Source organism: Adiantum capillus-veneris, chromosome 13 (genome assembly GCF_014529385.1).
Source record: "Adiantum capillus-veneris isolate H3 chromosome 13, ASM1452938v2, whole genome shotgun sequence".
NCBI classification, from domain to species: domain Eukaryota; kingdom Viridiplantae; phylum Streptophyta; class Polypodiopsida; order Polypodiales; family Pteridaceae; genus Adiantum; species Adiantum capillus-veneris.
The window spans coordinates 107,464,817-107,608,995 of record NC_140943.1 but is presented as its reverse complement, the minus strand read 5'-3'; the positions used below and the strand labels follow the sequence as shown (position 1 = coordinate 107,608,995).

The 144,179-nt window shown below is 42.3% G+C and overlaps 2 protein-coding genes across 2 annotated transcripts; one reads left to right on the top strand and one right to left on the bottom strand.

Moving 5' to 3' along the window:
• Window positions 1–49,026: 49,026 nt before the first annotated feature.
• Window positions 49,027–57,112, top strand: LOC147444603 (zinc finger protein CONSTANS-LIKE 14-like). Its single transcript, XM_086527147.1, has 5 exons — window positions 49,027–49,824; window positions 55,446–55,745; window positions 55,902–56,120; window positions 56,202–56,506; window positions 56,662–57,112. The coding sequence occupies exons 1-5, from the start codon at window positions 49,291–49,293 to the stop codon at window positions 56,783–56,785; spliced, it is 1,482 nt and encodes a 493-aa protein (XP_086383273.1). The 5' UTR covers window positions 49,027–49,290; the 3' UTR covers window positions 56,786–57,112.
• Window positions 57,113–62,770: 5,658 nt separating this feature from the next.
• Window positions 62,771–125,603, bottom strand: LOC147444602 (nuclear factor kappa-B-binding protein). The gene is made up of 9 exons (XM_086527146.1): window positions 124,518–125,603; window positions 124,298–124,434; window positions 74,403–74,516; window positions 74,196–74,279; window positions 66,373–66,438; window positions 66,099–66,249; window positions 65,767–65,930; window positions 64,931–65,060; window positions 62,771–64,757 (listed from the first exon to the last, which is right to left on the bottom strand). Exons 1-9 carry the CDS (start codon window positions 125,061–125,063, stop codon window positions 62,979–62,981), a joined length of 3,171 nt encoding a protein of 1,056 aa, XP_086383272.1. The 5' UTR covers window positions 125,064–125,603; the 3' UTR covers window positions 62,771–62,978.
• Window positions 125,604–144,179: the final 18,576 nt, after the last annotated feature.

Here is a 144,179-nt window from a genome sequence, read left to right as displayed (position 1 = left end):
AATCTCTCCTAAACCTGCACTAATCAAAATTCCATTCTATTAACCATTGTAACTTGTCTTCTGATATTACATTCACAGGTCCTAAACTTCTACTCTCCTCTCATATACAAACCTTTTTCTCTCCTCTAATCTATTGTCCTTTTTCATTTTTGAATGCATCTCAAAATTCACTCTTCAATCTCATTCTATTAGTTTCTAATCTATATTTAATCCTCTTTATTAATGACTACATACACTCATAATTATTTGTTACCGCCTCCTTGATATACCTTTTAAACTCTTTCACTAAGTTAATCAAACTACAGCTACGTCTAAAATCACGTTGTATGAATTGAAAGTAAGTGACTATTCTCTAATTAGAGTACTTAATCAATAAGTACTCTAATAAACTTTTTTTAAATCTCTAATTAAGTACTTAATCAATAACCACTTAAAGAAAAAGATAGATAACAACACTTACTTGGTTGGGTACTGAGTGTGACATTGCCACTTGACGTAGATTCTTTGCTTCTGATATTTAGCTCATTTTTGGTGCCTTGTTTCCTTGTTGAGAAACTAGAACAATGAACTGATGTAGCTTAAACTTCACCTTCTAATGTTATCAAAGCACTAGCATATTCTACTCTAGTGTGGCCTCGTGAGCTTATTGTGGATATTTTAGCATGATAGCGTTGCCTCATGCAAGTGCTTGAGACTTAACCAGGGCTAGAGAATAATAGCTCTAGGATCGAACTTAAGTTTCAGCCTCAACTACATGTTCCAGTGTAGCACAAGGGTTCAAAGGTAGCCTCATCAGATCCTTGGCTACCAATGGCAAGAGGATCAAACTTAAGTTTGAGTCGTTCTTAAGTTTGAGCCATTCATGTCTATGCTAGTGTAGCGCTATTGTGAAATGCCCGAGGGATTCACTCTATAATACGAAATGGGACGCCACCTACGAGCGGAAAACTTTGATAAAACCCCTATATACGACTCATAATAGTAAATATGACCCCCTTTCTACGCTTATACAACAATAAATGAAGAAAACTATCATACCCTATCTTACATATAAAATTTAGATCTCACATGATCTAACTGAGTAAAACTAGTCAAAGAGTGTGTAGCATAGTGACTGGCAACGTACTAAGAAACCACTTTTGGTAATAACTAGATGTACCCTCAATGTGTCTTAGTTTAACTTTCAAACTATGTGCTCAATCAACCTGCACTACTCTGGCTACTCGTCCAATTATAACCCATCCAAAGCTGGCATAAATCAACCCTTGAATTGCTCCAAATCAGCCCTTATCTATGACCAACTTGATGTAAAATTTGATGTGTGACCTTATAAAAAACTTCCCCAAAATTCATCTGCGTTCTAGTGCACACCAGTGACCAATCGTTACAAGTAATCAACCCGGGTCAGTTCCCCCCCCCCCCCTAAATATGATACCCCCCTCCCTTATTTTAAGCTTGGGAGATGAATTATTTGGGGGACTACCCCTAACTTATGCGCTTATGTAGCTTGTTAAAAAAAAACCCTCCCCTGCACTTACATGGTGCAGTAATTTTTCTATGGTGAATCCCTCGGGGTGAAATGCTACCCACATGACATCATTGGGGGCTACTACCAAGGGCATGGAATAACACATTTAGGCTCAAACTTAAGTTTGAGCCTTAACTTTCTATGCTAGTATAGCAAAGCACTACTATACAAGCCGATCCTCCTAACATCCTTGTAGCTACCTATGGCAAGAGCCTTGCTTGCAGTGTAGCCCTACTATGCAAGGGAATAGCCTCATGATATCCTTGTGGCTATCAAGGACATGGAGAAATATCTTTAGGCTCAAACTAAAGTTTGAGTATTTGGTATTGTAGCACTAGGGTGAAAGGTTAGCCTCGTGAAATCATTGTAGCTACCAAGGGCATAGAATAACATCCTTGTGGCAAACAATGGGAAGAGGCTTGCACTTAAGTACGTACCTTACCTACATATGTCAGTATAGCACTACGATGCAAGTCTAGCTTCATGACATCCTTGTGGATACCGAAGGAAAAGAAAAACACTTTGAGGCTCAAACCTAAGTTCGAGCCTCAATTGTATAAGCTATTGTAGCACTAGGGAGTAAGTCTAGCCTCACCCTTTAGAGATACTAATTCCAAGAGGCTCGAACTTAAGTTCGATCCTCACTTGCATAGGCTAGTGTAGCACTAGAATGCAAGGCTTTCCTGATGACATCCTTGTGGCTACCATGGGTATAGAATAGCACCTTAGGCTTGAGCCTAAGTTCAAGCCTCATTTTCATATGCTAGTGTATCACTAGAATGCAAGGCTTGCCTCATGAAATCCTTGTGTCTACTAAGGGCAAGAGGCTTGAACTTAAGTTTGAGCCTTGCCTACATATGCTAGTATAGCACTAGCATGAAAGTCTAGCTTCCTGACATCCTTGTGGATACCAAAGGAAAAGAAAAACACTTTGAGGCCCGGATTTAAGTTTGAGACTCAACTGTATAAGCTATTGTAGCACTAGGGAGTAAGTCTAATCTCATCCTTTAGAGATACTAATTTCAATAGTCTCGAACTTCACTTGCATAGGCTCGTGTAGCACTAGAATGCAAGGCTAGCCTGATGACATCCTTGTGGCTACCATGGGTATAGAATAGCACTTTAGGCTTGAGCCTAAGTTCAAGCCTCATTTGCATATGCTAGTGTAGCACTAGGATGCAAAGCTTGCCTCATGAGATCCTTGTGTCTACAATGGGCAAGAGGCTCAAACTTAAGTTTGAGCCTTGCCTATATATGCTAGTATAGCACTAGCATGAAAGTCTAGCTTCATGACATCCTTGTGGATACCAAGGGAATAGAACAACACCTTTAGGTTCAAACTTAATTTCGAGCCTCAATTGCATATGATATTGTAGCACTAGTGTGTAAGGCTAGCCAAGGGACATCCTTGTGGCTACTTAGGGAAAGAGGCTCGAACTTAAGTTCGAACCTCGCCTACATATGTTAGTACAACAAGTCTAGCTTAATGACATCCTTGTGGCTACTTAGGGAAAGCGGCTCAAATAAATTTGAACCTTGCCTACATATGCTATTATAGCAAGTTTAGCTTAATGACATCCTTGTGGCTACTTAGGGAAAGAGGCTCAAGCTTAAGTTCGAACCTCGCCTATAAATGCTAATATAGCAAGTCTTGCTTGAACTTAAGTTTGAGCCTTAACTGCATATGTTATTTTAGCACTAGGGTGTAAGGCTAGCCTCATGACATCTGTGTGGGTACCAATGCCAAGAGGCTCAAACTTAAGTTCGATCCTCACTTGCATATACTAGAGTAGCACCATCATGCAGAGCTTGTTGCTACCAAGGGCATATAATAACACCTTTAGGCTCGATCTTAAGTTCAAGCCTCAACTGCATATTCTTTAGCACTAGGATGCAAGGCTTGCCTCATGACATCCTTGTGGCTAGCCTTATTTGCATATGCTATTGTAGCACTAGGATGTAAGGCTAGACTCATGACATCCTTGTGGCTACTAGAGGCAGAGGCTCGAGCTTAAGTTCGAGCCACACCTAGATATGTTAGTATAGCGCTATCATGCAAATCTAGATTCATGATGTCCTTTTAGGATTCATGCAAGAATATAAAAACACATAGGATTAAACATAAGTCTAGCCTCATGACATCCTTCTGGCTACCAATGAAAGGCCCAAACTTAAGTTCGATCTCCACTTGCATATTCAAGTGTAGCACTAGCATGCAAGGCTAGCTTGATGACATATTTGTGGCTATCAAGGGCATAGAATAGCACCTTTAGGCTCGAGCTTAAGTTCGAGCCTCAAGTGAATAAGGGAATACAAAATCACTTTTAGGCTCAAACTTAAGTTTAAGCTTCCTCTCCATATGCTAATGTAGCACTAGGGTGCACACCTAGCCTCATGACATCCTTCTGACTAAAAAAATCATAGAGCTTCACTTTTAGGCTCAAATTTAATGTAGCACTAACTTGCAAGACTACTCTCATGACATCCTTGTCGCTAGCAAGGCCACAAAACAACATCTTTTGGCTCAAACTTAAGTTCGAGCCTCGCCTACACATGCTAGTGTATTTTTTACAATGTACTACTTAACTTAAGCATGTGCTCCTTGTTTAGGTTCTAAAATTGTTCTTTTTTGTTGTTTCAGGAATGGAGGCTTCCAATGTACCAAGTATACTGGAGCAGGGTTCACACTCGATGTTCTTGGAATGTCCACTCACGCCAAAACTACTGCTCCAAGAATAATGGTTGACAAGACATTTGAATTAACAGAAGAAGAAGGAGTGAAGTGGTTTGTGGATACCTATGATACAGATGCAAACTACAAAGGTGACATCCATCTATATTTGTCACAAGGTGATATAAAATATGGAGACATGGGGATTGTTGTGGGTGTCAAAGATGATGGGATGCAAAGCAATGTCATGCTTTGCATGTAATGTGCTACCTATTGGAGAGACCACAAAGGCAAACAAGTTTTGCTTATCATTGGGTACTTTTCATGTAGCAGACATGAATGGTAGCAAAGTAGGAAAAGAAAATTCTATTGTAAAACTAGGATTGAAGATCTCCAGCTTCACTAATCAAGAAGACTTAGGTGTGGATTGTGTGGAAGACCTAGTGAAGGCAGTGAAACATGCAAAGTGAGTCTTGAGCTTACCAAAGAAGATTGTACCTACAAAGAAACCAATAGGGGCACTATTTAAGAAAGTTGTGGAGAAGATAGGGAAAGCCATAGTTAGGAGTGCACTTGCAACATCAAGAGGTGCCCATGCAAGCGCTTCAACACATGCATAGAAGATCACTACCACCATTAATTTAGAGGAGCAAGAAGGTTCACAAGAGCAAGATGCACAAGGACTCAGAAAAAAAAGAAAGGCAAAGGATGATTCTACTCTTGAGGAAGATCAACAAAAACTAGCAAAGAGGAAGATGAAAAAGAGTGCAGAAGAGAAAGAGGTTTTTGAAGAGGAGTTGATGGAAATGGAAACTCCATCCGAAGATAACAAGGCACTGACCTCCGTAGAAATCAAGAAGGGATTCTATCCTTTTGAGATTAATGAAGTCTTTAGCATTGACGTGACAAGGTGTTTTCCTGCTCCATCAAACTATGTGTATAGAAGATTGAATCTAGATTGGGTCAGGATTTTGACTTTAGACTTCATTCAAGAATCAAGGTGTTAGCAGCAAGGTAACTCGAATACCATTTTTTGAGCTCTCATTGTAAAAACACTTATTATTTTTTATAAATCGGGAATATTGTAACTCCTATTTTTCAGGTAAACCTTGTAATTGATGAGCCGGGGCTACAAGCTTCCAGATTGTATCAACCTGTCATTACCTATCTTTAGTTAGAGCTCCCAAACTATCAGTTTTGACCACCAAAAACCTTGGCTAAGGTATAAAAGCCAATTTTTGTAAGTTATTTTTAAGTTTTGGATAATGAAATACACAACGTGAGCTAACGGCGCTCACTTCTCTCCTTCTCGCGCTTCCTACTCCCTCTCCGGTTGTCACATTGCAGTTGCGTTTGTTGCATTGCAACCGCAGGTAAGAGCTCTACGCATTGACGTAAACACATCACAGTATTTCGTAGCTTTTGGCATCGTAGACCCACGGCCTAATTTTATCATAAGTAGGAATTTACAATTCAAAATCAAAAACTAAGTATAGGCGGGGTATTGGGGCATCATTGCTAAGCATTTAGATGCATTCTGGGTCGAAAACGACGAGGTCAAAAATCCCCTGCTGTTAATAATCGCAATTTTGGCACTTGTCCTAGAAGTTTTGTTATGTTTGGATGTCATTTGATGCTGTAAAAACAGATGTGATTTGTTTGCCGATGAGCGATTGGCTTTTGGTGATTTCAGTCACTTGAGTGTAGCTTGAGATAGATGCGAGTTGTTTGTTGTTTTCCAAGAGATTGACAACCTCTTGTAGCCTCTATGCACTAGTCAAGTCAGCTTCGTCCCATGGATTGACAATTTAATGGTGGTTCTCGCTAAATCTTCAATAAGATAGGAGTGAGGTTAGACACCCGCTTTGGCATCGCTATCGGGGATTGAAGAGATCTAAACTAGGGAAAAACACGAGTGTCTTGTGAAGTTATCCATTAATTCCTCTAGGATCTTCTAAAGTAAAAACTTTCTTTTTAGAAATCGCATAGCTTAAGATTGTCGTCTTTTGTTGTATAGAGGTAGCTTGGAAGTAATCGTACTTGTCGAGTGCCTTTAGGATTGTAGGATTGTAGAACTAGATTAGAATTTTGAGAATGATTGATAGACAAAACAAGTCTAAAGATCAAGGCTCAAAAAACCATAAAAAAACAAGAAAACAAGTGTTTGTGGACACTTTCCACAATCTCATTGCATGAAAAACTAGGAGTAGGGTAAGTAGGATCCGAGGTGGATTTCAGAACATTGCTCTCTCCGAAAGAATCATTGTGAGTTGTTATTTGAAGTGCAGAATTTCAGGTCTACGGCTAGAAATAGCACAAAAAGACTCCAAATCACTCAATCCAACTTGAGAGTATGCTTAAAAGTTGTATAAATTAGTGGGTAAGCTCAAGAACACTTTGAGGCAAAAATTTCAAGAGTTTGCAAAAACTCAGTTTATTTACTTTTTCTTCACATTTTAGGCCAAATTAAGTTTTGACTTTATTCCTACGCTTAAAATAACTCATAAAAAGAATGTCCATGAAAAAAGTGCAAAAAATTGTTCATGTTGGGCATAAAGTAAATAATTGTGATTATTTACTTTCAACTCAAATTTGACCAAGGTTGATATCAGTGACTCGTTGCATGTGTACAAACAACTTTTGTAAAGGCACAAAAGATTTGGATCACCAAACTTGCAAAAAACTGGGTAAAAACTAAAGTTGTACTGACTTTCTGAAACTTGAGTGTAAATTGGGAAAAAATTTGTCCAAACTCAATGAAAACTGATTCATAGACTTATATTGATGTGATAGACATGTGTACATGCTCACTTGACCAAAAAGATGCAAAAATTTGCCAGTAGTAAATAATCGCGATTATTTACATCTGTCCCATTTTTAAACTTTTTTGACTAAGTTAGCATACCACTAGTTTTACCATGTTGTAATAAACCCACAAACCAAATTTGGTAAGATTTGGATCATTGGATTGAAAATTGTGACCAACTTTGCAAAGTCAGTCTTCTGCGGACAGAAAACTAATGACCATTTGACCAAAAATAGTCCAAACTTGATGAAACTTGGCTACAGACCTTAAGTTGAAGTGCTTAATAGATCTGTGTCAAGGTTGGGACAAAAACTTGCAAAAAATTAGTAGAGTAAATAATCGCGATTATTTACATCTGCTTCAAAAATTGACAATCTTGCATGTTTGAGGATACCACAAGGTCAAGCATATCAAGTAGACCACACAAATCAATTATGGTGAAATTTGAATCACAAAAGTAAGACTTACGCCAGATTTTTGAAATCAGAGTCTGCGAATACGAAACAGTTGATAAACTTGAACAGATTTTGTCCAAACTTGTTGAAACTTGTCCAAGGACCTTAACAGGTTGTACACTTGGCAAATCAAGTCAAAAAGTGCAAAAAACTGACAAAAGTAAATAATCATGATTATTTACTACTGCAACATAGAGACACCAATTTTGACTTTTGAGCTTGTACAATGGTAGACCAACATAATAAAAGGACACCGGGAAATTTTGGGTTCAATCGGATCCAAATTGGTGCATGTTCAATCAGTTTTTAAGTTGCAGATTAATCTTTTGATTTTTGCCAAAGTCAAGTTTGAAAATTTCAATTGCTGACTCTATTAGCTCGATCTGAAGTGACACCCATAGACCAATCACAATAGTTAGCAAAAACTATACGGTCTTTGTGAAAGAATAGCTAACTTGATCAAATTTGTACAGGAATTAGGTTGCAGACAAGGAATCGGTAGCTTGAAAGAAGTTGCAATCCAATCAAGAGGAGGACATTGACAACAAGTCAATCCAAAGGTAAGTACTCTATCCAGAGCTTCACAAGTCTTTATGAACCTTAGATCTGGTCGTGTACTAGGAAATCAAGGCATATTTGGAGAAACCAGTAGTAGAGTATCCATCGAGGAAAGCGTGAATCAAGGAAATTCCTTGCACACTATCCTTGAAGAAGTCTCAGACACTTTCTCAAATTCAACATCTGAGATGTCTTCTTATTCGACTCACTCGAAAACCGGAACGACAATGTGCTATAAGAATATACTCTTTTTTAATAAGACTAATCGTCATGGAGCTCAGGTTTACCTGGATCCTAACAAAGAGTATGCTATTCGCATTGATGACCATGGTATTGAGTTCGAAGAGGAGATCAGGGCAAACAAATAAGGAAAAAATACATGGATAGAAACGGAACTCAGTATTTACAAGTCAAAAACCCTGACATGATAGACAAATGGGGGTTAGAAGTAAATACCATAATTCCAGATATAGCCACAAAAGAAGGACCACCAACTTTAGAATTCGAGGGATACGATCAAGTTGATTTGAAGCCTTTGAAACGGCTTAGTACTGATAATCCTAGGATTGGAGTCTATTGTTGGGAGGATAGAAATGTAAAAAATCTTTTGTGGACTTCGCATGCCAAATCAGGACAACTAACACCCATGAAGATCGTCTATATCTTCAAGATCAAGGATAAGGGATCAACAGATCTACCAATCTACCTGTTTAGAGATTGTTATAACAACAACTTTGTTATGATGACTCCTGAGGAGGTAGACAAACCAAATATCAAGGGTATTCAATAAGGGATTGGATATTGGGCCAAGGTCCAAAAACTATTCTAAGAGATGAACATCGTGAGAGATCATCTGAGAGTAATGTTAAGAAACCAGAAACCATCTCATCACGCAGAAAACCAGGTGACAATAAGGCCAGTCGAGGGCTACATGAGTCACTATTTCCAACAGACTGGTTTGAAGGACTCAGAACAAGACCAACTGCCAGGAGAAGTTGAACCAAATAGACGTATCAAACCAGCTAATTTTTAAAAATGGATCAGAAAATACAGTGGATCAGGAGATCCATAGGAGCACTTAGCAAGCTTTAAGCAAGTGCTAAGAGCAGAACGCATATTCGATTTTTATACTCAATTTGAGGGGTTTGGAATGACATTAGAAGGAAAAGCATTGACATGGTTCCAAAACGTTCCACCAAGGTCAATCATGGACTTGAACACATTAGCTCAAGGATTTGTAGAAGCTGCTTGTTCCAAAACGGGGATCAAACACAATACGGTAGCTCAAATCTACAGCTTTAAACAGAAACATGGTGAATCTGTTAGGGATTGTGCAACTCGAATGAAACAATACATTGCCAGATGCCCAGGGCTAGAGATACCTGCAGAAGAAAGACTAGTATCATTATTTCTACAGGGACTGCTAAACAAAGAACTTCATGCTATATTGTATAGCAAGAAGCATACAACCCTAGAAGAGTGTGTGTCAGATGCTATTGACTTAGGAGACAATTGTGATATTTTCAACGAAGAAGATGTTCCTAAGGATGATCAAAGTGAGAAAATAGCATCCACTAATCCAGCACAAGTATGAAAAGAATGAATGACATGATGAATAACATGCAAAAACACATGTGAGGGGACCAGGACAAGGGATACATCAACAGAGACAACCAATTAGACCGCAAAAATGGTGTGCAATCAAGGGTAAATGGACCAACCATGAGACCCATGAATGCTACTACCGACCAAAGTATGATGGGAATGTTCAATACGTACCCATGAGGCCACAAGGACAACCCATGTACATATACCAGCCTAACATGGCACCAGCTCAAAGACCACCGATGGGTATGGAAAGACCTCAACCCGTGTTGGGTCAACAACCTTCGTATTCAAGACATAATGTAGTGCTTATAAAGTACATGCATTCAGAAGGAGTCATAGATGAACAAGCATTAGTACGTGTTACACCCTATGCTAAGCCTAGTCCATCTACAATCATGGTAGAAGGAGATTGGTATAATTCACATCCACCAACAATGGAAGAATCTGTGACGTATGCTCCACTAGACCTTGCACCAATGTATTATGTAGCTAATCAAGGTGTTAAACCTCCTATGGTAAGACCCATGATTAAATTTAAGAACAGAAAACTGTCATAACTGTGGTGCATATAATCATTGGAAAAATGAATGCCCAAAGCCTGACAAGAACCTCAAGCCAGTTGAAGCTTATTGCATACAATGTTGCAAAAAGGGAGGACACTTCCAAAAAGATTGTCCTAAAAATTCTTTAAACAAGGGTAAAATAGTAGTAAACGTAGTCCAAGTGATACCTAGTAGCTCATCTGAGAGTCAACCGATTATTCCAATCAAGGTAATCACTAAAGCCCAGGCTAAGAAAAAGAAACATAACTCCTCTGATGATTCGGAAAATACAAAACTTGCCTCCCAAAAGACCAAAAGAAGCAGAAGCAAGAGGTATGAGATGAGAAGGCAAAAACAAAAGGCTGAAATCGAGGAGAAAGCAAAGAAGCTATTCCAGGAAAAGGTGAAAGAAACTGAAAGCGAAATCAAAGAACAACCGTGAAATCTAGAGGATCAATTTTGGTTGATAAAATTTTTGAGCCTATTAATGCAGCCTTGGAAGCCTACCAAGCAGGACTTAAAGCATGCCAAAACATAGAAAACAAATGGAAAAACTACCCTTCTCCAGACATGGAAGCAGCTAAGCTTGAAACTTATCAAAATTTGGTAAGAATCACGCAAGAGATGCTAGAAAAACAAAAACCCAAGCTCGAAAGTATGGCAAAACCTGAAGAGCTTGTGGTAAGAGACAATCGAGAAAAATCAGAAGTGATAGTAGAACCCCACATTGAACCAAAAGAGCTAGAACTTATAGTGCCAGACATCGAAGATACCTTACACGGAATTCCTTTCGTAGAGGAAGACTGGCCACCCAAGACACTTATGGGAAAAAGTTAGAGAGATCAATGATGGGAGCTTAACTCTTAAGTCAGCTCCTCTAGAGGAAGTTTGGTTAGACAACCTACCTCCTGATATGGACATGGATGTACAATCCTTGTATGTGGATTGCGGATCTGAAGCTTCAGGGATGTCTAAACCATTGACCTTGAAAACATTACCCTCTTACTTCGGAGATAACAAAGATGAATTCATAGTGTGTAAGACCACTCAAGTAAAAAGAGCGGAACAGACTGTAGAAGTAGACAACATTCATTCAATCATGTCTACACCTATCCAATACACTCTTACTTTGGGAGAGCTGTTAAAACTCAGACTATATTAATGGAATGATCTACAAAAAACCCTAGAGAAGGTGGAGATAACGGGGCTAATCTCAAAAAAAAATTGAAAATTTGAAAAACAAAATGGATAACAAAGAGATTCAATCTGTTCCAATGAAAAGTCGGAGAATATTACGAAGGGGAAGAAGGAAACATCACCCTTTTAGTGAAATATAATGACATTGAAACTATGGCAATACCGGATAGTGGAGCAAGCATAGCCATAGCCACGAAAGCAGTATAGGAATCCTGGGGACAGCCAGCCATTAGACAAACTCGAATGAAATTGCAATTGGCTGATGGACACATTGAAAGACCATTAGGACTGCTTGAAAAAGTGATAGTTAATTCCTGTGGGATTGAATATCAACACACTTTTTCCATAGTAGACTTTAGGAAAAAAACTCAATTACGAAATCATAATGGGAAGACCTTTCATGCGACAGGTATAGCTCATTCAAGATTGGGGAAACAATTATCTGTACTTGAATATGGTGGGATCTATAACAAGAGTTAATCTAAAAGATCACACTTATAGAGATGTCATGAAAATTCCCATACAAGAGTTTGATTCAGTCTCTTCGGCTGAAACTAAGCTTCCATCGTGGTTGAACAAAGACACTCCTATTAAGATGTGCGGAGCTTCAAAAAATGGGAGTTTAAAAAGAGAAGATTGTATCTTAGAAAGGGATTGCATAGACGAAGCCTATGTACCTGAACCCTTTCCAGAGCATTTGTTTGAGCCATTTGAGTGGACTTAAATTTTAACGACAATGGATGTATGTGTGAATACGTCTATGCCTACTCAATTTTGCAATGAGGACGGCTATGACATAATTCCCATCCAAATGATTTCAACCCTCTACATTAAAGATGAAATTGAGAAAACCAAGGACTTGATGAAAGCTCAACAAGTCTTTTCAGACCTCTACTACGATGTAAAAAATGAGTAAGAAGAACACTCAGCTACTTCAGAAGATTCGGGGTCAGAAAAAGAACATGTGAGAGCTAAGGTACTCATGAAAGGAGGGAAGGAAAAGTTTTTTACTTTCCTAACCAAAAATCGAGAAGACAGAAATGGTATAGACGAAAAGGAGACACCGGAAACATGGAAGCTAGACCTATGCCATCAGTCTCTAGTAGAACACAGTTCTTGATGCAGATAGATGCACATGATTGTGTCAATGACAAAATCACTGGCAGATATCCTTCAAAAAAAAACCCAAAAATTTCAAAAACATCGAGAACAACGAGGAAGGATACTCAAGCAAAGCCAAAAAACGGGAAAAGGAGTCAATCATGACACGAGTCGAGCTAAAAAAGAAGTATCAAGAGTTGAAAAACGCTAAAAGAGATATATACAACCGAAATGGAAACCACATAAGAGGATGGTAAAGATGTAATGAGTGTTCCATCCCATTACAAAAATATACTCTCCAAGATTGCAAAATCATTATCGAACAACCTGTTAGAGAACTACGAAAACAGGGCGAATCCTACGAAGGGCCTAAAAACGCAAAAAAGATAGATTTGGCTGAACCAAGAGAAGATCCTAGGCCTGCCTACATTGCAAATGACCTAACAGAAGAAGAAGAAGAGCTTTTGTTAAGCTTGTTGAAAGAGTACCGAGATATCTTTGCTTGGTCTTACAAGGATCTCAAGGGTGTTGATCCAGAAATCTGTCAACATACCATACCCATGAGAGATGATGTGAAACCAAGTAGACAAAGGCCATACACATATATTGAGACATTTTTCAGGAAGATCAAAGAAGAGATTAAAAAACTAAAGGAAGCCAAATTCATTTATGAAATTGAACACACAGATTAGGTGTCTCCAATTGTGGTAGTACCCAAGAAGAATGGAAAATTACGAGTGTGTGTCAATCTCAAGAAAGTGAATGCAGCTACCATTAGAAACAACTTTCCTCTTCTAATCACTGAGCATGTTTTAGAACGAGTTGCAGGTAAAGAAGCTTACAGCTTCTTAGATGGCTTCTCAGGATACAATCAACTTTTGGTTGACCCAAAAGATCAACATAATACTGCTTTTGCAACGGAATGGGATATTTTTTGGGTTAACTAATGCTCATACTACCTTTCAAAGATTGATGAGCCATGCTTTTAAAGAATATCTAAGGAAATTCTTGGAAGTCTATATGGATGATCTATGTGTACATTCATCAATCCGGGTTGATCATTTTGAACACCTCAAAAAGGTATTCGAAAAATATATTGAACACTAAGTATTTTGAACACCAAGTGGGCCGAGGCTAAAGAAACTCAAAAAAATGATGCCATAACCACTGTCGCATTCTTATATGAGTATATATTCACAAGATATGGACTACCGATAGAAAGTGTCAGTGATAGGGGAACTCATTTCCTCAATAAGGTATTCGAGTATCTGCTTCATGAATTCATGGTCATCCATAACAAATCAGCTCCCTATCACCCACAAGCTAACGGACAAGCTGAGCATACGAATAAAATTCTTAGTTCGGTATTGACTAAAGTGGTTAGTTCAGGAATGACAGACTCGGAAATGAATCTCCATGCTGCTCTATGGGCTTATCGAGTATCATTCAAAACAGCTTTAAATGCTACACCCTTTAACCTTGTTTATGGTCTTGATGCATATTGCCAATAGAATTTCTATTGCCGACACTAAGGGTAGCAAAGGATCTTGAGTGGACTGGACATGAATTTTTAGAGAGACTTGAAGATTTAGAGAAGCTAGATGAGCAAAGGCTAACAGTTGTAGCTCACATCTATGCACAAAAGCGGAAACAAAAACAGTTTTTTGATTCCCATTTAATTACAAAAAACTTCAAAAAAGGGGACCTAGTTCTAGTCTATTCCCTTAAGCAACACATTCCCAAGTTTAAGAAAAAGGGAAACGGATTGTTTATCATTGAAGATGTATCTCCAAGTGGAGCAGTTAAGTTGTCCACCCTAGATGGTGAACCAATGGCTAATTGGATTAGTGGATGTCGTTTAAAGAAGTACAATTTGTCGCTAACCAATGAGTTGCTAGAAAGAATGCATGCAGCCAAGCAAAGAAAGGTTATTGATGAAGCCCAGGAAGAAGCTCGGCTTTGGGTACTCAAAAGGAAAGCTGCTCTCAAGAATCAACAAATACCTATTCCCATCAACACCCTGGAAATAGATGACCGACAATGGGAATTGCCGAAAGATGCAATGTCAACAGATGATGAATGGTTAGATGGAATGGACCTTCGCATCAAAGTACAACTCAACAATCATAGCACAAATGCATTGGTCAATACAGAAGCTCGAGTAAATGCAGTCAATTATTCCACGTACAAGAAAGCAACAAGTCAGTCTTTGACAGCAGGAATAGCGACTATCAAAGGATGCGACAAGAACCCAACACCAACATTGGGAGTAGTCAACTTGAATGTGATAGTACATGGATGTTCATGTCCTCATCAATTTGTATGCTTACCAGATGAACACATGAATGAGACGATGATTCTTGGAATCTCATGGATGCAGACATACAAGGCAGTACCAGATTGGGATGCCAATCATCTCAAGCTATCACCTAAAGGCGGACAACTCATTGTTACAATTGCACCAAGCGAGGAATGAAAAAGCAATTACCAGCAAAACAAACCACGAAGTAATCAATCTTTTCCATCCTATCGACAAGCAAATGCTACAAGTAGCATGCAAGGAGTCAGGTAAATTTGGGTACCAAATTTACCTATCCTATCGACAAGCAAATGCTACAAGTAGCATGCAAGGAGTCAGGTAAATTTGGGTACCAAAAGCACAGCTTAAAGACAAGCCGATTCAAATATGGGTGTCCAAAACATCATCGACAATACTAAAGACAGTTCCAAAGGTTAAGACACATAGATGATCATCTCCAAGAAAGGAACCTAACATGAAATCTTATCTTCTCTGCAATATGGAAAACCAATCAAGCAATGGAGAGTTAAGTCTTAGAAACCTCAACCACACCATTCTGACCAAGACAAACCAAGGTATCAATGGCGGGTAAAAGCTTGACAACAGCCATTATTGATACCAAAAGCTCACGAAATGAGTGTGCTAAAGCATCCTGATGGCACAATCAAGCAAAGAGCACACAAGCTACAAGATTTTCTCTTTGGAAGACAACATTAGAAAGCCTCGACATCACAAACCCTTGAGTTAATTACTGAAGACCCAACTCTTGCACAACATAATGGTTTGAACTGCATTGAACTTCAAAGCATGGTAGAGCCAACCAAAGCTATGGATAGACACGATTGTTCAACCCATGCACACAATCGTCCCAGAGTACGCCATCTAAGAGGGGTGGAAGGGCACTAAGTAATTAAGGGCAATGTTTGAAGAGGGAGAAAAAAGTTTGATGTCAACGTGTGATTTTTAGCAAAATTAACTAATAATACCCTTATAATTCATCAACAAGGAAAATTTAACTAATGATATCTCCCCGATGAGTGTAAATAGTGTATATACTATTGGAAAATCATTAAAAAATAGTTCTTTTTTGTTATTTTTCATCATTTTTCTTGATATTGAGACTTAAAAAAAAGAGAGAAATCCAACAAAAAACAATAAAGCTATGTTTTTCAATGGATTTCTTAATTATTGGATTTTCACTTTGCTTTTTTGGCGCATTTTGTTATTCTCTTTGATTTTCCAATAAATAGGTCAAAAATTAATAATAAATAGCAAGGAGCTCATATGAAGAAACTGAAGACACAGTGGTGATAAAAAAGACAAGGCGGATAAGCTCAAAAAATTTCAATCAAATCGGCAGATGGAAGCGAGAAGCCTAAATTAGACGACCGGACCTAGTTTTGCAGAAGTCTTGCAGAATGAGCTACAGGAATCCGATTGGAAAAATGAGTCTAACATAGATTTCACAGCCTAATAGGACTAACAGGGGAATCTGGGGAAAAATGGTTCGGGAAGTCCGACTATAGATACCCAAGGTAGGCTAAAACCACCTCATTTCCACTTGTTGCCTTTGGAGAGAGAGCTTTCGACCCGCTTCGCACGTATTTCCCGGAGTCCACAGTCACCTGTTTTCAACGCCGTCTCATATGAGACATAAGAGATAAGTTCTATACTTATCAATGATCTATTTTGTACGGCCGGTAGCTAGTCTAAACCTTTGGAAAAAACCCTAGAATCCGAGCAGTGCATGAAGACCTACGACCAAAAATCGACCATAGCGGCCTGTCAGCTCAACCAAATCGGATGAGATTTGAACTGTAGCATACCCCAACATAATAGAACACTTCTATATCGCCAATTGACCATTCGGCAAGGGTCGAGGGGGTTCCAAGTAGAAAAGCTAGGTTTTTTGCAGATGCCAGAATTGCATTTCGACTCCACAGACAGCTTGCATATGAGGTCTATACACAATGTATATGATTGGTTTCATAAAATCAATCAAGTGAAGCCCTCGAAAAGCAAAAAATGGCTCGAAGGCTACAAAATATCAAATTCGACTTACAAGGTCAAATTGACTCCAAATGGGCCAAAATTGGATGAGTTGCTTCACGACTATGTTACGGACAAGTCCATAGCCTCAAAAGTGACTAACCAACTCTACAGGTCATGTAGTCACACAAATTGGTGATTTCAGAGTCGACAAAGCACAAAGTCATGCCAGCAAGACCAAATTTTACCAAATTCAATTTAGGACTTGTTTTAGGTGTATAGAATGTGTTTAGGTCAAAATTTCCAAGTTTTGCAAGAAAATGTTGACTGCTGTAAATAATTGCGATAATTTACTTTTGCACTATTTTGGCTTGAAAATTGTATCATCACCTCACCTATCACTTGTACACACCTATTACATGCCAAATTTCAAGTATGAGCCAAAATGATCAACTATAACTTGAGAAATTACCAAAAAAACGCAAAGAAGTCCTTGCAAGCCAAATTCTGAGTTATGAGCCACATTTCTTGATCCAAATCACCTCATATCACATACACAGGGGTCTACAGCATGCATATAACCAAGTTGTACCAAAAATGTTCATTTTGATGAAAAAGTTAATAATCGCAAGCCAAATTTTGAGTTATGAGCCGCATTTCTTGATCCAAATCATCTCATATCACATACACAGGGTCTACACCATGCTTAGAACCAAGTTGTACCAAAAATATTCATTTTGGAAAAATTTGCAAGTTTGCCATCATGGGACCAAAGTACATGATGTCCTAAGCCCACTAGCCAAGTTTGAACAAATTTGGAGCTCAAAATCTTTAAATTCCTTTACATCTACTATTTCAAAGACCTAAAGCCTAAATCTGGCACCATTTTCATCATGTGCACTCAAATGAGCCTATATTTCACTCAGAGTATCTATTTGGTATATACTTCAAGCCTATAATGCCAAATGTGCAAAAAGTTGAAAAAATTACTCAGCTATAAATAATCGCGATTATTTACTTTTGTTGCAATTTTTTGTTTTGACTTCATAATTTTGATCTTTACATGTTTTTATGCATCCATGCATGTTCAAAAAATGATTTGAAGCAAATTGGAGCAAAATTGTCAGCATTTCACACTGGAGGACATTTTCAGAGAAAAATCTATCAAATTTGCTAACGTTGACACTCTATTCACTCAACAGGAGCCATGCAAGCTGCACAGAAGGCCAAGAAGAAGCTCTCGCAAAAGGAGAAGCTACAAGAGCTACCACCATATCAACTAGACTCCATTTCAATTAAAATTTCCAAAGCTACCTATCTATCAAGTAAACAGTTGGAAGAGAACAACACCACAGTGTTCACAGGTAGATTTAAAAGCGAACATGGACACCAAGTAGAATTGCAACTTCTACCGAAAGAAGTCTATGATGTAGCAGCAAAGCCCAAGACCAAAGAAGCCAACCGAAGGCTAGGGCTCAGAGATTTTTACGAACAACAGCCATGTGGAGTGGATTTTCAAAAAGCTTATGAGCTCTTGTCCACGATCAAAGAAGATGGAACCACCAAATCTCTGACCAACAAGGGAACAAAGTCGAAGTGGTGATTACAAAAGAGATAGTGGATGAGCTCTCAGACTGCCAACCAAAGGAATGACAATGAGGGCAAGAGATAGAAAGATACATGAACCTTCACCAAGGAAACCGCCGCTACGACATTTGCCAACCTCATCCAAAAACAGGTGGAAGAGCCCACAAGATTGTATCACCAGCACTTCCACTTCCTCGCGAAGAGACCGCCAAGTTATACGACACCCAATCATGTGGTTGCCACAACCTTTACACAAGTTCTCAAATCAACAACCAGGCAACCAATTGACCATGCACAGTACATGTTGTCCACATGAAGGGGACAAAGAAAGAGGGAAAAATAACATATCTGGGAGCACCAGAGGTTCTAACCCAAATTTCCTACCATGCTATCGGCATGGCCGACAACTTACCACCTGCCCTAGATCAGAACACTTGGATAGTGTTAGCACAACCTTCCCCTCGAGCCACAAGATCTACCAAGAGAACATACAAGTCTGATGAAGAGTCTGCTGAGAGCTCGTCAGAACAACATAGTAGTGAAAGCTCAGATAGTGAGGAAAAAAGAGCACGAAGGGAAGAGATGAAAAGAAAAGCCGTGGCAGCACATCAAGAGGAGCTGCAACAGAAACAGGCCAGGTTTGAAAGAGAAAAGCACTATTACGAACGTAGACGCCAAGCTCAAGGCAAGGACCCGGCAAAGTGGGTACCAATTGAATTGAAAAGGCCAAGAACAAAGCACCATACTAGGAAACAGGCCGAAGATCCAACAGAACTATTGGAAAAAATGTATCAAGAAGCAGAAGCTTTGAAACTAAAAGAAGCCCAAGAAGCGAAATGAAAGGCTAAAGAGGCGGAGGAGCAGCACAAGCAAACAGAGGAAGCAATTGCACAAGGAGAAGCATAGCATGATCAAGGTGATATGTCTCCCCGACCTTCTTCACCTGCTTCAGAACAACATGATCAACCCATGCCAAGCCCACAACCCTCACCAGCAGATAAAGTCACAGAACCTGAGCCCACAAAAGAGACAGAGCCTGAACAAAGAGAAACAGCTGAATTTGCACAACAGGCAGCTACTACACAAGAGCAACACAAAGACCAAGAGCAAGAGCTAGAGCCGGAAAGGGCAGCAAGTCCTACACCAGAGGACACCTCAAAGTTTGAACAAACAAGAGATCAGGATTTTGAGAAAACACCTTCTAACTCTACACAACAAGAAAAGGCCGAGGCATCCATGGAGCCTCAGGATGACAAAGCGGAAGAAGACCAGCCACCGCCATGATGCAACCAAGAGAGACACAAGAGACTACCACTGAGACATCTAGACAGCTAGCAAGAAATGAAGATTGGCAATCAAACGATGAAGTAATCCTGTAAGTCAACAAGTAGGCCAAGTAAATGCAGGACATGACGGAAAGACTCCGCTTAGTGGCACTTAGCCGCAGCACAAAGGCTAAAGAACTCGAGATGGTGATTGACGCTCTCCAAGGAGAGTTAGACGACATATTAAATGTCATCATCGATCTACAAAGGCAAGTGCGGGAATTGAAAGCTAAAGCTGAACAACATCAGCTAGCAAGGAATAAATAGCAAAAGGAGATAGAGGAGCTCGGTGACCTACTTACAAAGTTGTTAGATGCTTGCAAAGCCAAAGATGAACAGCTGATAGAAGTACCAATAAGCTTCTAACTACAACCCTTTTAGTTCAAAAAATTCAAGTACAGTTAGATGTAGCGAACGCCTCCCTGCAATACTCGAAGCAGAGAATAAGTGATCAGGCAACTTTCTTGTGGCAAATACGAGAAAATCCCCCATTCGCCTCGATCAAAGGAATAGACGAGGTCTACAAAGCATTAGAGAAAAAGAACAAGGACCTCGAGCTAGAGCTTAAACTGGAGCAGTCTCAGTGTAGAGACCTGGCTTTAATGCGGGTGCAACGAGAAGAAGAAATAGCTGAGCTTAAAAGAGTCAACCAGCTATTGAGAGATGGACGGCCAGAAATGCAAGAACAGAGAACAAAAACTGATACAGTGCCAATGGTCCAGCTGTCATCAAAAGTTGAGGAAGATGCACTGAAAGAAAAGATTTCACAGGAGGTAGATGAGCAGTGAAAAGCAGTGATGGATTGGGAGTTGAGAGTTCTTCACTCCGTCAACATTACACAACTCATTCCCAATCAAATCAATGCGCAATGGCATCAAAAATCCCTACCATACCCTTTGATAAAGGTGGAGTTGCTCCAAGTCAAAGAGAGGCTGTACAAAGACATGCAAGTAGAAGGTGCAAATCAAGACCACCCAAAGTGGAGGCTGAGCTGGTTGAACAAGAATCCAAGGTATTCGATTCTGTTCACAAGAGCACTTGCGGCCCTACAAAAAGATCTACTTTCTGTCCTATACCAAGAGTAAGGACCTGGCAAGCACATGAGGCATTAACAAAGAAGCTGCCAACCTGCCTGAACTACCCAAGATTGCCTGCTCCAGAAAAGGGACCGCCGATAGAAGAGTACATGGTGAAAACCCTAACGAGCACCATGTCATTCTTCAAAAGTCTATCGGATCTAGCATGTGCGATGCTATATAAAATCTGTCGAATGCTGCTAACCTGCATCAAAGTTTTCCATGAGCCAGAGCAAGCAGGCGCCCCGTGGATGTCATTCCTCGAGGGTAATCAAGGATTATGCTACGATCTCAATGGTCAACCTTCCAAAGAAGTCCTCTATGGCTTCTACGCCAGATGTATGTTCTTACCTTCACACAATATGTTGACGTTTGAGAAAGCGTTCTACATAGGGTTCTTCACTTGGCAAACAAAGATATTTGGGCCAGTGATCAACAACCTGACATCAAAATTTGTAGGCTACTTAGCAGTGGAGCTTAAAAACAGAGTAACAATGCAATTTTTGCAGGCACCAGACAAATAAAGAAAAATCAGATACGAAAAGGCCCTAAATGTGCTTAAATACCACCTTGCCAGTCGTCAACCCAAAGACTACTTCAGCCCATAAAGCTGTGTCAAGGGACGACACAGGCGAGGAGGGGAGGAATGTTAGCAGCAAGCTAACTCGGATACCATTTTTGGAGCTCTCATTGTAAAAACACTTATTATTTTTTATAAATCGGGAATATTGGAACTCCTATTTTTCGGGTAAACCTTGTAACTGGTGAGTCGAGGCTACAAGCTTCTAGATTGTATGAACCTGTCATTACCTATCTTTAGTTAGAGCTCCCAAACTATTAGTTTTGACCACCAAAAACCTTGGCTAAGGTATAAAAGCCAAATTTTTAAAGTTATTTTTAAGTTTTGGATAATGAAATACACAGTGTTAGCTAACAGCGCACACTTCTCTCCTTCTCGTGCTTCATACTCCCTCTCTGGTTGTCACATTGCAGTCGCATTTGTTGCATTGCAACCGCAGGTAAGAGCTTTACGCATTGACGTAAACACATCACAATATTTCGTAGCTTTTGGCATCGCCGACCCGCGGCCTAATTTTATTATAAGTAGGAATTTACAATTCAAAATAAAAAACTAAGTATAGGCGAGGTATCGAGGCATCATTGCTAAGCATTTAGGTGCATTCTGGGTTGGGTCAAAAATCTCCTGCTGTTAATAATCGCGATTTTGGCACTTGACCTAAAGTGGGAATTGAGACCATAAGCATGTGTACTTAGGTCTTATAAACATGTCCTAGAAGTTTCGTTACGTTTGGATGTCATTTGATACTGTAACGGATGTGATTTGTTTGCCGATGAACGATTGGCTTTTAGTGATTTCAGTCACTTGAGTGTAGCTTGACATAGATGTGAGTTGTTTGTTGTTTTTCGAGAGATTGACAACCTCTTGTAGCCTCTATGCACTAGTCAAGTCAGATTTGTCCATGGATTGACAATTTAATCATACTTCTCGCTAAATTTGCAATAAGATAGGAGTGAGGTTACACATCCGACCCACAATAAATGATTCGTTTCCTTTTTCTTAAACTTGGGAATGTGTTGCTTAAGGGGATAGACTAAAACTAAGTTCCCATTTTTTGGAGATTTTTATTATTAAATGGGAATCAAAAAACTGTTTTTATTTTCGCTTTTGTGCATAGATGTGATCTACAGCTGTTAACCTTTGCTCATCAAGATTTTCTAAATCTTCAAGCCATTCTGACAATTCATGTCGAGTCCACTCAAAATCCTTAGCTACCCTTAATGTCGGTAATAGGAATTCTATTGGCAGTATAGCATCAAGACCATAAACAAGGTTAAAGGGTGTAGCATTTAAAGCTGTTTTGAATGAAACTCTATAAGCCCATAGAGCAGCATGGAGATTCATTTCCCAATCTGTCCTTCCTGAACTAACCACTTTAGTCAATACCGAGCTAAGAATTTTATTTGTATGCTCAGCTTGTGCGTTTGCTTGTGGGTGATAGGGAGCTAATTTGTTATGGATGACCATAAATTCATTAAGCAAATACTCAATTACCTCATTGAGGAAATGAGTTCCCCTATCACTGACAATTTCTATTGGCAGTCCATATCTCGTGAACACGTACTCATATAAGAATGCGGTTGTGGTTCTGGCATCATTCTTTTGAGTTGCTTTAGCCTCGGCCCACTTGGTCAAATAGTCCATAGCTACAATGCTATATTGAGCTTGGGTTCTATAAGCAGGTGGTTGTATTGGCCCAACAAAGTCTATACCCCATTTTGCGAAAGCTCTAGCCCCCATCATTGGTCTTAAGGGCATGCTATCTACATGGGTTGTCATTTTTGCTCGTTGACATGCATCACACCTTCGAACATATTCTTTGGCATCTGCGAAAAGTGTTGGCCACCATATGCCTGCCATTAAAATTGCTTGTGCGGTGGTCTCACTAGAAAAGTGACCTCTAGCTAATATAGCATGTGCTTGTTCTATAATGGGAATGTATTCGTTTTCATTTGCACAAATATGTAAGTGTTGATCCTTACCTCTCCGATACAATTGGTTTCCAATGAGAGTATAGTATTTTACTTCAGTTTCAATTGCTCTTTGACGGCGTTTACTCATATCCTCAGGAGATGTTAGGCTTGATAAGTAAGTAACTAGATAGTTACTCCACTTAGGAACAAGTGATATTTGGAACAATGTTACATGAGGTATGGGTGTTTGTTTCTGACATTGAGGACAAATTTTCACAAAAGAATGAACATCACTCCTCATAGTTGGCCAAAATACTCCAAGTCTCAAGATCCATCTCATAGTTTGGTCTTCCGCAAAGTGGTCCTACTATGGTAATATGTGCTTGACTTAGGTATTTGTTTTTTCCTCAGGATTAATGCATAAAAGCAATATTCCATCTCGAATTCTTTTGTACAACCTTCCAACTAGTAATTGATACATAGCCAATCGCTCAATTAATCCCATTGTAATAAAAAGTGCTATTTGCAAATCCACTTGAGCTATGGTCATTAATGATACCATGTTTTTTTACCGTCGAGGTGTCATTTCCATGGAGAACAGATATGCATCTTGTAGATCATCATCTACTCCCTTAGGTGGTTCTCCGAAAACAATCCTTGACAAATGATATGTTCTTTGATGAGTGGTGCCCTTTTTACAGTGAAATCAAATTCTAGAAGAATGATGAACCATCTCACTATTCTTCCTGTGTTGCATGGCTTGTTGACCAAGTACAACGGGAGTACAATAAGGCTTGGTGGTCCATAAAGAACACAAATTTGTTTGCTAATAGGTAATGTCTATACTTTTGATGGAATAGATCATTCCTAATCCTTCCCTTTCGGTGGTGGTATAGTTTCACTCTGCCATATTCAATTGTCGGCTAGCATAAGAAATAGAAAAATCAACTTTTCGGTCTCGTGGTTGATCTAGTATACACCCACTGGCAAAATTGGAAGCATCTACATGTATGTGGAATATCTTATTCCAATCTGGTGCTTTCAATATTGGAGCTGAAGTGAGATCTTGCTTAAGCTTCATGAAGGATTCTTCACACTCATTAGTCAATTCAAAGTGTGTAATCAATCTATACATGGGTTTTGCAATTATAGCGTACATGTAAATGAATCGTCTAATATCCACAATTGAACCCCCTTGACTGTTGTTGGTATAGGCAAATCAGCAATAACATGAATTTTATCCATATCAGTAGCTCTGCCATTTTTAGACACTATATATCCAATAATTTTTCCTTGTCTACCCATAAATGTGCACTTTTCAGGATTTAAGCAAATCCTATGAAGTCTACATTTTTCGAATACCTTTTTCAGGTGTTCAAAATGATCAGCCCGGATTGATGAATGTATACATAGATCATCCATATATACTTATAATAAATTCCAAAGATATTCTTTAAAAGCATGGCTCATCAATCTTTGAAAGGTGGCAGGAGCATTAGTTAACCCAAAAGGCATAACCCGGTAGGCAAAAATACCCCATTCAGTTGCAAAGGCAGTTTTATGTTGATCTTTGGGGTGAACCAAAAGTTGATTGTATCCCAAAAATTTATCTAAAAAACTGTAAGCCTCTTTTCCTGCAACTCGTTCTAAAACATGCTCAGTGATTGGAAGAGGAAATTTGTCTCTAATGGTAGCTGCATTCACTTTCTTGAGATTGACACACACCCGTAAATTTCCATTTTTCTTGAGTACTACCACAATTGGAGAGACCCAATCTGTGTGTTCAATTTTTTAAATGAATTCCGCTTCCTTTAGCTTTTCTATATCTTCTTTAATCTTTCTGGCAAATGTTTCATTATATGTGTATGGACTCTGTCTACTTGGTTTCTCATCATCTCTAATGGGTATGGTATGTTGACAGATTTCTGGATCAACACCCTTGAGATCCTTATAAGGGCAAATATATCTCGGTACTCTTTCAATACGCTTAACAAAAGCTCCTCTTCTTCTTCCGTAAGGTCATTTGCAATGTAAGCAGGTCTGGGCTCTTCCCTTGGTTCGGCCAAATCTATCTTTTTTGCGTTTTCATATCCTTCGTAGGATTCGCCCTATTTTCGTAGTTCCCTAACAGGTTGTTCAACTATGATTTTTTGGTCTTGGAGAGTGTATTTCTTGTAATGGGATGGAACACTCATTACATCTTTACCTTTCTCTTAGTGGTTTCCATTTCTGTTGTATATATTTCCTTTAGAGCTTTTTTCAACTCTTGATATTTCTTTCTTCGTTCAACTCGTGTCATGGTTGAACCCTTGTCTTGGTTTTTAGGTTTTGCTTGAGTTTCCTTTGTCATTTTTCTGGATGTTTTTGATATTTTTTGTTTTTTGTTTAAAGGATATCTGCCAGTGATTTTGTCCTTGACACAATCATGTGTATCTATCTGCATCAGGAACTGTGTTCTACTCGAGACTAATGGCATAGGTCTAGCTTTCAAGTTTTTCGTGTCTCTTTTCCGTCTATACCATTTCTGTCTTCTCGGTTTTTGGTTAGGAAAGTCAAAAAACTTTTCCTCCCCTCCTTTCATGAGTAGTTTAGCTCTCGCATGTTTTATTTCTGACCCCGAATCATCTAAGGTAGCTGAATATTCTTCTAATTCATTTGATGCATCATACTAGAGGTCTAAAAAGACTTATTGAGCTTTCATCAAGTCCTTGGATTCTTGAATTTTGTCTTCAATGTGAAGGATTGAGATCATTTGTATGGGAATTATGTCATAGCCGTCCTCATTGCAAAATTGAGTAGGCATAGACGTATTTACACATACATCCATTGTTGCTAAAATTTGAGTCCACTCAAATGGCTCAAACAAATGCTTTGGAAGGGTTCAGGTACATAGGCTTCGTCTGTGCAATCCCTTTCTAAAACACATTCTTCTCGTTTTAAGCTCCCGTTTTTTGAGGCTCCGCACATCCAAATAGGTGTGTCTTTGTTCAACCAAGATGGAAGTTTAGTTTCAGTTGAAGAGACTGAATTGAACTCCTGTATGGGTGTTTTCATGACATCTCTATAAGTGCGATATTTTAGATTAACCCTTGTTATTGATCCCACTTGCTTCAAGTACAAATAGTTGTTTCCCCAGTCTTGGATGAGTTGTACTTGTCGCATGAAAGGTCTTCCCAAGATAATTTTATAATTGAGTTTCTTCCCAAAGTCTACTATGGCAAAAGTGTGTTGATATTCAATCCCACATGAATACTATCACTTTTTCAAGTAGTCCTAAGGGTCTTTCGATGTGTCCATCAGCCAATTGTAATTTCATTCGAGTTTGTCTAATTGCTGGTTGTCCCCAGGATTCCCATACTGCTTTCGTGGCTATGGCTATTCCTGCCCCACTATCCAGTATTGCCATGGTTTCTATGTCATTATATCTCACTGGAAGGGTTGTGTTTCCTTCTTCCCCTTCGTAGTATTCTCCGACTTTGTTCATTGGAACAGATCAAATCTCTTTGTTATCCAATACGTGTTTCAATTTTCCCTTTTTTTTTGCGATTAGCCTTGTTATTCCCACCTTCTCTAAAGTTTTCTGTAGATCATTCCATAAATACGGTCTGATTTTGAACAGTTCTCCTAAAGTAAGAGTGCATTGAATGGGTGTAGTCATGATTGAATGGATGTTGTCTACCTCTAGGGTCTATTCCACTCTTTTTACCTGAGTGGTTTTACACACTATGGATTCATCTTCGTTATCTCCCAAGTATGAGGGTAGTGTTTTCAAGGTCAATGGTTTAGACATTCCCGAAGCTTCAGATCCACAATCCCCATACAAGGATCGTATATCCATGCCCATATCAGGAGGTAGGTTGTCTAACCAAACTTCCTCTATAGGATCTGACTTCAGAGTTAAGCTCCCATCATCAATCTCTCTAACTTTTTTCCATAAGTGTCCTAGCCAATCTTCTTCTACGAATGGAATTCTGTCTAAGGCATCTTCACTATCTGGCACTATAAGTTCTAGCTCTTTTGTTTCATGGTGGTGTTCTACCATCACTTTAGATTTTTCTTTATTGGTTCTCACCACAAGCTCCTCAGGTTTTGCCATACTCTTGAGCTTGGGTTTTGTTTTTCCAGCATCTCTTGAGTAATTCTTACCAAATTTTGATAAGCTTCAAGCTTAGCTGCTTCCATGTCTGGAGAAAGATAGTTTTTTCATTTGTTTTTCATGTTTTGGTCTGCTTTAAGTCCCGCTTGGTAAGCTTCCAAAGTTGCTTAAAAATTTTGTCGACCAAAATTGATCCTCCAAATTTCACAGTGGTTTCCTTGATTTTTCTTCTAGTTTCTTTCACCTTCTCCTGGAATAGCTTCTTTGCTTTCTCCTCGATTTCAGCCCTTTGTTTCTGTTTTCTCATCTCATACCTTTTGTTTCTGCTTCTTTTGGTCTTTTGAGAGTAAATTTTAGTATTTTCCGAATCATCAGAGGAGTTATGTTTCTTTTTCTTAGCCTGGCTCTGGTGATTACCTTGATTGGAACAATCGGTTCACTCTCGGATGAGCTACTAGGTATCACTTGGACTACGTTCACTACTGTTTTACCCTTGTTCAAAGGATTTTTAGGACAATCTTCAGGGAAGTGTCCTCCCTTTTTGCAACATTGTATGCAATAAGCTTCAATTGGCTTAAGGTTCTTGTCAAGCTCTGGGCATTCGTTTTTCCAATGATCATCTGCACCACAGTTATGACAATTTCCAGTTCTTGTCTTAATCATGGGTCTTACTATAGGAGGTCTAACACCTTGATTAGCTACATAGCACATTGGTGCAAGCTCTGGTATAGCATACGTCACAGGTTCTTCTGTTGGTGGTGGATGTGAATTATACCAATCTCCTTCTACCATTACTGTAGATGGACTAGGCTCAGCATAGGGTGTAACAGGCACTAGTGCTTGTTTGTCTATGACTCCCTCTGTATAATGTACTTTACAGGCACTTCATTATGTCCAGGATATGGAGGTTGTTGACCTAACACAGGCTGAGGTCTTTCCATACCCATCGGTGGTCTTTGAGCTGGGGTTATATTAGGCTGATATATGTACATGGGTTGTCCCTATGGTCTCATAGGCATGTATTGAACATTCCCATCATACTTTGGTCAATAATAGCACTCATTGATCTCATGGTTGGTCCATTTACCCTTAATTGCACACCATTTTTGCGGCCTAATTGGTTGTCCCTGTTGAGGAATCCCTTGCCCTGGTCCCCTCATAGGTGTTTTTTGCATGTTATTCATCATGTCATTCATCCTTTTGAGCATGTATTCTATGGATGAAAGTGGTGTTGCAACAGCCGTTCCCACTTGTGCTGGTTTGGTGGATGTTGTTTTCTCGCTTTGGTTATCCTTAGGTACATCTTCTTCGTTGAAAATATCACAATTGTCTCCTAAGTCAATAGCGTCTAACACACACTCTTGTAGGGTCGTATGCTTCTTGCTATACAATATAGCATGAAGTTCTTTATTTAGCAGTCACTCTAGAAACAATGAGACTAGTCTTTCTTCTACAGGTATCTCCAGCTATGGGCATGTTACAATATATTGCTTCATTCTAGTTGCACAATCCCTAGCAGACTCACCTTGTTTTTGTTTGAAGCTGTAGATTTGAGCTACTGTATTGTGTTTGATCCCCGTTTTGAAACATGCAGCTACAAATCCTTGAGCTAATGCGTTTAAGTCCAAGATTGACCTTGGTGGAATAGTTTGGAACCATGTCAATGCTTTTCCTTCTCTAATGTCATGCAAACCCCTCGAATTGAGTATGAAATCAAATATGCACTTTGCTCTTAGCACTTGTTTAAAGCTTGCTAAGTGGTCATATGGATCCCTAGATCCACTGTATTTGCTGACCCATTTTTGAAAATCAGTTGGTCTGACATGTCTGTTTGGTTCAACTCCCGATCTCCTGACAGTTGGTCCTGTTCCGAGTCCTTCAAACCAGTCTGTTGGAAATAGTGACTCATGTAGCTCTGGACTAGCTTTAGTGTCACGCAGTTTTCTTCGTGATTAGGTGGTTTCTGGTTTCTTAACATTACCCTGAAAAGATCTCTTTCGGAGTTCTTCTCTTGGAATAGTTTTTGGTCCTTGGCCCAATATCCAATCCCTTATAGAGTACCCTTGGTATTTGGTTTGTTCCACCTCCTCAGGAGTCATCATAACAAAGTTGTTGTTATTACAATCCCTAAACAGGTAGGTTGGTAGACCTGTTGAAGCCTTATCTTTGATTGTGAAGATATAAATTATCTTCATGGGTGTTAGCTATCCTGAGTTGGCATGAGAAGTCCATAGAAAATCTTTGACGTTTCTATCCTCCCAACAATAGACTCCAATCCTAGGATTATCCGTACTAAACCATTTCAAAGGCTTCAAATCAACTTGATCGTATCCCTCGAATTCTAAAGTCGGTGGTCCTTCTTTTGTTGCCATACCTGGAATTATAGTATTTACTTCTAAGCCTCATTTGTGTATCATGTCATGGTTTTTGACTTGTAAATACTGAGTTCCGTTTCTATCCATGTACATTTTTTCTTGTTTGTTTGCCCCGATTTCCTCTTCAAACTCTATGACATGGTCATCAATGCAAATGGCATACTCTTCATTAGGATCGAGGTAAACCTGAGTTCCATGACGATTAGTCTTATAAAAAGAGAATATGTACTTATATCGCATTGTCGTTCCGGTTTCTGAATGAGTTGATTAGGAAGACATTTCAGATGTTGAATCTGAAAAAGTATCTGAGACTTCTTCCAAGATATTGTGCAAGTGCTCGCCTTGATTCACACTCTCTTCGGTGGATACTCTACTAGAGGTCTCTCCAAATATGCCTCGATTTGCTAGTATACGACCAGATTTAAGGTTCATATAGACTTGTGAAGCCATGGATAGAGTACTTACCGTCGGATTGACTTGTTGTCAACTTCTTTCACTTGACTTGATTGCAACTTCTGTCAAGCATCCAATTCCTTGTCTGCAACCTAATTCCTGCATCAATTTTAATCAAGTTAGCTATTCTTTCACAAAGACTGTACAATTCTTGTTAACTATTGTGATTGGTCTATGTGTATCACTTCAAATTGAGATAAGTGAGTCAGCATTTGAGACTTTCAGATTCTACTTTTGCAAAAAGTCAAAGGACTAATTTGCAACCTAGAAACTGAGTGAACATGTACTAATTTGGATCCGATTAAACCCAAAATTTCCCGGTGGCATTGTATTATGTTGGTCTAACATTGTACAAGTTCAAAAGTCAAAACTGGTGTCTCTGTGTAGCAGTAGTAAATAATCGTAATTATTTACTTTTCTCAGTTTTTTATACTTTTTGGCTTGATTTGCCAAGTATACAACTTGTTAAGGTCTCTGGACAAGTTTCACTAAGTTTGGACAAAATTTGTTCAAGTTATCAATTGTTTCGTGTCCGCAGACTCAATTTTCAAGAATCTCGCTTGAGTCTCACTTTTGTGATCCAAATTTCACTAAAATTGATTTGCGTGGTCTAATTGATATGCTTGACCTTGTGGTATACTCAAATGTGCAAGATTATCAATTTTTGTAGCAAATGTAAATAATCCCGATTATTTACTCCAACTAGTTTTTTGCAAGTTTTTGTTCCAATCTTGACACAAATCTATTAAGTATCTCAACTTAAGCTCCCTAGCCAAGTTTCATCAAGTTTGGACAATTTTTGTTCAAATGGTCATCAATTTTGTATCCGTAGACTAACTTATCAAATTTGGCCACAATTTTCAATCCAATGATCCAAATCTTACCAAGTTTGATTTGTGGGCTTATTATAACATGGTAAAGTCAAAAAAGTTGAAAAATGGGATAGATGTAAATAATCGTGATTATTTACTTCTAGCAAAATTTTACTTTTTTTTGTCAACTGAGCATATACACATGTTTATCACATCAATATAAGCCTATGAATCAAGTTTCATCGAGTTTGAACAAAATTTTTCCAATTTACACTCAAGTTCTCGAAAGTCGGTACAGAATTTAGTTTTTACCCAGTTTTTGGTCAGTTTGGTGATCCAAATTCTATGGGCCTTTACAAAAGTTGTTTGTACACGCGCATAGAGTCTGTGATATCAACCTTACTCACTTTTGAGCCAAAAGTAAATAATCGTGATTATTTACTTTAAACCTAAAATGAACACTTTTTTGAAACTTTTCCTTGGACAGTCTTTTCATGAGCTATTTTAAGCCTCTAAGTCGAGTCAAAACTTAATTTGGCCTAAAATATCAAGAAAAAGTAAATAATCTGAGTTTTTGCAAACTCTTGAAATTTTAACGTCAATGTGTCATTGAGCTTACCCACTGGTTCATACAACTTTTAAAGCATACTCTCCAGCTGGATTGAGTGTTTGGCAGTCTTCTGGTGCTATTTCTAGCCGTAGACCTGAAAATCTGCATTTTCACATAACAACTCACAATTGATTCTTTTGGATAGAGCAATTTTCTGAAATCCACCTCGGATTCTACTTACCCTACTCCTAGGTTCTACTGCAATGGGTTGTTGAAAGTGTCCAGAAACACTCGTTTTCTTGTTTTTAATGGTTTTTGAGCCTTGATCTTAAGACTTGTCTCGTCCATCAATCATTCTCAAAATCCTAATCTAATTCTATAGTTCTACAATCTTAAAGGCACTCAACAAGTACGATTACTTCCAAGCTACCTCTACACAGCAAAAGACGACAATCTTAAGCTATGTGATTTTAAAAAGAAAATTTTTACTCTAAGAGATCCTAGAGGAAGTTAAAGGATAACTTTACAAAACGCTCATAGTTTTTCCTAGTTTAGGTCTCTTCGATCCTCGACAGCGGCGCCAAATGTGGTGTCTAACCTCACTCCTATCTTATTGCAGACATAGCGAGAACCACGATTAAATTGTCAATCCATGGGATGAAGCTGACTCGACTAGTGCATAGAGGCTACAAGAGGTTGTCAATCTCTTAGAAAACAACAAAAAACTCGTATCTAACTCAAGCTACACTCAAATGACTGAAATCACCAAAAGCCAATCGCTCATCGGCAAACAAGTCACATCCGTTACAGCATCAAATGACATCCAAACGTAACAAAAATTATGGGACATGTTATAAGACCTAAGCACATGCTTATGGTCTCAAATCTCACTTTAGATCAAGTGCAAAAATCACGATGATTAACAGCAGTGAGTTTTTGACCTAGTCGTTTTTGACCCAGAATGCATTCAAATGCTTAGCAATGATGCTCCAATATCCCGCCTATACTTAGTTTTTGATTTTGAAGTGTAAATTCCTACTTATGATGAGATTAGGCCGCAGGTCAGCAACACCAAAAGCTACAAAATATCGTGAAATGCTTACGTCAATGCGTAGAGCTCTTACCTGCGGTTGTAATGTAACATACGCAACTACAATGTGACAACCGAGGAGGGAGTAGGAAGCGCGAGAAGGAGAGAAGTGAGTGCCGTTAGCTGACGTTGTATTTCATTATCCAAAACCTCTGAAAAACTTACAAAAATTGGCTTTTACACCTTAGCCAAGGTTTTTGGTGGTCAAAACTAATAATCTGGGAGCTCTAACTAAAGACAGGTTGATACAATCTAAAAGCTTGTAGGCCCGACTCATCAATTCCAAAGTTTATCCGAAAAATAGGATTTCCTCTTGGACCTTGGTCCCCTGCTGAGATAAGTTTAGAAGCACTTATTACACATTGCTCTTTGGTAGACAATCTCCTTTTGGAGCCCTATTGAGATGTAACCATCTCTCCTCTTGGTCCCCTGTTGAGATAAGTCTAGAAGCACTTATTACACATTGCTCTTTAGTAGACAATCTCCTTTTGGGCCCCTATTGAGATGTAACCATCTCTCCTTTTGGTCCCCTATTGAGATATGATTAGAAGCACATGTCTCTATTCTAATTCTTGTACTCGTTTATTCTCCCACATTAAATGATCAATTTAATATGAGAAAATCATTTGGGTTAGCTAAATATTAGATTTTATGACACATTATGTAAAAACGATATGTGCCTAAGCTAGAAAATAGTTCCAGATTACCAAGCATACATCCAAGCTCTTTTGATGGCATAGCATGTCGTAGATCAAGCAAAAAAACTATATGTTAAAGAATGAACACCATTACTTGTTATCAATCAAATTCTTCCATTTGCTTAGACAATGGCATAGACATTTGAGCAATACAGCCATGTGTGAAATTATGAATAGTAAGAAGCATGTAAACAAGGTGAGGAGGAACGAAGGCCTGCTAAGGTAAGGGAAGCTGGGGGATACTAAGTTTAAATATATGCCTACAATCACATGGAATTTTTATTGTGTTTTAATAAAAAATAATATTATGTATTAGGGGGTGCCAGCTATTTAAAAATAATGATTTCCTTTAATTATCTTACAAGATTCTTTAGCTAAGACTTTTTATTGTTAGGGTTACCGACAACGACTTTAGTTATCTCCTCTCTCTCTCTCTCTCTCTCTCTCTCTCTCTCTCTCTCATGCACTAGCCTGCAGATAGCACGTGTCTCCATCTCTCTTCTCTTTCTTTTTCGCCCCCCCTAGTCTGCATTGTTTTGTTGTTTCAGCGCGCTCTCTCTCTCTCTCTCATCATGTCATGCCTCGAAGTGTGTGCATGGCCCTGCAATCTCTGCATCTATGAATTGTTGAGTGCAAGGTCGCGATTGGGGTAGAGTTTGTAGCAGTTGATGGCTAGGCGCAAGTGATTGGGAAGGGAGGCAACACGAGGCGTAGGTGATTCAAAAACCTATGAGAGCCAAGGTTTCACCCAAGACCTATCGCGTGCAAGGAAACCTATGAGGGCCACAAAATTACACAGAGATTGCTTGTCACGACTCATGCAGGAGGTCTTAGTGGGAGAGAGGACGGGTATAGGAACAGGGGCATGTACGCATGAAGGAGAGGTGATGAGGGAAGGAGCTCAAATAGAAAGGGAATCTTAAAGGGTAATGAATTTTATTTTGTAGGAGCCATTAGTTGCAAAGATTATCTATTATACATATATAATCACAAATGGTTTTTAAATTATGAAAGGCCCTACTTAAATAACATGAAAGATGCACATTGCACATCAATAAAATAAAATGAGAAAGAAGTAAAGTAAAAACAATAAAGTAATAAAATAAAAAAATATTTTAGTGTTTTTTAATTTAAAAAAATATAAATTTAATAAGTATAAAAGATAATAAAACAAATTAGTGAAATAAGTCTTTATGAAATCCTTACATCAAAGGGCTCTTTATCGAGACTTTACATCATGGGATCAAACTTCAAGGAATACTTTAGAAAATAGCTTTTAATAGACCATGATTCCTTTTCATTCACAATTTCACAAAACTTTTGAGCCTCCTTGGGACACTTGTCATGCAAACAAAATTGAACTACCTTTGCCCATAGTGCAGTAAGGCCTTTAGCAGGCCAAAAATCGCAACGCAACTAGGCTCTCATAACCATAGCCAATTGAAGATACGACCATGAACCTAATGGGATGCTCATATAGACATACAATCACAACCTCATAGTAGTAAACTCATAAATTTGATTTTTACTAAGCATGCAAAGCATATATTTGATTGGATAACTCTACCGGTTATATGCATAATAAAGGCTCCTATTCCTGTGTGTGTGTGTGTGTGTGTGCACATGGTCCCACGATGGTCTAGTTTTACAACTCATGTACCAGCTAGGCTTCTATGTGTGGCTTGATGGTTCTAGCCATTTTGTGATCTCACCTACTGACATGCGGTATGTGATTTCTAGGTTACTAGGCCATGTGATTTCTAAGTTAACAGGCCATGTGCTAATCAATTTTCGGCTTTTTTTGGAATATTCTTGTTTTCTTGATTATGCATGCCATTAACATAAAATTAGAGCATAATTATATGATCTTGAAATCTTTGCTATGGAGGGTAATAATATATCATTATCTTCTCTAACAATCAATCCTCTTATCTTCTAAGATATCCACTTTTCCGATCTCTACTCTCACTCTCTCTTTGCCTCTATCAAGGCAATGCCCGAGTCCACTCTTTTTCCTCCCATGTGGGAAAAAGACCTTGCTCCCTAGTCACACACCCACTCTTAACTTATACCCTCTACTCACTTATAAAAGGACCTCATCCCAACACTTGAGGGCAGGCATAGATCTCATAAAGTTTTGGAGGTCTTCCCCCAACCCTCGCCTACTTATTTTTTCCACTACTGAGCATTATGCCTCACACTGTCATCATTTAACACCTCCCTATTTGATTTTTCCACTAGTGAGCATTATGTGTCTCTTTGTCATCATTTACCACCTCTCTCATTGATTTGTCCACTGGTAAGAATTATGCCTCTCTTTTTTTCATCATTTAACACACCTCTTCTACCCTCTTTGCGCTTAGCTTAGCTTAAAAAAGTAATGCTAGCACACAATCTACCCTCTTATCCACCACTAAGTGAAATCTACATGTTATCTGCACCCCACTCCTTGTCTCCTAGCAAAGTTGTGCCTAACATCTCGCTCTACCATCTTGCATCTGTCACCAATATATGCTTCTTATGAATTTTAAATGCTTTTATGAGAATTATGCTTGGAACATGTTTTAGATGTCATTTCTTTATTAAATTAAAAAAATCTAAAAATAAAATGTGAATTTCAAAAAGAAAGTACAATTTTTCATACAAACCTAAGATGTGAAATTTGAGTAGCTTTAAGGCTTAATGTAAGTGGCATAATTTTTCACATGTCTTTTAGCTATTCATAAGATGCTTGATTAGGTAAAACAAGATAAGAGAAAGCTATTAAAGGAAGAAAAATTATCCACAAAGGAGAGAGAAAGGACTACTAGCATGTGGCTCTCTCCATCTAAGAAGCTATATGTTGCACCTGCAAGACTGTCCTACATGAAGACGATGGAGAAGGTAGTCTCCATGCATGCATGGTGCATGAAGCTTTGTAAGGATAGATCTTCCTATGGGAAGCACCACATGTTTCTAAAACTTCTATCTATTGATAGGATACTGCTACAGGATGAGGAAAAGAAGAAAGGAAATACCACTTCTTGATAGAATACTGCTACAAGATGAGGAGAAGAAGAAAGGATATATAGACTCTTTGCAAGTCTATATTTCTCTTTTGATTTAATAAGAGTTGTGTGGTAGACCTACAAGCTTTGTGTTGATATTTTATAGTTCAAGTTTTCACATGCTTTTGGCTATTTAGAGAAATCGATGCTTAATTAGGTAAAGGGGATGGGAGGTGGATATTAAAAGAAGCAAAGCTAAAAAAGATTGGAGAAATGGCATCCTGCATCCTCTTGCATGCAGAAGGCCGCTTGTTTGCCCATGCATATGCATGCTTCTCTCCATTAGAAAAGCATGCAGCCACATGTGCAAGATATCCTTTTATTAAAATTGCCATAAATTTCACACGTTTGTTAGAAGTGTACAACCAAGCACTTAACAAAAAGCTCTCTTTGAGTTTCATAATTGTATGGTATTATTTGCATGTCTTGGTACGTTCTATTCTTTTTTTAAATAACTTCTTTTCTCAACATTTATGTTCGAAGAAGAACCTAAAGACTAATGGCAACGATGATGGCTCTCTTCTTGCATGTCTCTTGTGGTTTATGTAGTTCATAAAATGAAGTTAATGAGAGAGAGATGCAAAGGAGGCTACATTATGTTTTCAACGATGTTATGGTGCCTATGAGAACACCCATATGATGGTGTGATCATGAGAGTTGCATGAAGTCGTTGGATGTGCATCATATGCCATGCAATGCTATCTAAACATGAAGCTATAGTATTATTATTTGCATTATGTGGGTGATGATGGAAATCTTTTTCTCAAAATATGGCACAATTTGTACATATTCATTTGCAAGTGATGGCTACAAGCATACCTCTCCACATGCACATGCTTTCTCTCCGTCTCATGAGTGGCAATAAATGGTGTGAGGATGTGGGTGTGGGTCATTGTAAGGATGAAGAGGGAACTTGTGGCAATGACAATGCTCCTTGTTGAGGAGATGGTCAAACTGATGTACCTCATTTTAATCATCCAAGTAACAACATCTCCAATCTACTTCCTATTGAGAGCTACCCTTTGACTCTTCTACAACTCGCAATATTTTCTCATTTCCAAATGAAAAACACAAGGGAATTGGAATGAAAAATGGACGACACATGAACACTAAGTGTTTGATTTTGGAGTTTCTTGTATGGCATGTTTTGGCTGCACTTACATGCACAACCCGAGAAAAATCAAATGATGGCATGGTACTTGTTATAAATAGGAAGTTGGTAGCTAGGATTACTCAAAGTTTCTTTTCAAAAGTGCTAGAACTAACTTGGTTATGTCAGAGGGTAACCTTCTTGGTAGGCGAACAAAAAAGTGTAGAAAATGTCGAGTAGCACATTGGGGTAATTGTGGGATCTCTTCATTGTAAGGTAACCAATGCCAATCTAGGGATGAACTTGGGTTAACTACGGGCCCAAATCCTAGGTGGGGTTTTAGGTCTCTCATAACAGAGCAAGCGATTCATTGGCAAGCCATAATGGAGTGCAAGAGGATACTTCCCCACACCATGGTTGCAAAAGCAAGGATGATATATGTCCCTTGCATGGGATGGAATAAGTGTATTGAGGTTAACTCGATTAGGTTGGTGGGATGAGGGTTTGCTTTTGTACATTTTCTTGGTGGATTCAAATGAAATTTCTTGCCAATGAGAAATGCATAAAGGTGAAGGAACCCATGCTTTGTCACCGTCGAGGAGCTTTCTGTGTTGTATATGTGAGAAGCTTTGTGGTAGATTAGTAAAACTCCAACTACTTTATCTTAAGGAAAGCACGTGGCAAGGTGGACATAGTTCCCTGGGTGCTTTCCTAAATGCAAGGTATTTGCAAGGTTTAGCTTTGTACTCCCTCGTGTCTTGTAGAGACCGAGGGACTTGCAACTCCCTCCTATGTATGGGATGGCTACGACGTGAGATACTTTCTTTAGTTAAACTCTACTCAAAGTAATGCTCAAATGAGCATGCATTCACACAACCCACAAATTTAATTTGAATTGCCAGCTCTTTAAAAAGGTGAAAACCTTAGTACACTCTAAGTTGTTGAAGATTGAGAGGATAGAACATGTGTGCCCATAGGTGGAATTCAAGATTATGATTAGATAGGAGCTGTAGGTGTACCACAAGTTTTGATGGGTGAAGCCTAAGTGCTTGATGTGTAACTATTATTCAACTCTACTAGGTTTAAAACCGCTTAATTAGACTGATAAACTAAAACTGAGAGATAATGTGTGATGTGGTTTCTAGTATGTGTATGTGTCTGTGTTTGTGTGTTTGCGTGTGTGTGTATAGGTTGAAACAACGAAGGAGGACTACAAATTTAGACACTTCAATGAGTTGTGACAAGGGTAGTCCTATAAACAAGTGGTACTGAGGCTCCTAGTCACACATAAATAGGGGGTTGGGTGGCAGGAGTGCTATTATTACTTCCCTTGAACTCTAAGTGGTATTAGAGCAATGGGAGGGAAAAAAGTGTGTGGTTTTGCATGCATGCAAAGCTAAGTCTCTCTCTCTCTCTCTCTCTCTCTCTCTCTCTCTCTCTCTCTCTCTCTCACACACACACACACACACACACACACACACACACACACACACACACACACACACACATTCTCATTCCAAGGTGACACATACACAACCGCTTGTAGACACGAGGATCATGGTGGAGAGCTACACAAAATTGGCCAAGGTAAGGCTCTATGGAAGTGCCCAAGGGAGGCAAACAAGCCATTGGAGCACTCAAACATGTGATGTATCATCATCTTCATCCCATTACGAGCATCTCGCTGCTACCGTGCTTTTACAGAGTTGATTTTAAGACTCAAATTTCACTTGGCACCTGTTGGGAGAAGAGATGGGGAGACCGATTGCTTAGATTATTCAACACATGCTCACAAGCATCACCATCAACCTGTCCACCTCTTTTCCCAATTTCCAAGCACACACACACACACCTAAACTATCACACACACACACACACACACACACACACACACACAACATAAAATTGACATAGACATGCTTGTAAGAGATGGAGACTAGATTAGAGAGTACACAAAAAATAGAACATAGCATAAGAGAGTAGAGAAGAGAATTTGCAAGAGAAAGGCTTAAATCTAGCCCCAAACTCCACGGCACCTCTCTTGTGGAGTTGGTATTTAATATATTATTTTTGAGTTTAAGGTGCCAAAAATTGAGGCCCCCCTTTTTACAACCACTTCGCTTTTGTAAATGAGTGAAGCTCATTAGTTCTTGCATGACCCATAAGGGGAGTTCCCACTACAATTATTTACAGAGCCATAGTGGCTTATTGAAATGAGATTCTAAAATCTGTGCAAATATAAAATGGCCAAGAGTAATTACCGACGCCTCGTCATCAACTCCCCGCATTCCACTCTACAAAATCATCATCAACTCAATTAGAAAATAAATAGACAGCACATAATTAACCATTACGCCAACTATCCCAATTGCAGCTAACCACTACAACAGGAGGGTGCCTAGTCTTGTAACATCCCTCCCACCAGGGATAGCAACTGTCCTCAGTTGCTCAATAGAAAAATCAACTGGACCGTGAGTGATGAAAACTGTGGAGAAGGTCGGGGAAGTTGCGAAAAAACTTTTCAGGCATCCATTTGGCATCCTCTCTAGGGTGGCCCTTGAAAGTCAAAAGGTAACGGTTATAAACCATGCAAGTGCGTATAGTGGTGGTCTCGTGGTCAACTATTTTGTTAGGGATGAGTTTCTCTTCTTGGTCTACAAGTGAAGGTGGGTCTTCATAAATGTGGTGTGTAGGTAGGGGTCCTCGGAATGGGCGTAAAAGACTAATGTGAAAGGCATTGTGAATGTGCCAACGTGTAGGTAGTTCTAAACGGAAAGAAACATCATTAATGACAGCTGAAATTTTAGAAGGTCCATAAAAACGAGGAGCAAGCTTAACAAAGACATTGGTATCAACACTTTTGATCCTTTGTTTTTCGATGCGAAGTAAAACATGATCACCTTCTTTGAATTGGTGTGCCTTGCGGTGCTTGTTAGCATGCGTGGTGTAAAGTTTTTGTGAGTGTTTAATGGAAGAATGCACACTTGCATAAATATCATGAAAGTCAGTAGTGAAATTATCAGCGGCGGCAGGCAGGCACCACATTAGAAAGACGTGAAGCAGAAGTAGGAAGAGAGTGACCATATACAATTTCAAATGGAGATTTACCCATGGTAGTGTGAGTGGTGTTGTTGTATGCAAATTGTAGAATATGCAGGTAATCATCCCATTTCTTAGGTTTAGAAGAAACATAAGCCTTTAACAAGTCAATAATAGTGCGGTTGGTGACTTCGGTTTGACCATTAGATTCAGGATGAATGCAGAAGTGAAGTCAAGTGTAGTGCCAAGATTTCAAACACAGTAGTCCAAAAAGCACTACAAATTTTGAATCTCGATCAGAAATAATCACTTTAGGCAAACCATGATGTGGAAAAACAGTCTTAAGAAACAAAAGTGCAGCTTGATGTGCTGTGAGTGTTTTCTTATAAGGAATGAAATATGCTTGTTTAGAAAAACGGTCAATAATAGTCCAAATTATGTCATGTTTGTGCATTGTGAGTGGGAAACCAGTAACAAAATCCATTGAAATGTGTTCCCAAGGCCTTTCAGGAATGGGAAGAGGGCATAAAAGTCCCAATTTCTTACCTGAAGAAGCTGCTTTGATTTTTTGACAAATCAAACAAGTTGAAATATACTGTTTAACATCCATTATCATAGTAGGCCAATAGAAATCACGACATAAATTTTGAAAAGTTGCAGTAAATCCTCTATGTCCAGCATAAGGTGGTTTGTGCAATTCTTCAATAATCAATGTACAGAAAGGTTTAGTTACACACAATTTTTGTTTGAAATAAAGGAAGTTTTCTTGAATAGTGTATGTGTGCGCAAAATTATCAAGCATATGCAACCATGTCGTTTTGAAGTCATCATCATCTGCATAAGTGTCAGGCATGGTGTCAAATGAAGTTCCCGTAATGGTCGATAGATGATTAAGTGAGGGTCTTTTACTCAAAGCATCAGCTACAACGTTTTCTTTACCAGGTTGGTGTTGAATGTTGGGCTGAAAACTTTGAATAAAATCGGACCACTTAATATGTCTATTATCTATTAAGGGCTGAGAAAGTAAATATTTGATACTTTGTTGATCAGTTTTAATGATCAAGTCAGTACCCATTACATAGTGTTTCCAAATTTTCAATGCATGTACCACTGCAGTCAACTCTTTATCATAAGTACTGAACTTTGTTTCAGATGGTTTGAATTTATGACTTTCAAAAGAAATTGGATGGTTATCTTTCATAAGGACTGCACCGATACCTTTTTCACTAGCATCAGTGACTACCACAAAGAATGGTCTTTCAAAATCAGGCAATTGCAATACAGGTGCATTAGTCAAAGCATGTTTAAGTGCATTAAATGAGCTTTCTTGTAAATCACTCCATTCATAAGGTGTGTTTTTCTTCAATAGGAGAGTCAAATAATGTGATTTGTAAGCAAAATTACGAACAAATTTCTTGTAATAGCTACAAAGACCGATAAAAGAACGTAGCTCATGCAAGTTTTTGGGTCTAGGCCACGACTGAATGGCTTCAATTTTCTTTGGATTGACATGTATTCCTTTACCCGATACATGTCCCAAATATTCAATTTCATATTGGAAAAATGAACTCTTTTTTGGATTCAAATACAAGTGATTTTGTGCAAGCAGATCAAATACACGTGTTAAATGTTGTTTATGCTCTTCTTCAGATTTACTGAATACCAAAATGTCATCAAAAAATACAATCACAAAATCTTGATGGTCAATGAAAATTCTATTCATCATGCGTGTGAAGGTGCTGGTGCATTTATCAAACCCAATGACATAACAAGGAATTCATAGTGTTCAGTTTGTGTTCTAAAAGCAGTTTTGTAGACATCATGTTCAAACATTTTTACTTGATGATACCCTGATTTGAGGTCAATTTTGCTAAAGATGTTTGTCCATTTCAGTTTGTCTAATAGATCATCCACTCTAGGAATAGGAAACCTATTCTTAATGGTGATCTTTGTTTAAAGCCCTGTAGTCGATACACATACGAAAGGTTCCATTTTTCTTCTTGACAAGAAGTATTGGAGCTTCGTATGGTGAACTGCTAGGTCGGATTAAGCCTCGGTCAAGTAAATCAGTAACTTGAGTTTGTATCTCCCTATGTGCGGTTGGATTTACATGATAAGGTGCTCTACAAGGAGGTTCACTACCCGGCATAATGTCAATTTTGTGGTCTTCTAGGCGTGATGGTGGAATTCCAGGTGGCAAATCATGCATGAAACAATCTTTAAATTGTGAGAGAAATTCATCGTGTGTGGAGTTACGTGAAGTTTCAGTTTCAGCACAAATTTGATTTACCAATACTAGATATGTTTTCCCTTATTTTCAAATTGCTCTTTTTGCTTGAATGTGAGAGAGGAGTGGAAATTTTTTATGTGCCAGTGTTGCTTGGATGGACAAAATTTTTATTATTATGAGTGAGAGACATTGTTTGTGTTTTATAATTAATCAAAGGGTCAAATTCATAACGAAATGGCATTCCCAAAATCATATCAAGACCATGCAATGGTGCTATCAAAAATGTACGTGCTTGTGTGAATTCACCAATGCAAACTTCAACAGTGACTTGGGTTTTACAATTAAAACGTTGATTATTAAAAACAGTTTTCACCTTGTGAGGTGATGAGATTTCAGAGAGAGATAGTTGTTGTGCCAATCGTGTGGAAATGAAATCATGGTTACTACCGTCATCTAACAGAATGGTGACACTTTCACCCTTAACAGTGCCTTGCACTTTAAACAAAGTGTGAGGAGATATAAGAGTACCTGAGGATGGGTTGTCATTGTTATCATAATCAGGATCATATCCCTCACCGTAATTAGCTTCCACTTCATTGTTGTCGGGAGTAGCATCTTCGATGAGGTTAAGAGTAGCTCCATTGGGGCCGTTGTTGTTGAAGGGTTTTTGACTTGAATTTCTGTTGACTCCATTGGAATGGCCATTGGATTGACCATTGCCCTTAGCATGACCAGTTGGGCACTTATCTGCATAGTGACCATACGGAAAGCATTTAAAACATTTCACCTTTTTGTTACCATTAGAAGTTGGAGGAGAACGTTGGTTGAAAGAATTTTGGTTGCCTCGTTGCTGGGTGTTGGTGTTGTTGTTGCTTGTATGAGGTTGAGTAGCTGTAGGAGAATTGTCGAATCTATGTCTCTTGAAAAAAGTACAGCTTTGGTGTTTGTTTCTGTCAAAGTTAGTAGAGAAAGGAGGTCTCTTGTTGCAGTTAGTGTTAGCAGGTTGATCAGTGTGAGAGGGTTGTCCACCTTTCTTCTTTTCTGCGTTGAGAGCCAAATTAATAGCCTCTGACAGAGAATCTGGTTCGAACATATCTACCTCAACACCAATTTGTAGTGCCAAGCCTGATATGTACTTTCGCTTCAATTTCTTGCGACTAACATGTTCAATAGCTTGCAATTGAATTAAACAATTTCAAAAACGGTTAGTGTAACCCTGTACATCTTCATTTCGACCCTGTCGAATTAAATCCCATTGACGTCGTTCTTTAGCTTTGTACTATGTGGGCAAAAATTGGGGTAAAAAAACTTTTTAAAATGCATGCCAGGTGCGTGGTCTTCTTCCATGTTGTTTAGTGGCGTTCCACCACAATGTAATGCTGCTAGTGAGATGATTTGATGCACATTTTACCATTTCACGCTCGGGGAAGTCTTCATCATGAAAATAGTAATCTAGTTGACTAACCCATGTTAGAACCGTGCTAGCATCTTTAGTGCCATCAAAATCCTTGAAAGTGAAGGCTTTTCTGCTAATTTTGTTTTTCTTGGGTGCCGGTGCATTTGGTGCGTGCATAATGCAATAATTTATCTTCAAGTTCTTGCCTTCGCATGCGTTCATATGTGAGGGGCTGTTGCAGATTTTGAAGTTGTTCCGCAATCGTGGGTGCCTGAGGAAGGTGTGCCATGATTGCGTGGTTTTTATATATATTTTTTCTCTCTTTAAAAAATAAATAAATAAATAAATATATGAATAAATATTTAAATGATAATGCTTAAAAGGGTTATTTGGTGATATTCACGGATGCAATATGCGGAATAAATAAAAGAGAATAAAATAAATAACATAAATGAAATGTACTTAGCTGAGAAATTGCGGTGGCGTCGAGTCCGGAATGGCGATGCACTAGGAAATTGCCAGAGAAATGAGCGGTCCGACGGTGCATCTGCAAGTCGGTTGAATTTCGTGGCACCCGATCTCCCTTGTCCCAAAAGCAATGGCAAGCGGCAATTCAAAGCCTTTGGCTATGGTAGTGAAGCTTCTTAGTGGTTGAAGTAATGAACGATGGCTTGTTCAAGGGATGGTTCGTAGTAGTTGCGAGCTGAATGAAAAGGTTATGTAATGGATTCGACTTTGGGGTTAGGCAATGGCCTGAGCGTTTGGTGGTCAGCCGAAAGATTTAGAACGTGGTTGCGAAAACTGATGATATGGTGTCCGCGGCCGATTAAGGAGTTGAGAAGGGGGGGGGGGGGGGTGAATGACTGCTTAGATGTATGTTTTCTTTCAAAGCTTAATGGGTTGTAGACTAAAGGTAATGGGTGGCTGACTTTTCTTTTAGTTTATGACCACTAGGTACTTCCATGGGTGGCCCGCCATTCACCTTCTAATGTAAGGCCTCACCTTTTGTCAAAAAAAAGATTCACCTTTTAATTTAAGGCCTCACCTTTTGTCAAAAAAAAATGTGACGGCACTTGCATGACATCGTGGAGTCTTTTCAAAGAAGATGTCGCCATGTAGTATGTACTATTGCCTCTTAGCAAGCTGCAAAAGATGTTTCGACTGCCGAGCCAGTGGGAGAATTTAATTGACAAGCAGGGGCGATCTTGTTGGTAACAATTTGCAACCGTTTTTATGGTGGTCAATAGAAGGGAAAAATTCGACCCAAGGAGTTGTTCCCGTAGTTTGCAAACTCGAGCTTTTAACTCGAGGAGGATCGGGCCGAGTGTAGAATTTGAAGTCCCCTCTTGAATTTTTCGAAAGCTTGTAATTCTGTCGTGGCTTCATAATTCCTCAAAATCCTTCAAAGCTTCAATCTTTCCCGAGTGGAGCCATAGCTGTGTCGATCATATCGCTTCGTCGTCAATTAAATTAGGCAATTAACTCCTTCTTTCTTTCCTCTCTTTCTCGCCTTCACAATCCGCACTAATTAGGCATTAAATTTGAGAATTGAGACTTTCCCTACCATATCGGAACATCATGAAGCCGAAACTGAAAGCCGCTTGCCGATTAGTTGCCGATGCACCGCCGATTAATAACCAAGCAAAATTTGTTTTGAAAATTCCACCGATTAAGCTTTAAATTTCCATGAATCCTTGAATCTTTGTATTGCAAATTTGATAAGTTGCAATTTCGAGGTTGTCGATTCGAGAAATTCCCTTCTTGAAATTGAAATCTGATGCCAATTTACTCGAACCTATTTGCTCTGATACCATTGTTGGGAGAAGAGATGGGGAGACCGATTGCTTAAATTATTCAACACATGCTCACAAACATCGCCATCAACTTGTGCACCTCTTTTTTCAATTTCCAAGCACACACACACACACCTAGACTATAACACACACACACACAACATAAAATTGACATAGACATGCTTGTAAGAGAGTGTAAGAGATGTGTAGACTAGATTAGAGAGTACACAACAAATAGAACATAGCATTAGAGAGTAGAGAAGAGAATATGCAAGAGAAAGACTTAAATCTAACTCCAAACTCAACTTCACCTCTTTTGTGGAGTTGGAATTTAATATATTGTTTTTGAGTTTAAGGTGCCAAAAATTGAGGCCCCTCTTTTTACAACCACTTCACTTTTGTAAATGAGTGAAGCTCATTAGTTCTTGCATGACCCATAAGAGGAGTTCCCACTACAATTATTTATAGAGCCATAGTGGCTTATTGAAATGAGATTCTAAAATACTGTGCAAATATAAAATGGCCAAGAGTAATTGCCGACGCCTCGTCATCAACTCCACGCGTTCCACTCTACAAAATCATCATCAACTCAATTAAAAAATAAATAGATAGCGCATAATTAACTATTACGCCAGCTATCCCAATTGCAGCTAACCACTACAACAGAAGGGTGCCCAATCTCGTAACAACACCCACATGGTTTCCTAGGGTCACCACTAAGGGGCCATTCTCGCTACAATGAGTTATATAAGGCTAAACTTGGATATGACCTCCATGCAATTGGCACGGCCTCCATACGCCAAGTGTTGAAAGCCACTTTTGGCACCAAAAACTTAGAATTTTCAAAACTGCAAAAAATGTGGTATATAAGTGCGTGGGTTTATTAGAGGTCTTCACCCAAAGCTTAATAACCAAGTCACGACACAAGCTCCCAAAACTTTAGAAGATGCCATAATCAAGCCCATGTTCATGATAATCCCAACCTCATATACACCATCACCTCATAAAGCACAACGTAGCATGCTTAATAATAACAATAATAGTACATGTGCATTGCTTTATGTTAATAACAAGAGAAAATCTCAATCTATTAATACAAGTGAGCAGTTCAAGAGATCTAAGAGACTTCTTGGATCTCCCTCTCAACAAGACTTGAGAGAGCCAAGAAATAGAATCTCAGATTCAACCATCTGTCAGGGAATTGTGCCAAAAAGGATTGTCCCAAGGGGAAAGCACAAAGTCTGGGAAAGGAGAAAGAAGTGCCAAAAAGGATTGTCCCAAGGAGAAAGCACAAGGTGCGGGAAAGAAGAAAGAAGTGCCAAAAAGGATTGTCCCAAGGGGGAAGCACAAGGCGTGGGAAAGAAGAAAGAAGTGCAGACGGTGCAACTTCTCTTTCTAGAGTCTTCCTCTACGTATGCCAACGTGGAAGTTTCTCACATAGAAGAGATAATGCTGTTTGACTAGCTCTATGTGGGAGCTAGCCTTTGGAACACATGATCTTATGTGGGTACATGGCATCATTAAAAGGAACAACGGCATATTTGGTGGATGGCAATGCACTCCTCAATTTTCTTAACTACAAGCTAATTACCCACCTAGCCCAAAGGAAAGCGTATACTTTTCCCAATTTTAGCCTTGGACATGGATTCAAAAGAGCCATTTGTAGGCATCCCCGAAGGACATTGCTATGCAAAAGCACAAAGAGATTATGAGGAATTATCCTCAGAAAGTGGCACCCATGTTACAGAATTCGTTTGACAAGGGGGTGAGCAATGAGCATTGAGCCTTACCATGGGACTATCTTTTCTAATGATGCGTGTAAGCCATATCACGTGGAGAAAGGTGTGGCAAGTCCTTTCGTAAAGAGGGTGAACAATGAGCCTTGAGCCTTACTGTGCACAAAGAGATTATGAGGAATTATCCTCAGAAAGTGGCACCCATGTTACAGAATTCGTTTGACAAGGGGGTGAGCAATGAGCATTGAGCCTTACCATGGGACTATCTTTTCTAATGATGCGTGTAAGCCATATCACGTGGAGAAAGGTGTGGCAAGTCCTTTCGTAAAGAGGGTGAACAATGAGCCTTGAGCCTTACTGTGCACAAAGAGATTATGAGGAATTATCCTCAGAAAGTGGCACCCATGTTACAGAATTCGTTTGACAAGGGGGTGAGCAATGAGCATTGAGCCTTACCATGGGACTATCTTTTCTAATGATGCGTGTAAGCCATATCACGTGGAGAAAGGTGTGGCAAGTCCTTTCGTAAAGAGGGTGAACAATGAGCCTTGAGCCTTACTGTTGGAACAATGAGCCTTGAGCCTTACTGTTGGAATATCTTACTGTTTCTAATGAGGAGTGAAAGCCATATATTGTGTGGACAAATGTGCCGCAAGTAGAAGGGATTTTAATCTAACATCCATGTGGTTAAGAGGAGGCTCTTGCTAAGCATTGCCATCTACATATTCCCATAGTTCTATGGAGAGTTTATGCATGTGTTTAGATGGAGCGACGAAAGAGGCTTGTTTTGCACTTCCATTGACGTTGCATATCCACATAGGATGGTATCCTTTCCTAGCACACGTTTGTGACCACATGGTTTCAACTCCTAGGAGAGATATTAGTGGACAAAGACTTAGCAATGTCACCTTTTTAACAACAAATCACTCGAATTTGGGGGGTTTTGTTTGGGGGGGGGGGGGGGGGGGGGGGAAGAAGAAGGAAGTAAGTTGCACTTTGTCACACCAATGAGTTGCTCATTGGTCTTTGCAACTTGTGAGCAACCCACAAGTTACAAGGAGAGCTGCGATAGCTGCTTCGTTTGCATCGATTGGTTCAGGCTACGTAACTGCAAGGATAGCCTCACGCGTTTTTGGCTTGAAGGTCTCTTCACACTACGTTGGAATGCGAACTTTTGGAAAACTTTCTCAACGAACATATTTGTAAAACTTTGCGCCTAGAAGCTTCCTTTTTGCATTCATCTTATAAGTTATGCTTTGGCGTATGTGGCTACCCTCTTGGGCGGCGCGGGAGGAGGTGGAAACGGCCGCTTATGTGCCGCCAAAGAGCAGCGACGTGGGGGGCAAGGGCTTTTCTAGATATTTGGAAAATGGGTGCCTACTCCAAAAGCTCCCCCTTCTCGGTTGCTTCCAGAGCTGCGAAGCTGGAAAGCGGCCTCCTATGCTGCTTCGCTAGGTCTCCTGCACTACACACACGCACCCCCATCCGCGCCACCACACGTACAAAAACCCTGCAAAGCGGATCTTCAACGCCAGCAAGAGCTTCGGTTCTACTCCCATTTGTCGAAGATCTTCACACACAGACGGTGGCCAGAGCAAATGCGTGTTGCAATCCGACTTGGGTTCTCAGTTCTTCTTCTTCAGACAGTCCATGGCGGGAGATCAAGTACCTGTCGCAGTAAAAGAAGCAAAGTGTGATTTTTGTGAGGAGAGGCCCGCGTTCTTATATTGTAAACCAGACTCAGCTCGACTCTGCTTGCTATGCGACCATCATGTGCATTCAGCAAACCCTCTCTCCCTGAAGCATTCGAGGTCTCCCTTGTGTGAATGCTGTGGGGAGCGTTCTGCAACATTGCAATGCGAGGAGGAGGCACGGTTTTTTTGTGCTACTTGTGAACAAAGTGCACACAATGGTGAGGGACATACACTTGTCAAAGCCAGTACTTTTAGTGGTTGCCTTGTACCTTCTCAAGTAGCTTCTGCTTGGAAATGCCATGCTCCCAACCTTTTCCCAGACAATTTCCTGCTTAGCCGAGGTGCAGCACTTGACAATCTGTGCTGGACTTCGGATGGTTCTCTTGGCAGCATCCTTGCCTCACCTTGGATAAGCGGCTTTGATTCATTTTCGTTGTCAGATTCCAACTCATACTCTGGAGACATTTCAGCCTCTTCAGAACGTCTTTTGGTAAGTCATTGTACTATGTGGTCTTGTGTAGCTTTTTGTAGAATGTTCCACATGCTTGCTCCAATATTTGGGGTAGTGCATACCACCAGGATTTGCCTTTAATGCCAGGTTCTTAATATCATCATACCCACATGTACACTAAAGTTACAGCGGGTCATTTTTCACTTGTTACTGTTTATTAGAAAGTTGATGCATAGATGCCTGGCTCCAGGATGTCATGTACAGATTTGAATTATTGTGGAAGACAATTATGATATGTCTATTGCCTCTTTCAATAAACATATCACTGTCAATGACACCCCCACAAGCTTTGGGTTGGGCACTTTGACAGTTCCCCAAATGGATTTGTATGAGCGGCTGCATCCAAAGATATGGCATCCTAGGGATGATGTGGATTGGAGTGAATGATCCCCTATTTCAGGTGTTCGGAGCTAGCTTAATTCTGTGGATTCACACGGCCACCAAACGTATCACAAGAATATATGTCTGAGTCAGAGCGTGTGTGTATGTAATGTCAAAACTTACTCTATTTTGGGCACTATCTTTCTTTTGCTTAATACTCACAATCAAGGATGATTGCTTCGATTTTAGAAGGCCGAATGTGACAAGTCGAGCACTCACGAAGGAAATCTCTTTCGTGGTACGGACTTTGGAAATTGCAAGTAAAATAAGCTCGGAGATATGTTGGATTGACACTCTACAATGCGAGTCGTTCTTGGACAGTTATTTTCCATGAAATTGTAAGCCCGCACTTCAATGTAGTTATTCTTAATGAAGGAACATGTCATCCATGATTAACTCTTAGTTGTGAAGAGTACTCAGTTAGCTGCCTAGGTAGCTACGAAGTGAGGAATACGAGGTGGTGACAAGGGCATTACGCTTGTAAATCATGAAGGAAAAGTTGGTTTTGATGATCTCAACTCTTTCCTCATGAGGAGGAAGCTTTCTTAATTTCCTAAGGCAAGGTTCGAGTTTTGAGAAGCAATGATATGGCACATGCTACATCGGAAACTAGAAAGAAGTCTTGAAATTGTGTTATAGCCGTAGAAAGCGCGATCATATATCTCTGGATCCAAAGGCAAAGGTAAGAGCTTGCAATAGGACAGAGGTAGGACAAGCTTGATGAGGTCAACAATGACATTGATTCTATCAAGGACTTGACCGAGTCTGCCGATGGTGTGTAAACTACACAAACAAGAGCTTTTGCTTACATGCTTCAGCTAGAGAGAGACACATGAGCGGAAGGCTTCCCATAGAGTGATGATAGCATCAAGAATAAATCTGTCCTTTATGAAACCTTTCTGATCTGGCAAAATAATTTGATACATGAAAGGACTCAGTCTTCTAGCTAAGGCCAGGGAGAATATTTTATACACAGAAGCTAGGCAAGTGATAGGTCTCCAATTACCCAAGTCCTCCTTTTCCTCCCCTTTTATGAACGAGCTTAATAATTTCTGTGTTCATACAGGTGGAAAGGGATCCTACCTTTAGAGCTTCCTTCTATATGGACAAGAGATAGGGCAAGAGAAATTCTTTATATGTTTTAAAAAAATTCATTAGGAAGACCATCAGAGCCTGGAGATTTTCCATTTTTAAGAGCATCAATGGAGTCAATCACCTCCCCCTCTGTTATGGGCTGATCCATCACTTTAGCTAGATGCTCTTGCATCATAGTTTTTTCGTACCCGTGTGATGGCAAAAAAATTGATTCCGTACGAAAAGTGATTTTGTACCTGGCAAAAAAGTTAAGGCAAAATTGTTTCGCCTGCAGTTTTTTGGCCGCGCGAGTTGGGCTGGCGACTTTGTTATGCAGGCATTGCAGCACATCAATGAGCTGCGAGCTGCGAATCAACAGCGAGCCCATCCTCTCGCCCTCTCTGGCTCACCTTCAGCTTCTCCCGTGCCCACAAGCTAGTCTCTAAATTCTAATTTCTGAACTTCATATGGTTTTGTGTTTGTGTAAGAAGTTTTACACATGGTGGTGTAGTATGTAGCATCCTATATCTGACGTGTGGAATTTCCGGGTGGTCTGATCGGTACTTATTCCGTACTTCTGTACCTGTGTGTGTTCGACGTGTGGTTGACGTATGGAAAAACTATGGCTTGCATGATTCCTTTTTCACAAGTGTACGCCAGTTTTTGAAGATCTCAAAAGTCTCGTTCTTGTGCCTAAGGAAGTATACCCAAGTAAAAAGCAGCCAAAATCATCCACCATCAGCATGAAATAAAAAGCTCCGCCTAAGTATGAAGTTTGCATAGATCCACAAAGGTTGATTCAAAGTGACTCCAACAGTGTAGAAGCTCTATGTGTAGAGTGCTTTGGCATAGCCTCTCTATGTTGCTTCCCACAAATGCATGAAGTGCATTGTCCTTGCTTACTCCCACCATGGGGTATGCCATCAATCGTTTGGTCACGAAAAGCATGACGAAGAGCATCAATATTGAAGTGACCAGACTGATAATGCCATAATGACTTGTAGGAGAGCCTCTGAATGAGGAAAGAACTGAGAGCTTGTAGTCCATGCTCCACTTTTGCCCCTTGATCTCCTTTGCCTAATTTAGGATCTCGAATAGCCACTGAATGCTCTGTGAAGACCACCTCCATGTGCACAACTTGTGCACCTCGTGCACTTAGAGGCCCATCCGAGGAACATTTGAGTACCTTGGAGGAATGCGTGCACCCTTTGCTGTCTAGGATCAGCTCCATTGTGCACTCAGTGTGAATAGGAATCATCAATTTGGCACTAATAAAGACGGAACCACAATGTTGCCGATCCTTTACAAGGTGTTATGTGTCGTGAGGCACCACCATCAAAAATCCTATCTCAGGAGTCTCTAACTGCAAGAACTATCTCAACCTCTGATGTTGCAAGAGAAGTCTTCAAGGGACTCATCTTCATTTGGACAAAGGCCGAGGACTTGGCTGCAGCCGAAGAAGAGGTCTCTTGAATGCACTTGGTACACTTCCGCCAATAATGGCTTTTCTCCTCACAAGCTTCTTGCGGAGTATCTGTCTTCTTGCTGTTGTTCCTTGTCTTCTTTGTCTTCTGCTTTGCTTTTGAAGAATTGGACAGGGCTTCGGAGCCGGACTTCTTGGTTGTATTGAACCGCTCCTCTTGGCCCAACATCATTGGAACCGTCTCCTCTCAAGTTATTGTGTTCAATCGTCCATTGGCAATCAACAAACAACAGGAATCGGTATAACGGGGAGGTAACTGAGCCAAAACTGAACGGCGGCTATGTATTACGATTGATCTTCTAAGTATTTCTGCGGGAGCTCCTGCATTTTGTTGATATGTTCCCTCATGGTTGTTTGCTTGGCATTCAAGGCCCTCAACCAAGCAACCCTTTTCTCGTTCGCTTGTCTTACATCAGGATTCATGTGGAGTCTGAATTATAGGTTACGTCTTTGCGATGTCTTTTTCTTGTTGTGAGTTGTTTAAAGTTGAGTGCTTGTTTCAAAGTTTCAGTCGGGTAATCTTTTTTAACGTATTTTGCCTATGCCTTCTCTAAAAGCATTTTCAAGTTAACAATGGTTTGTTTTTATCTATTTTTGTTTAGAAACAAATAAGGTAATCTAGTGTTTTCCTTCTTAGTTTTCTTGTTCCCTTGCTTTTGTGTTTGTGTGAATGTTTTAGCCTCGTTTATAATTCTCAGTTCAAACTTTTCCAACCTTATGAAGGGGTAAATAACGTTTGGTATATTTGTTTAATGTTCTCACTCAATCCGGTAGATGAACTAGTATTAATGCTGTTTAACCTATTTTGAGGAGCCAAGTACGGTCATGAACTTTATAGATTTCTGGGGATTGTTTTGGATTACTAGTACTTTGATGTGGGAAAGATTGATTTTTAACTTATGAAGTCAAATCCAATAACAATTCCCTTTGATTTTAATCAAAACGTTTGCATGCATGCACACGCTGTGATGCATCTTTTTATGCAAGCATGACATGAGAATGAAGCACTAAACTTTGTGCAATTTGAAAAGAGCCATTGGCAACTTCAGGCATTATTTCAGCCATGTCTTTGTTTGTCGTGGTTGATCTCACGTCACAAGATTTTTTTAGGTGCTCGATTTTCAAACGTTTTCATGTTTTCATCGTAGCATCAGAAATGTTCTAGAGGAGTTTTTGAATCTCTCAAGTGCCAGAGTATATTTTGGTCTTTGGCCAAGAAACATGAAGGTTTAGGCCTGATATATTTATTGCATTACAAGGATAGTAGTTGGAACCGGTGTAGAGACTCTTTACAATTGGCTATTAGCCCTTTAAATAGGTGCGTACGTGCTTAGATATGGCAGTTGTGCCATTTGTCCTCTAATTGAGCCTGGAATGGGTTGATTTGGACATGTGGTCTCCTGCTGTGCTGCTCATGGCAAGAGGCTGTGTGGGTCACCCTGGCCCTCCCATACTGAAAATGCCTGTGTTTATAGGTTGCCTAGGCTTCCGGCCTTGTATGGAGTGCCTGTGCACCCTCTTTCCAAGCCAGTACTGCCTGTGTGTCCTCTTGCCCATGTATGTGCTGCACATGTGTCCACTTTCCTTGCATGTGTGGCTGAGGTGTCCACTTTCCTTGCATGCTTTGCTACTCTGGGGGTCACCCAGCTGCTAGGTGTCCTCCTGCCATGCATGTGGTGCCAATGCGTCCTCTTCCTGCTATCCTTGGCTGGCAAGCAGCTCAAGCTCCTCTCCCACAAGCGCCCTGTAAATTCCTCAAGCAGCTCAAGCTCCTCCTGCAAAATTTGGGCAACACAACAAGGACATGTAAGAATTGCAAGTAAGTAGGCCATGGGAAAATTTGGTGACAGTAGGTCTGGACAGCTTCCTTCGTTTTGAAATACTTTTTTCCTCTTTGAACTATTAAATGTTGCATGTCGTGATGTTTGAAGTCTAATTTACAGGAATCATCTGAGCAAGTTGGATTTGGTCCTTCAGCTACTGACCTTAAGACTTTGTTATGATTTATTCTTCATTAACATGCTACATTTGGCTTTTCGGTTGGGATTTGGAGAATGGCACCCTGCCTCTGCAACCCTCTTTTCAATCGTAGGTGTGGTAGGATAAATCGTAGAAAAGCCTAGTAGACCTTAGGGCCAATAGATGCTGAACTCGAACATGGCTTGAGGTCTTTCTGGACATGGTGGTGGGGTTTTCTGGGACGCGGATACAACTTCACAGGCCTATGGGCATGCAATAGTATTTAAGCAAGGTTGTATGTATAGCTGCTAATATGTATAGGTAGACTCTGTTGTGTGACAAGGTTGTTGATGGATGAAAGTGCAATACCTTTTTAAACCTTTGGATTTAATCTCGAATTTTGTTTCTAATCGTTTCAAAGTTTATTTCATACGGTTTTTACATTCTCTTCTCTTCATCTGTGAAGGTGTTTGGATTCATTCGGAAATTGCATATCTAGTCGTCTCATAGCTTGATCATAAGTTGCATATCTAGTCGTTTCGTAGCTTGATCATAACATTTTTTCTTCCATTTTGTTTGTGTGAAATTTTTTATATCATGTAGTTTTATAGGTCTCTAGGATACCGTATAATTGTAGACTTTTATATTTTGTCAGATTCTTTTTTTTATGTTTCTTGCTGAGAATCTTCAGGTACTTTTGTAGGGAGGAGGATGCGTTGGGAATAAGGGTTTTCTTGAACAGCTGGAACAGTTGCGAAGACTACAAATAGAGGGGGACGATGCTTTGGCGGGATTGCTGGAGGAACCCTTTCAAGATTGCCTGGCTCCTTCCTCGGAACTCTGTGATGCGCCATTCTTCAACTTTGATGCTCAGCCTTATCCAGATGCACAAAATCAGCAAGAGGTTCCAAGCCAACCTAAATGCACTTTGGTTACTTCTTGCGGTCAACTCTCAGAGCCATTCAGCAGAATCAGTCGTCGGAATGGCACTATGGAAAGAAAGGCAAGGCGTGCTTTTACATTAATCTGGCAGTGTATGAAGCTTGCTTTAGATGAATTGTTTTGGTTATGTATATGATTGTTTACCGGGTGCTTGCTACAAGCTGCCATGCATGCATCGTGGTCTCAACTTTGCACATTATCCTGTTTCCTGTGACAGGCTCTAGGGACTAAGGTAACAACTGCTCAAGCCATTCTCAAACAATCAAATGGAGCGTACAAGCACCCGCTGATTGGTAACATCAAGGAGTGTTCATGGACATTGCCCCCACCAGCTGCTTTAATGCCCAACAACGAAATGGCAGAGTTTTGCAAGAATGAGGAAAGGTTGTTCTCCTTGGCCCAACCTTGCTCTCAAATGGTAGATACTTCAAGGCCTGTGAGTATGCTATCACCTTGCTCTTTGTCAAAACCTGATTAGCTCAATTGTTGATGTGTTACTTCGATGCTTGTTGTCTAGTGTGCCTCTCGGAATGTGGTTATGACAGAGAAGGTGGGCATTGGCGATTGCCCCACCTCTTCAAGGTTATCTCCTAAAGAAGCTACCGAGTCTCGTTCTTTCACTGAGGAAGCTTCTATTCCATGCATGAAGTTATCCAGTCCAGAAGAGCAAAACCAACATGAACAGAACAGAAATTTGGGTTCATTAAACAGAGAGTCCGTCGCAGATTGTGTTGCTGCATCATCAAAGTTTGATTCTGCCGCTTTAGCAGAGGCTAGAGACAGCGCAATGTTACGATATAAGGAGAAGAGAAAGACTCGCAAGTATGTCCTATTCATCTTCTTGGCATGTCGTTGAGTCATGTGATCTCTTGTTTTTTATCACATTTTATAAAAGATATATATAACTTCATCTGCTTTGTTTATTTCTTCCTTTCCCTTTGTAATTCTTGATAAATGCTTCCTTTACTTTTACGCAGTTTTGAAAAGTTTGTTCGGTATGAATCGCGGAAAGCTAGGGCTGAGACAAGGCTGCGAGTACGAGGTCGATTTGTGAAAGCAAAGGGATTTTCAGAGGCTTTGGTTGCAGATGAGCTCAATTGATTGGCTGAATTGGGGGTTATATAAATCCTCTAATTGTCAGGGACCTCATTGAGGTCTTGGTTGTCCTTCCCTTGGTTTTATCTACAGATCTGAAAACTGTAAATTGTTCCTTGTGTATAAAGTCTTCTATTATGGGATGTGATAGGGTCTAGTTCGAGAAATTGGACTATAAGCTAGGTTAGCTCTTGCATTGAGCCCCGTTGATTTCGACAAATCCTATTGTAACTCACACAGATGGAGACGGTGGATGGATCTTGCTAGCCCAGTTGAGGGTCTGGCTTTCACTGTTAGATTTCTAGGCCTGATGTTGGATCTTTGTTTGTCTGATGTTGTGTGCACTCCTACTCTGAGTAAAACCTTCACCTCCTTTCTTGTGATAAAGCAGTCTCCTCAATTCATCCCCCATCCTTCCCCCCCCCCCCCCCCCCCTGCCGGGGCCTCCCTCCCCGCCCCTTCCCCTTCCCTTTTGAACACAGCATAGACAACAACAATATGTTGAGTGGCAGACATTGGTACCTATAGGTACCAAGAGGTCAGATGGAGAGAGTGAAGAGAAGTCAAGAAGAAGAGAAAGGCATAAAGAGACAAAAGTGTGTTGGATAGAGTGCATTGAAGACTTTTTCTATGGATGGATGCAGGTTTTATGTTACCTTCATTGATAACCACACAAAGGTATGTGTGTACTTTATGAATGAGAAAAGTCTAATGTTTACTCACTTTCAGAATTTCAGAGTCTCGATTGAAAAAAAGTGGGAACTATGTATGGTGTTTTAGATCACGAGGAAAGGTAGAGTACTTCAATGATTTTAGCAATGTTTTGAAAGTATGGATTTTGCTGGATGCATCGGCCGTCGACGCCTCTATTATCATTAAAATGTATATGTTGCCATATACTTAATAATAATAGAAGCCTTGAAGGCCGATGCGAGGAGTGAGATCCAGAATTGGCCTAAAACTGAACCCTAGACGGGAAGCAATACTATTTGACCCTTGCAAATGTTGTCGCCATAGAACAGTTAAGTTAAAGCTTTAGCTTTGTAGGAAAATTAAGCCAAAGAAAAGGTAATTTTCATGCAAATGTACTCCACAAGAAAATGGTGGAGTGAAAAGCCAAAGAGGCAATTTTCATGCAAATAAAGTTCAGAAGAAAACGGTGGAGTGAAAAGACAAGCATATTGTAGAAGTTGCAAGGGCAATGACGAATGAGTATGCCTCATTGTTATTGGGCTAAGGCAATTTCTACAATTGTATGCGTATTGAACAAGACCTCTCATGTTGCTATACATATCAATATAATTGAGAGTGTTTGTATGTATTGCTTAAAGTGCATGTTATGGAGTCATGAACGAAGCTGGACAAAAAATAAACAATGTGTGTTCATTGGTTGTTCCATCGAGCGAAAGGGCCACACATGTTACAACTGTGTCAAATGAAGGTGAAGGGATGTGGTTTTTGATGAATTGAGGAGCTAGTATATTGATGTACTAGATGCTATTGGTGTTCATGTAAAGGAGAATGTGGCTAGTGAAAATGTAGGTACACAATTGTGGATTGCAAGGATCACCTAGTTCAAGTAATGAAGAGAATCCATGGGGTGCCAAGTTGCATGAGAGCAAGTCTTGTAAGCTCACCAAATATATCATGTAAGGAAAAGAAAAGGTTGATGATGAATCAAGGATGCTAAATTTGAGTGCAGGTCATGTGAATTGTTACATCTTCTTGCCTAGGTTGGAAATCTAGTCTTGTGTTTCTTCTTTCTTGAAACAATCATGAAAATTAAGAACCTTAAACTAGAACCGGAATAAATATGACAGGGTGAGTGTTTCTAATATTTAACATTTGCACTCACAATTAGAGAGTAAAAATTCAAGGCTTCTCATTGTTACAATGGATGCTAGCGTACCTCCCATTAAATGTCTAAATGGGTTAAATACCAAAACAAACCAAATGAAGTGATGGACCACTAGGTTTAATGCTCCTGGGTGTGTGTGCGTGTGTGTGTGTGTGGAGATAGATAGAGATTGTTTGCTTACACTCCATGTATGGTGGGAAGGTGGCACCGTCCTCACCCAACTATTATAAATCGTAGCGAAAGTGCCAATGGGGTTACTTTTTATTTGGAATTGCAATGCACCGAGAGAAATTCAATACCTAGAAGTCTTTCGAAATATTGGCTTTGTAATGATCTTGCTGCAAAATAACACACAGATACATAGATTTTATCTTGGGCTAGCAAGGATTGTGTAGGGTTGCATAGCAAGGAGTAACAAGAAAAGTACAGCAAGTTCCAACTCTCCAATGGCACAAGATGTGTGCAACACAAGAAAGGGGATATGGATTTGTATACATAAAAAAAGCTGCTTGTGTAGAGAAGCATATCTTGAACTTCCCTTCTTGGACTATTGCATGCAAAAGATAGTATAGAGCATCGTAGGATAGCCCTTGCTCAGTATATCCTTTTGTAAGTGTTGTCCAAGAGACTATACACTTCAAGAGATACCCTCACTTAGCATCCCAAAACTTCTAGACCCTTTCCCCGTAGGGCATAATACTACATCCAAGAGATCATATCCCATACATGAAACCCAAAAAACTATGCGTGCTTTTGTGAGAACGTGTCAACGGAAGCACTTGCATGGCAATCCCCATGTACGTACATGTTTTGTGGAATGCAAAAGTCTGTTCTTTGTGGTTATTGATGCTCACGGAAGGAGCAACTTTCTCCTCAAAATACTCACAAAGTAAACCTGTTCTTCAAGGCTTCATAAAAAAAAATTTGTGCTTTGTGCAGATGATACAAGTCCACAAAAACAAATTGCATTGCAATTCCCACTTATGTGTGTTTTTTGAGTGCATACATCTATCCCTTGTGGTTATTGATGATCGCACAAGCAATGTGCAACTTATCAAACACAAGATTTGTTGTGATGATCTATAGAGATGAGTTGGTGGTAGAGAAACTCAAAATGTATTTCAAGATCATTTTGTGGCAAGAGGCATTACTTAAGTAGTTCGGAGGTCTGCATTCGTAATGAGGTCAACTTCTCTGAGATGTCGACCCCATGCGTGTTGTTGCCCCGGCAATTCAAATACAAGTTTTTCAGGTAGGTGAACTCAACGATTGTAGCTCTCACCTTTTCCAGCAGCAGAAGTAGGTCATTCAAGTCTCTCTCTAAAATTGCTTCTACCAATTCCACTCCTGCTGCTTTTACCTGCTTCCATGCCGGCTAGAAATGCTTTCCCCCAGCCTATTACAATCTCTACTCTTCTGAGTTCTTTTTTCGCCAATTTGAGCGTTTGATTGGGCACATCACGCCCGCATAGAACAACCAGAGTCTCTCTGTGCTGGTCCTATTCGGTAAGAGCCTTGCTTCGCATAAGAGCTTCGCTATCTAAGACACCTTCCAAGTTTGCACTTGGCGAAGAGCAAACAACAGCAACACCCAACACAACATGCTGCTCCAACAACCCTTGACTCAAAATTTCATCACGGATTTGCTTTCCCTTGTTGATGGATCCAAATGTAGCAACAATACATACAATGCAACGTGCTGCTCCATAACACCAAATCAGATTCTCATCACGAATTAGTTTTTCCCTGTCGATGGCTCCAGTTGCAGCAAAAGTTTCGAGGGTGCACAGATACGCTACTTTTATCTTTGTGCGCTCCACAAGCTTTGAGGATGGACAAATAGGCACACTGCATCTATTCTGTTTGATCTCACCCTGTCGATGGCTCCAAGATCTCCTTTTGCTAACAACCCTTGCAATTGATCTCAAAACCTAAGCAACTTGTTTTCAGCAGAGATGGATGCCCTCTTGTTGCATCCATACAACACAGACTAGACTCCATGGCCCCTCCCTCTCTGCGTCAGGGCCACAATCTCCTCTCACCCTCCCTGCTGCCTCATGTAGCCACATCTTGACGCTTGCATTCTCCCTTATCTCGATCTCCTATCTTTGTGTGCTATAGCCCAAAGCCGCTCTGCTGGTTGCTTCCCGGAGGCGGAGGCCATCGGATCTGCCAAATGCTTCCCGGACACAATCTGATACGATGTTCTGCTGCTCTCCAGTCTGAGGGCTAGATTAGGAGACATCAAAACTAGAGGGTTCACCTAGCTCTCAACCAAAGCAAAGCAAGACAGTGTCAAAATAATTCAAAAGTGCGCTGAGTGAAATGATGACTATAAGTGACATTGATTTTGTGCCTCTTTAGAAGCCTTCCATATGCAAACTTGCTATTTTCATTATAAAACAAGCTACACAAGTCTACACCAGGATGCCTCAAGTATAGCGCAATCTACCAATATTGCTCCACCCGTGGGACTAACGCTGGGTTCAGACGAGACGGGCACAAGAAACGCTTCGTGCAAGTCTACCGCAGGCTCGTCTCAACGATGCTGGAGGAGAAACAACGAAAAACCGAAAGAGGCCGAGAGAGGTCAACAACTCTTCCGGCGGAGGGGGGGGCTCTGAAGAAAACTGGAGGGCCCGGAGGAAGACAACCTCAACTGCAGCAAATCAGATTTCAATATCCAGCCTTGTTGCCCTTGTGCATAACATTGCCGCTGCCTCGTCTGAACCAGCCCTAAGCTGATTTCTAGTCACTAAACACAAGCTGCAATGTTTTTGACACACATCTCAAACTCAAGTCATTTCCTTTGTGAGATGATAGATGTAAGTGTCAAGCCTGTTTCGGACTTCACAACTTTTTAACCTGGCTACAAGAAGTCACCGTGCGAGGAAGGCTTGCAACACCTTGCTCATAAGGCCTTGATAAAGCATGGAAACAGTTGGGAGCAATTGTGGACTGCTTGACAAAGCTTGTCAATTGGTGCACATGGCAAGTTAATGATGGCAAACCCTTTCCCTTCCTTTGTCTTGTAAGATGGGCATTAACTAAGCATTGCATATAACCATGTGAGAGAGAGTTGGCATTTGTTTTTGGCATTTTAAAACATGCCATAGAGGAGAAGGTGAAAGGCGTATGTATCTTTGACCGGCTGTGCTTTCGTCTATAAATTTGCCCCTTCATTTACAAGTCTCATGTTACTTTTAGTTTTTAAATGCATATTTAAGCTTTCACCTTGTTCTATTTCTATAAAGAGTGACATCATGTAGTGAAGATTGATTAATTGGCAGTTTCGTTAGTCCAATTTGATAGCGCGAAGGCCATGTTGAAATTAATACTACAACTTCATGCGTTCTAGAACATCGGGATATTGCCCTCTTTTTGGCATGCTAAAAGTTACATTAATTGGCCACTCAATGCAGTCAAATTGTCTAATGGCTGCCATTGATACAGTTGACCAAAAATTGCCACTAATCCAGACAAATTGTCTACATATGAAGCATATTTTCTTGTGTTTGTTGTATGGATCTTGAATAATTTTCTACCTACTTGGCCAATCCCAACAAGAGTGGCCTTGACAAAAGTAGGCCGCAGTTCAATGTTCCAACAGGCCTCTGCCTCGATGCATTCAGATGAACAGAATTAGAATCAGAAGTCAGTAACTCTTGAAGACAAGTGACTTGGTGGCCTTGAGTTAGTCAGTGTCAGCTTTAACCTCAAGATGTATTGTGCAAGATCAATTCATATGCATGTGCAGACTGCAGCTACATCTGAAGCATTGCTATCCTGCACTTTTATTTGAGATCCTCAGCATTTTATCTGCAATCAATATTGCTAAGATTTGAACTGCTTCACTAATGAAAAAAGCTCTGGCTTGCTACTTTGCACCTACACCTGTTCCTCATTGCATCCAAATGTGACTTCCTAGGGAGCTACATAAATTGGCTCTCCAACCGAACCGACTATCCTCTTTGGTGAATCTATGTACCAACTTCCTTAACATTTTAATGAAACACATCAGATATTGGGGATTTCTTCTGATCATTGAGCACCTCATGCGATCGATGAAGATGTGAAATGGTTACCTAATTACTTGTTACATGGGGACAGTTGATCATACTCAACACCATGCAGAATACAACGCAAAAGCAAGCTCTTTTAAAAATATGAAGTACACAAATATACAACTGTGTCCCCACTCCATGAGAAACTGCAACAAAACAAGAGTCGACCGACCCAATAAATCCTCTGTGATGCAACAGAAGTAGACAGGTTCCCAAGGCGAGACTTCTGAAAAGAGCATCCGGCAATAGCCACAGGCTCTCTATGAGATGAGCAATGTTACTGCCAAGAGGCAGTGAAGTTTGGATTCAGCTTGGACAGCAAGGCATTTTGTAATTTCTGCTGTTCATATTGTGACGATGAGAGCATAGAAGCATTTTTCCAAGGATGAGATGCCATCCGTCCACTCCTATCCATCACCCATGTGTATGGAAGGTGACTTGATGCTTGAGACTGCAGATGGGCCCAATTGTCAGGACTCTGATATATCTGCTCGTCATGCAAGTTCGACGCGTTTCCTCGAAGAAACCCATGGTCGAGCTTTGCTGAGTAACTGCTCATGCATGGACCTTGAGAAGGTTGCTCCCAATATTGGGAAACAGGGGGCCTTCCACATTCATCCTTACCTGATAAAAAGAGGGTTCCTGCAGTGGCATCAGAAGGGATCCAGCTTCCCTGATCTACATGCTCCTCCATACTCCAATGATTTGCAAAACTAGAGTGAGACACATTGCTGACCGCACTCTGTTGCAAATTAGACCATGGGGGTTGCATGGGTGAGAACGAGAGTGCATCCTGGTTTGATTGAGTCAAATGATGGAGTTCACGTGAGTGTTGACGGAAGGGGTAAACTTGCTCCTCATGTTTGCTATGCCTTGTCATCCAATGAGGTTCCATGGTACACTGCTGGAAATACTCATTTTGGGTTTTTGAAGAGACCGACTCTGCTTGGTCACATTGATAATTTTGCTTGGCCGCACCCCTATCATCCACAAGCAGGCTTAACTCTGTGATGGGTTCATGCTCTTTGAGCATTGAATTAGTGACACGATGGGAAGCTAGAGATGGAGCATCATTGCTTTCACAGAAACTGCTCTTACCATGAAAGCCCTGGTTAGAGGAAGCATCTGTGCTCAAGAAGTCATTGGAGTGAGGCTTTGGATCATCAAGGAACAAGTGCAACATCATTTGATTGTTCTGTTCATTGTCAACCTGGTTACAATCCATCTCAAAAACTTGGGACGAATCCTTTGCATGCACCTTCTCAGAACGAGAAGGGTCCTCTCTTGATGGTGCTGATGGTGGTGATCTGCCCATTGAATTCAAGTTATGGTAATTTTTCTCATGAAGCGCCTGGTGCTTCGTATGCTCTCCATTCTTTGTGTACTTTGAACCAAACAGAGGCTCTTTTTCTGTCATCTCCTGCTGGCTAAGCACACTACTTGGAGCAGATAAACAATAGAGCGGATGATCCAATTCACCTTCAGATTGAAGACTTACCCTTTGTTCAACTTCCTCGCTTTCACCACTCGCAGCTGCTGCACTAACCACTTCACTTGCAGGTTTTGAATGCAAATCCCACATAGTGAGGTCTTTCCCCCTGCTCTCTTGTGTCTCTAGAGTATGATTTAACAATCCATTCCTGACCAAAAACCCCTCATTACACCCAGAAAGAGTATCCGTCTCTTGTCGGGGTATGGTGCCCCTCTCTCCGAAATTACTCTGTTCCCTCGGCGCTTGGGCCGGAGTTAATAAGGTCGCATGACCCTCACCAGCAAGAGAAGAACCATGAGGTAAATCAATCAAAGAGACCTGGTCTTCTTGTATCAAGTGTGGGGGTAGCACCCTTTGCGTAGAGTCAACAGAGCTTAAACAAGACTCTACAGGAGCCTGAGTCTCTGCTTTTCCCCCCAAACATGTCACAGAAGACTCTGACGCTGATGAATCCCTTGAGTTATCGTTTTCTGCCGCAATGCTCCCTTGAAATTCAAAACAAGGTTCTTCAGGCTCAGCTGGTAATACAGCATTGGAATTACTCTGAAGATCGATATGTACATCCTGCAAACACATAAATTGAATTATAAGCCCAGAGTGCAAGTACCTCATCGGTCCAGCTTTCGTTACTTCATGCTCTGCGCATGAACATTATTGTGATCATTGAAACGAGCAAAACATAAAGAGCTACCACGTTCTACTATGGTACTTTCAGACTCTCATAACCTGAGGCATACCTTGCACATAAACACTGAGCGGTACTGCACACAATGCTCTGCAGTCAGCTTAGCAAGCCTATCTTTCTCGGTCTTTCTTTGAACGAAGACACTATGTGCAGCAGGTATGTCTAACTCCACCAGTTTGGACCTTCATTTATTCACAAAGTAGATTGGCTTGAATACGAACCTTGATATGATTGAGATAATAATTTAAACAAGCAGGATAACAGATGAACTGAATGAAGTTAAAACATCAAACAGAATTTGTCTTTATCTTCAGGAAATTACCAAATGCCCTCGAAATCTGTGGAATTCCCAAAATACACATCAACTTTCAAAAATTGGCAAAATGACCCTCATTTTTTTTTGGCAAATTTTGCAGAAATTTCCCAAATTCCCTTGAGTTTAACTGAATTTCCCAAAATACCCTTTGTCAATCATTGAGCTTTGCATTGTTTTCATAGAAAGATTGGTTCTCCCTAGACTGAAGATGACAGAACTAGAATATTTGATAATATAGAGGGATCATGAGATGAAACATTTCAATAATTGTAGACATCATTGCTGCTGTTTGTGGAGTAATTGGTGAAAATTTCTGTATAAGGGACTCTAAAAAGGTCTTCATTATAAGAAAAAGCAACCTATATGAGAAGCGGAGCAAATTATCCAAAAATTGATACAAGGGTGTTTTGGGAATTTGTAAAACTTTTGGGTATTTTGTGCATTTTCACAGGTATTTTGGTATTTTGCCTGTTTTTCCCCCTATCACCATCAGGAGCCAATCCTACACACTCAGGTTATCACCAAACAGAATTTATAAGACAAAACAGTACCACTTCCCTTCAGATACTAACCAGTGCTTGTAAGTTTTTCGAGCATCTTTTCCATCACAACCACTAGCACAATCAACCTCAAATTTCTGCTGAACGTTTAACAGGGGGCTCAAAGTAGCCACTGATAGCTCATCACCCTTTCCTTTTAGAAGGTGCAAAATATCATCATACTGCTTTCGTGTCACCTGCAATATCACATAATACATTATTGTTATGCATACAATCATATTCAGCATTGTGGCAGGCCATGCCTAAAAGCTACATAAAGACTATCAAAAACCATCATGCAACCAAGCAAGTACATAAGACAAGTTGAGATAGCTTAAAAAGGCCTGAAGCCACATAAATCGGACCTTCAAAACATGCATGGATTGTGTGCAACCATCAGTATGTATGCAATTGCTGAGCTTGCTCTTGATACTCTGAATGTCCTTCACAGGAGACAACTCCACGGTCCCAGATGCTTGTTGAACATTCGCAACCTTTTGTCTCTTGTTCTTTTGCCTTCGTGCACCATAAGGAGATAAAAAAATCAAGAAGAAAAATTATCCTTCAAACAAAACGCCCATAATGCACTGTATAATAACATACTCAGTGCATGCGGAAAACTGCCAGCATGTCACATACCATGAGGCGCTTCTTTCAACAGCAATGTCGTTTACAGCTTTGGAGTCTGGGATTCCAACTTTCCTCCTACACAGTTACCCTTGCTTGTTTAAGAGATTGTTACCATACAGTAGCATTACAATCAACCACCAACAAAAAAGAACAGCTTTGAGATAGACATTAAGCAAGGTGTGGAGTCTGGGCAAGAAGTCGAAAAAATGACACTACAAGGTAGCATACATATCACACACACACACAAAGAGAGAGAGAAATGAAATGATATATTAACGTCTACAAGAGGCCAAAATGACCTATGAGACCAACTGATTACAATGTGAGTCTAGTACCAAGTCTGGGTACAAACAAGAAAACTACAAACAAAGAACTGATAGGAGTGCTACCGACTCCTATGGGTGGCTGGTAGGCTGAGCAAAGGTATCATGCCATAAAGGTACAAAGTGGGGATAAGTGTCACCATGATACAATATAGCAGTAGCATGAAGCCTATCCCGATCGACATTCTGGGTGTCGTGCTAGAATCCTGTGGATCCTCTGCCGCAATCTCCGCCGGTGCTGCGTGGCTCCCCTCCTCAGTCGCGGTCGTCTCGATCTCCCTAACTCTATAGCTCGATCAATGAGAGTACCGCTGATGTGTGTATGGGTGGGAACCGAGCTCTCTGGTGGTGGTGTCCCCTCTGACTCTGTGGTACTCAGACTGAAGAAATCTGAGATGCGTCTCTGGGACTGTCTCTGTCTTTGCCCATTCAATAGAGCGTCTCTATGTCTCTGAATCTCAAGTAGGAATAATCCGAGACATCTTTGATCCTGATATCTCATGACTCTGTCTAACGAGTCAAAACCATCTCTGAATAGACAATGAAAGCGTCCCCGTATCTCATAGTAGATTGTGCAGCGACATATGTAGTGAAACTCTGTCTCTGGCTCTGCATGGCATAACTGACATATCCTACTGTCTGCTGGTATGCCTCTGAATCTACCTGTCTCAAACCCAAGCTGGTGTGAAGATGTGCGAATCTGGCCAATAGCACATCGTAACCTATGAGATAGATGTGTGTCCATGTAACTGGGCCGTGTGACAAATCCGTCTGTCGTGAGTTGAAGAAGATGTTCTCTATAGAAAACCCTCTTCGTACCCAACTCCCGTGATGGTTCTATCCATGTCCTCTTGCTATCAAGCTGGATAAGATCCTGCCGAATGAGTCTAGTAGTCTCCATCCGTGTAAGAGCCAAGGATGGTGCATCAAGAGAATACTGGAAAGGGGGCAGCCTGTCAATGCTGAAACCATGCCTCTGAAACCATTCATCTGTGCATACCAACATGATGTATCTCCCTGTAATGCCAGCTGTCTGGATGACACGAGAGCAAGCCTGACATACCTGTCCCTGGTGGTGTCCCATAAGCTGTGTACAAATGATACTGATCTGGTGAGTGCCTCAACCTCCATAGGTGGGGCAGCCAGCTCCGCTCGTATGATGTCATGTGGGACTGAGGCCTTGGCTCTAATCAGCCTAGAAATCATAGATATCAGGGGTCTCTCCATATTAGTCCATCCAGCACTGTCAATAGACGGTCCCCAAACCTGAACCGCGTAGTGCATAACTGAAGCGACCAAAGTATCGAAAAGCCAGAGCTTTGTTTGAGGTTCCTGGAACTGAACTTGTGAGCAAATCCTCTCTAAACCACCTAGGGCTGCATAGGCACGAGTCAATCTAGTGTCTGCTGCTACTTTCAGTGTGAACCTCGGTCCACTAAAGACCACCCCAAGATATGTGTATGCATCAGTGTACTCCATACTGTCCTGTCCATATGTGAAAGTAGGTGCTGATCTCCTAACCCACTGTGGCGTGGTATTAAATACCATGACCTTGGTTTTACCAAGGTTGACAGACAATCCACTATCCTCTGCAAAACTATGCAATGCGTCCAAATGTCTCTGCATACCTCTGGCGATTCTGATATCAACACGATATCGTCAGCATACAATAAAAGAGGGATCCATGTCCCTGCAAGCTGAGCACCTCTATCACCTCCTCTATCAATATAATCACAGAGAGAGAGAGAGAGAGAGAGAGAGAGAGAGAGAGAGAGAGAGAGAGAGAGAGAGAGAGAGAGAGAGAGAGAGAGAGAGAGAGAGAGAGACAAATGAAATGAAATGTTATATTAACGTCTTCAAAAGGCCAGAATGACCTATGAGACCAAACTGATACAAAAGTGGTGAATCTGTTACAATGTCTGGGTACCTTAGTACTAAAGTACTAAGTGTGAAAATAAATGTGAAAAACTAAATACAAAGTATTAAATAAACTTCTTAGGAGCATTCTGGGTGTCTGGCTAGAATGCTTCTAATCCTTTGTTGTAGTCTCCTCCGGTGAAGTGTGCTTCTGCATCTCGGTTGTGGTCGTCTCGATTTCCTAAGCTCAATCGCCCTGTCAATGAGGGTGCCTTTGGTATGAATGTGGGTACTCCTTTGTGCTGGCTGCTGGCCTCTTGCTTCTCCTTCCACTCCTACTTCTCTCGATCCGAAGAAATCTGTGATCTGCCTCTGAGGCTGTAGTGCTCTTTGTCTTCTCATTAGATTATCCCTGTGCCGATGTAGTTCCAGTAGGTACAAGCCTAAGCATCTTTGATCTTGGTATTGCATGACTCTATCTAGAGGTCCAAAGCCTTCTTTCAATAGGCAATGGAAACGCCCACGTATCTCATAGTATACGGTGCAATGACATATGTAGTGTAATTCTGTCTCCCGCTCCATTCCGCATAACTTGCAAATTCTGCTCTCAGGTGGGATTCCCCTAAATCTGCAAAATTCAATTTCCAACTGGTGTGAGGATGTACGAATCTGACCAATAGCACATCTCAAACCATGAGACAGATGGGTATCCATGTAGCTCGGGCGAATCACAAATCCGTCTTCAGATAGCTGTAGGAAGTTTCCTTTGTAGTCGGCCATCTTCGTGCCCAATTCTTGTGAAGGGTCTACCCATGTCCTCTTAGTATCCAACTGTATAAGATCCTGACGGATGATTTTATTAATCTCCGTTCGTGCAATTGCCAGTGATGGAGCCTCAAGAGAGTATTGGAAGGGGGGTAATCTTTCCATACTGAACCCGTGTCTCTGAAACCACGAGGACAGTTGCGCATACCAGCATGATGTATCCCCTTTCATTGCTAATTGTCGTGAGGATTCGAGGGCCAGTCTAGTATATCGGCAATTATTTGTATCCCACAAACCATGTATAAAGGACACTGATCTGGTAAGAGCTTCAATTTCTATCGGAGGGGCAGCTAGTTCCGCTCGGGTAATCGCGTGTGGTACGGAGGCCTTGGCTCTAATCATTCGGGAAATGAGAGAGAGAGAGAGAGAGAGAGAGAGAGAGAGAGAGAGAGAGAGAGAGAGAGAGAGAGAGAGAGAGAGAGAGAGAGAGAGAGATGAAATGATATGTTATATTAACGTCTTCAAAAGGCCAAAATGACCTATGAAACCAATCTGTTACAAAATGGTGAATCTAATACCATGTCTGGATACAAAAGAACTAGATACTACACCTAGAATCCATCCTCATCTGCACTCTGGATATCGAGAGACTATGGCTCGAATCCTTTGATGTAGTCTCCGCCGATGCTGTATAGCCCCTCTCCTCAATCATGGCCGTCTAGATCTCCATAGCTCCAATGCTCGGTCGATGAGAGTGCCGGTCGTGGTCGAATGAGTGTGGGCCGAGCTCTGCAATGATGACTGCTCCTCTGGCTGTCCCATATCTAGTGAAAAGAAATCTGTAATCTATCTCTGGCACTGTCTCTCTCTATCTCTCCCCAGTAAAGTGTCTCTATATCTGTGTAACTCAAGTAGATATAGCCCAAGACATCTCTGATCCTCATAACCCATGACCCTAGAGAAAGGACCAAAACCCTCTCTGAATTAGCAATGGAAACGGCCCCGTATCTCATAGTATACTGTGTAATGACATATGTAATGTAGCTCTGTCTCTGGCTCTAACTGACATAAGCGGCATATCCTGCTGTCTGCTGGTATCCCTCTAAATCTACGAGTCTCAATCTTCAGCTGATGTGAGGATGTGCGTATCTGACCAATGGCATACCACAAACCATGAGACATATGTGTGTCCATGTAGCTGGGTCGAATCACAAACCCATCTCTTGTGAGGTGGAGAAGATGCTCTCTATAGAAAGCTATCTTCGTGCCCAACTCTTGTGGCGGCTCTATCCATGTCCTCCTGGTATCCAGCAGGATCAGGTCTTGACGAACGAGTCTAGTAATCTCCACCTGTGTAAGAAATATCGAGGGTGCCTGAAGAGAGTACTGGAAAGGGGGCAGCCTGTCCATGGTGAAACCATGCGTCTGAAACCATGATGTCATCTGTACATACCAGCATGAAGTGTCCCGCTGAAGAGCTAACTGTCTGGAAGACTCAAGGGCCAATCTAGCATATCTGTTTCTAGTAAGTACCCCACAAGCTGTGCACAAAGGAGATTGATCTGGTAAGCGCCTCAATATCCATAGGAGCAGCAGCTAGCTCTGCTCGAATGATAGCGTGGGGTACGGAGGCCTTGGCTTTGATTAGTCGAGAGATAATAGATACCAAGGGCCTCTCCATACATCTCCAACCATCTTGGCCTACACAAGGTCCCCATGTTTGCACCCCATACAACATAGCTGAGGCTACTAAGGTATCAAAGAGCCATAACTTTGTCCGAGGTTCCTGGAGGCTGGAATTGAACCTGCGAACACATCCTCTCCAAGCCTCCCAAGGCCGCAAAAGCTCTAGTCAATCTAGTCTCTATTGCTCTCCCCAAAGAAAACCTCGGCCCAGTGAAGACAACCCCAAGGTAAGTGTATGCATTTGTATACTCTACAATCTCTTGACCATATGTAAAAGTCGGTGCTAATCTCCCGATCCATTGTGGTGTGGTGTTAAACGCCATAACCTTGGTAAAACCAAGGTTTACAGACAATCCACTATCCTCTGCAAATTTGTGTAATGCATCCAGCTGTCGCTGCATACCCTCTGGTGAGTCAAAGATCAACACAATATCATCAGCATATAACAACAATGGGATCCACGCCCCTGCCAGCTAGGCATCTCTATCAACCTCTCTGTCAATGTAATCAGACACCTCATCAACATACATACCAAATAGAGTAGGAGACAATGGGCAACCCTGTTTCATCCAAATGGTGGAGTGAACTAAATCAGATATCCGCTCCGGAGTGCGTACATGTCCCATCACTGATCTGTATAGAGCCATAATCCCCCAAATCAACACTATGGGCACCCCCATCTCCTACAATCTGCACATCAATCGAGCTCTCGGTACCATGTCAAATGCTTTGCGGAAATCCACAAAGCTACAATAAATCGGTCTCCCATGTGACCCGCTCTCCTCAATGATGGCTCTGAGTGTCAGAATATGATCAAGAGTGGAGAAACCCCTCCTGAAACCGGCATGGCCCTTTGCTCGTACACCCTCACCCTCTGCCCAATTACTCAACTGCTGCTCAAGAATGGATGCATACAACCGTGCCAATGTGTGCCCAACCATAATAGTGCGGTAATTCCCAGGCTCTGTAGGATCTGGAAGGGGGTCCTGTCCAGGAACCATATATAACAATGTGGCATACTGGCCCCACACATCAGGAGAAGTAATCACTGGGGGAGGGGAGTGCTCATGAAAGAATCGCCATGCCTCTCCTGAGTCTCTACTCAAGAACAGCTGATACAAGTCTCACTCCATCTGGACGTCTCGCTCCCAACGCCTTCCTGACTCGTTTCTTCTGTTGCACAGGGCGTCGGGAAGCAATCCGAGATTGTCTGTAAGTGATGACTCCTAAAAGAAGATCCCTCTGAAGCTGGGCTCTCATCTCGCCTCTGATGCTGCACCATGCAGTGTCTCGGTTAGTAAAGTGGTGCACTCCTCCACTGAGAGGCCAGGACTAGCTGTGCATAGACGGCTATAGATCTCCTCTGTATAAACTGAGTCAGTCTCTCGTGTAAATGTATAACGGGTATGTGATCTACCTCCTAATGTCTGGGCTGTACTATACTGAAATGAAAAAGAAAATGTCAAAAGTGCATGATCCACTGCTATGCCCACTGGTCTGGCTCCCACTATGAAATCCTGCATACAAGGAATAAAACTCGGCTGTGTCATAACATAGTCCACTGTACTGGCCCCGTGTCTATGTGGAAAGCATGTGAAACCAGCTGCTTCAGGAAATCACTGTAAGCCATTAAGTATGGCTAACCCATGCGCAATCATCATCTCCGTGAGGTATCTCCCATACTCCGTCTGCTCTCTGTCATGTGAGCATCTGTCATGCCCCAACTCACCCACATCCAGCTCTCTAAGCATCTCATTTAAAGTGTCGTAGAAGATTGTCTGAGAGTTGCCCGTTCGGGCATTGAAGTCCCCTAGGAGGATGATATTACCATCCCTAGAAAACTCCCATATATCATCATCTAGTATAGAGAAAGGCACTCTCCTCTGGATGCAGCATATACTGACGTAGTGGGGGGGAAGTAACATATGGCAATGTATAGAAATCGGCCTGTGTCAGCTCTCAGCCTTACCCATGTATCTAGCATGATCATCTCTCCGTACAATATGTAGTAGTGGCTGTAACTCCTCCCTATATAGCACTGCTACTCTTCCTGAACCTCTACTCCCATGCTGAGATCTCGCGACTGTCCTATGGGCTGTCTCCCATCTGTATCCCACCACATGTGGCATAAGCTGTCTGGGGGCCTGATGCGTCTCTGAGAAGAAACAATGTCCCTGTCTCTAAAACTGTCCTCAAAGGCACCAATGTCCAACCTCATAGATCCATTACAATTCCAAGTAGCCATCTTCAGTGTGGTCCCATAGGTCTCACATCGTCATGAAGAGCGCCACTCTACAATCACCACCCGAACATCTCTCTAAAAGGCCACCTTTCCCTTCTCCCTTGCCACCGTAATCTCTGGCATTACCTCTCTCATATGCGCAAGCTGTGAGAAAGTGAGATCATCACCGAGAAAAATACCCGTCTTCTTGAGAGTAGGCCTCTTTCTCAAGAATTCCTTCTTCTCTTCGAAGGAGGGGAAGCATAGTATGAGAGCTCTCCCTTTCGAAGATTCTCCCGGGCCATCACTTTTCTTGCCCACTCTCCATGCCTTTGTGTGTGAAGGCTTGTCCACCCCCATCATGGATGTGAGGCTTGTTATCTCTTTTTCCACATTGTTTATGTCCTTGAGGCAGGTTACCCTCAAATGTAGAGCCCGCATCCTCCTTTGTTCCTCTTGGAGGGTCATGTTAATAAGAGTGGGTGTACAAGGAGCTTCCTTACCTTTCCCTTTCTTGGCAACCTCAATCCATTTTTCGACCTCCTCTACTTTCTTTTGTGTTGCCGAGATGACCGCGGCCCATGACTTCTTCTCCTCACCTTCCTTGATAACCCGTATTTCTTCTCTCATGGTATTCAATTTTTCCATCATGAATGGTTGAATTTCGCCTTCTTCGAGCTGTCCATTTTTTGCTTTGTAGATTTCGGATGATGGAATCTTATTGTGAGTATGAAAACACACACACATATAGAGACACATAGAGTAATATTCTTTAAAGTGTCATTCTGAAAACGATCTGCAAGGGAAGTCATTACTTATTCATCAAGTTCAAATTCTATACATGTCAATGTGACCCATCATAGTGTAAACATATGCTTCGAATGGTCATCTGTAGAAACTTAGAAAGAAAGCACATACACAGCCCAAATCTTTGTGAAAAAGAACAGAACATTGTAAAACAAAATGCATACTGAAAATACCTCCTTGTCTTGGAAGCGAGCCTCTTTTTTTTGCTTTTGCACAAAATCCATTCTTCCTTCAACCCTCCAAGTGTCTCAAGCATCCTGAAAATCATAAGGAATGCACAAAAGATCAGGCTTGCCTACGCTTATCAGACAAATAACAAAACAAATAGCATAAGAAACAAAGCCTCTTCAAGCTAGAAAGTTTCTGCTATGTTTACTCACTTCTCATGATAGTTCTGCAGTCCTTGATAATGTTCATCATGGTCCTGTTTAAGCTCGACCTCTTTCTGCTCAACAACATCCGGATGTAGTTCGCCTTTCAGTAACAGACTACCCCTACACGATACACCAACTTTTTATTATGAACGAAGTCGATAGCCATGATGATAGTTTGAAGCCAGGCCAAAGAACACAATACTGCACATGCTTAAGACTACTGAAGTCTCCTCACCAAACAAGTGATAAAATCACAAGGCCTGCCAATACAAGATGCATCTAAGCAAAAAAGACCAATCAATAAAGCCACAAAAGATATCTTGAAGTTGTAATGAGCATAAACCTCTAAGAAAAAAAGGAGCTTGCCCAAAATCCTCAAGCAAGACTCGCTTTATGCAAATCTACTTGAAAATAAAAAAAGTTCAGCTCACGTTTGGGTGAAAACTTAGCATAAGGACTTAGAACATACTATATGCAAAGCTACTTGAATATTCGACTCAAGTTTGGGTGAAAACTTAGAATAAGGACTTAGAACATACTCAAATCAAAGCTACTTGAAAATAAAAATTATTCAGCTCAAGTTTGGGTGAAAGGACTTACAATATACTCAAATCTTATAGATTGTAGGTACAAATTTTAAAACTTTACATTTTTTCTCTCGAAACTTTAAATTTTATGTACAAGTTTCCCTCTCGAAACTACAATTAAACTGCTAATGTAAGAGTGAAAAAGATTTAAATCCAATTTTATAAAATGGCTATGCCAAGACTTTCCCGAAAGGTCTCTATCTACTTGTGATGTATACAATAGGGCATAGGTGTAGACTCAAGAACTATAATTGTTCTCTTCTCCCAAATGGGTTTGAGTTGCCAAAGTAGCCTCTTCACAGGTCCCCCATCTCAAAAGAGCACATTTTTCTCCTTGTACTAGGATGAAATCTCTTTAGCCTCTAGAGGGCTATGTCTGAATGCAATTGATACTCTGCTAGTGTAATGCCTTGCATCCTTAGCTTATTTGCCATATAATTTAGATTGTGATGTATTGGTTTGAAGTGCCATCTATGTGCTTGAATCTAAAGCTTCCATATCCATAGTTAGAAATGTTATCAATCTAAAAGTCCATTTTCTTATAAGTAAAACTATGTATAATCCAAATGAGGATTGAAATATTATGCAAAAGATTTTGTGGCACCTCCAAAAGGATTTGGTGTTTTTCTGTGTCCGACTTGCTATTGGACCATGAGTCGAGCCGTGAGAATGCAACCAACAACCCCATGGCCCACGGGTATACACTATCTAGACATCTTTTAAGGCCCGCTTTTCAGTAGCTTCCTCCCCAAACATTTGAAAGTAATCTTTAAGAGGACGATGCATTTATCCTTCGATGGCTCTAAAAGCCACACAACTAAGAACAACATTGAGCCTTGAAAAACATTACCTATGTGTGCAACATTTAAGAATATATAATATAGTCATTTATCCATAAAACTATTTATTTTTTGTTTGTGCTCCTTAGAGGTAAAAGTTATTGCAAGTTAACAACTACACTAAGCCAAGCTAATCCTTCAACAATGTTAAACACATGTGCAACATTTAAAATGTATTATAATCAAATAGTCGATGAGCTCATTTATTTTTCAGAGTTGTTCCTTCAAAATATATGAACTGCACAAAGTGCAACTATCTATATTATAATCAAATAGTCGATGAGCTCATTTATTTTTCAGAGTTGTTCCTTCAAAATATATCAACTGCACAAAGTGCAACTATCGAGCAGCTCATGCATGTGAAGGGTTTTAATTGGAGCAACTTGCATAGTTTGAAGGTTCTAATACTTTAACCTTTTCAAACAATTTATGATTAAGTTAAAGTTTTTTCCCATTCATCGTTTATGCCATCTAGCTCCATCCTTGTCGATCAAGCATTGAAGAACCATCCTCCATCCCTAGCCTAGCTACATTCCTGTTGCCCAGGTTGTTGTTGCAAGGAACTTCTTATCTTTGGAATAGCTCCACTAGCTGCTTCAAAGATACGCATTGCTTAGCCAGCTATGCTACTGCAAGAATCTATCAGCCGTGTTGGTGTTTTGCTTCGCTTGCAACGGCCAGAGGTGCATGATAAGGATGTCCCACATCGGGAGGTGCCGGGTGCGCTATTGGTGCTACTGCCAAAGCTCTGTGAGCCTGCTGCATGTGCGAATCGTGCTGAAATTTTTTCTACAGCCTTGCCACAGGTGTTGTTACCTGACGATTTCTAACATGGGAAGGTGGGCTGCGAGCAAAAGCCAGCCACTAAAGGCATGGTGCCGATCCTTTGTCCACCGCCTTGCCACAGTTGTTGCTGCCACCGAACGATTTCCAAAATGGGAAGGTGAAGGGCAGGCAAAAGATGGAAGCTACTGAAGGTGCAACATAGATCTATTGTGCACGGTGGGACCAGGTATTCAACAGTGAAAGGCTCCCGCTCGAAAGCAACAAGGCCGGCCATTGGATGAAGCAGGAATAGCTATATTCTATGTAGCCCCACTATATTTTCCTTGCCCTACAGAAGGTGGGGCTCTCCACAGCCAGAGCTTTCCATTGCCTGCAAAGCTGCTTAAGGTTAGAAAGTCTTTGGAGTGGCATGCATAGAAGGCAGTCCAAGGCTACCTCATCAGGCAAGCAAGGTATGAGATCGAGGGAAGGGCCCCTTGTATGGTGTGATCGTCTATAATGCTACACAGGGCATGTGCAGCATACAACGCATGCGGACTACTACAGTGGCAACAAAGAACTCACAGGACGTGAGCTCATCGAGGTAGCAAGGCTATACCGCCATGGTTGGGGCTGCCTGCGAGTGGGCCTACGACTTTAAAACAAAATACACTACTAAAAGCTGGGACTGTATGGATGTGCCAGCTAATACAAAAGGTACAGAAGGTGTAGTACAATGGAAGGAGGAGGGGAAATGGCGAAGATCCATCCTCATCTGTACTTTGGACCCCAAGAAAGTATCGCTCGAATCCTCTGTTGTGGTCTCCCTCTATGTTATGTAGCTCCTCTCCTCACTCGAGGTCGTCTAGATCTCCCTAGTTCCAATGCTCGGTCTATGATAGTGCCAGTAGTGGTAGTGTGAGTGCGGACAGAGCTCTGCAATGGTGACTGCTCTTCTGGCTGCTCCTGTGGCTGTCCAATATCTAGTGTAAAGAAATCTGTAATCTGTCTCTAGGACTGTCTCTCTCCAGCTCTCCTCAGTAAAGTGTCTCTATGCCTGTGTAACTCAAGTAGATACATTCCAAGACATCTCTGATCCTCATAACTCATGACCCTAGATAGAAGCCCAAACCCCTCTCTGAATAGACTATGGAAACGGCCTAGTATCTCATAGTACACTGTGCAATGACATTTGTAATGTAGCTCTGTCTCTGGCTCTAGATGCTATTTGCTGGTATACCTCTGAATCTACCAGCCTCAATCTCGAGCTGATGTGAGGATGTGAGTATCTGACCAATGGCACGACACAGACCATGAGATAGATGTATATAGTTGGGTCGAATCACAAACCTATCTCTTGTGAGGTGGAGAAGATGCTCTCTATAGAAAGCAATCTTCGTGCCCAACTCCTGTGCCGGCTCTATCCATGTCCTCTGGTGTCAAGCTGAATCAGGTCCTGACAAATGAGTCTAGTAATCTCCACCCGTGTCAGAGACATCGAGGGTGCCTGAAGAGAGTACTAGAAAGGAGGCAGCATGTCCATGGTGAACCCATGTGTCTGAAACCATGATGTTATCTATGCATACCAGCATGATGCGTCCCACTGTAGAGCTAAGAGGTCTGGAAGACTCAAGGGCCAATCTAGCATATCTGTCTCTAGTAGTATCCCATAGGTTGTGTACAAATGAGATCTGATAAGCGCCTCAATCTCCATAGAGGGAGCAGCTAGCTCCGCTCGAATGATATCGTGTGTACAAAGGCCTTGGCTCTAATCACTCGAGAGATCATAGATACCAAGGGCCTCTCCATACTTTTCCAACCATACTGGCCTACAGAAGGTCCCAAACCTGCACCCATCAAAGAGCCATAACTTTGTCCGAGTTCCTGGAACTGAACCTGCAAACACATCTTCTCCGAGCCTCCCAAAGCTGCATAAGCTCTAGTTAGTCTAGACTCTCCTGCTCTCCTCAAAGAAAATCTCAACCTAGTGAAGACTACACCGAGGTAAGTGTATGCATCTGTATAGTCCACAATCTCCTGACCATATGTGAAGGTAACTGCTGATCTCTTGATCCACTGCGGTGTGGTGTTAAACACCATAACCTTGGTTAAAACCATAACCTTGGTTTAACCAAGGTTTACAGACAATCCACTATCCTCTGCAAAACTATGTAGTGCATCCAAATGTCGCTGCGTACCCTCTAGTGACTCAAAGATCGACACAATATCATCGGCATATAACAACAATGGGATTCACATCCCTGCCAATTGGGCACCTCTATCACCCTCTTTGTCAATGTAATCAGACACCTCATCAACATACATACCAAATAGAGTAGGAGACAATGGGTAACCCTGTTTCACCCCAATAGTGGAGTGAACTAAATCAGAGAGAGAGAGAGAGAGAGAGAGAGAGAGAGTGTTTGTCACGAGGACGTGGCAATTGCTAACTTGAGTTGTTGGTTTCTTTCCGATGATTTTTGTTTAATTTTTGCGTCCTCCTTTTGAAGTTGCAAATGGTCGGAAATTGTATGGCCAGTGTGAAACAATAGTTTCACCCGCAGATGGAAGTTGGTCGGCACTGGAAATCCAGTAGTGCTCGGTTCAACGTCATCTAGGTCCCCTCACCGCACTTAATAAGTTGGTGGATACTCGGAAATTAACTCCATAGAGGCACAATGACAAGGTGGGGTCACCCAGAGAAAATCACCCAAGAACTGGGCTACATTGCATTTTTGGACGTGGTCCCAAAGGTGAAAGATGGTTAGATGACCAGTGAGAGTCCAATGGAAGCATTTCCTAAAATTTAGCAAGCTGCTATTTTGGGCCACAAAATCTGTTCGCATCATTAGCTTCAGAATGACAAGGCGAATATTTTATTACTCTTTTGCAAAGTCAACTGATGCACCAGTTGAGAGATTTTTAATCGGGAAGCCCAATGTGGGGAAATTGCATGCATGAGTGCCAAGTGGCACTTTTTGGCCAATTTACCAAGTTTGGGAGAACAAAACTCATAAATGACTTTTTGGAGCAGTTTTGGAGGCTGATAACTCTGATTTTCAGCCATTTCTATGCATTTTTTAGCTTCCCATGACTTTACCTAGGACTAAGGAGCTCATTTTCAGCATTGAAAGGCATCAGGTGCGTGTTTACAGGGCTGTTTTGCTGCGTTTTCAGCGATACGCAGGTTTTGGTAGCCATGGAACTCTTCCCCTTTTGCATCTATTTGGTCAAAGATGCATTTGCCAAAAGCATGAAGCAAGAGGGGGAGCCCATTCAAGAGAGGGGGCTGATTTCAGCTCAGTAGTGCTACAATGTGTGTGAGTAGTGGGTGTAGGTGCTCACAGCTTTATTGGAAAGCTTGCCTTCTCCCTTGCTCTATGTAGCGCGACGATTTGCTCTTGCGCATCTGTCTCTCCCCTTTGCACATGCGGTAATGCCCCTCTAGTTGAGCTTCTCAGTTGACCATGTGCAGTTCTGGGGGTTTTATGCGCGTTTGCCAAGGCAAGAGCTTTAATGGAAAGCTTTCCTTCTCCCTTGCTCTATGTAGTGCGACGATTTGCTCTTGCGCATCTGTCTCTCCCCTTTGCACATATGGTAATGCTCCTCTAGTTGGGCTTCTCAGTTGACCATGTACATTTCTGGGGGTCTTACGCGCGTTTGCCAAGGCAAGAGCCTTATGTACAAGAACCGGATTAGCTAATTGCTAATGATGCACAGTTCTATTGCGAAAAAATGCAAAGACGGAGAGTTTTCTCGAGTGAAAACTCGTCCGATTTGAAAGGAAACTGTCCCATTTGCGTGCGGGAGCACCTGAGACACGTGTATGCGTGCTCGCTCCACTTGAAACGGTCCAAAACAGAGAATTACAGCCTGCTGTGTTTTTCTGGAGGTTTAGGGTTTCGCACCTGAACTGCACGGAATCGCTAGGGGTTCGCCCTACCAAAAAGTGGTCAAATTAGGGCTGATTTTCTGCTGTGTTTTTAAGGTTTGCAAGTATGAACCAAGATGAGATAGGGAGAGGTCTCGTGGTGGTAGACTCGCCACTAGATCTTCTGCGGGAGTGATGTGGGTCGGCCAAGTGGCACGATGCTCGCTGATTCTCTGAGGCAATTGCTTGGATTCTTTGACGCATTGGTTAATCATCTTGAAATTTGAGCTTACTTGGTCATGGGTAGTACGCTACAGTGTTGTGGATTTATGCTCGTTTGCAAAGGCAAGAGCCACTTGTACATGTAAAAGTTAAGGGACAGGTTGCAAGATGCTATTTAGGTGAAGTTCAAGAACTATCCACCTATGGATTCAAAGTGGATGGAAGAGCATGAACTGTCAGAGTCACCAAATGTATTGCAGCTTTACCTTGAGGCCTTTGGGTTACAGCCTACATATGCCCCAACCCAACGTCTGCAAAGGAGGGGCAATGATAGAACTAGCACATGAAATGTACTCATGGATTCAGTGCAATAGCAGTGGACATTGTTTGACAAAAGTATGAAGGTCTCATTAAGTCATTTCTACACATGTTTAGACAGTTTTCTTGCGAATACATGCGATGATAAGAGGATGCTTACAACAATAAATCATCTATGGCATGTATATATGGCACGCAATCGAGGATGTTTGCAATTTTAAGAGGGCGGTATGTCACGAGGACGTGGCAATTGCTAACTTGAATTGTTGGTTTCTTTCCGATGATTTTTGTTTAATTTTTGGGTCCTCTTTTTGAAGTTGCAAATGGTCGAACATTGTATGGCCAATGTGAAACAATAGTTTCACCCGCAAATGGGAAGTTCGTCGGCACTGGAATTCCAATAGTGCTCAGTTCAAAGTCATCTAGGTCCCCTTGCCGCACTTGATAAGTTGGTGGATACTAGGAAATTAACTCCATAGAGACACAGTGTCAAAGTGGGGTCACACAAAGAAAATTACCCGAGAACTGGCTACATTGCATTTTTGGACATGGTCCCTATGGTGAAAGATGGTCAGATGACAAGTGAGTCCAATGAAAGCATTTCCTAAAATTTCGGGACTACTATTTTGGGCCACAAAATCTATTCACGTCATTAGCTTCAGAATGACAAGGGGAACATTTTATTACTCTTATGCAAAGTCAACTGATGCACCAGTTGAGAGATTTTTAAGCGGGAAGCCCAATGCGAGGAAATTGCATGCATGAGTGCCAAGTTACACTTTTTGGCCAATTTACCAAGTCTGAGAGAACAGAACTCATAACTAACTTTTTGGAGCAGTTTTGGAGGCTGATAACTCTTATTTTCAGCTATTTCTTTGCATTTTGAGCTTCCCATGACTTTACCTAGGACCAAGGAGCTCATTTTCAGCATTGAAAGACATCATATACGTGTTTACAAGGCTATTTTGCTGCGTTTTCAGCGATACGCAGGTTTTGGCAACCATGGAACTCTTCTCCTTTTGCATCTATTTGCTCACAAATGCATTTGCCAGAAGTATGCAGCAAGACGGGGGCGCCCATTTCAAGAGAGGGGGCTGATTTCTGTGTCATTATTGTGAGAGTGAGAAAACAAAGAAAAAATAGCAAGTATAAGTACAAAAAATGGTGCCGATTGGGTGTAGATACTTGTCCAAGGTGTGTTTAAAGCAATGTAGGAAACTCCTGGGTGTTCCTTGGCCGCTCCCTTAGGTGCACAAGATCAGCATTTTGTGTAAAACGCTGCAAATCACCAAAAACGCCAGCAAACCACAGAAAAACGCAGCAAGATCTGCAAAACGCAGATCTGTCCAAAAACGCTAAGTGTCGCAAAAAACGCTAGCAAATTTTTGGTGCCGGTTTGGTGCGATTCTGCTCCGTAGGAGGGAAGCGCCAGGACTTGATAGCAGATCAGGGCCGCAAATGCAAAAACGCCATGCTGATATCCAAAAACGCTCGCTAATCACTACAGAAAACGCTAGGCTGCGTTTGCAGTTTTCCCGCGATGGAGGGGCTCAAAATTGCTAGCGCTAGCTGCTGGGAGGAGGGATCGATCAAGATTCTCTGTTGTTGCCAATTGATACCATATGAGAGTGAGAAGCGGAAAGAGTGTGAGCAACGTGCGCCGAAAACACTGGAGAGAGAGAGGGAGAGAGAGAGAGAACACAAGTGCTCTGCAAATGATGCTCTCAATACACAATCTGTGAATGAATACAAGACCCTAAGCATTCTATTTATAGAATCTTAAGTTGAGGTAGGGCAAAAATGTGTCAATGGTGCAAAAAACATAAATGCCCAAAAATGGCTAAAATGTGTGCACCAAGCCAGGCACGAAAATGACCGGCCGGACACATGCTAAAAGTGTCCTCTCGTGCAATCTACATGATGTGCGATGGGTGGCCAACCGGGGACAATCACTAGCCGTACAAAATGGCGAGGTAGCGGTGGTATAACTCCAACAATTATGCTGGCGAATTGGGTCAAAAACTTGCAATTACAGCCATGGACAGGTTTGGACAGCTTGATGAGGGTTAGGTGGAAGCGTTCGGATCGTTTATTTGCCAGGGGCGCCTTGGGAAAGCATTGGGTGCTTGTACATGACAACTTAGAGAGATTTCCCTCGAGGAATCTCGTCTAATGTAAGGGGCAAGTGACCCTACAGGTGCGAGAGGTCGAGGGCTATCCAAATTAGTGATCGGCATGCGGATCAGAGCGCAAAACAGAGAATTCAGCGAGCTGTAAATTCTTGCCAGGTTTTGCAAAATGCGTGGAAAGTCAATGTTTACTTGGGATTTTGTCCGTGGAGATTTCTACTGTGGTTATGCTGCCGAAATCGGGTTAAGAGTAGAGGAATTTCGGCCTGATAAAAGAGGGACAGCTTGTAGAATTTAACAAGTTTTTCTCAAGTAAAATAAGAATAAAGAAATACCGAAAGGGGTGCCAGTCTTTGGGGCCAACAGGGTGTCGTTGTCTGCTTGGTAGCGCTCTAGCTACAAAGTTGTGAAATGTCTTGAAGTGTTGAATTCCAGTACAAATTTATTCGTGAAGTTTCTCTGTGTCCCAAAGTTAAAGTAAAGAATCGGGTGAAAGCCAAAGTCCACCACCCTACGGGCCACTTTCAGGGTATATCTGTGGGAATCCATTGAGATCCTTTGCAGGCCTTATAAATAGAAAAACGCTTCTCTCTGTGTCTCTTGCAGCTCACACTTGGTAGTCGGGACAAGTCACAGCTGAAAACTGTCTTTTCAAATAAAATCTCTCTCTCTCTCTCTCTCTCTCTCTCTCTCTCTCTCTCTCATCGCTGTTGCAGGCAGCTAAGAAATATGATTTTTGTCTCGCTCTCTATCTCTTAGGTGCGAGGAGTCTGGACTATATGTTTACCTCAGGTACGCATGGGTTGTGGAGGGATCTGGAGCGGAAGAAGGGGGCAAGGCTGCACGTATGTGGACAGGAGGACTGTAGGGCAGAAGAGATGGAAGGACAGGAGGTGTGTGGAGGGCCAGGGGCAAACTGCTCTGGAATGGGTATAGCACAAGATGAAGGCAACACCCGAGGTGTGGGGGAATGTCTTCAGAGCATGGCGGAGCTAAAGCTGGAGCGTGGGTGAATGCACGAGGTGCTATGGAGTGAGCTGGACCAGGTACAACCTAGATTATGGGTGTCCATCCCGGAGGCATACTAGCCGTACATGTATGCCCTAGACCTAAGTGAAGCAGCAGAGTGGTGCAAGTCTAACACCCCCTCTCAATACCTGATGCTGAACAAACCACGTGAAGCCGAAGATGTGAGACAAATAATGAAGATGTTTGCTGCTATGTCCACTGAAGGATATTCATCACTGTAGCGTCAGTCTGGGGTGTCCCAACCTTCGAGAGATCTCCATGGTAAAGTGCCGTCACGAGTAGTGTAGTAAACTGTTGTACTCCGCTAATGCAATGTGCAGGTACTGCGTGAAGGTCCCGAACTAAGTGTAAAAAAAAACAACCCCTTGTCATGAAAGGAGTGACAATAGACCTGCAAGTGTCCTGCCCAATATAATTTGTGTGTCTGTAATCAAACTGTCTGGAGAAAATAGGGAAGCCCAAGAACCGTCATGAGAATGACCAGAAGCCTGTCAATGCATGAACCCCCAACCCAAGGTGGCCAGGTGGCTAAGCTGTGAGCAGAAGACCCAATACACAACGACCAGATGATGTGGCAATGAGTACCCCCCTGGCCCCATAAATACGTGCCCAAGGGGAGGTAGGACAATGCCTGGAAAAATCCCCCACAACCCAACAAGAAAAGAAATATATATGAGGGCACTTGGACAAGGTGGGCAGCCAGCCCCAAACTCGGGCGGCTAGACTAGGTACAATATAACCGGCCTGTACAACATAGAGGGCGGTACTATTTCAATTTCCTGTTAACTTTACACAGAGCACTGAGAAGGGAAGAGAACACAGTTGCGTCCAGCGACTAGAATGTCACTGCGCACACGAGACCGACACCCTGTAGGCCCCAAAGACTTGCGCCCCTTTCGGTATTTCTTTATTCAAATTAAGGTAGACGATCCGACCACTTCGCACAAGCTTTCACAAAGCTGTCCAAACCTGGTGAGGGCTGAAAACGCAGGTTTTCAACCTGATTTTGGCAACATAACGGCGCAAAAACCCCTGTAGGTCAAAAGCACCTGTCTAGGACGGAGTCCCTTGCTATCTGGAAGCTTTCTAGTGAGCTGTCACAGAATTTCAGCGGGCTGTAATTCCCTGTTTTTCACTGCCGGGTGCCCAAAAGCCTGTACACGCATCCCAAGGCTCTCACGAGGCTCCCTCGGTGTTCCCTTGCAGTTTAGGTGCGAAACCCTTAACCTGCAGAAAAACACAGCAGGCTGTAATTCGCTGTTTCGGATTGTTTTTAGCAGAGCGAACACGCCTACGCGTGTCCCAAGGGCTCCCGCACACAATGGGACAGTTCCCCTGTGAATTGGACGAGTTTTCACGCGAGAAAACTCTCCGAACTCACAATCTTTTGCGATGGAACTGTGCGTACCTGTGGGGGATTAGCAATTAGCTAATCCGGTTCTTGTTCAGAAGGCTCTTGCCTTGGCAAACGCGCATAAACCCCCAGAACTGTACATGTTCAACTGAGTAGCCCAACTAGTGGGGCATTACCATATGTGCCAAAGGGGAGAGAGAGATGCACGAGAGCAAGTCATCGCGCTACATGAGACAGAGGAGAAGGCAAGCTTTCCATTAAAGCTATAGACCTGCACCCACTACTCACACACACACACACACACTGTAGCTCACTTATGATAAAAAATCAGCCTCCTCTCTCAAATTGGGCGCCCTCTCTTCATGCTGGAAGTGGCAAAATTGCCTGGAGCCGCCATGTGTCCAGTTTGCCCCTTTTGAGTTAATTCTCTAGTTCCCACTGACTTATAAAGTTATAAGTGACTTTCCGAGTGGCCCAGACTTCATTTGGCGCGCACAGGCTTCGACCAATCCCAAACTGACCGACCCAAACTCCCGCTGTGAGAAACCTATTCGGCCGCAGCCGTTTCACACTGGCCATGCAATGTCCACTTGCACCTTTTCAAGGGTTCCAGGAAAACAAGTAAAAATAAAAATAAATAAAAATATCTAGTACTTATTTACGGAAGGCAACAGGAAAAATACACCTCCTGGTGACACACCCCACCCTTGAAATACTACAAGCGACCTCGCTTGCATGCCAATAATACATGCAGTACCTCCTGATATCACATATATTCTATGATGGGAATCCAAGATATACATGTTTCCAGAAATGTAGCGTTGGACGATTAAACAATCCCACCAACCTGGCTACGACACATATATCAAGCATAGAAGCCTTCTAGTGTACTCTGAAGCACAAACTTCTCTAGCTAAATTCTGTATGGAAAGAGTAGATAGAATTGCTTAACTACTCTCTTGAGCATCATGAACCATGCTCTTGCCTTGCTCCAAAAAGTCTACATCAAGTCACTGTGGGTTCCATCTGAAAGGCTTCAAGATACAATTGCAATAGCTGAGGTGAATCAACCAATTCAGACTCTTCCATCCATTTGGCATCCAACGATGGATAGTTCTTGAACTTCACCAAATAGCGTCTTGCAACCTTTCCTCTAACCCTTCTTTCTTTATGTGCCAATATTTGTTCAGGAACAAGGATTTCATCCAATTCTTCCACTTCGGGTTGTTCCTCATCAAGCATATTCTCTGGCACATCACCAACAAAGGGTCTTAGAAGGCTGACATGAAAAGCATTATGTATTTTCCAACCTTCTGGTAGCTTTAACCTGTAAACTAAATCGCTGATCTTTTCTGAAATCTGAAAGTGACCATAATATCGCATACTGAGCTTAGGAAACAAGCGTTCCTTGCCTTTCCTTTTCCTTAACCTGGCCTTTTCAAAGCACAAAAGCACCCAATCACCAAGTGAAAATACAAGTTCACGACGGTGACGATCAACAACTTTCTTTTGCTTTGACTGAGTCTTCTCAAGAGCAATCTTTATCTTCCTGTATGTTTCATCCATATCTTGCACATACTTGTCTGCCTCAAAAATCTTGTCCTTAGTCTGCAAAATGGGCGGGACTTTCTTCCCTCCTTCCACTATCTCAAATGGTGCCTTACCTGTTGACGTATGCACAGTGTTATTGTAAGCATATTCAACCAATGGAAGATGGTGTTCCCAAGTTGCCTTGTGCTCTGACACATAACATTTGAGCAGGTCCAAAAAAGTAGAATTTGCCTCTTCTGACTGTCCATCAGTTTGCGGATGAAACGAAGAAGAGAACTTTAGCGTAGTGCCCATGTTCTCAAACAATGCCTTCCAGAAAAGACTCGTCATACGTGGATCCCTGTCACTGACAATTGACTGAGGCATCCCGTGGTATTTAAAGATATTGCTCATGAATATCTTGACCATGTGTTCTGGCTTTATCTTCTTCCTCACAGGAATGAAATGGGCCTGCTTACTGAACCTACAAATAATAGTCCAAATCCCATCATTGCCTGTTTGCGTCCTTGGAAGATTAAAGATAAAGTCCATTGCTATGCTTTCCCATGGCCTATCTGGGATCGGCAATGGCTGCAACAATCTCAGTTGCTTTTGTCTGTCAAATTTGACTTTTTGGCATACTAAGCATGATCTTACAAATGTGTCAACATCTTGATGTAAAGTTGGCCAATAGAAGAATGCCTCAACCCCTTTCACTGTCGCATCAATTCCACGATGCCCAGCATAAGGTGGAGCATGACTTTCCATCAAAATCTTTGGCGGTAATTGTTTAGTAATGCATAACTTTCCATGCATCATGAGAAAGTCATTCTTAAGCATATAGTGCTCATGATGTTGCCCATCAACAAGCTGGTCATAGATCCTTGCAAAATCTGAATCTTCAGCATATTGTGTCTTCATTTCGTCTAGTTCACAATGGTACGGAATTGACACTGCTCAAATTTGGGGCTTTCGTGACAACGCATCAGCCACCACGTTCTTTTTCCCTTGCACATGCACAATGAAAATGGAACATTGACAAGATGTTTGCCCATCGCATGTGCTTCTTAGACAACTTCGTCTGTGTGAGAAAATATCGCAAGGTTTGATGATCCGTTTGGACAACAAAATCAGCCCCTAGCAGATAGTGTTTCCAACTAGTGAGAGCATGAATTACTGCCAACAATTCTTTCTCATAGATTTGCAAGTTCCTTTTAGTCTTCAAAAGAATTCTGCTCTCATATGCAACTACTCGGCCATTCTGCATTAGAACTGCACCAAGACTATGGCCACACGCATCACATTGAACCACAAACGGTTTCGAAAGATCTGGCAAAATGATTACCGGATCTGAAGTTAGCTTCTCTTTCAAGTGTTTGAACGCTAAAATTTCCTTTCAAGAAAGTGGCAGCCTTGCGTATCTTTGAAGATTCCGTGAAGTTTCCTCCAGCATAAGCTGCATTGAACTGCTGTATGAAAGCCTTCAATTGATCCTCAGTTCCTCTGAAAGTTTCAAACTTCACTCCCTGCCCACCTTCCTTGTAATCCTTCAGCTGACTCAAAGGAGCCACATTATCATAAACAGGTGCCTGTAACAGTGGTGCTCCATGAGTGTTCATTCCAACACTCGCATCAACTGTTTTCCCTGTTATATCTGCATTTTGTACGTATGGCTGCGAAAAACCAGCCATACCAAATTGTGTTCCAGGCACTGGAAACTGGCCATAGGCACCCTGAAAACTTGGTTGGACACCCATGTTCGCGTACATAGGGTTACCCATGCCTGTTTGCATTGTCCCGAACACATTCCCTGGCATATAACCTGTGGAAGATCCAGCCATAGCTTGAAACACTGAACCACCTCCAAAATAACCAGGATAAGTATTAGGTAATGGAAGGGTCTGACGCATAGTGTGTTCATTACTCCCTTGACCATTCACAATTGGTTCTGTCCAGCTAAAGCAAGTTGCTTTGGATCATTGGACACCGCTAGTTGCTCAACCACATGGGCTTTCCCTCGAGCATCATGAGTCCTCTGCGCATTGGAAATCTCCTTTTCCTGCAATGGCTCAGTCATGCCCTGTGTAGGAGGCTGAAAACCCTGTGTCGGAGCCTGTAAGAACTCCTGCATCCTTGGGTTGTCAGCCCTCGAGCACCATCGATTACGTCTACACTGCAAGAGCAGATCAGGCCAGCGTTTTCAGCATTCAGCCCTCAAGCACCAATGTCAAATTGCAAATCCAACCTAGATCAGCCCTCTACCGTTTTCAGTTTTCAGCATTTAGCCAAGTAGATCAGCGATATAGAGGGGGGTTTGGGCCCTGGGGACCCCATCCCGTGTTAGTCTTCTTCTTCTTCTTCTCACTCACAAAACCTTCACTCGCAGAATCTCTCTCTGCTATTGGCCAGTTACGCACATCTTCTCACCAGCTGCGGATTGAGACTGGGAGATACAGCGGAGTACCAGCAGAGGCAAGGACATGCCCCTTGTGTGACATGGAGCTTGAGATAGAGCTACATTATACATGTCGCTTCCATTGCTTGTTCAGAGAGGGTTTTGGACCATTCTCAAGAGTCATGGGATATGAGGATCAAAGATGCCTGGGTTTGTTCTTGCTCGAGCTGCACAGACACAGAGACAGCCTGATGAGTGGCAAGGCTAGCCAGTCTCAAAGACGGATCACAGACTTCTTCAGAACAGACACGGGACAGCCGCAAGAGCCACTCTCACAGCAGAGCTCCCCCTCGTCTCACATCAGAGGCACACTGATCGACCAAGCGACTGAACTGGGGAAATCCAGGCGCCCACGGGAGGACTACACAACATTGACAGAGGCTACGTCAGAAGATTCGGAACACTCTGGCCAGGCATGCATGACGCCTGGTCAGACTACACAATGGAGGAGATTGATGAGATCCGCCAACGACCGATGCTAGATCTCCTGTGATTCAACTATCCCAGCTAGCTGCTTATTTCACATCTAGCAGTTTAGGATTCCATAATATTTTATTTTGTCGTTTTGTCATCTTGTTACTCTGACTTTGTATCAGATCCACCACATTGTAACTCTCTGGTCTCATAGGTCACTTTGGTCTTTTTGAAGACGTTAATATAACATTTCATTTCTCTCTCTCTCTCTCTCTCTCTCTCTCTCTCTCTCTCTCTCTCTCTCTCTCTCTCTCTCTCTCTCTCTCTCGTTGATTGCACATCGCTCACATGAAGTAAAAGGAACTTTCTCATGATATGCATAATGAGGGCAACACCTCAAGGCTTGACAATATAGTAGTGGCCTACCTGTCCACACTAGCCCGGCCGTCCATGGGCACTACAAAGTTACCAACCTCGTGTCCTCACCCCTGAACCCCGAAAACTCTTGGCATCCACTCTTTGGTGGCCTACTCTCAGTGCCCAATTGAGCTCTACCACCACTACGGATGGTCCAGAAGTGCCTTTACAGGCTATAACCGGGACGGGTACCACGTGCCAACAAAAAAGAACAGATTGAACAGACTTTTAGCACTTCATTAACATCTAAATTAAAAGAGATAGACAACACAGGGAGTGGCGGAGTTCCCCCCGAGAGAGAACTAGCCCCAAACCTTGGTGCCCCTTTCGGTATTTCTTTATATTACTTATACTCGCTACAATGCCGGTACTCACGCTCTGCATCTTCACCCAGAAGAGTGCCAGAGACTGACCCCTCTACACATTTAAAGCCCCTTGGCCTTGAAAAGCAATCAAACTCAAAAGCATCTCGTCCAAAGTAGGTGGCCAAGAGCTGTCGGCGCGTTTTGAGGAAATCTGTACAGCTGTCACGTGGCATTGCCAACGCGAATTGCGGGACTGTCCGTACAATCTGCCACATCAGCATGTCAACGCGTTTTGCAAGAGTTCTGTACAGCAATGCCATGTCATCAAGTTTTACACTATCTTTTGTGTGTGTGTGACGGTCCAGCTTTACTACTAGTGAGTTGGGCCCCCATCGAAGGGGTCCCATAAGTTGGTAAAGACTTCTTTTGTTGCTTCTTCTTAGTTCACGCTCCTCGGCCAGGATCTGCAGGTTGGTTCTGTTCTTCAAAATCTTGGCACGTCAGCAGTTTGTGCCATCCCCCCTGCTTGAAAGAAAGTAATTGTTCGCAGCATATCTGCAAAACAACCCAAAGTAGCTCAAAAATTTTCGAGGGACATTCTGAGGGACAACCAGTTTTCTCATTCCAAATCGGAGCTCTTGATTTCCTGGGTCGTTGGCTTCCCAAAAGAATCTCACCCAATAAGGAGTATCATTCCAAATTGGAGCTCTTGATATCCTCGGTCATTGGTTTCTTGGAAGTATCTCATCCAATAAGGAGTCTCATTCTAGATTGGAACTCTTCATATCCTGGGTCGAGTATCTCATCCAATAAGGAGTCTCATTCCAAATCGGAACTCTTGATATCCTAGGTTGTTGGTTTCCCATAAGTATCTCATCCAACATGGAATATCCAGTGGTTGGTACATCACAATGCAACACAAATGCTCAGATATGCATGTTACAAGACACAACAAACAACGCCGCAGAGCACTCCCCTGAGACGGACGGTCTGCGGTATGAAGCTACTCATCACTCCCCCTGCAAAGGAGGACTAGGTCAATCAAATGCTCCCTAGACCGCAGCCTGAGTCGCTTGGAGATTCAAGCATACAACCAAATGCTCTCCAGACATCTCGTCTGCGTTGTTCGGAGGTTTTCCAGCATACAACATAATGCTTCGCAAATGTCGTGCGTCTTTCCGAGGTTTTCAAGAATACAACGAAACGCTTCCCAGACATCGCGTCTGCGTCATTCCGATGTTCACCCGAGAGTAAATCACCAATCATTGAAACCAATATTAAAACCAGAGTCAAACAGTTCAAATCGGCACCAAGACAAGTTCAAAACAGATACCATCCATTTCAAACAAATTTCAAACAGGATCACCAAACAAGTTCTCAAACAGATTCTCACACAAAATTCAAACTTATAAAGCAATCTCGACATCAGTCGAGCTCGAAAAGATGATTGGCTTTCCATCCTGAAACCTACACCAAGATTAGGGTTACATTTCTTCCATAAGATTGTAGTCGTCCGCGGCATGGTCCATAAGCTCTTTAATAGTCGAAACAAGCCTCGACAAGCAATGTTCTTGTGGCAGTGATGGTAGTCCCAAGATCACGCAATCACACTGGACCTCTTCAAGAGAGGGCTAAAACAACCATGATGGGGAGACTCTCCCAATGAAAAAACACCCAATGTACAAAGAGGCTAAATCAAGATATGGGAGGAGGGAAAAGCCACACACGTGGACGGTAATGCCATCTGAGTACACCCTAGACCATGGTGTAAAAAGGCCTAGGATGCCAGAGTCGAAGGAAAGCCTCTCTGCACTCCCGCATGCAGTCGGAGCTGCCTTAGAGTCCCTCGAGCTGTCCTCTGAGAGTGTGGATCAGCTCTAGCCAAAGATCGTGAACAGTCTCTGCTGATGGTACAGGGTGAGCCTCAAAGATGCGGAAGCAGCGGGCCCACCAGATGAACCAAAGTGTCAGGCCACAGATGAGCTCCCAGCACTCCTCTCTCTCATTGCACCACTCCTGTGGAGTAAGCTCTGTGGCAGGCTCGAGTGTAGGTCGCCCCCCTGCATCACTATCATCCTGCTTGTGGAAGATAGCTAAAACTGTAGTGCCAGGCCCGTGAGAGTGGACCAAGCAGCTGCTCCCCAAGTGTACTGCCGAGCCGTGGAAAGAGCAAGCATTAGCCGAAGAACACGAAGCCACACCTGCTGTGCCAAAGGACAGTCCCAAAGACAGTGACGCTAACTCTCCACAAGATGGTCACAAACTGCACATGCGGCCGAGAGACCACTATGCACAAGCCAGCTCCCAACTACTGTAGCTCTGTGTGCGACCAGCCCACTGAAACAAGGTGACTCGCCTCGGCTGTCTGTGAGTCCCACAACCTCTCCCAAAAAGCTACCAAGAACACAGCTGTGAGACCCTCCTCCTGCCAATGAGGTGTTGCAGCAGGGCGAGCCTCTCTCTGTGCTGCCAATATGTGACGTCCCAGTCGAACAGTGTACTAAAAGAAAGGGACGCCTGGGTGGTCTACAGAAGAGAAAGGGTCCCTCCAAAGCCACTCTCCAGGATCCCACTGTACTCGTGCCAGTGGACAAGACTCCCAAGCCCACAGTCTCCAATGTCCAGTCTCAAGAGCTGCTGGGTCAGGATCGATGACACAAGTCCTCCCACAGATGCCCACCACTCGGATCCTTTGAAAACAGCACTCTGCCACCTGCGGGGCCTCTACTGCAACTCGTTGTAAGCGTCCCTCACCCTGTAACTCGAAAACAGGGAGAGAACAGTCTCTGAGCAGGCCCGAACTGAGATGAGAACCTCCAGTCACGTGAAGGCTCCCATCCATCTGGGCGCTATTGGCTCGAGAGGTGTGACCCACTCAGCTGGTACTGCCTCTAAGATGTCCTGGCACATGCTCTGCACCCCTCTCATGCCCTGTAGCTGGAAACCCTGCAGCTCCTCTGACAAGCCTGTAAACTCTAACCAGTCACCTAAAGAGCGTGCTGGACCCGCTGCCATGGGACTCCAGGAAACATGAGGCCGACTACCAACCAAGTGGCCTCTCTGAGTGCTAACCATGGGGTTCCAAACAAGGGGCTGTCGTAGGCGCTCCTCCGTGCAAGTAGGCTGTCGCTGCTCCAAACCTCGCAGCAAATGCTCCCAAGATCAAAGCAAACTCACAGCGAAGCGGTCCTCCAGTCTCCTGCTCAAACCAACTCTACGCATCTCAGTGAAGATCCATCTGGTCGAAGGTCGCCAGGGGCCTCCTGCCTGAGGCACCCTAGCATGAAGCCGCTGTAGCAAGAACTCCTTCTAGGGCTCCTCACCTGGAAGAAGTCCTCTGACTATGAACTTCCCAAGAAGGGCTCTGCTCTACTGTGCTGGGTCTACGATCCCAAGCCCTCCCTGTGAACAAGGAAGAGTGATGACATGCCAAGCCACTTTGGCCCGGGCTATCTGAGTGTCACGTCCTGACCAAAGGAAGTTCCTGATCAGCCTCTCTACCTGGCTGATACAAGAACTAGAGAAGATCCAACAAGAAGTGATGTACCACATAGTCGCCAACAACACCTGGTTGGCCACTACAACTCTGCCAGCCAAAGAAAGTCGTGCGGAGCTCCAATGTAACAACTTCCTCCTGATACACAGGAGGAGGGGAGCAATCTAGTGCTCGGGAGACAAGTCCGGACCAACCTGACAGCCCAAGTACCGAAACCTATGGTCATGTCTTTTCATCGTGTCTCTTCAGTTTCTATTCAAAAACACCCTTGTAACACATTTCAAGCAATCAAACACAGAGTCTTCGAAGTCTTATCTCTGGGTCAAGTTTAAGTTTCTTAAGTCTTAATCATGAATTTAAGTACTTAATTAAGGATTAGTAACTAGAATCCTTACAGTGGTATCAGAGCAAAAAATTTCCTGACCCGTGGGTTGTGTAGTGCCCTCTACACCTCCGTGCCTTCTCCCCGTGTTGGACGGAAGCAGCAGAGAGGTGATGCATGGCTGACATGTCTTTCATCTAAGCCCCTTTGCACCCTTGCCTACCCTCCCATACCAATGGCGTACTCAACACGTGCATGCCTTGATGGTGCCTCTTCATGTGCACTCCCTCCTCCCCAACTGGCTGCCCCCTTCTTGTGAAGGAGTGTGTCTCTTCAGCCCACACTTGTGCCTCTTCATCGCAAGTACCTTTTCACCCAGGGGCTGCTGTTTTCAGCCAATAGTTGCCTCTTCTTCAGCGCAGGGACGCGCCTCTTCAGCCAAGTGAGGTCTCAGCACTGCCTTTCCTTAATCGACGCGGCCCTTCAAATTTCAGCCAGTGCTAGGCTTTGATTAATGATGATGTGGCACCAGTTTGCTGATGTGGCAAAATATGCAGACCTGGCATCATTTAAAGCATAATTTAAAGGCACTTAACCATGATAAACCATCAGGCAGCCAGCGTACGATCAGCCACAAACACCCTTCCAGCGTAAGAACTCTCCACGATTCAACCCAGCAGCCAACCAGCTCCTAGCGGCCCTCTTCAGCATGGGTTCAGCACAATCGACAACCCCAATCGGGTTATTGCTCACTGGTGATTGACCGCCCATGGTCGCCAAAATGTCTTCGCCTTTGCCTTGGTGCCCGATTTGCAGAAAAGCAAAGCCCAGCAAGAAATAGCTGTTCTCTCGGACTTGTTCTCAATGTTTCGAGGGGGTTCCCCACACTCCTCTTTCCCAGTAGCTGATGCTACACATAATCGCCGATGGAGGCCTTTTGTCTACTTTTGAATCCTTCTTCTTCTGTTCTCTCATGCACATCAATCAATGCTCATGTGAAGACTCTTAAACGACAATCTATTGGTGTCCAACACCTTCAACCAGCTTCCCAATAGAAAGTTTCTCAACCAAAAGTTTCTTGTTCTCAGCACAATTCTTCAAAGACAGCAAAGTACAGATTGTTTTCATTCGAGCATCAGCATGTTTGTCAAAAAATTTCTCTGTGAACACAATTCATCTCGGAATCATAATCAGCACAAGGCAAAGCAGCAATATGAAGCTTTCAGAAGTTCTCCCCTTGAAGAATCCTCGAACTCTTCAAAGTGGGCTCATTTAGTGACACCTTTTTCCGATCCAAGTACTCGGTCTTGAACGGCGCGACATTGGACAAGTCCCCCTCGCGAGCCATGCAGTGCACTTTGTCCTTTGGAAGCCTTAATACCCGTTGAGAAAGCTGAAGATCCGATAGATTACTATTCTTGTGTGATAAACAAAAAGCACACGCCTCCTTCGTTCATGGTCCAGGCAAAAGCAATAGCCTCATCATCGCCTTTACAATCGCAAATCTTTGTCTCTGACGTATCAAATGTTGTGGTGAATGAAGAATCTTCAACTTTGAAGACTCCAACTCTTACCTTCAATGATACAAAAGATAAAACAGATGCAGAGTCTTGCAGCACGACTTCAGTCACTGTAATTGAATCTTTGGACACAACTCGTTCCACAAGTAAACCTATACAGATGGATGTACCTTCAAACACTACTCTGTCTCAGTCTACAACATCCCTTCAGGAGGATTTTACTCTTCCAGACAAACCAATGGAATACCTTGCAGATTTCCAACCAGTGGTCATCACTCAATAGAAAACTCAAGTCAGTTTACCAATAGTTTCACTTGAAGCAGATAAAGATTCAATCCTTTCTTGGACAAAGCTCAAAGAATGACTTTGACAAAAGCACTAATCAAGTTGCAGATGTGATATTGATACGTTTGACAAAGATGAGACAAGTTGCAGATATGATCACTTTTCAGTCTGGCAAAATAGTTATGGTCAATAACAGTGCCATGACCTGGGACTTAACAGAAAGACCTTTGGATGCAGAAGCACTACAATACATTTCCTTCTCCCGGAGTTTCTACATCTACCCTGGGATTTATTGATCCTTTCCTTGTGCAAGAGGATCTTTCAGAGGTCCAATAGTTTCACTTGAAGCAGATAAAGATTCAATCCTTTCTTGGACAAAGCTCCAAGTTACAAATGACTTTGACAAAAGCACTATCAAGTTGCAGATGTGATGTTGACAAAGATGAGACAAGTTGCAGAAATGATCAGTTTTCAGTTTGGCATAATAGTTATCGTCAATAACAGTGCCATTACGTGGGAGTTAACAGAAAGAGCTTTGGATGCAGAAGCACTACAACAATACATTTCCTTCTCCCGGAGTTTCTACAAATACCCTGGGATTTATTGATCCTTTCCTTGTGCAAGAGGATCCTTCATAGGTCTAAGAGGCAGCAGCTCCCTCAACCTCTCCCTTTTCAATTGGAAGCCTTACTACCCGCTGAAACAACTGAAGATTCAGAAGATTCTGGTTCTTGTGTGACAACCAACAAGCACATAACCCCTTCATTGGCCGTGATCCAAGCAAAAAAACTCGCCTCGTCACCGCCCTTGCAGAATAAAGTCTCTGCGTGTGAACAGATACCAAATGCATTGCTGAATGATAATTTTTCAAACTTAAGATTTGAGTCCTTATCTTCAATGAGACAAAGGATAAAACAGATCCATACTCTTGCAGCACGACTTTAATCGCACTCAGTCTCAGTCTAGGATATCCCTTCAGGAGGATCTTATTGTTTCAGACAAACCAATGGAATACCTTGCAGATTTCCAACAAGTGGTCATCACTCAACAGAAAACTCAAGTCAGTTTACCAATAGTTTCATTCGAAGCAGACAAAGATTCAATCTTTTCTTGGACAAAGCTCGAAGTTACAAATGACTTTGACAAAGGCAATAATCAAGTTGCAGATATGATCAGATTTTAGTTTGGCAAAATAGTTATGGTCAATAATAGTGCCATGACATGGGACTTAACAAAAGGGCTTTGGATACAGAAGCACTACAACAATACATTCCTTCTCTCGGAGTTTTTACAACTACCCTGGGTTTTATTTTAAATGGGAGCGAATGTCACAATTGTGACGTATTCTTTGTCTTTGTATTACCTTCTTCACAAATACGAAGACACACCTGATCTGAGACCCCCGATTCTCCAAAGGATGCGTCTCTTCGCCCAAGAGTCGCACCTGTTCAGTGAATAGCCATGCCTCTTCACCGAATGGCTGCACCTTTACACCAAATGGTTACGACTGTCACCAGCGTGTGACTACTATCTATCCTTTTTGTTGATTTCTTTCTTATTATTTATTTACTTTCACTTTTTGGAAACACCCCTCGGGAAATCTAATTGCCCTGCATTGCATAGCTAGTGTGGAACTGTCCAGAGGGAGTCCACGCCTGAGGGCAAGAGAGCACTAAGTTTGGACAAAGACTATGGTTAGCCAAAGTGGGGTCATTGACTAGCCAAAGTGGAATCCTTTGCTACAGAGGCTACATTTCAGTTCTGGGTGTGGCTATAGTGTACAAAGGGGGTCAGATGACCTAGAAAGATACAATGGCAGCATCTCCTAAAATTTAGGAAAAATGTCTTCGCATCATTACATGCAGTTTGACATGGGGATCATTTTGTTACTTTGTGGCTAAGTCAACAGAGGCTGCAGGTGAGATATTTTTAGACCCGAGGGTCTAGAGCGGGAAAATGCACAAATGAGTGACACTTGGCACTCTGAGGCCAGTTTACTACTTATAGAGAAGGCAAAAACGTGATTTTCAGCTATGAGCTCATTTTCAAGTTTCCTGTCACAGGTTAAGAGCTATGGAGTGCTTCCTTTCCCTCCTATGTATAGTGCGATGCCAGGAGTGATGCCTTGCACGTTACGCACTGCCCTCTCTCTCCCCTATGGCAATATGTTATGCCCCTCTAGTGGGCTTTTCAATTGACCAATGTACAGTTGTGTGGGTTCATGCGCGATTGCCGAGGCAAGAGCCTCTTGCATAGGTACTGGATTAGCTAGTGGCTAATCCCCCGTAGGTACAGGTGAATTCGGAAAGGTTTCACGCCAGAAATCTTGTCCGATTCAAAGGGCAAGTAGCCCTACAGGTGCGGGAGCTCGAGGACTTGCTACTGATGCGACCGGCATGCGAAACGGAGCCCGAAACAGTAAATTACAGTCTGCTGTGTATTTTTGCAGGTTTAGGGTTTCGGCCCTAAACGGTCCCTAATACCCCCAGGAGGTTCGGGGACGCGAGGGGACCGCTGTACAAGTGATCTGGCGCATTTTCGGGGCTGAAAACAGAGAATTCAGTGTGCTGCAGATTCTCGCCAGGTTTTGCAAAGTGCTCGTATGCGTCGGGAAAGTCATTCAATGCGTGGGAATACTGACTGTGAAGGGTCCTGGTACAGTTATGCTGCCGAAATCGGGCCGGAACAGTTGAAATTCAGCCAAGTTTGTGCGGGGCAGCTTGTAGGGAACCACAACGTTTATTCCCTCTTTTAAACAATAAAGAAATACCGAAAGGGGCGACCTAAGTTAGGGGCCAATCTGGTGTCGATCTTCTCATACAGGTGCATTCTAGCAGCCTGTATCCCTTTCCCCTTTGTTGTGTCTTGAAAGTACAGGTAAAGTGGGCGACAAATTAAATGGGTGAAAGCAAATAAGGTTTAAGTCTAAAGTCTACCGCCCTTTTTGGATTGGACAGGCCGGTTTCATGGTTCCATCCTCGGGATTATATCAATTTTTCCCATAGAAGTGAGCCCTGGTCAATTTGGGCTTGAAGACACAGGGGATCATAGACCAGACACGGGAAATTGCAATCATGGCTGACAGACCAGATGATGTCACTGAAGAGGTTTCCTCTTCACAAGGTCAACAGACACATGAAGTGGGTGAGTCTTCAAGACCGCCACAGACAGATGATGATATATTCAAGACCCAGTTGGCTACTGCTGTGGCTATGTTCACACAAGTAATGCAGAACCCGAGGTTTTTAGCCTTTCGGCAACCTCCTCTTCCGTCTCAGCAAGTTGGGTCACCGGATCATATTCAAAAGCCTGTTAAGGCTCAAGCACAGGTGACTCATACTGCAGAGTCAATGGAAACACCTCTACACTTGACGGAGAACATGCAGTCTCCATAACCTATGCCTAAGGTGCAAGAACAGGTGGCTCAAATGCCAGTCTTTCAAGCTGTACCAGTTCAGCCCGCCACCTTTCAGCAACCTATAGCTGGTTCTAATGGGCAGGGAAGCAACCTACAGGCTATTTTGGAGGTGGATCGGTATTCCAGAGCATGGCTGGTCATGCACCTGGATATCAGTTTTACACGCCAAGAACAGTGTTCGGGGGTGCTCAAACAATGATACCTAACCCCATGTATGGTGTCACGGGCATGCTACCAGGGTTTCAAAGCACTCAGGGCCAATTTGGGATGCCACAGGCAAATTTTGGTATGGCTGGAATTACAAATCAGCAGCCAAATATGGCATTTCCAGGTCAACTTAATTGTGGTCAGGGAACACAAATGAACCCTAACAGTGTTCCCATGTTTCAGTCACTTCCATATGACAACTTAACGCCGCTGGAGAGGCCAACTCCGTACAAAGAAGGTGGCAAAGGTGTGACATTCACGACCTTTACAGGGTTTGATGACAGGAAGAAGGCTCTCTCATTCCTCCAACAGTTTGACAAGGCCTATGCCGGGGGAAACTTTACAGAGGCTTCAAAGGTCCGCAAGGCAGCCACTTTCTTGACACGGAATGCGGGACAATGGTGGACAACTTTATTGCTTCAAGGGCAAGCTCCGTCCACATGGATTTACTTCAAGCAGATTTTTGCAGCAGCATGGTTATCTAATGACTTTGAAGCAGATGTCATGACAGAATGGCACCAACTTAATGCTGCCACTTGCAAGAATCTGGATGACTACAATCGGAAGTTTTGGAAAGCTCTACTTCCAGTAACTTCCTATAGGTTTGTGCCATTGACAGAAAAGATTGAAAAATACAGTTGTGGCCTACCCAAAGGATTGAGAAAGTACTGCACGAAGACAAAAGTCACTACTTTGACGCAGCTCATCGAGGTAGCAAACACTAGCAATGGTTTGCTCAAGGGAGAAGATTGCGAATTCAATACTGGCGTCAAGGAAGGATCAGCCAAGAAAAATTCAGCAAAGAAGCACGTTCCCAATGAGGTTCCTAAAGTGACTCAGGAGCCAGCCAATGCAGGGAAAGGCAAAGCTACGGCTGAATCAGAAAAGGGACCAGCAAAGAAATGGAAAAGACGTTTTCCTCGCAAGTTGGAAGAGCAAAAGAAGGTCCAGAGGTCAGAGAACAAATGCTTCATCTGTGAGCAGCCTGGCCACATTGCTTACAATTGTCCTACAAAGAAAAGGCCAGCTGATTCTGAAGGCAAGGAGGACAAGAAAGGAAAGAAGCCCATGGCTGGTCTAGTGCCAGATATGGTGGGCGACAAGCCAAATTCAGATGCAAGTGAGCTTTGCAAAGCATGGGGAAAGGTCAGGGATCAAACTGTGCTTATCTTCTTTCATCCAGGTGCCAAAGCCAACTTCATTTCCCCATAATTGGCTTCAAAGTTGGGAATCAGACCTGAAGAGATGGGGTATACAGCAGAGGCAGGTTTGGCATGTCCTGGCCGTACAGAGGCTGTGACACCCATCATTGGAAAGTTGCGCCTACATATCCAGTTCTATGTAGATGCTGAAGAATTTTACATCATGCCACTGGACGGATGTGATGTGTTGTTAGGTATTCCTTGGTTGTTTCGTGTATAGGGAATCATGGATGCCTACAACAAAAAGATCACTGTACACAGCAGGGGAAAGACTCACATTCTGGATGTAAAGCTTAAAGGGGAGTCTAGTCCCACTGTATCAGCTTCTGCTATTACTTCTGTAATGAAAAAGCATCTTTCTGCATACTTGGTTTTTGCACGTGAAGTGTCAAATTGTGATGAATCAAATTTATCTGTGCTAGATGAAAGGTAAATGTTTTTACAACAGTATAGTGATTGTTTTTCCAATTCATTACCGTCTCAATTACCGCCAGAGAGACCCGAGGAGCATGCGATAGATTTGGTGCCAGGCAGTAGCCCACCAAATAAGCCTCCGTACCGGGTTAGTGCGGCTCAGCAGAAAGAAATAATGGGCCAAGTACAGGAGCTGTTAGAAAAGGGGCTGATTCAGCCCAGTTCATCTCCATTCTGTTCTCCAGTGTTGTTGGTGCAGAAAAAGGATGGCTCATGGCGTATGTGCATAGACTACCGTGCACTGAACAAGAATACCATCAAGAATAGGTTCCCTATACCTAGAATTGATGATATTCTAGACAAATTAGAAGAAGCAGCCATGTTTAGCAGGATAGATCTAAATAGTGGGTACCATCAGATCCGCATTAGATCAGAGGATGTGCACAAGACTGCTTTTAGAACGACGTTTGGCCTTTACGAATTTTTAGTGATGCCCTTTGATCTCACAAATGCTCCTGCTACGTTCAATAGGATGATGGACAGAATTTTCCGTCCACACCAACAGTTTGTTGGTACATTCTTTGATGACATGATAGTCTACTCAAAGAATGAAGAGGAGCATAGGCATCACTTGGCCATTGTGTTCAAAGAGCTACGCAGTCATAGGTTCCTCATCAATGCAAAGAAAAGTGAATTTTTTCTGGAAGAGATCCACTTTCTGGGACACATTGTCTCAAAGGATGGTGTCAGAATGGATCCTGCAAAAGTTGAAACGATGAAGTCATGGCCAGATTTGAAGACGGTGCACGATGTCCGAAGTTTCTTGGGACTATGCTCCTGTTACAGAAGGTTTATCCGAAATTTCGCTGAGATTGCTTCACCTTTACATGCTGTTCAAAAGAAGGCAGTCGCCTTTAGATGGACACAGAAAGAGATTTCAGCTTTTAATCTCTTAAAGGAAAAGATGACTTCAGATCCAATCATTGCGTTGCCAGATCTTAGGAAGTCATTTGTGGTCCAGTGTGACGCCTGTGGTAGTAGCATTGGTGCAGTGCTAATGCAAGATGGCAGGGTAGTAGCCTATGAGAGTAGAATCTTGCAAGAGCCAGAAAAGACTATGCAAGTCTATGAAAAAGAACTGCAGGCGGTGATTCATGCGCTCTTAAGTTGGAAACACTACCTGCTAGGTGCAGACTTTGTTGTCCAAACGGACCATCAGACCTTGCGATACTTCTTGACACAGGCAAAGTTATCTGAGAAGCATATGCGATGGGCAAATATCTTGTCCATGTTCCATTTTCAGATTGTGCATGTGGAAGGCAAGAAGAACGTTGTGGCTGATGCCTTGTCAAGGAAGCCACAAATTTCAGTTGTGTCGATTCCTTATCATCATGAACTTGGTGATATGAGAGAACAGTATGAAAATGATGAAGATTTTGCAAGGGTCTTTGACCAGGTAATGCAAGGACAACGTCATGAACACTATCTTCTCAAAGATGGGTTCATGATGATGCATGGCAGATTGTGTGTCACAAAGCCATTGTGACGCAAAGTTATGGAAGAGAGTCATGTCCCACCGTATGCAGGGCATCGTGGCATCGATGCTACAGTTAAAGCGGTTGAGACATTCTTCTACTGGCCTACATTGAGAAGAGATGTGGATGCCTTTGTGCGGGAATGCCTAATATGCCAAAAGGTCAAGTTTGACAGGCAAAAGGCACCAGGGTTATTGCAACCACTACCTATTCCAGATAACCCATGGGAAAGTATTGCTATGGATTTTATCTTTGATCTTCCGAGAACGCAGACAGGAAATGATGGTATTTGGACCATTATTTGCAGATTCAGCAAACAGGCTCATTTTATTCCTGTCACGAAGAAGATAAAACCAGATCAGATGGCACGCTTGTTTATGAGCAATATTTTCAAGTATCATGGCATGCCACAGTCGATTGTTAGCGACCGTGATCCACGCACGACAAGTTTGTTCTTGAGAGGCTTGTTTGAGAATATGGGCACCACGCTCAAATTCTCTTCGTCATTTCATCCTCAAACAGATGGGCAGTAAGAAGAGGCAAATTCTAATGTCCTAGATCTACTGAAGCGCTATGTGTCAGAGCATAAAGAAAAGTGGGAGCAATATTTGCCATTGGTGGAGTATGCATACAATAATACAGTGCATTCATCAGCTGGCAAGGCACCTTTTGAGATAGTTGAAGGTGGCAAGAAAGTTCCTCCCATACTGCATACAAAGGACAAGATATTTGAAGCAGATAAGTATGTTCAGGACATGGATGAAATGTACAAGAAGGTCAAAGTGGCCTTGGAAAAGACTCAGGCAAAGCAAAAGAAAGCAACTGATCGTCACCGTCGTGAAGTGGTATTTTCACTTGGTGATTGGGTGCTTCTACGCTTTGAAAAGGCAAGGTTAAAGAAGATGAAGGGCAAGGAAAGACTGTTTCCAAAGCTCAGCATGCGTTACTATGGGCCTTTTCAAGTATGCGACATAATCAATGATGTTGCATATAGGCTGAAATTGCCTGACAATTGGAAGATTCACAATGCGTTTCATGTGAGTCTTCTCAGACCCTATGTGGGTGATGTGCCAGAGGATATGCCAGCTGAAGATAAGCCGGAAGTCGAGGAACTTGACGAGATCCTGGTCCTGGAACAGATTTTGGCACATAAAGAAAGAAAAGTGAAAGGCAAGGTTGCTAGGCGTTACTTGGTGAAGTTCAGAAACTATCCACCAATGGATGCTAAGTGGATAGAAGAAGGTGAACTTGCAGAGTCACCATTTGTGTTATCACTTTACCTTGAAGCCTTCGATTTGCAACCTACCTTGACCCCTTGAGTTTCAAAGCTACATGGATTGTCAGTGTGACAATGGCTTTTGAAACAAATGATGTACATGGTATTTAAAGTGAGCTCAAATCAAATACATGTTACATGAATGTTAGAGCTGTACAGATTGTCAGTTTGGCAATTGCTCTTATGGAATGCCCAAAAGTATGGTTAGTGCTATAGAAGTGAGTATTTCTTGTCAGTTTGTCAAGGATATAGTAATTGCTTCTATTAAAGGGTACATGTGTAACTGCATTCTTGCACTGTCGGTTTGGGTATGCTCGAAAGTGTTACGGGATCCAACGTGTACTATAAGACAATGGCAACATGTGCAGCTACCATTTTGTCATTGGAAAGTTAGTGACTCAAAGCAATGGCAGAGTGCGAAGCTACCACTATGTCATTGGGACAGGGTTCACACACAGGTAATACATGAGTCGACGAGGTGTTGAATACACCAGGGTTGACAATGAGCATGTATGTGTCGTACATGTGTCGATAGGTGTTGAATACATCAGTGTTGACTGTGAGCATGTACGACATAGATGCAAACGAGGACGTTTGAGATTTCAAGAGGGGGGTATGTCACCAGCGTGTGACTACTATCTATCCTTTTTGTTGATTTCTTTCTTATTATTTATTTACTTTCACTTTTTGGAAACACCCCTCGGGAAATCTAACTGCCCTGCATTGCATAGCTAGTGTGGAACTGTCCAGAGGGAGTCCAGGCCTGAGGGCAAGAAAGCACTAAGGTTGGACAAGGACTATGGTTAGCCAAGTGGGGTCATTGACTAGCCAAAGTGGAATCCTTTGCTACAGAGGCTACATTTCAGTTCTGGATGTGGCCGCAGTGTACAAAGAGGGTCGGATGACCTAGAAAGATACAATGGCAGCATCTCCTAAAATTTAGGGAACTGCTATTTTGGGACCTGAAAAAGAGGCGAGCCGTTAGAAAAGGGGCTGATTCAGCCCAGTTCATCTCCATTCTGTTCTCCAGTGTTGGTGGTGCAGAAAAAGGATGGCTCATGGCGTATGTGCATAGATTACCGTGCACTAAACAAGAATACCATCAAGAATAGGTTCCCTATACCTAGAATTGATGATATTATGGACAAATTGGGAGGAGCAGCTATGTTTAGCAAAATAGATCTAAAGAGTGGGTACCATCAGATCCGCATTAGATCAAAGGATGTGCACAGGACTGCTTTTAGAACGACGTTTGGCCTTTACGAATTTTTAGTGATGCTCTTTGGTCTCACAAATGCTCCTGCTACGTTCAATAGGATGATGGACAGAATTTTCCGTCCACACCAGCAGTTTGTTGGTACATTCTTTGATGACATGATAGTCTACTCAAAGAATGAAGAGGAGCATAGGCATCACTTGGCCATTGTGTTCAAAGAGCTACGCAGTCATAGGTTCCTCATCAATGCAAAGAAAAGTGAATTTTTTCTGGAAGAGATCCACTTTCTGGGACACATTGTCTCAAAGGATGGTGTCAGAATGGATCCTGCAAAAGTTGAAACGATGAAGTCATGGCCAGATTTGAAGACGGTGCACGATGTCCGAAGTTTCTTGGGACTATGCTCCTGTTACAGAAGGTTTATCCGAAATTTCGCTGAGATTGCTTCACCTTTACATGCTGTTCAAAAGAAGGCAGTCGCCTTTAGATGGACACAGAAAGAGATTTCAGCTTTTAATCTCTTAAAGGAAAAGATGACTTCAGATCCAATCATTGCGTTGCCAGATCTTAGGAAGTCATTTGTGGTCCAGTGTGACGCCTGTGGTAGTAGCATTGGTGCAGTGCTAATGCAAGATGGCAGGGTAGTAGCCTATGAGAGTAGAATCTTGCAAGAGCCAGAAAAGACTATGCAAGTCTATGAAAAAGAACTGCAGGCGGTGATTCATGCGCTCTTAAGTTGGAAACACTACCTGCTAGGTGCAGACTTTGTTGTCCAAACGGACCATCAGACCTTGCGATACTTCTTGACACAGGCAAAGTTATCTGAGAAGCATATGCGATGGGCAAATATCTTGTCCATGTTCCATTTTCAGATTGTGCATGTGGAAGGCAAGAAGAACGTTGTGGCTGATGCCTTGTCAAGGAAGCCACAAATTTCAGTTGTGTCGATTCCTTATCATCATGAACTTGGTGATATGAGAGAACAGTATGAAAATGATGAAGATTTTGCAAGGGTCTTTGACCAGGTAATGCAAGGACAACGTCATGAACACTATCTTCTCAAAGATGGGTTCATGATGATGCATGGCAGATTGTGTGTCACAAAGCCATTGTGACGCAAAGTTATGGAAGAGAGTCATGTCCCACCGTATGCAGGGCATCGTGGCATCGATGCTACAGTTAAAGCGGTTGAGACATTCTTCTACTGGCCTACATTGAGAAGAGATGTGGATGCCTTTGTGCGGGAATGCCTAATATGCCAAAAGGTCAAGTTTGACAGGCAAAAGGCACCAGGGTTATTGCAACCACTACCTATTCCAGATAACCCATGGGAAAGTATTGCTATGGATTTTATCTTTGATCTTCCGAGAACGCAGACAGGAAATGATGGTATTTGGACCATTATTTGCAGATTCAGCAAACAGGCTCATTTTATTCCTGTCACGAAGAAGATAAAACCAGATCAGATGGCACGCTTGTTTATGAGCAATATTTTCAAGTATCATGGCATGCCACAGTCGATTGTTAGCGACCGTGATCCACGCACGACAAGTTTGTTCTTGAGAGGCTTGTTTGAGAATATGGGCACCACGCTCAAATTCTCTTCGTCATTTCATCCTCAAACAGATGGGCAGTAAGAAGAGGCAAATTCTAATGTCCTAGATCTACTGAAGCGCTATGTGTCAGAGCATAAAGAAAAGTGGGAGCAATATTTGCCATTGGTGGAGTATGCATACAATAATACAGTGCATTCATCAGCTGGCAAGGCACCTTTTGAGATAGTTGAAGGTGGCAAGAAAGTTCCTCCCATACTGCATACAAAGGACAAGATATTTGAAGCAGATAAGTATGTTCAGGACATGGATGAAATGTACAAGAAGGTCAAAGTGGCCTTGGAAAAGACTCAGGCAAAGCAAAAGAAAGCAACTGATCGTCACCGTCGTGAAGTGGTATTTTCACTTGGTGATTGGGTGCTTCTACGCTTTGAAAAGGCAAGGTTAAAGAAGATGAAGGGCAAGGAAAGACTGTTTCCAAAGCTCAGCATGCGTTACTATGGGCCTTTTCAAGTATGCGACATAATCAATGATGTTGCATATAGGCTGAAATTGCCTGACAATTGGAAGATTCACAATGCGTTTCATGTGAGTCTTCTCAGACCCTATGTGGGTGATGTGCCAGAGGATATGCCAGCTGAAGATAAGCCGGAAGTCGAGGAACTTGACGAGATCCTGGTCCTGGAACAGATTTTGGCACATAAAGAAAGAAAAGTGAAAGGCAAGGTTGCTAGGCGTTACTTGGTGAAGTTCAGAAACTATCCACCAATGGATGCTAAGTGGATAGAAGAAGGTGAACTTGCAGAGTCACCATTTGTGTTATCACTTTACCTTGAAGCCTTCGATTTGCAACCTACCTTGACCCCTTGAGTTTCAAAGCTACATGGATTGTCAGTGTGACAATGGCTTTTGAAACAAATGATGTACATGGTATTTAAAGTGAGCTCAAATCAAATACATGTTACATGAATGTTAGAGCTGTACAGATTGTCAGTTTGGCAATTGCTCTTATGGAATGCCCAAAAGTATGGTTAGTGCTATAGAAGTGAGTATTTCTTGTCAGTTTGTCAAGGATATAGTAATTGCTTCTATTAAAGGGTACATGTGTAACTGCATTCTTGCACTGTCGGTTTGGGTATGCTCGAAAGTGTTACGGGATCCAACGTGTACTATAAGACAATGGCAACATGTGCAGCTACCATTTTGTCATTGGAAAGTTAGTGACTCAAAGCAATGGCAGAGTGCGAAGCTACCACTATGTCATTGGGACAGGGTTCACACACAGGTAATACATGAGTCGACGAGGTGTTGAATACACCAGGGTTGACAATGAGCATGTATGTGTCGTACATGTGTCGATAGGTGTTGAATACATCAGTGTTGACTGTGAGCATGTACGACATAGATGCAAACGAGGACGTTTGAGATTTCAAGAGGGGGGTATGTCACCAGCGTGTGACTACTATCTATCCTTTTTGTTGATTTCTTTCTTATTATTTATTTACTTTCACTTTTTGGAAACACCCCTCGGGAAATCTAACTGCCCTGCATTGCATAGCTAGTGTGGAACTGTCCAGAGGGAGTCCAGGCCTGAGGGCAAGAAAGCACTAAGGTTGGACAAGGACTATGGTTAGCCAAGTGGGGTCATTGACTAGCCAAAGTGGAATCCTTTGCTACAGAGGCTACATTTCAGTTCTGGATGTGGCCGCAGTGTACAAAGAGGGTCGGATGACCTAGAAAGATACAATGGCAGCATCTCCTAAAATTTAGGGAACTGCTATTTTGGGACCTGAAAATGTGTTGACGTCATTACCTCTGGAATGACAAAGGGAACATTTTCTTGCTCTACTGCAAAGTCAATTGACGCACCAGTTGAGATATTTTAGCCGGGAATGCCCAAAGTCGGAAAACGTGCCATGTGGCACTCTGTGAGGATTCTGCTACTCTTGGCCAGAGAGGGGGCGCCTAAAATGAGAGAGGAGGCTGATTTTCAGATTTTGTCACAGGTTAAGAGCTAGGGAGTGCTTGCTTTCCCTCTTATGCACAGTGCGGTGCCACGAGTGATGCCCTACACGCTACGCACTGCCCTCTCTCTCCCCTTTGGCAGTATGTTATGCCCCACTAGTGGGCTCTTCATTTGACCAATGTACAGTTGTGTGGGTTCATGCGTGATTGCCGAGGCAAGAGCCTCTTGTACAGGTACTGGATTAGCTAGCGGCTAATCCCCCCGCAGGTACAGGTGAATTCGGAGAGGTTTCACGCCAGAAATCTCGTCCGTTTCAAAGGGCAAGTAGCCCTACAGGTGTGGGAGCTCGAGGACTTGCTACGGATGCGACCGGCACGCGAAATGGAGCCCGAAACAGTGAATTCAGCCTGCTGTGTATTTTTGTAGGTTTAGGGTTTTGGCCCTAAACGGACCCTAATACCCCCAGGAGGTTCGGGGACGCAAGGGGACCGCTGTACAGGCGATCTGGCGCATTTTCAGGGCTGAAAACAGAGAATTCAGCGTGCTGCAGATTCTCGCCTGGTTTTGCAAAGTGCCCGTATGCGTCGGGAAAATCAGTCAATGCGTGGGAATACTGACTGTGAAGGGTCCTAGTACAGCTATGCTGCCGAAATCAAGCCGGAACAGTTGAAATTCAGCCAAGTTTGTGCAGGGCAGCTTGTAGGGATCCACAGCATTCATTCCCTCTTTTGAACCATAAAGAAATACCGAAAGGGGCGCCTAAGTTAGGGGCCAATCTGGTGTCGGTCTTCTAATACAGGTGCATTCTAGCATCTGTATCCCATTCCCCTCTCTTGTGTCACTATAGCGCAGGTATAATAGACGACTAATAATGGGTGAAAGCTAAATCAAGGTTTGAAGTAAAGTCTACCGCCCTTTTTGGATTGAACAGGCCAATACCACACGCTCTACACCTTCACCCAAAAGAGTGTCAGAGACTAAGCCCTTTGCACATATTTAAAGGCCCTTGGCCTTGAGAAGCATACAAGTGCATTAAACACTTGTAGCCTTGCAATAGCTAAATTTGTGAAAGCAACGATGGAGAAGAGAGAGCACTAAGGTAGAAAGAGACAGGAGATCTGAGAATGCGAGAGAGAGAGAGAGAGAGAGAGAGAGAGAGATCTTGGAAAGACTCCATGTTCATACAATGCTACATATACAAGTGTCCTAGAGAGGTCGGCATAGTCAAACATGTCCTCGATGGAAAGACCCCTGGTACATATAACTACTACTGCTATTTGTCGTCTGCTTCTGCACATGAGACCTCTAACTCAGCCTCGACATGGGCATAATGTCACGTGCACATCTAACCCTATGTGCATGTGAACAAGCTGTACTCATTTCTAGGGTTTAGATCAACCTAGAAAGTGTTTGGGCACCTTTGTGAGCTTGTACACAGGACGTGCATGTCCAGGCACTTAGAGTAGCTGCATACCCTTTGATTGCACAACCCATTAGCACTAGCAACTGCCACGTGGCACTCAACAGCGCGAATTGCGCGACTGACCATACAGAATACCACGTCAGCATGTCCGCACGTTTTGCGGGAGTTCCGTACAACAGTGCCACGTCATCACTCTTTACGCTATCTTTTGTGTGTGTATGAGGGTCCAGCTTTACTTCTAGTGAGTTGGGCTGTAACAAACTTGGACACTCCGAGTCAAGAATCAACCGCGACAGCACCAAATAACCACTTCAAAACAATTCACAGATCACAATAGATTTGCACTGGCCCGGCGGAGTTCCGTGCCTAGAGATATTGGCCCCAAAGACTGGCGCCCCTTTCGGTATTTCTTTTTGTATTAATCAATCATCAAAGTACAAGAGAGCGGTTAGGGTTTCACTCTCAGACTCTGCGTCCAGATGCTCTGAGAAGTGAGGCCCTCACCACTAATTTAAAGGTTACAAGGGATGCCCAAAAGCAGAGCCCCAAAAGCTTTTAAAATCAAAAGCATCAGTTCTCTCTCTCTCTTGAGAGTCTTTTCTCTTTTTTTTTTATTAAAAAAAAAAGCAAAAGCAAAATTCGCGTCGCTCATCATTTTCCAAAAAAAAAAAAAAATATTCCGCCTCCGCGATTTCCGGAATTTAGGGTTTTTGGCAAAAATTAGGGTTTGCAGGAATTTTAGGGTTTCTGGCAGAAATTAGGGTTTCTGCTGTCCGCCACGTCATCACTTTGTGACATACCCCCCTCTTGAAAGCATTGTAATCGACCGCGATTACGCCTGCAAAACCGACAAAAGCCATAAACCGTCTTAGCAGACACTGACTGTTAGTACCTACGTACTAGGAACACACATCTAGCACATGTACAAAATCGACAGTCACATCACACGACATCACAGGACATCACCAGACATCACAGGACATCACATGACATTCAACATTCATTCGGATCTTAGACCATGATTTATCGGCAATGTAGCTAGCAATCACATCTAGGTCCAATCGGGACCTCATCGATGTCCGATTGACTAACCCCTATTGCAGTATCATAATCAAGAATTCCATTTCATAAAGTCATACAGCAGAATACTGCCAGCTTTCAGTATCCTTGAAGCTCATAGAGGCATCAGTGACTCTAGTATCTAAATCAAGGCATCTGTTGACAAAGGAGCGGAGCGACTCCCCTCTTGTGCATCCCACTGCACCAGATCTCCGGCCAAGCTGAATTCTGGGTTCCGTTCCAAATAGACTTGTCACATGACACATCCCAACCCTATGTGTCCCTGGACAAGCTACACCATAACAAGGTTTCCGTCAAGTCCAGTCAAGTTAGATTAGGAGTGATCTGGCACTTTTGTGAGTCTATTCGTAGACCGTGCATGCGCAGTCGCTCAGTGTAGATGCATATCCTCTGGTTGCACCTTGCATAAGCATAAGCATTTCCATCAGATTCAATCAGAGTCATTTTGGGGATTTTTTAGATGACTTTATCCCATTTTTTCCTATTTTTGACATTTTTCGCTTATTTATTAAGTGACTTTTGTTGGGTACTCAGTAGGGCAAATTGGGTAAGTTAATTTATAAGCAAACCCAAGTTAGCACAAATTGGCAGATGAGCCAAGGAGCACAGCAGGCTACCAAGCAACATGTGTTCCCTCCCTCTCTCAGCAAGACCCTCTCCAAGCATCTTGGTGAGGCCCATTTCCCCCGCATCATCTTCAACTTGGGATTGCCCATTCCTCTGGCTGCCTTAGCGTTTTTCCTCCCATGCAGAGATCGCCAGCAAGCAGTGAGAGCTAGCGTTTTTGCCTTGGTCAGATCAGCGTTTTTAGCAACTACAAACGCCAGACAACCCTCAGCCAATTCAGCGTTTTCATCAAGCAATTTGCACCAGATCACCATAGCCGGGTAAGGAGTTGTTAAGCACTTGAAAACCTGCAAATTTCAGCAAGAAACCCTCTGCTGTCCCAGCGTTTTTCAGCAAGGAACTTCTCCCCAAAAACGCAGCCAAAGAGCAGATGACAACAGCGTTTTTCATCACCTTTTCGACCCCGACAAAAACAGTCTTTTTTCAGCCATTAAAACAGCGAGAAACGGTCATTTTCAGCCACCAAGAAAGTCACAGATTTCAGCCTAAGTCGCCGTCGTCGTCATCGGCATAGTCCCATTGCACCAGTCCATTGCATACGCATTGTACACCTTTGTGCAATCAAGTAGACCACTCTCGCCGACGAGAGTGGGGCCCTCGGAGGAGGGTTTTACAACCTCTCGGTGTCGTATCTCTTCTCTCTCCTTCTCTCGGTCTCATTCACTTGCACGCACAATCCACTCACTTTGTTCGTGATCATAGCACTCTCCATAAGACGGAAAGCTCTCTCTTTCCCTAAGAACTAAAAGGAACCTTGAGCAATAAAGATCACTAATCTTGAGAAAATACAACATTCATTCCGTTGCACCTTACATTGGTATCAGAGCTTTGGAAGTGTTCTGCATTACTCAAGGAAAGAACTACAAGAACCACAAGAATTTTTTTTGCTGTTGCGATCGCACGAACCCAAGTTTACTTGGACGTGGCGATTCCTAATCGTGTTTTGTTGAAGAGTGACAGGAATCCCAAGAAAGAAGGGCTTGTCCAGCCTCCCCTTGTGTCTCTTTTCACTCATTGAGAGCGGACCGTGCACTTAGCGGCCGGCCAATCGATGTGAGGTGGGAAAAAGCAACCTTGGTGTGAGCGCAAGGCCGCCAAGGGGTGTGCCCGCAGAAAGGAGTAGAACTCGAGTGAAGAGAAGATCCTTCTCCAACGTGATTTGCAAGCGAAAGAACCCCTCAAGAACCTCAAGAACCTCAAGAACCCAAGATTCTCACGAATCAAGGACCTCAAGACCCTCAAGACCCTCAAGAACCAAGTTCCTCGCGAGCTTCAGACCCCAAGATCATAGTGCATGGTCGTCACCCGAAGCGGCATGGATACTTCGCATTCAGGTGATGAGCATGAGAGAGGCAACGAAGGATTTTCCCCACCAGGAGATTTTTCCAACCCTCCCCCTTCGCCATCTACACCAGACCCTATGGAGGCAATGATGAAGCAAATGATGGCCATGATGGATAGACAGGAAGACAAGCGCCTTGCTTTAGAACGCGAGCGCGACGAAAGAAACGCAAGATTAGCCGCACAACAAGAAGAAAATCGACTTGCTCTCGAACGAGAGCACGCTGAACGAAAAGAACGCAAAGCAGAAAGGGACGCCGAGCGAGAAGCTCAAAGGGAGATTCGTAATCAAGAATTTATTTCCCATGTCCTAGCCTCGAAGATTGAACCACCCAAAGATCGTAGAAGTTCGTCAAGTGGTGCAAGCCACGATGCGGATTCCAACCATCTAGTTACAAAAAAGTTGACTTTCAGTAAGTATGACGGTAAGATGGATGCTACAGTTATTCATTCTTGGTTGCATCAATTTAATGCTTATTTTGCGACAACTAAGAAAACAGGAAATAGCAAAGTTTTGACAACAGCTAAGTACTTTGCCGGTGATGGCATCAATTAGTACCATGCATGGCAAGAGGCACAGCTAGCCGCGCACCTAGAGACAGCCGACGATTTCACGCCCCTCTCTTTTGGTTGGGCTAATTTCCAAGACAAGCTCAAGGCGCGGTGTATGCCACCTCAGTACCTTGCACGCTTGAAAGAGGATTGGAGTAATCTCAAGCAACATGGTATGCCAGTCATGTCGTTTTCTAACCATGTTTTGCAGCTAGGCACTCAACTACGCAATTCGGATGATGAGCACAAAGAGGCTTTTCTCTTTGGGTTGGACGAATACATCAAGTTTGATGTTGAAGTCTTTGACCCCACGGATCGCAACAAGGCGGTAGCAATCGCTCTCGCCCAAGAGATGAAGCACAACAAGGGAAAGCCTAAGGAGAACAAGTCTTCTCAAGGGACATCTCAGAATTCTCAGACCACACAGAATGGTAAGAACGGTAAGAATGGTAATTCTTCTAGCCCTTCTTCCTCTAATTCCTCGGAAAAGAACTCTAACAATGAATCTAAGGGTAAAGCTAAAACACTTGCAAAACCTAAGCTAACCCTAATGAAAAAGCTTCTCAAGGGATTATCGGAGGATACATCACGGCAGAAGAACAAGTGATTTATGCTAAAGAAGGTAGATGTTTTCAGTGTCATGTCAAGGGTCACATTAAGAAGACCTGTCCTAAGATAGTCCCACCTAAAGAACCAAAGGCACCCACAACTACCACAAACTCTGTCACAACACAACCTGCATCTTTTCATGACTCTGACACACACATTGATGAATCTCTCATGAAGTGTTACAAGGTTGCGGTGACAGAAGCACAGTGTCTTATCCTTGCCTCTTGGGAGGACCCCTTTGAGGTATGCACGGATGCGAGCAATGTCCCCATAGGCGCTATGCTCCAACAGTATGGTCGTCCTGTAGCTTTCCTTAGCCGAAAGCTCAATAGTGCGGAAAAGAATTATTCAGTTTATGATAAAGAACTTTTGTCTCTCATTCACTCTCTTAAGCATTGGAAGCATTTTTTGTATGGTAGAGAGTTTACAATGCGCATAGATCATCAAGCCCTCAAGTGGCTGCAGTCTATGCCTAGTGCACATTGGAGTGATCGCCAAGCGCGGTGGTCACAATTTTTTGAGCAATTTGGCGGTTTGATTGAGTATGTACCTGGAAAAGCTAACCCTTTGCAGATGCATTGAGTCGCAAAGGACAGATTTTGGCTCTTGAATCAAGAACCACTTTTTCTATACAGTGTGCATCTTCTACATCATGAAGAATCAGTATGCAGATTCGGAGTTTGGTAAGTATTGGTTGCAGGCTCTTGCTTCCCAAGGGCCCAGCAACTATCTCGTTCGTGATGGATTGTTATTTTTTCACCAGCGTCTATGTTTGTTGCCCTCTCTCAGGCCAGCCATATTGCATGATGCACATGACTCTCTCACGGGTGGGCACAGGGGTATGAACACCACATTGGAAAAGATTGAACGATTTTTCTATTGGCCTAAATGCGAAAAGATGTGTTTAGTTATGTCACACATTGCACTACATGTCAAAAAGTGAAAGCTCCTCGGGGTAAGCAGCAAGGCCTCTTGCTTCCGCTGCCTATTCTTGAGGGACCTTTTCAGGATATCTCTATGGATTTTGTGACTAACTTACCACCAAGTCAGCATTCAAGGAACACTCAATGTTTAACTATAGTTAATCGTTTCAGCAAATTCTGCATGTTGATTCCTTGTAAGGCCACAGTTACTGCACAGGATGTTGCACGATTGTTCATAAAGCATTGGTACCCTCTCTGTGGTTTACCAAAGTCCATTGTTTCAGATAGGGATGTTAAGTTTACGTCCAACTTTTGGCGTGCACTCTTTGAAAATTTTGGCACAAAGTTGAATTTTTCATCCGCTTTTCATCCACACTCAGATGGTCAAACGGAAATTTATAATCAGTTGGCTTTTGATGTGTTGAAGTCTTATGTTTATGATCAGTAGTCTCAATGGGAGCTCTATCTCCCATTGGTTCAGGCTATTCTCAATGATTCCTTCTCTTCTGCTATTGGTCGAACTCCGTAGGAGGCGGCCAAAAGCCGCCGATTCCAATCACTCTTGACTCGATCGGTCAGTCAAATGCATGATGCCAATGCTGAGAGTCAATCATTGGATGAGATTTCTGAGAGTGTGAAGCTTCGGCTAAGCAAGGCTCAAGAATCTTATTCTCGACACGCTAACAAGCATTGTCAGGAGGTCTCGATCAAGGAAGGAGATTGGGTGTATCTACGAATTATGAAATAGCATCTTAAGCAAGTTGGAAAGAAATGTCCTAAATTATCTTTTCGTATGTATGGTCCATTTCCGGTCATCAAAAAGATTAATGAGGTTTCAATGAATTTGAAGTTGCCTAACTCCTGGTCAATGCACAACGTTTTCCATGTTTCTTGGTTGAAAGTGTTTCCGGGAACACCTCCAAAGGACGTTTCGGAAGAAGAAGAACCGGAGATCATCAATGAAGCAGAAGTCATGGAGCTGGAGCAAGTCTTGTTGCATCGGTTTCGTCATGGTTCGAAGAAACAAGTACGACAATATTTTTTGAAGTTCAAAGATCGAGGAACCCATGAAGCGGTGTGGGTAGACGAAGAGTTCTTCAAGGATTATCCAGAGTTGTTGGCACACTACAAGGAAGCCATGCAGCTCAGTACCAGTACCTCACTTTAAAAAGGAGGGGATGTCACGTGACACATCCCAACCTATGTGTCCGTGGACAAGCTACACCATAACAGGGTTTCCGTCAAGTCCAGTCAAGTTAGATTAGGAGTGATCTGGCACTTTTGTGAGTCTATTCGTAGACCGTGCATGCCCAGTCACTCAGTGTAGATGCATATCCTCTGGTTGCACCTTGCATAAGCATAAGCATTTCCATCAGATTCCATAAGAGTCAGTTTGGGGATTTTTTAGATGACTTTATCCCATTTTTTCCTATTTTTGACATTTTTCGCTTATTTATTAAGTGACTTTTGTTGGGTACTCAATAGAGCAAATTGGGTAAGTTAATTTATAAGCAAACCCAAGTTAGCACAAATTGGCAGATGAGCCAAGGAGCACAGCAGGCTACCAAGCAACATGTGTTCCCTCCCTCTCTCAGCAAGACCCTCTCCAAGCATCTTGGTGAGGCCCATTTCCCCTGCATCATCTTCAACTTGGGATCCCCCATTCCTCTGGCTGCCTTAGCGTTTTTCCTCCCATGCAGAGATCGCCAGCAAGCAGTGAGAGCTAGCGTTTTTGCCTTGGTCAGATCAGCGTTTTTAGCAACTACTAACGCCAGACAACCCTCAGCCAATTCAGCGTTTTCATCAAGCAATTTGCACCAGATCACCATAGCCGGGTAAGGAGTTGTTAAGCACTTGAAAACCTGCAAATTTCAGCAAGAAACCCTCTGCTGTCCCAGCGTTTTTCAGCAAGGAACTTCTCCCCAAAAACGCAGCCAAAGAGCAGATGACAACAGCGTTTTTCATCACCTTTTCGACCCCGACAAAAACAGTCTTTTTTCAGCCATTAAAACAGCGAGAAACGGTCATTTTCAGCCACCAAGAAAGTCACAGATTTCAGCCTAAGTCGCCGTCGTCGTCATCGGCATAGTCCCATTGCACCAGTCCATTGCATACGCATTGTACACCTTTGTGCAATCAAGTAGACCACTCTCGCCGACGAGAGTGGGGCCCTCGGAGGAGGGTTTTACAACCTCTCGGTGTCGTATCTCTTCTCTCTCCTTCTCTCGGTCTCATTCACTTGCACGCACAATCCACTCACTTTGTTCGTGATCATAGCACTCTCCATAAGACGGAAAGCTCTCTCTTTCCCTAAGAACTAAAAGGAACCTTGAGCAATAAAGATCACTAATCTTGAGAAAATACAACATTCATTCCGTTGCACCTTACAAGACTATGCTAAACCAAAAGCATCGAGCTAAAGTTTCACAATCTGAGGAGTATCTGCTAGGTCCTCCTCCTCCATCCACTTCGCATCCAATGCAGGATAGTTCTTGAACTTAACCAAGAACCGCCTTCGGACTTTACCTTTAGTCTTCGTATCTTTATGTGCCAAAATCTGTTCAGGAACAAGGATCTCCTCGTTTTCTTCCACTTCAAGTTGCTCATCAGGCTCCCCATCATCAGGCATATCACCCTTAAAAGGTTTCAAGAGACTCACACGGAATGCATTGTGAATCCTCCAAGTATTTGGCAGTTTCAATCGGAAGGAGACATCATTTATCTTTTCAGTGATCAGGAAAGGTCCGTAGTATCGCATACTAAGCTTTGGAAAAAGCCTCTCCTTTCCCTTTTTCTTTCGTAGGCATGCCTTCTCAAAACGTAAGAGCACCCAATCATCCTCCTTCAATTTCATGTCGCGACGATGGTGATCCGCTGCCTTTTTCTGTCATTCTTGAGACTTCTGCAAAGTCTCGCGAACCTTGGCAAAAGCCATATCCAAATCTTGTGTATATTCATCCGCTTCAAAGATCTTATCTTTCGTGCTTAGGAAGGGTGGAACCTTCTCAGCACCTTCAACAATCTCAAATGGCGCCTTCCCCGTCGAAGAGTGTATCGTGTTATTGTAGGCAAATTCCACCAAAGGTAAGTACTTTTCCCATTGAGTCTTCTGATCAGAGATATAAGACTTCAATAAATCTAGAACCACTGAATTTGCAATCTCAGATTGCCCATCAGTCTGCGGGTGGAACGATGACAAGAACTGCAACCGCGTGCCAATGTTCTCCCAAATTGCCTTCCAAAACAAACTCGTATATCTGGGGTCTCTGTCAGAGACAGTTGTCTCAGGCATGCCATGTAATCTGAAGATCTAGGCCACAAACAGTCTCGCTAAGTGACCCGGCTTGACTGTTTTCTTCACTGGAATGAAATGAGTCTGTTTGCTAAATCTGGCAATAACAATCCAGAAACCCTAAAAATCCTGCAAACCCTGATTTCAGCCAGCAGTTAGGGTTAGGGTTTCCAAAAATTAGGGTTTTTTGTAAAATTAGGGTTTCTTGCAGAAAGTAGGGTTTGCAAGATTTTTAGGGTTTCTGCTCTTGGTAGCCACGTCATCACTTTGTGACAATAGATGGAGAAGGGGGAGGGTCAGAAAAACCTCCTGGTGAGGAAAACTCTTCTTCGCCACTCCCATGCTCATCACCTGCATGCTTAGTATCCATTCCTCTTCGGGTGATGACCATCCACTGAAGTCTTGGGTTCTTAAGTTCACGAGGAACTTGGGTTCTTGTGGGTCTTGGGTTCTTGAGGTTCTTGAGGTTCTTCTGTCGCTTGCAATCTGTGTTAGAGAAGGATCTTCTCTTCACCCGAGTTCTTCTCTTCCCTGCGGGCGCACCCCTTGGCGGCCTTGCGCTCACACCAAGGTTGCTTTTTCCGACCTCACGTTGAGTGGCCGGCCGCTAAGTGCACGGTCCGCTCGCAATGAGTGAGAAGAGAGCAAGGGGAGGCTCGACAAGCCCTTCTTGCTTGGGTTTCCTGTCACTCTTCAAAAACACAATTAGGAATCGACACTCCCAAGTGGACTTGGGTTACGTGCGACCGCAACAAGCAAAAAAAAATTATGTGGTTCTTGTGGTTCTTTCCTTAATTGATACAGAACACTGCCAAAGCTTTGATACCAATGTTAGGTGCAGCGGAAGTGAATGTTGAACTTTGCTCAAGATGAGTGCTCTGAACTGTGCTCAAGGTTCCTTTTTCTTAGGGAAGGAAGAGCCTTCCGTTCTTTACTGAGAGAGTGCAAGTGATCACAAACAAGTGGATAAACACTGTGAATGAAGGTGCATGAGACTGAGAGATAGAGAGAGAAGAATACGACACCAGAAAGTTGTCAAACCCTCCTCTGAAGGCCCCACTCTCTATGGCGAGAGTACTCTACTATTGATTGCACAAATCTGGTACAAGATGCCGATGCAAGTCGTGAGACTATGGTGCAAGGTGGATCTAAATTTGGAGACGACGGCGATGACGACGGCTGAAAATGCTATCTTCTGGGCTGTTCCTTATTTGCTGAAAACTGTCTATTGCCGATCCGGGTCGCGGCAAGCTCCCGCTACGAGGATCTACTTCAGGTTCTAGGCGAGTTCGTAGAGGCTAATGGCTGAAACTGAGAATGCCAGCGGTCTGTAGGAAGTGCAAAACGCTGGGCCTGACCTGGGTCTAATCTGCAACGGCGACAGCGTCAATGGCTGATCAAACGCTGGCTGAACAGGTACTTGGCTGGATTCTGCAACCGCCGGCGAGATCGGACTAGATTGTGGCTGCTGGTCTTTGGCTGAGGTTTGCTGAGGCTGAAAGTCGCCAGCAAGATGCCTTTGCAAACGCTGGCTGGTCAGCACTCATGAGAAACGTTGAAGTCCTCTTCCACTTCTTCTGCGATCTAGTCTTCAATTCAAGTGCTGACTTCCTTTTATGCTGCCTTAAGTTCAGGTCGAGCAGCTTTACGTAAGGTGATTTCCACGATCCCATTAGTTTATAAGTTATTTAAATAACTTAAAGTCACTAAAGGGTTTTAGAGGTGGTTCCCACGCTCCAAAGTCAATTAGCTCTGCAAGGCTATTGTTGGTCATTATCTGCTACTGAATGCTATGCATGAGGACTAAACAGGACATGTCATGCTGTGGGTGTGCAATTAGAGGATATGCATCTACTCTTTAAGTGTATGGACATGCACGGTCTGCGAACAGACTCACAAAAGTGCCAAATCACTTCCTAATCTAACTAAATTGAACCCTTGTCATGAAGTAGCTTGTCCACGTACGCATAGGGTTAGATGTATCACTCTTCAAAAACACGATTAGGAATCGACACACCCAAGTGGACTTGGGTTATGTGGGACCGCAACAAGCAAAAAAAAAATGTGGTTCTTTCCTTGAGTGATACAAAGCTCTATTACCAATGTAGAGTGCAGCGGAAGTGAATGTTGAACTTTGCTCAAGATGAGTGCTCCAAACTGTGCTCAAGGGTTCCTTTTACTTACAAAATAAAGAGCCTTCTGTTCCTTTAGTGAGAGAGTGCAAATGATCACAAACAAAGTGAATGACACTGTGAATGAAGGTGTTGAGACTGAGAGAGAGAGAGAGAGAGAGAGAAGAATACGACACCAGATGGTTGTCAAACCCTCCTCCAAGGGCCCCTTCGCTATGGCGAGAGAGGTCTACACTATTGATTGCACAAATCTGGTACAATGGTCTAGTGCGATGGACTTGCCGACGATGTCGCAACAATGATGACGATGACGAGACTGGCTGAAAACTGAAAACGCTAGGAGCTGAAACCTGCAAATTTGCTAACTGCAGAATTCTGACATTGTGTCGATGAGGACGCCGACGCGACGACGATGTGCTGAAACACAGATGCTGAAATCTGCGAACAGAGGGCTAAATCTGAAAACGCTGGCTGATCTGACGATGCGGTGAGGATCTGCTGCGGGTAGGTAAGATCTGCGAGGTTTGGGGCTGATCTTGCGGAGTCTGAGTGCTGAAAACTGAAAACGCTGATGCTAGGGGCCGATCTGTCGCCAGGAACTTGCAAAACGCTACAGCAATCTGCAGTCTGCAAAAACGATGGAGCAATCTGCAAAAATGCTAAACCTAAAACTGGAATCTGCTAACGCCGATGCTGTTGAAAACGCTAAGCTGAAACTGAAGCCAAACACTGGTCTTGATCTATTGTTGACTGGAAACGCTAGGTCACCTGCCGGTCTTGCTGAGAAGGTGCATTGTAAGTTGGTGGACTTCAACTGCCTCTTCTGCCAGAAAGTGCTAGCGCTAGGTTTATTATATATTAACTTAGCAAAATTGCCCTACCCAGTTCCTCAACAAAGTCACTTATTAATAATAAGTGAAAAATGGATAAATAGGGAAAATGGGTTCTGTGCATTGTAAAATGCTCATGATGGGTAGTGACTGTCATGCTGATGATCATGTTGTGTGCAACCAAAGGATATGCAACTACTCTAAGTGCTTGGATATGCACGGCATGCGCACAAGCTCACAAAGGTGCCAGAACACTTCATAAGCTTACCTGAACCTTGGACCTGAAGTAGCTTGTCCACATGCACATAGGGTTAGATGTGCACGTGACAAGAATTAGGTACTAACATATGCTCCCAAACACAACACACACCACACGCATGCACACATATGCATACATCAACACATAGATCAACGTACTGAGTTTCTGTCATGACTCCGGAAATCAAGGGCAGACTCGGCCATAATGAAGCCTAGCACTAAAAGAATCGAAAAAATCGAAAAAATTAGCACAAAAATGAGATGGTTGATAGGGCATACGCACCACGAAACATAGAAAGAATTAGCACAATATCAACTGGCATTTCTGAATCTATAGTATCAGACAGAGATCCCCGCTTTCGCTTTACAGGATTGTTTTGGAGAGCAATATGCCAGAATATATACACACGGCTTAAATTCTTGTCCTCGTTTCATCTACAAACAGATGGGCAGTCAAAGATAGCCAATTCAGTGGTTTTAGACTTGTTAAAGTCATAGGTCTCTCATCAGAAGACTCAATGGAAAAAAAAATTGCTCTTAGTGGAGTTTGCTTACAACACAATTCACACGTCTATGGGAAGGCACCATTTGAGATTATCGAGGATGTTAGAAAGGTACCAAAGATAAGATTTTTCAAGCATATCAGTATACACACGATCTGGACACTGCTTCTACCAAGGTACGGGAGGCTTTGGAGAAGTCTCAAGCATGGCATAAGAAGGCAGCAGGCAAGCATTGACGTGACTTGCAGCTTAAGGAAGATGATTGGGTGCAACTCAGGTTTAAGAAAGCACGATTACAGAAGTGGAAGGGTAAGGAGAGACTTTTTCCAAAGGTGAGTATGTGCTACTATGGAGCTTTCCAGATACAAGAAAAGATAAATGATGTATCCTTCAGACTGAAGTTACCAAATACTTGGAAGATTCACAATGCATTTCATGTGAGTCTATTGAGACCTTTCAAAGGTGACGTGTCAGTGGACAGGGAGCTCGACGAGCAACCAAAAGTGGAAGAGACAGAAGAGATACTCATTCTCGAACAGGTCCTGGCTCACAACAAAAGAAAAGTGAAAGGTAAGCTGACACAACGTTGTTCGGCAATTACCCGCCTATTGATGCCAAGTGGATGGAGGAGGAGGACTTAGCAAATACTCCTCAGATACTAGAGCTCTACCTTGAGGCTTTTGGTTTAACACTGACTATTCCAAGAGTTACCAATGAATCAGCAGGTTGAATTTGGTGCCATGTGGACAGCACAAGAGGGGAGTTACTCCACCCCTTTGTCACGGGTCACCTCGATGGGAATAAAGTCACTGAATATGATTCATGATTAACCAAATTCACTTGACAATTGACATGGATGATGACAAGTATCAAATGAGGACTATCCCTATAGAACTATCATCGCAAGTAGCACATGGTAAAACATAAATATCTAATGCATATAGTAATAGTAGAATTATTGGTTCATTGTCCATACCTCTCTTTGGATGAGTGAATACATGTGCACGTAGAAGTATTAGTTCACTGTCCTCTTGATGAGTACATGTCACAGCGCTCAGTGAATGGAAGCGAGAAAGACAATGGAAGAAAGACATGAAGTAGATAAGACGATGGAGAGAACAAGAAAACCCCAAAGCAGACAGCAAATACCAAAATGCTGATCAATGAATGAGAGCAAGAGTGTAAGCATGTGAATTGCTCCATCACTGCTAGAGCCATACGCAACTGGATGATCTCATGCCATGTGGAGCAGCCTACATAAGGCAGCAAAGGAGGCAAATGGGCAAAGCCAATAAACAGCACATGGCATGCCTGATTGCCCCCCCGTACCACCCCCCCCCCCTCCCAAATACAGCAAAAACCCTTCCTCGCTGATGCGATGTTCTTCATTCACTCACACGATATTGTTGGATCGGGCTTTCGCCCATTGTCCAATATAAATAGGATGAAAAACTCTGCTAAAACAGTGAAATATACAACAAAGGGACAAAAAGCCTGTGCGTAGGAGCCAAGGACTTAGTGCTCAATACCGAGTAAGAAGAGAAAATGGCAAACACAAAATGTGTCATCCACTTGTGACTGGAAATGCAAGTGACCTTTAATCATAATCCTGCTCTCTATATGTGCAAAAAAGAGAACAAGTAAAATGAAAGCTATATGCCCTGGATATAAGCACATAGTCATTACCAATTTGCAAGAGGATTCCCAAAACAAAAATTATCTCCTCTTAATATTGTACGAACCAAGCTTCCATGGTCGAGACCTTCTGGAAGCAATTGTCGTAAAAACCTCCTCTCCGACAGTGAAAGGCATTCCTTCCAAGCCTACAAGTTGAAAAGCTCAAATTAGGTTAGGAGCAAGTGCATTGTGATAAAATTTCTGTGGCGTGAAATGATTTTCAATTCACCTCTAAGCTCAGAATGTCCTTCAAATCCTTCAGCTGAAACAACTCCGGTGGAACTTCGAACACATCTGCAACCACTGTGTTCTCATGCTTCTTCCACTTAAGCTGAGGGGAGAGATGACGCCATGATGCAGCAATTTGGTTTCTCTTAGAGACTACCTTCTGTGAGTGAGCATCATAATCAAGGGAAACATGTGGCCGCAATCTCCAAAAGCTAGATGGTATGGCCACATCTAAAGTTGCTTGTTGACTTATCCTTGATGAGGAATTGGTAACCTGCTGCTTGCTTTTAGAAATGGTCTGCACTGGCACATTCACATTGCATGTGTAGAGATGCTTATTGATGGGCGTTGCATAAGTCGGAACATTCATGCTGCTTGCTTGAGGATATTTACTGGTAGTGTGAATGCCGATGTTGCATCCTTGCGGATATTTACCTGGCAATGGATAAGCTGAAATACCTGTATTGATGGGGTTATTCTTGCGGCCAGGCATTGCCTGGGCCTGGCCACTTGTACCTTTTCTTTCTATCTGCTGCCGCAAGGCCATATAACCCAATCAAGTTGTCAATCCACCGGTAGGCCAATCGTTCATATGACATGTGAATAACGAGGCAGCTTCAGTCAATTTATGCCTGGCTTTCTGCTGGAATATGTCCATGCTAGACAAGCTGCTTTGCTTGCATCCGGATGCATCAACGTCGAGAACCCTGACTGATAGGCCCTCAAAATGTTGTCTTCCTTCTTGGAAAATGAAGTCAATTTTCTGATGCAGGGTGCTCAGTTTCCCTACTTTCCATACAAGCGGGCGTACGTGTGCAGAACGATGTTTTTGTGAAAGAGAATCAAAATCGGCTCTCGCTCTCTCTCTCTCTCTCTCTCTCTCTCTCTCTCTCTCTCTCTGGGCGCGCGCGTGTGCGCCGCAGGGAGAACGTAAAGCTTACTTGTTCCAGTTCAGAGAGAGGAATCCAAGGATGCACAGCACTCTAAATCGCAGGCAAGGAGTCGGAAGGAACATCCGCAGCATCGACGGAAAGACGGCGCCCAAATCTCTCTCTCTCTCTCTCTCTCTCTCTCATGCACATACATTGGCGGCACAGTGTCATCAGAACATTGCATTTAACTAAAGTAATAATAATTACCCTATCCAAAGCTCTCGGGTAAACAACACTAGCGTGGGCCCATGTCACACACAGGAGGGTCCACGGGACACAAAGAAGGGACCAATAGGAGAACATAAAACCCTTGTCACATGATTTGGCAGGGGGCGTCCATGGGGGATCTACGCTTGAGATTGGGTCTCAGCCATCGAATTGTTAATGAAGTACGGGTAAACTAGTGTGGGTCACCCCTAGTTCATCGACCTATTCTACGTTCAAGACTCCTTGTCCCCCCTCAACCACCTTCTTCTACTTAGGGATGTGGTTAGACACCCACCGTAAAGCTGACATGGCAGCTAGGTCAAGCTTGAGCTCAATCAAAAGATGGAAAAACCTCCATGCTGGCCCGACAAAGCTCAATGTGTCGTTGAATGGCACAAACAACCATGATTCTCCTTTGCAGTAAAATGATGACTATAGTCTGCTCAGATTGGCTAGACAACGAATCCCTTCAACCTCACAACCCAATACTTGTTGAGTTAGACTTGGTTGTTAGCTAAGGGTAACATGGACCTTTATTGGACAAAGGCCTTCAAGCTAATAATTAGCACGGGGAGAGACCTTTTAGTTGTCAAACTAGTGCATGCATATTGTAAGGATACTAAGTATGTATAATTTTTTTGTTGCATGCTTCTACTTATGTCCAAGGACTGCTCCATTACACAAGTTTGATTCAAGATCTCACCATGTAATAATTGTAAGGATCAATGTTTTTGAGTCACATATGTAAAGTAAACGCATGGATATAAAGCTAGGTGCAAAAAGATGGGTTATCATTTGGATGCTTTTGTTATGTCCCATCCTTGAGTTATTTTTTGGGCGAGAATTTCCTAGCAAGCACTTTCATGGGTCTAACCGGAATTTTTTAAACTTTTACAAAAAGATAATCAAATTATAGGAAGTGATAAATTATCCAAAATAACAAAAAAAACTCATCTTTAGACCTGCTTTTGATCACATTTGAGCTTGCTTCCCTTACATTTTATGCATGGGCCAGTCCCTACATACCTTTCTTTCCGAGCCACTCCATGGGCTCTCAAATTCTCACCCTTATTTCCACAATCCCTGAGCATCGAGGGTCATTGATAATCAACTAAACATAGAGCATGCAACATGTATCATTTGGTCCCATTGGTCATATTTGACCTTTGAGGAGAATGATTCTCTCTCTCTCTCTCTCTCTCTCTCTCTCTCTCTCTCTCTCTCTCTCTCTCTCAATCCATGGGCATTTTCGAAGCCACACGCACAGGTGCATGGAGAGTGGGGAAGAAAGGAAATGATGGGGAAGGAAGTTCTAAGGAAAGAGCACTCATTTTATGTTTCCCTAATGTGGAAATTAGGATAGAGTTCTTGAAGAAGAAACCAACTCTCAGAAAAACTGGGATATTTGTGGGCGATGGCCTCACTTCAATGCAAATTGCACACATGCAAGATCTAATGCCAGAAATCAAAGCTACGAATGAGAAGGGAAAATTTGCTTTCTATAGAGGGGGAAGAGTGGTGATCTTGGAAAGACACACTACATGACGGTGCAAGGCCTATGGGGCTTGCCTTAAAATGGCAGTATGGAACTGTAATGGATCAATGAAGCTATAGCTTCAAGGGAAGAGACATTATTTTCTACTCTGAGACACATCAAACCCCCGATATCACACTTTCTAGAGTGATGGGATACCATTGGGAGACCACTTGTAGATAGGATGTGGGTCAGGATGTGTGGCACTTTTATTCAAGGAAGAGATGCACCGTCTCATTCGTATTGTTCAAAGAGATGAGCATGCTAGATATATGGGGGTCAAGGTGAGAGCAGAGATGGGGAGACCACTTTATATTGCAATATGCTATTTCCCCCTAAGCATATCTCTCTATGCATCACCCAAGGGGCAATCACCAATCATGGTTTTAGACGAAGACATATGGGAGTTCTTTAGGGATGGGAACAAAATGTGGTGCCTAACAAGTATGCAAGATATTTGTCAGACATGGGGACTGCACATGGATTAGCCATCCTCAATGGCCTACAAAGATTTCTAGCATCAAATGGGTTCACTTGTTTTCCTCACAGACACAGGGCTAGCACGGTGGTCTATGTTATGGCTCATCCCTATGTGAGGGTTTTCTGAAAACTTGGAGCATGTCTACTATTATGTATGTCTTCAATGTAGGAGACCCCATGATACTAGAGAATTGTCGTATTATCATGATTGGGCACACGCTAGCCAGGTTGTTCTTGAGCAACAACTAAGTAGATGGGCTGAGAGAGCAAGCATTCGAGCATCAAGCCAAGAAGGTTTCAGGAGGGGTTTTTCTACTCTTGACCATACATTGACATTTAGAGCTATTATTGAGGGGGGAAAATCACATGATGGTAGGAGGATTTGTTGCACCTTTGTGGACTTTTGCAAAGCATTTGATACGGTTCCAAGATCTTGACTGATGCAAAGACTACAGGAGATGGGAGTACCCACAGAGCTGATTTGGGGAGTCATGGATTTATACATGACAATCATGGGGCAAGTTTGTACTCCCGAGGGGTTATCTCGGCATATTCACTCCACTGTTGGAGTGAAACAAGGATGCCCACTCTCCCCTACGTTGTTTGGTTAAATTGTATGTAGATGAGGTTTTAGGTTTCATTGAGAGGTGACAGAGAGAGAACAACTATGGATTTCATTACTATTGTATGCAGATGATATTGTGTTGATCTCAAATTCGCATGAGGGGATGTAGCGACACATGTATGCATTGCATACTTTTCTTAGTGATAGTGGATTGTCAGTGAACCTTGGTAAGACCAACGTTATGGTGTTCAACACCACATCACAATGGGTCAGGCGATCTGCACCGACCTTCATATATGGTCAATAGATAATTGAGTATACAGATGCATACATTTGCCTAGGAGTGGTCTTAGTGGTGAAAAGTTCTCTTTAAGGAGATCAACAAAGACCAGACTGACGAGAGCATACACAGCTTTGGGGAGCATGGGGAGGATGTGTTTGCAGATTCAGTTTCAGGAACCTCAAACAAAGCTATGACTATTTGACATTTCTTACTTTAGCTATGCTTTATGGGGTGCAAATATGGGGACCATCAGTAGACCATCATAGCCAAATTGGCAGTAGTACTAATAGATGGAGATGTATGGAGAAGCCTCTGGTCTCTATGATTTCTTGGATGATTAGGGCTAAGGCTATGTATCGCACCAGATTATTCACAAGATCCGTCTCTTTTATACACAGTATCTGGGTTCTCCCCAAAGATAGATATGCTCAGCTGACTTTGGAGTCCTCTCAATAGCTTGCCTCACAAGGAGACACATCTTGTTGGTATGCACAAATGACATCATGGTTTCAGCTACATGGATTTAGTATGGATAGATTTCTGAGAGACCATAGGGAGTCTGAATGCCAACTCTCCACCTAGTTGTAGCCCTTTACCCCCCGAGATGCATTGAGACCGGCATGTGGCCTCTGCCCCTTGGCTTGACATTACTCCCCCCTTGGAGAAGCGTTTTCATCCTAAAAAACAAACGTGGGAAATTTCTTCTTAAGAACACTAATGTTTTCCCAAGTTGCCCTTTCCTCAGGTCCGTCTTTCCACTTGACCAATGCTTGTCAACGTACATGATGACATGTACATAGATCATGGGAGTCGAGAATACGCTCAGGTTCATGCGGCTAAGTTGGAGGTTCAATGAAATCAACGAGAATCTATTGATCAATATATATGTCATCCTTATGTAAGCGTTTACGTAAATGACATACATGAAATACCATATGAATACAAGAGCGCACAAGTAATGAGAGTTTGTAGGCCAAATCACCAACTCGCTTGAGTATCTTTTCAAGAGATAGAGAAGGAGAGAGCTTGAGCTCTTGCAAGCACACGTACACGCACACAAAAATGGAGGCAAAAAAACTATACTTCTTCTTCTTCTTCACAAACTCAAGATAAGAGGTCTACAAAACATAAGGGAAAATACAACATAAAAGGGGAACTAATACAATGGTCTAGTATGAACTGCTAGCGAGTGAGGTGAGTAGATAAGTGTGCCATCACTCTGATAGGTAGACCAGCTCGGTGTAGTCCAATTAATACAACGGTCTTGTATGAACTGCTAGTGAGTGAGATGAGCAGATAAGTGTGCCATCACTCCGATAGGTAGACTCCACTAGTCATTATCACTAGCGAAGATATGTGTATCATCAACCAAGGCACACGAGTGATAATGACTATTGGTGATAGTCATCCAAGAGTCGTATATGTTGAGCTTGACATCTCAACACTCCCCCTCAATCTCAACGCCATCTCTCATATGCCAAGCATCGCTGGAAACCGCCATAGCTTTGCTGCTCCAAGGGCCTTCGTGAAGATATCTGCAACCTGCTCATCCGTCGCTATGTACTCCAGGTTGATGTCACCTACTAAGACCCTCTCTCTGATGAAGTGGTAGTGCACCTCAATGCCCTTTGTCCTAGCATGAAACATTGGGCTCATGCCAATTGTATGCTGCTAAGGTTGTCACTATAAATGAAAATCGACCTATGTACCTGTACTTCCAAGTCGTAAAGTAGCAATCCCAGCTATGCTACCTCACATGCCGCCACTGCAGCACCCTTGTACTCTGTCTCTATACTCGAAAGAGAAACCATAGGTTGCTTCTTATTGCTCCATGTGATAGCAGCACTCCCAAGTGAGAACATGAATCCGTTAGTAGACCCCCTTGACTGCATGTCCGTCCTGGCCCTTGGCTCCGCCCGGTCCTACCCTTGGCATGACATTACTCCCCCCTTGGAGAAGCGTTTTCGTCCTAGAAAACAAGAGTGGTGATACACTAATAATTTTCATAGTGGCATCCATCATGGATCCAGCTATTCGCTTGACCAGAACAAGGTTCAATGAAACCAAGAGTAACATCTTGATTTTCCACATTGTTGTCCATTTGCAACCGTCTTGTGTTACCGGCTCCCATCCAACATATTATGTAGACTCCATTTAGAACGCATACCAGCATGCTAAATAAGTTTATCACAACAAAGATGTACCCAAAAGAGTACCTCTTTTCACTTTCCATGAAAGTAACTAGCTAATGTAACTTATCAGCAAAATACAAATCCTTGGCTTGTTCTCAATTTTCATCAGTAAACAGCCCCACCATAACTAGTGTTCAAGGTCGAGCGTGACTTAAACATGAAGGGACTAAACTGAGTCACAAACATGCTTTACTTTATTGTAAGCAAACTCCAACTAGAGTGATACATGCTTGCTAACTGGATTGCTTGGTGCTAACGTACGCGCTTCGCATCTCCTTTAGCACAAGATTACATTTGTAAATTTCCTATCCTCTTTGGATAACTGCAATACTGAGGTGTGTTTCCTCATAGTTTACAGACAATCTTCCAAAGTGATTGGTAAACGGGGATCACAATGTCGTACAATATTGCTGAGGAATCAATAATGACATACATAACCATCTTGGTTAACTTGAAAGATCCACAAGAACCCAAACCAAGCCATGACCTTTATTGGTGATTGGTTGATCCAAACATAATCTCAAAGAGATACTGCACATAGAGTGCAAAATGCTTCATAGCACTAACGTGTTGAATATGCATGCCGCTCCAAATCAGCCTTTGCTAAACACTAGGGCCCATAACACCCAGTGTGCGTGCATTTAGCAAAAAATAGATCCGAACTTGTTTATCCATGATCATCCTTGCTAATATTTATGGCGAATGTGATGCTTCTGTTTTGACTTAGTCTAGCAAGGAGTTCAACCTGGATACTATAGCACAACAGAGAGGGAAGGTTTGGCTATTGTTTATGCCCTGCAAAAATTTTGGCATTATTTATTAGGGGTTCACTTCACCATTGTTACTGATCATCATGCTGTGTGTTATCTATTGAATAAGCCACAAGTTGCACGCAAGGTTTGGTGGTGGCTCCTTCTATTCCAGGAGTTTGATTTTGAAGTGGTTCTTTGTCCATGCAATCGTCATGTCATGGCCAATCACCTCTCTCGCATACAAGCATGTGAAGAAGCTACGGGTGCTGATGACGACTTTCCAAATAGCAATCTCTTCACAATGGATACGACACCGAAATGGTATAGGGATATGTTGTATTTGCTTTCCATTGGCCTCTATCTAGATAATGCCTCTCCCTTGCAGAAAAGAAGACTATTGATGAAGTCTTGACCATTTACTCTAATTGGAGGTCAGCTCTATAAGTTTGGACCTGATGGTGTGCTACGCAAATGTGTCTCCCCTCATGAAGTGGAGCATATTTCACACATTAAAGAGGAGTGTAAATAGTTTTGAAAAGAAACTAAATACTTTCTATTGCAATCATTTACAAGCCTTGCTGAAAGTTTGAACCATAATAGAAGGTGAAACATTAATCACTTCTAAGTACAAATAACGAATCCTTTTCATTAACAACTCGTAGCCTTGCTATATGCATAAACAATCATCCGTTAATGTTGTTTAGCTGCACTTGTAGCCTCAACAAGTCGTTCTGCGTACCCAACAATTTTTTGTCACTGAAATTGTTCCTGATACGACGTGTTGAAAATGGTATAGAGAACGAATTTGATCAGTACCTAGGGACCTCGTCATGACACATAATTGAAGTAGCAACGCCAGTGTCAGTCCCAGAGACTTATATTCTCCACATGTGGAATATGTCCCAACTAAGGATGTCTAAAAAAAGAATATCCTTCAAGTACAAGATGTACTAGTGTGTGAAGGTAGATGCAAACACGATGCAACGTGCATGAAAGTGACCCTCATGAATCTTGCTCCACAGTGGCTAAACCTGGCTCCTTGAGTTCCTAGACCATGTTGTATCCCATGTGACAACATGTGCCAAATCAAACCCTACAAGTGGGTCCATAACTGCATAATGCAGAAGCTTATTTTGGACACTATAACCCAAATTTCTTGCCTCTTATATGACCTTGTCATCTCGTTGAAGAGAAAAATTGGATGAAAACATAGAAGTTTATGCATCCTACTTGGAAAAGGAAACAAAAAGATAGAAACAAAACTAGACGTGTACCTGGAGGTTCAACATGTGTTCACTTATTCGTAGTGAAAGGCACCTACCAAAATTTTTCGCTTGCAAAGGCCTACGAACATCAATTGAAAATTAGTGAAATGCAAGTAGTATTGCACATGTAACCTTGGGTGTTGCCTTTGCAATCCAAACCCCTTGGTTAAAATCGACATTGTCAAACCCCTTGGTTAAACTTTGCACGAAAACTGCTCAACTAGCAGCTGGCCCTTGGCCTATGTCCGTGACCCTCCTTTGGTTTGCCCTTGGCATTATATTACTTTGGATGTTGAAACTGTCCACTACCCCCTGGCAGCTTGTGGACTTCTTTCCTTGAAAGTGCAAGTGTGAAGGTTCCAATAATTGACCATCAACACTTCATAGATGATTTAGTAATCATGAACTTGGTCTTACCCCAAAACTGTACTCATATAGATACTCTTAATGCTATAGATAAAATAGGACATCCACACTGAAGCTAGAATTGCATTCACAATTGGATCTTTTCCAGACCCAAAAATCCATAATCTTGGGTTTTTGTGAACAGTTGTGGTGTCTGAAATGCTGGCTTCACCTATACTCCTTGGTAGAGATAAACCCTGAGACGAGTTTAAGACGTTCAAAAACTCAACTTGATCTTCACACTTAAAGTGTGTAGTGCTAAATTAATACCCAAAAAATCGCTAATGGCAAGATTCTTCCTTGTCCATTATAATTGATGGGTACTCACCTGAATAGAATTGTTTGATCTTGAAAGCAATCACTGATGGATTACAAACAGATGGCTCTTAGCCATTAAAAAATAGGTGGCAGTAGATGGCTTCACCTATACTCCTTGGTAGAGATAAACCCTGAGACGAGTTTAAGACATTCAAAAACTCAACTTGATCTTCACACTTAACGTGTGTAGTGCTAAAATAATACCCAAAAAATCGCTAATGGCAAGATTCTTCCTTGTCCATTATAATTGATGGATACTCACCTGAATAGAATTGTTTGATCTTGAAAGCAATCACTGATGGATTACAAACAGCTGGCTCTTAGCCATTCAAAAATAGGTGGCAGTAGATGGCTCTTAGCCCTTCCTGTTTACCGTATTGCATAGAAAGATTTCAATAAAATTATGCCTAGTTTCACCTTGCCAGCAGAGAAGTTGAAGAGAGAGAGAGAGAGAGAGAGAGAGAGAGAGAGAGAGAGAGAGAGAGAGAATGTTGGGCTGAGAAAACCCCTTTTTTGAATATGTTGTATACCTGCCTCTTGCATATGCTCTAGTGCATACCATGTATGTATCATAGCTTATTGTATAAGCGTACAATATTGTGCGTGTACAACGCTCTTGTAGAGAGAGGTACCATGATTCACATCTGGACCCACCTAGCGTATATGTGGTCATGTGTCATAAAATATAATATCTAACTTTACCAAACGATTTTCTCATATTAAAGTGATCATTTAATATGGGAAGATAAAAGGGAAACAAGAGTTATGATATAGATATGTGCTTCTAAATCTATCTCAATAGGGGACCAAAAGGAGAAATGGTTGCATCTCGATAGGGGTCCAAAAGGAAACGGTCTACCAAAGAGCAATGTGCAATAAGTGCTTCTAGATTTACTTCAGCAAGGGAGCAAGAGGAGAGATGGTTACATCTTAATAGGGGTCCAAAAAGAGGTAGTCTATCAAAGAGCAATGTGCATCTAATGGAGCTTAAAAGAACTTAGGGTTAGCTTCATTAAAGACCTCCAAAAGTTAATCTTAAAAGTCATTTGACCTTAGGCAAGCTAGGGCTGACCTTGAGGTGGGAATCCTACCCGAGCATGAGGTGCATGTCGGCTTGCTAAGTGTTTGTGGGAACCTTGTCCAAAAGCTTGAGGTGCTTCTCACATGCTTAAATGACTAAGGTTCTTGAAGTGTTCAATTCAAAGATAAACTCTCAAGAGGAATAAAATATTTCCATGCTTGATTGACTAAGTGCTTGAAGTATTCAATTCAAACCAAATGACTTAAGAAGCGTGTTCAAATGATCCTCCACATGTGGCCCTCACGATGTGCTTGAATCCTATTGAATAGGTTTTAGAGGGGTCCAATGAGAATTTAGATGCATTAAAAAAAAAATTAAGTTATTTCTCTCAAACAGGAAAAAGAGGACACATGTCCAAATGAAATAATTAAATAATACGAGAGAGAGAGAGAGAGAGGTGTGGACCAAGCATGAGAGGGGGGTATACTCTCCCACACACACACACACACACATTCTCTCATTGTGTGGAGAGCAAATCCAACCAAGAGCTATGCTTCAATGCTTAAGCTTGCCATCTTCTTCATCTTCATTGCTATGCTATTATGCTATGCTAAGCAAGAAGAGTGATGATAAGTGAAGAACTATTTCTTTCTCCTATGGATAATTCTTCTTCCTCTTTCCTACCCTCATTCCCCGCTAGCTCTCTCCACCTTCGAAGGTGTTTGAGGCCTTGGGAATGAGGCTTGGGATAGTTAATGCTTTTTGCAAAGTTTATGTTATGCTCGTGATGCATGAAGCTTTCCATCTTCATAGCATCACCAAGGTCACAAGGAACACAAAGATTGTATTGTACCAAGTCTCTCTTGATGGGAGAATCTATAATACAAACGCCTTTTGGAGGGGGGACCGGCTCCAAGTAAATCCGGTCCTCAACTGTAATGGAATTGGCCTATTTAATTTGAGAGTACCAGAAATTAATGAGAGTACTTTTGAGAAATAACTTTGTGAGCATAGCGGGTGAACATAATTGAAGATAGCAACATAATCATAGCAATTAGCTAACTTGGCATGAACAATACTTTTGCAAGAGAGAGAATTTAGAGAACATGACAACAGTTGAGGACCGGATTTATGTGGAGCCGGTCCCCCCTCCAATAGGCATTTGTATTATGATTTCTCCCATTAAGAGAGACTTGTTACAATACAATCTTTGTATTCCTTGTGACCTAGGTGATGCAATGAAGATGGAAAGCTTCATGCATCACAAACATAACATAAACTTGAAGAAATCTTTAACTATCCCAAGCCTCAGTCCCAAGACCTCAAACACCTTCGAAGGTGGAGAGAGCTAGCAGGGAATGAGGGTAGGGAAGAGGAAGAAGAAACATTTCGTAGAGAAAGAATTAGTTCCTCACTTATCATAAGTCTTGTTGCTAGCATACATAATAGCATAGTAATGAAGAAGAAGGAGATGGCAAGCTTAAGCATTGAAGCATGGCTCTTGGTTGGATTTGCACTCCATATCCAAGAGTGTTGGTGTAGGCTCTCAACCTCTACTTGCTTGGAGAAGGAGAGGGAGCTCTTGCACTTTGCATAGCACACAATGAGAGTGTTTTTGAGTGTGTGTGGGTGAGTATACCCCCCTAAGAAACCCCCTAGCTTGCTTGGGTCGACCCCCCCCTTGTAGCTCATGCTTGAAGCTCATTGGACCCCTCCAGGCCTAGCTAATCACAAGCAGGAGGCATTACAAGCAGCAAGGGTAGCCTTGAGACAAGTGTCCCCTTTTCCCCTTTGAGAGAGAGGGCTAGATAAATGCTAAATCTATTAATTAAATCTCCTAAATTATTATTGGACCCCTTGGGTGGCCAACCAATAGGCTTCAGGCACACCATGAGGGCAACATGAGGAGGAACTTGACAAGTGTCCCTTTTGCTTTATTTGTACCATGCATGCTTTGTGTTAGTGTGTGGGTGTTCTCTCTCATCCCCCCTCATGTAGGGCTCGCCCCCTTCTTGTAGGGATTGAATCTTTGACTTTTTGACACCTCAAGCCCCTCATGCATAGGCCTAGTTCCCACCACAAGCTTGGCTCATAAGCACTTTAAGCTTGGGCTGGGTTCTCACCTCAAGTGCAACCTTAGCATCTCAAGCATGTCAAGCATCACCTCAAGCACCTTAGTCATCAAGCATGACAAGCGGGACAAGCACCTCGAGCTGGCTCGGGTTCTCGCGCCTCAAGCTCAGCCCTAGCTTACCTAAGGTCAAAGGCCTTTTACACACATTATTGGAGGTCTTCAATGAAGCTAACCTTAAGGTCTTATATGCTCCATTTGTTAGCCTTGATCTTTGATAGACCATCTCTCATTTGGGCCCCTTTACCATTGGCCCCGTGTTGAGATAGATCTATAAGCACATGTCTATATCTTAACACTTGTTCCCGTTTATTCTCCCACATTAAGTGATCAATTTAATATGAGAAAATCATTTGGGTTGGTTAGATATTAGATATTAGATTTTATGACATTACCTCTCTCTTGAAATCATAGTCGTCCTCGACTATGAGGTAGAAGAGATAAAGCCTTAGTCATTATTCAATTTTACTTAGCGGGTAGAGGATCCCTTTTTACCCTACGACATCTTTCCAAGATGGATGACTAATCCATTTGGTGCTTGGGAGACATAGGTGCCGCAAGCATGTCTGCTCTTTAGTCCATTTCATTCTCCCAAAGTAGAGTGACAAATTCTACTTGGTGTTTGAGAGACGCGTCATCACAAACATGATTCTAAGCATGCATACTAGTTAAATTTGTGCACAATTTTTTAAAAAAGGACTAGTCTTATAAGACAAAAACATGAGTCATTTAAAAGAAATTTGTACATTTGCTTACTCTAATGTAGCATTGTAAGCATTGACAAAGTTCATACTATCCTTAAGTTGTATTCCTTGCATCCATCTAGCATCTTAAAAAGGATAATTTTTTAACTTAATAAGATACCGTCGGATAATCTTACCATGTCGTAGTACCTTGTGTTCATGCCGAAGGACAGCTTCGGGTTGTAGCACCTCTTCTTGGTCTTCAACTTCGGGAGGGTCTTCAATAATTGGTTCAGTTGGTGGCTCTCCTTTGTAGGGCTTTAGTAGGCTTACATGAAAGGCATTGTGTATGAGCCAATGATTGGGCAACTTGAGTTGATAAGCTATCTCATTGATGGGCTTCAAGAGTTGGAAACGACCATAGTATCTTTTTGCTAGTTTAGCATAATACTTTTGATGGTTTTTGCCCGTCGTTTGCCTTAATCGAGCCTTAGGAAACTTGAGTAAGACCCAATCATTTTTTTTGAACATTAAGGCTCCTCTGTGCTTATCAGCAGCAGCTTTTTGCCTTTGTTGAGAGATGGATATAGCCTCCCTAATCTTTTGAAAAGATTCTTGTAGGTCACGGCTATACTCATCGGCAGCGAAGATCTTCCCATGTACTTTGAGTAGCAAGGGACTTTTAGGTCTTCCATCAATGATCTCAAAAGATGCTTTTCCCGTAGAAGTATGTACAGTATTATTGTAAGCATACTCTACAAGAGGTAAGTACTTTTCCCATTGTGAGCGTTGATCTACTTGGGTAACATAAGTCTTGAGTAGATCGAGTATCGTAAGATTGGCTATCTCACTTTGGCCATCTGTTTGTGGGTGATAGGCCGAAGAGAAATTCAATCTTGTTCCTAGATTTTCAAAGAGATCTTTCCAAAAATTATTGGTCATTCTAGGATCTCTATCTGACACGATGGATGTGGGTAATCCATGGTGCTTGAAAATCTGAGATATGAAGAGAGTTGCCATTTGATGTGCCTTAATAGTCTGTTTGAGAGGAATAAAATGTGCTTGCTTGCTAAACCTGTCAACTATTGTCCATATTTCCTATTATTCCCATGGATAGACTTGGGTAATCCAAAGATGAAATCCATGGATATACTCTCCCATGGTGAATTTGGAATAGGCAATGGCTGGAGTAATCCAGGTTGCTTCCCTCTATCATACTTGGTCTTTTGGCATACTACACATTTTGAAACATACTCTTGTATGTCCACTTTCATGGTAGGCCAATAGAAGTACGTCTCTACTCCTCGGAGAGTAGGTTGAATACCTCTATGCCCCGCATATGGAGGAGCATGGGATTCATACATAACTTTCTTATGAAGGGAATGGGTAACACATAGCCTATTGCCGTGGAGAAGATAACCATCCTGCAAGGTGAATGGTTCCTCTTTCTTCCCCAAAGCAAGGGCTGACATTATGCCTCTAAAGTCAAGGTTAGTAGCATACTCATCTATCATAGAGGATAGATCATTGTGAGTAGCTATTGACACCGCATTAACTTTGGGTTGTCGTGAAAGTGCATTGGCCACTTGATTGTGCTTACCAGCTATGTGAGTAATATGGAAATTAAATTGCGAAAGAAAATTTACCCACCTCATTTGTTTGTCGGAAAGTTTGGTTTGCGTCATGAAATACTTGAGACTTTGGTGGTCGGTTCATAGGATAAATGGAGTCCCCAATAGGTAGTGCTTCCATGTGTCTAGGGCATGTAGAACAACTAAAAGCTCTTTCTCATAAATGCCCAAGACTCATTCATCAATATTGAGCCTTCGGCTCTCATATGCTATGGCATGCCCTTCTTGAAGCAAAATGGCTCCAAGGCAATCACCACAAGCATCACATTGGACCTCAAATGGCTTTGAGTGATCCGGAAGCACGAGGACTGGTTGGGAAGTAAGCTTCTCTTTGAGCTTTTCAAAAGCATTTTGCTCCTAAGCAGTCCATACAAACTTAACGTTCTTCTTAGTTAAGTAGTGTAGTGGTCCTGCTACTTGAGAGAATTTTGCTATGAAGCGTCTATAGTATGCGCACATACCAACAAATCTTCTTAGCTCATGTAGATTTCTTGGGTTAGGCCATGCTTTTATTACCTCTAACTTTGATGGATCCATTCGGATACCGTCTTTAGAGATAATATGACCTAAGTATTGAATCTCTTGAAGGAAGAATTCGCTTTTCTTTTGGTTGAGAAAAAGCTTGTTCTCCCTCAATGCTTGAAAAATCACTTGAAGATGTTGCTTATGTTCCTCCAAAGACTTGGAGTAGATGATGATATCATCAAAGAACACTCCAATGAATTTGCGGTATGGTCTAAAAATTTTCTCCATCAAAAGATTGAACGTAGCTGGTGCATTAGTCAAGCCAAAAGGCATGACTAGATATTCATAAAGACCAAACGTTGTGCGAAACGGGGTCTTTAAGATATCTTCATCCACTATCCTTATTTGATGATAGCCACTCTTAAGGTCAATCCTACTGAAGTAGGTAGAGCCTTGTAGCTTATCAAACAGATCTTCTACCCGAGGTATGGGAAATCTGTTTTTGATAGTGATATGGTTTAGTGCTCGATAGTCCACACACATACGGTATGTACCATCTTTCTTTTGCACTAAAAGGACTGGAGAACAAAAGGGAGAGGAACTAGGCCTCACCATCCCTTTGTCTACCATCTCTTATACTTGCCTCATGATCTCCTCTTGTTGAGCTTGTGAGACTCGATAAGGAGGTTTGTTAAGTGGTGAGCTTCCAAGAAGGAGCTCAATGCGATGGTCATCATCCCCTTGTTTTGGAGGTAAGTCCATAGGGATATCATCGATGAACACATCTTGGTATCCTTTTAGAAAATTAGGCAAGTCTAACTCTTCTTGATTTCTACCATTCACATTTGATGAAACATTAGTATCTTTTAGAGACTCTTTGACAAAAATCATGTGCGCAGAAACTGAGCTCTTCATTGACTTATCAAAAGCAAGAGGATTTACAAGTGGAATAGTGCGACCACGCTCACTAGCATGTATATACATGTTCTTTCCCCTATAGGTGAAGTAGATTCTCCTTTCAGGGAACTTCATGTTGGCAGCCATGCGATCAAACCATGGTGCCCCTAGGATAACATCCTCATGTTGGAGAGGAGAGATGAAGAAGTCTTCTTTGTTGACATAGCTTTGGACATGAAGCCTCAACTTCCCAATCAAGGGAGTAACAGAGGCTTGTTGTCCCTTGAAAGCTGCATCAGCCACTACTATATCTCCCATCTCAAAAGCTTGAATGCCCAACTTGGTGGCCAACTCTGTTGATATGAAGTTGAGAGTAGAGCCAGGGTCAAACAAGATGAAGGCATCATGCTCTCTTACCTTTCCCCAAGCATAAGAAAGTGATGATCCTTTGCAATGAGCATCCTCTTTTGGAGCTTCGATGGTGGAAGCCCTAGGAGTCTCATTGCGACTATTCTTCTTCGGGCAAGAACGATAGCCATGTCCTTGCTCCCCACACTTGAAACACTTATGGTCCTTGCGAAAAGCTTCAAGCTCTTTAGGAGAGAGTTTGTTTTTACCTTTGTAAACACCCTTCTCCTTGGACCGATTGTTGTTGTTGTTGGAATTGGCTTGGGAAGTATTTTGAACATTGGTTTTCCCCTTTGCATCATTTTTGTCTTTGTTTTCCGTGGGCTTGACATTACGTCTAGCCCCTTGATGGAAATTGATGCGTGAAGCAACCATGGTGTGATGGATTACTTCGCTAATAGTACAGGCCGTTGAGAGTTGATGTATTGGGCCATCTCTTCGGGTAATCCCGCACAGAATTGCTGCCTTTGCTTGGCAAATCTATCTTTTGAAAGACAGTAGCCTTGAGATGTAAATCCCAAAACTTGTCTACATATTTGTGGATAGACTCATGGGAGAGGAGCTTCAAGCTGCGCCATTCGGTACGCACTTTGTCCTTTACATCACTTGCAAGGAATTGCTTCATGATGGAAACTCGTAGAGTTTTCCATGTCTTTGGGGATTCACCATTGCCACGAAGGCTAGCCCACCATTGAAGAGCCGATTTTTGGAAGTGCATAGCTACATGGCGTAGCTTGGAGGACTCTGTGAAGCCCTCATCTCCAAAGGCCGCATCAAATTGCTGGATGAAGGCCAACATTTGTCGGTAGCACTGAAGGTGCCATTATAGGTGAGAAAAGAGACACTCTTTCCTCCCTCCTCGAACTTCTTTAGCTTTTGTGACCTTCGCCATGCAGGAAACAATTTGTGATGTCCTCCCCTCTTGTATTCTCTAAGAGAATAGCCATAACTTTCGTCGGAAGAGGAGGAAGGTGAAGAAGAAGGAGAAGAGGGTGACCTCTTCCTAGCCCTTTTCTTCCTTGGTTTCCTCTCTTGCCTTTCAGAGCGATGAGGAGAAGGACTATGTGTTGATCTTTTCCTCTTGGGAGGAGTGGGCGATCGTCTAGACCGCCTTCTTCGTGGAGCCACATCTTCAGAGGAACTTAAACTTTCATTGCTTTCTTGGTCTTTGGATTCCTCCTCTCGAATGGGAGAGAGTCTTCTTTTGGGGGTCTCTTCAAGAGGCCTCCTAAGCTCTCTCTCCTCTTGGAGAGGAAAGGAAATTCCATAAGCACGAAGTTGTTGAGTAACTTCGGCTTGCAAAGCAGGGTTACCCATAGCTTGCTGCAACCTAGTGACGAGATAATTCACAAACATGAGAGCATCATCATTAGCACCTTCATGTGCAAAATCAAAGTTATCAATCTTCATTCTACTCTCTTGATTATTGTCAGCCATGTTAACAAAATTTATGTATGTACTTAGTGTATGCTTTGGCAATTCAAAACCTTAGTTGCCAATCCTCTTAGCCTTTGAAAATGGGCTCTTAAGTATCTACACCCACGGCTCGAAGTGGTTAATTATAGAGAGTAGAGGAGTAGGTCTAACATAGCAGAGTTGCCGAAGGCTGGCTCCTTTCGGACTTCTTTTGGCTTAATAATGGTAAAGCCGTAGGCAAGTCTAAAAAGACTCCATTATTAAGTCCAAAGCTCCCGAGGTGTGCACCAAAGCTCCCGAGGTGTGCACCATCCCCCACATAGTGGGCTCAGCAAAACCGATAATAGATCCCAGTTCCACTTACCCTAATATAATTAACAACATCAACCATTTATAGGCTACTTAAGGACCTTTCTTCTTAAGCAAGAAAAGAGAAACCAAATGCTCTGATCCCAATGTAATGGAATCGGCCTATTTAATTTGAGAGTACCAGAAATTAATGAGAGTACTTTTGAGAAATAACTTTGTGAGCATAGCGGGTGAACATAATTGAAGATAGCAACATAATCATAGCAATTAGCTAACTTGGCATGAACAATACTTTTGCAAGAGAGAGAATTTAGAGAACATGACAACAGTTGAGGACCGGATTTATGTGGAGCCGGTCCCCCCTCCAATAGGCATTTGTATTATGATTTCTCCCATTAAGAGAGACTTGTTACAATACAATCTTTGTATTCCTTGTGACCTAGGTGATGCAATGAAGATGGAAAGCTTCATGCATCACAAACATAACATAAACTTGAAGAAAGCTTTAACTATCCCAAGCCTCAGTCCCAAGACCTCAAACACCTTCGAAGGTGGAGAGAGCTAGCAGGGAATGAGGGTAGGGAAGAGGAAGAAGAAACATTTCGTAGAGAAAGAATTAGTTCCTCACTTATCATAAGTCTTGTTGCTAGCATACATAATAGCATAGTAATGAAGAAGAAGGAGATGGCAAGCTTAAGCATTGAAGCATGGCTCTTGGTTGGATTTGCACTCCATATCCAAGAGTGTTGGTGTAGGTTCTCAACCTCTACTTGCTTGGAGAAGGAGAGGGAGCTCTTGCACTTTGCATAGCACACAATGAGAGTGTTTGTGAGTGTGTGTGGGTGAGTATACCCCCCTAAGCAAGCCCCTAGCTTGCTTGGGTCGACCCCCCCCTTGTAGCTCATGCTTGAAGCTCATTGGACCCCTCCAAGCCTAGCCAATCACAAGCAAGAGGCATTACAAGCAGCAAGGGTAGCCTTGAGACAAGTGTTCCCCTTTCCCCTTTGAGAGAGAGGGTTAGATAAATGCTAAATCATTTAATTAAATCTCCTAAATTATTATTGGACCCCTTGGGTGGCCAACCAATAGGCTTCAGGCACACCATGAGGGCAACATGAGGAGGAACTTGACAAGTGTCCCTTTTGCTTTATTTGTACCATGCATGCCTTGTGTGAGTGTGTGGGTGTTCTCTCTCATCCCCCCTCATGTAGGGCTCGCCCCCTCCTTGTAGGGATTGAATCTTTGACTTTTTGACACCTCAAGCCCCTCATGCATAGGCCCAGTTCCCACCACAAGCTTGGCTCATAAGCACTTTAAGCTTGGGTTGGGTTCTCACCTCAAGTGCAACCTTAGCATCTCAAGCATGTCAAGCATCACCTCAAGCACCTTAGTCATCAAGCATGACAAGCAGGACAAGCACCTCAATCATCAAGCACCTCAAGCACCTTAGTCATCAAGCATGACAAGCACAACAAGCACCTCGAGCTGGGTCGGGTTCCCGCGCCTCAAGCTCAGCCCTAGCTTACCTAAGGTCAAAGGCCTTTTACACACATTATTGGAGGTCTTCAATGAAGCTAACCCTAAGGTCTTATATGCTCCATTTGTTAGCCTTGATCTTTGATAGACCATCTCTCATTTGGGCCCCTTTACCATTGGCCCCGTGTTGAGATAGATCTATAAGCACATGTTTATATCTTAACACTTGTTCCCGTTTATTCTCCCACATTAAGTGATCAATTTAATATTAGAAAATCATTTGGGTTGGTTAG

What these genes read in the sequence shown, in the direction of transcription:
- LOC147444603 (XM_086527147.1), top strand. Translation starts at nt 49,291, where the DNA reads ATGGCGGGAGATCAAGTACCTGTCGCAGTAAAAGAAGCAAAGTGTGAT. An exon ending in CCTCTTCAGAACGTCTTTTG is followed by an intron (nt 49,825 to 55,445) that starts GTAAGTCATTGT and finishes GTACTTTTGTAG; the next exon opens with GGAGGAGGATGCGTTGGGAA. An exon ending in ATGGCACTATGGAAAGAAAG is followed by an intron (nt 55,746 to 55,901) that starts GCAAGGCGTGCT and finishes TTCCTGTGACAG; the next exon opens with GCTCTAGGGACTAAGGTAAC.
- LOC147444602 (XM_086527146.1), bottom strand. Translation starts at nt 125,063, where the DNA reads ATGGCCTTGCGGCAGCAGATAGAAAGAAAAGGTACAAGTGGCCAGGCC. An exon ending in GTTGAAAGAAGCGCCTCATG is followed by an intron (nt 66,250 to 66,372) that starts GTATGTGACATG and finishes TGGTGCACGAAG; the next exon opens with GCAAAAGAACAAGAGACAAA. An exon ending in CGAAAAACTTACAAGCACTG is followed by an intron (nt 65,061 to 65,766) that starts GTTAGTATCTGA and finishes GAATAAATGAAG; the next exon opens with GTCCAAACTGGTGGAGTTAG.